Source organism: Panthera tigris, chromosome F3 (assembly GCF_018350195.1).
Source record: "Panthera tigris isolate Pti1 chromosome F3, P.tigris_Pti1_mat1.1, whole genome shotgun sequence".
Classification (NCBI taxonomy): domain Eukaryota; kingdom Metazoa; phylum Chordata; class Mammalia; order Carnivora; family Felidae; genus Panthera; species Panthera tigris.
The window spans coordinates 13437614-13581792 of NC_056678.1; the positions used below are offsets into that span (position 1 = coordinate 13437614).

General features: G+C 44.0%; 1 protein-coding gene across 4 annotated transcripts; it reads left to right on the plus strand.

Moving 5' to 3' along the window:
- The first annotated feature begins 9453 nt into the window (after positions 1–9453).
- On the plus strand, positions 9454–88434 carry PRRX1 (paired related homeobox 1). Of its 4 annotated transcripts, none has more exons than XM_007088718.2 (5): positions 9454–10695; positions 66027–66202; positions 71201–71382; positions 75141–75212; positions 88241–88278. In XM_007088718.2, the coding sequence occupies exons 1-4, from the start codon at positions 10455–10457 to the stop codon at positions 75193–75195; spliced, it is 654 nt and encodes a 217-aa protein (XP_007088780.2). In that variant the 5' UTR covers positions 9454–10454; the 3' UTR covers positions 75196–75212; positions 88241–88278. The 4 variants fall into 4 exon arrangements, with proteins under 4 accessions (XP_007088780.2, XP_007088779.2, XP_007088778.2 ...); XM_007088717.2 differs by lacking the exon at positions 88241–88278 and adding an exon at positions 80502–80587; XM_007088716.3 differs by lacking the exon at positions 75141–75212 and having other exon boundaries at positions 88241–88434.
- Positions 88435–144179: the final 55745 nt, after the last annotated feature.

Genomic DNA, 144179 nt, shown 5'->3' on the forward strand with positions numbered 1-144179 from the left:
CCACCCGCCCTCTTTGTCTGCACCTCTGTGATCAGAAGCCACAACCAGCAATTAGAGCACAAATCCCTGATATTGGAGGATAGGGTCCAATAAACTGTGTGTAGCTGCTCTGGGAACATGTGCACAGCTTCCTGCCATGGGACTGAGAAACTGACTGAAATTAACCTCAATTTACCATCCAAGCCTTACCCCTGGAAGTTTCAAGCCTTTAATAGACTCTGGAGTTTTAAATTAATTATATTAGACAGATTCTGCCAGTGCAATTGTTGCCTAGGTGGAGAGACAGTTTCTGGTGTTTCTGACTCCTCCAGTCTCCCAGAATCCTCTCTGCTTCCCAGTATTTATTGCCCTCCATGCCTCAGTCTAGATATTTTCTTCTGGTCTATTTTTCAGCTCATTAATTCTCTTTGGAACTGTGTCAAATATCCAGTTAAACTTATTTACTGGGCTTTCAAGTTCAGTCATCTTTTTCAGTGCTAGAAATTCTATTTAGTTTTTACAATTCTAATGGTGAAATTCTCATCTTATATGTTACTTTGGTTATATGAATTATTAATGTTTTTAATTTAAAGATTTATTTTTTTTAATGTTTTTATTTATTTATTTTGAGAGAGAGAGAGAGAGTGCTAGCAGGGGGGAGGGGCAGAGAAAGAGGGAGAGAGAATCTTAAGCAGACCCCGTGCTCAGCACAGAGCCCAATGTGGGGCTCGATCCCACGACTGTGAGATCATGACCTGAGCTGAAATCAAGAGTCGGGCACTTAACTGACTCAACTACGCAGGGGCCCCTTAATTATTAATCTTTTAAGTCCATGCCTGCTTTCCCTAATACCTGGGCCACCTACTTCTGTTGTACGTGTCGTTTCTCTTGGTCTTGTCTCTTAATATGTCTGGTTTTGCTTCTCTGTTTTAGGATCAAATGCTGGACATTTTGTATGAAAATTACGGTGACTCTGGATGTGATATTTCTTCATAGAGGATTCAACCTATCTTAAAGGACAACAGAGAGGCAAATCAGCTCAATTCATTTTGTGACTGAACTCAATGTTGGTAAGAGTCAGCCTACGTCTGATTTGTTTTCTTTCTTAGGATATAGTTATCTAGATCTCCTAACAGAGAGCCTGAAGTGTTTCTCATGGATTCTCCTTGGTATGCCATGAACTTCAGTTGTGGTCTTCTTGGCCCTTGTCAGGTTGCCAGAATCTCTGATCTGCTTTTTATTCACATTGCCTCTTAACCTTTGGCCTTGTGCAGCTTACCTGGCAACTACCTCGGGGCGGGGGGCGAGAACGATTGTGACTATTGGTCTCATTTGTCTCAGCCTCCCTCCTTTATGAAATCTCAGCAATCCCGGATTCACATGTATCTTCCTTTAAGGTCATACAATTGATAAAGCTCTGCCGGGACTCAAGTCCTTCCCTCTTGTTGCTCTATGCCAAAAGGTGGCAGAGAACCCAAGGATGAAGAGAGAATGGATCAAGTTTGGTTTACCTCAGAAAGCATTCTTTCTGGAACGTGATTACTTCCATGAGCCAACCACTGAGTCCTGGTTGCCTTAGAAGCCCTCTGATATTCAGGGTGAAGACGACATAAGCAGTTCAGATTTTTCCCGTTGCTTTCCGAGGGAACAATGTTGGTCTGCTACACACGACCATGTCATAGCCCAAAGTGGAAATGCTGAACTATTGTTGAGTATTTACTATTTGCCAGGCACTCTGATGGATCCTTACCTGCGTTGGCTCACATTTTTTCAGCAGTGAGCCAACTTGCTGAAGCTCGGACAGACTAAGTAACTTGCTCAAAATTTTTGAGAGGCAGAACCAAGGAACGTACCTCCACAGCCTCTAAAGCTCTACTCTCTCTGTCACGCTAGGCTCCAAATAGCCTGTCTGGTAATGGCTAAAGATTAATGGTCATTTGGTCCAAAAACAACATAAAATCGGATATCCGAGATTCAGTCTACTAATTTTTAATGGAGAAACCAAGATACCTGACAAATTAGAGCGCTCAATAAACCACACCCTTCAAACTTTGAAGGAAATGATTCAGACTTCTGGCTTAAAGAGCAGAAGATACTCACAAGAAAAATTTCAGAAAGAGGAAAGGATCAAAAGGTGAGTGTTTTTGTTTTGTCTGTTTTTTATCATGTATGTTGGGAGGGACGGTTCTGGTGTTTTAAATATGAAGCTGGACACCAGGTTCCTGAAAAGCAAAGGTATGTATTGTGTAAGAGAGGTGAATAGTGACTTTAAGCGAATGGGTCCTGAGCTGCAAAGTGTTGAAATAATACATTATTTCAGACTTTAAAATTCAAAAATTCATAAATCCCGCTCTACCAATTCTTCCTTCTGTAGTGATGAAAATGAGACAAGAGTGTCAGGAAAATGTGACAGCTAGAGGTATTGGTAGCTACAGCTGGCCTTATCTACAGTCATACCTTTTGTATTAAGTTCTTCGCACACCTGCTATCTCACGGTACCCTTTCGAGGTGAGCCAGAAAAAAAAAAAAATGTCGCCGAAATGTGTTGGTACTGTTTACCGTAAACTTAAAATAAGGCATGATAAAAAAAATAGATATGATAAAAAAATAGAAAAAAAGGAAGATAATATATATTACACCTAACCTAACAAGTGTAACTGGCCAAGAGAAGACACAGCCAGTTTGTTTACGTATGGGCCACTGTTAGAGGCAGAGGGGACAATGGGAGAGGAGAAGAGAGAGCCCTGTCCGGGAGTAGGGGTTTGTGCAAGGGCTCCAAAGAAGAAAGCAGGTGGAGACTGGGCCGTGCTTGGCTCCAGATTTATGAAAGCAGCAAGCCAAAGAAGGTTATCCAAAGCGGCACACCCACTGGGTATGCTATAAATAAGCACTCAAGTCAGCTGAAGGGCCTTACGGGTTTCAAATCAGCCAAGCTTAGCCGGGCCCAAAGCGTTTTGTACCTATCCTGTAAGAGCCCACCTCACTTTTGCTTGGCCTAGAAACAGAGCTCCAGGGCCCAGAAGTTGGGGAGCCCGCAGAGGCAGCAAGCCAGCCTGGGACCTCAGCTCAGATGTCTCGTGCGGGGCCAAGAATCCAGCGAGCACGCAGGTTCTCTGGTTCTCAGGGTGTGATACAAAAAACCAGCAGGCTTTAGCTGTTCTGGCTCAGGAATGAAGGGTCAGCAATGGTTTCCCTGGCAGCGCTGTGTGCTGCTGCCTGCCTAGAACCCTTCCCGGTTTTCAGCTTCTTAGTCACATGCGTATGCCTGTCCTTAAAGGATTTTTCTAAAACTGGAAGATAGCAGGAATTTAGCCTCCTGTTTCTCAGTGGTGCCCGGAGCTACCTGACGCCCCGGCCATCTGAGCCTAAGGGAAAGAGCAGAGGAAGGAAATTCACGTTTGTCGAATAACGACTATGGTAAGGCACTTTGCTTTTGTTTTCTTAATGTTCCCAACAGCCATGTGTGGTCCCTCTGAATTCGCCTGGCGAGAAGGGCTTGAGTTCCTCAGGAGAGACAAGGTAGAGTACCTGCACATTCGTATTTCCTCCGAGGGCATTTGGCGAGGCATCCCGACGAGTTGTTATGTTTTATGTCACGTGAACACTCTATAATAACCATAGCTATGCATTCGCACGTAATGTCGCCTGTTCATTCGCTCCAGTATGACTTAGTCTTCAGTACCAATGCAACAATCACTTGGTGACTGTTTGGTGACAGATTTGATGCCAGCTAGATAAAACAGGCCGACCTTAGCGACTGCCTGGATAAGCCAGAGTTGGTGTCAAAGAGGCAGGAATTTGGGGTCATTCCTTGGTTTCCTACTGGGGAAAGAGGAGAAGCATGGAGCGATTAGGTCAGTTTAGTTTTGGACATGTTGAGTTTAAGGTTCCGGAATGAATGAATGAATGAATGAATGTCAGCAAGAAGACAGCAATTTTTTCTTTCAGGGCTGACTATATGCTGAGCACTGTGTTAAATGGCTTGCATACATTCTCATTTAATGCTTGCAAATATATGCCGGTAGGGGCCATGATTAGCCCTATTGGAAAGATGAGTAAACTGGGGCGTAGAGAATTAAGTCACTTGCTCAATTTGCCCCAGGTGACCGTCAGTAGACGAGAAAGCTTAAGATTTAGATATTAGACTCACTGTCAAACAAGAGGCAGCTAGCGCATGAAAATCTATGAGATCTTATAGTAACAACCTGTTTAATGGAAAGGACAGTGAAGACAGAAGGCAGGACTCCGGAGAATATTAATATTTAAGGAGTAAGCTAAAGCAAAGGAGTACTCTATGAAGACCAAGAAGTGCTCAGAGAAGCAGAGGGCCAGGAGAAGAAATTTCAAAACGAGAGTGTTCGATACTGTCAATTACAGCTGAGGCACTTAACAAACTGAGGTCTGAGAATATTCATTGCACTTGCCAATGTGATTACAGATTACAGATATCTTTTTAAAATTTTTTAATGTGTATTTATTTTGGAGAGAGAGAGAGAGAGAGAGCGGGGGAGGGGCAGAGAGAGAGAGAGCGCCTGCGCGCTCTAGTGCGGGAGACAGAGACCCCAAAGCAGCCTCCAGGCTCTGAGCTGTCAGCACAGAGCACGACTCAGGGCTCGAACTCCTGAACTGAGATCATGACCTGAGCCGAAGTCGGACGCTCAACCAACTGAGCCACCCAGGTGCCCCCAGATTACAGATATCTTTAGCTGAAGCTGGCCCAACGGTGCATGCAAAGTTAGTATCCAGTGGTGAAATGGCCCCTGGGGCATATATTGGGCCTCCCAGCCTGGAGTAGGATGGACACATTACCCATCTTATGGGTGTGTGTTTTTAGTCCAGTTTTCTTTCATTCTTGCAAAATTTCAAAATAATAAAATAGGGCTATTGGATGGAGGTGGGTGTGGGTAGAGAGCATTCACCCAATGCGTGGGATGTTCCTAAAATGCCACCTATGGTTATAAGAACCAGAATTGGGAGGGCAAAGGAGAGTTTCTTTCAAATCTGGCAGAGGCTTCTTCTCAGAAACATTAAAATATGACACCCCTGTGGAATCGATCTTGCATCTCATTTTCTTCCCCTGTTTCATCGCCTATGAATATATAATATATTAGATTGTCAACCAGGAGCAGGAGAACATTTCTACCCCCAAAGCGTAGTATTTGCATGAGGGTGGCATTGTCTTGTTTATGTGTCGTGGGACCTGTGACCTGTCACATGTGATTATCACGTCAGCTTATTAACACATCAGGGAGTGCAACTCCTGGTTTCCACCTCAGGGGGAGAAATGCTTAGGGTGGGGGACATTCTGCTAGCCAGATGAGGCAGTGTTCTGCCAGTTCCCCGTGCCAGGGAAACCCTGGACAGTGATCAGTACCAAACCTGCCTATGAATAGGACCACCCAAGGGCACGTGGCTAGAAACCAAACCTCCTCCCTACCATGGTCTGATCTCTCGTCATGTTTCCTTGCTAGTCCCAGCTTTGCTCCCACTTGCTTATGGAGGAATCCAGAGACAGGAGTTCATTTTCAAACAGGGCGGGGCAGAAGGAAGGGTTGCAAAGGCACGCTCAGATGCTGGAAGGATCATGTGGAAGAGGGTTCTATTTAGCTGCATCACCCAGCGCTTCAGAATTTTAATAAAGATTGATGGATGGATGGAAGTCAAAGTGAAAGCCAAGGAAAGATCTACACATGTTCAGAGATTGTGAGTTCGAAATGCTCTCCTTCCAAGTCTTCCCAAAAGGAAATCACAGGGGGAAAGCAAAGTAGTGATTAAGGAACTAAACAGGCCACAGCGTTCTCTGGGGCCTTCTAAATTCCCAGGCCAGGCCTGCTGCCTGCTTGCTGAGATGGGCATGTGCTCCCGGCCACAGCTTCCCTTCTTCTGACATCTTTCTGCCAGATGGTCCTTCTTGAATTCTAGAGGTGCTTGGCCCTTCTGATTCCTGCAACCTGAGCCCAGAGAACTTTGATCCACCAATTTTCCCCTCCCTCCACCCCTCTAGTGAACAAGGCCTGGCGCCTGGACAGCAAGGGGAGGCCAGGCTGCGACCTTGGGTGCTCTGGAAAGGCATTCTCCTGCCCACCTCTGTGTGCCTAAAAGAGAGCACCTGGCGGCACTGGCTCTGAGGGTCCCAGAGAGCCTTCTCTGGCCTGGCCGGCTGGCGGCACGAACCCATGCTTTTCACCATTTTACTTGGGCGAACTGCGCTCTCCAGTCAGTCTTGAGTCTCCCTGTAGGGTTATCCCGATGGCTTTTAATTACGATCCAGCAAATCCAGAATCTCAGCAAATTACAAATGTATGTAAACATAATCAGGATGTGGATCCAATCCACTAGCAATTGTTAATAGAAAAAAAAAGGGGGGGAGGAAAAAAACTAAAAAGGTCTAAACAAGTAAAAAAAAAAAAAAATCAATTCTGCAGGGTCTATGCCTCGGGGATTTGCTTTCTTGGGGATCCTGCCCGCTCCTTCTTCTAGCCCACCCTGCAGCCCCGACTCCCTGCGGTGATTGGGGGCGGAGGCTGGGGGATTCTGGGGCTTGACCCCTGCAACGGCGGCCTACGGGATGCCCTGGGAAGGAGCTGCCTTCGGGAGGGCTGAAGAGCTCCGCGAGCCTTCTCTCCCGCGGCCTCCTCCGCAGGATTCCAGAAAAAGCGCTCTGGGTCTGCGAGACGGGGACCCTGCCTCCTGCCTGGAATCCCTGTCCCAACACTGGCATCTCTCTTTCCCAAGTTCCAGTTTCTGGACCCTGCCCCCACTCCCTCACCAAGGTCCTCAAAGGCCACCCCAATCGCTGGAGCAGGGCTCCCAGACTCGGGCCTCCGGAGCCCCTGCAGGGGCCGCTTCGCCAGCGCTGAGCGAGCCCCACGCAGGCGGCGGTATTCGAGCTCTCACTCCCGGAGACATTTTAGGGAAATGTTGTGCATCGAAACTTCTATATAATATAACATATATACACACATACACATATTTAGTCGGCAAATGTTAAGCAAATGTGTCTGATGTTTTTGTGGAAGCCGTTAGCATCCTCGTTGGTAGTGGTAGGACTGGTTGACATTATTACACGAATGACAAGTGGATGATGTTAAGGGAGTGCCTGATCCCTCCCGAGAACACGGGGGAGTAGAAGTGGAGACTTCCGACTCTGTTTCCAACGGCCCATCCCTGATCTCCCCCGTCGCTACCTCTCGGTCAGTAACCAGACCGCCCGACCGCATACCAGGGACAAGGCAACTTTCTCCGAAGGGCGATCTTCCTCGACTGACAGATCGCTGGGTCGGTCTCCAGGGGCAGCAGCACGTTCCGGGGGGCCGTCAGAAGCCCCACGGCCTCTTGCCCAGCCCTTTGTCCCAAAGGGCAGTTCGGTCAGTGTCAGGACGGAAAGAAACGTGAAATTCAACTGTAAATGAAGGCGGAGAAGGCGGGAGAGGCCCGGGCCCGTTCCGGGTCTGAGCAGGCTAGGGGAGAGCGGGGGAGGCTGCCCCCGGCTGCGGGAACAAACCCAGCGGTGCCTCGCGCTCGGCGTGCGGGGAAGGGGGAGACGGCCCCTCGGCCTTTCCCCCTAAGCTCATCCAGCAGGACGTCTGGGGAAAACCTCTGCGCGATCGAGTCGCGTCCGTTCGAGCGAGCGGGTGGCAGTGCCACGTGAGGCGCTCGGCCTGGGCTCCCAGAGGCTGCGGTGCTGGAAATCCCCGCGGAGGGCGTCCGGCGCGGCGCCCGCACTCGGTGCGGGCCCACCCGGGTGCGCGTCCGCCTCCCACCGGCGTCCCGCTAGCCCCGCCGCGCCGCTCGCACGGGCCCAGACGCGGACAGATGTTTACTGCTTGGAGCCCCGACCGCTGGGGAGACGCAGCGACCCGCGCGGCGCACCGCGCGGCGCTGGCGGGGCTTTGGGCTCCCGGTCGGGGGTGCGCGCGGGCCGGGTTGGGGCGGGGGAGGGCGAGGGGATGGAAATAGGAGGGGGCAGTGGGTGGACTAATGATGAAAAAGTCTCCTCCATCCCGGCTCCTTAATTAAATGCATGGAAAGAACCGAGGCGAGCACATCTGGTTTCAATCTGCAGCCCTTTGATGGCATCAAATGTTCTTTTCCCAGATCAGGGCTGGGAGTTCTGGGCTAACTATGGCCGTTTGGAGCCCAGAAAGCATTTACACACACTCGGACCCCTCTTTCTCTCCAGTAGAGCCTCTCGGCTATAGGAGGAGGAAAAAAAAAGGGGGGGGGGAGTCTAGTAATCAAGGCAGTGGGAAAGTGTGTGTGTGTGTGTGTGTGTGTGTGTGTGTGTATTTGAAGAACATAAAATGCCACAAATAAGCACTTAATATTTTACTTACTCGTCATATAGTAACTCATTTCTAATGAGACTATTAAAGCTGTTACCAAATTCCAACAGGTCATGAAAAAAATCCCTCAGCACCTCTCTGTTCCTTGTCAAGTCAGGGCTCAGCAGACAGACGGCAGAGCATTATCCGTAGACTTGGGGGTTCCTCTATCCCCCCGCGTTCTTCCTCTTACCCCCCCCCCCGCCCCCCGCCGCCCGCCCAGGCACCCGGGCCGGACCCTGAACTAAGCAGGAGCCTCGCCCGGCCGGCCGCTCGCTCCAGGAGTGCCCCTGCCTTCCGAGCATCTGGGCAACGCGACCCTCCCGGCTTAGCGTCGTCGCCTGGGGAAGCGACCTTGGCCGCACCAAAGAGGTTACGAAATTGGCCAGGGTGGGGGGAGGCGAGAGCAATTATGCTACACTCGCAGAGTCCTTTCCTCCGGCTAAATAAATATGTAAATTTCCCACTGCCCTGGCCCCGGGATTCCTAGCGGCGAGAGACTCGAACCGATTCGGCGCCTTCTAGATCTCCCCTAACCTGCCTTTGGTTCGCGGAAGAAGCGTGGGAGAGCCTCCCACTATTATCGCGCCTGTTATTTTATTACATTATTTAAGAGGCTGTCTCTACGGAGCCAAACGTAGCTTTAATTTGCTTGCTCTCTCCTTCATTCTCTCTCAGACACTCCCCCACCCCCACTCCCAAAAACTGTTAGAACTGCAGGAAACGCTAAAAAAAAAAAAAAAAAAAAAAAAAAAAGGCAGAGAGAGAGAGAGAAGAAAATTTGATTGAGATAGTTGTGGATTTTTTTCCAACAAGTTTCCCCGCAGCTGTTATCAAAACATGCAAATGAGATTTTCCAACAAGATCTCAAACAAATCTGGAGGAGTTAATGCCCAAGCAAAATAATCAGTCCGTTTGAAGTGACTGTGGGTTTCAGTTTGTCTTTCCTCCCCGTGATACTATTGCAGGGGAATGATAATTAGACCTTTACTTAAAAAATCCAAAGGGGCTCTCTCGCTTTCTCTTCCCTCCCTTTTCGCTCCCTCCTCCCTCTCTGGCTCCCTCCCTCTCTCTTTCTCTCTTGCTCAGATGTTGGCAAAGGGGTTTTTCTTAATCAGACTGTTTTTTGGTCCGAGGGAAAGGAGGAAGAAGGAGATTGTGATGGAGAAAGGGGGTCTGTAAAACGTCAGGCACCGCACAAAGGCTTTGCCACGTAATTACAGGCTCCTATTAAGTCGAGATCTGCCCTCCCAGGGGTCTCCAATTTTCTTGTATTCCCTACAAAGCCTCCTCTGCATGCCAGTTTGTGCCTTTTGAAGTGCCAGAGAGCTTCTTGATCCAACTGAGAAGGAAAAAGGAGCTCAGCAAGAAGAGGGGGAGAGAGAGAAGGGAAAGGGGGGAAACCCACCACCACCCTCCTTCGGACTCTTGAAGCCCTTTTTTTTCTTCTTACGAAAAGTAAAGTGAGAATCCTGCTCTCCAATACATCTGCAAGACATCACCCTCTCCTCCTGAAACTTTAGTCACTCCTGAGAATCCACAGGAGTGCAGAGAGGGGGAACACGTTTTCTTGAAGATGTTTTAAAGCTGGAACAAGCCTTCTTCTGTTGGTGCTTGAACTCTTGCCTGGGAATAACTTTTTTAACCTTGAAAAAAAACCCCACTTTGATTCTTCTCTCCCACCCCTTCTTCTCTCTTCTTCTGTTTGCCTAACTCCCCCGCCCTGCTGGCCTCCCCTTTCCTTTCTCCCCCTTATTATTATTTTTAGTGTGTGCGTGTGGACGCTTTTGGAGAGCTGGAAGGAATTTTTTTCTCCTGACTTGAACATAGGGTGACTTTTTAATTTTATTTTTTGGTGTGGATTATCTCCTTGGACCGCGCCGGACTTGGCCTCAGGAAAGCAACCGAGGCTGTCGAAGGCTGTTGGTGCAGAACTCTGCTCCGCAGAAGGGGGTCCCCCGCCCTCTTTCCAATTTTTTTTTTTTGTCCTTCCCCTCCTTCTCTCTCTCTCTCTCTCTCTCTCTCTCTCTCACTCTCTCTCCACTCCCCCCTCTCTCTTCCCCACTCGGCTCCTCTCCCCCCTCGCGCCCACAGCGTTTGGTGTTGATTCGAGCGGGAAGAGGGGGGTGGGTGGGATCGGAGGGGGAGACCATGACCTCCAGCTACGGGCACGTTCTGGAGCGGCAACCGGCGCTGGGCGGCCGCTTGGACAGCCCGGGCAACCTCGACACCCTGCAGGCGAAAAAGAACTTCTCCGTCAGTCACCTGCTAGACCTGGAGGAAGCCGGGGACATGGTGGCGGCGCAGGCGGACGAGAGCGTGGGCGAGGCCGGCCGGAGCCTACTGGAGTCGCCGGGACTCACCAGCGGCAGCGACACCCCGCAGCAGGACAGTGAGTGAGGGGCGCATGCCCGCGGGAGTGTGTGTCCGGGACGGGGTGGGGGTGGGGGGTTGGGGACGCTGGGGGTCCCGGCCGGGCGCCTGCAGCCCGCCAAGGCCAGGGGAGAGGGGGGGGGTGAGGAGAGGTGGTGGCAGTGGCCGGAGGAAGGGCCGGTCACAGACGGGGAGGAAAGGAGGGCTCTGACGAGGGCGTAGCCCAGGCGGCCGCTGCAGGGAGAGGCCCCGAGGTCGGGGTCGGGGACTCTGCCCGCCGCCGACTGTCTCTGAAACCCACTGGGCCGCCCCTCAGTCCGGGGCGCGCGCGGCGACGCGGGGCAACCGGGCTGGCTGGGCAAGGGTCCCCGAGGGGTGTAAAGGCGGGGAGCCTGCCCTGTTCGGGAAGGGGGAAGGTTAAAGGCGCCGAGCCGGGTCGGGGGGGCTCCTCCCGGGTCGCGAGCGCGGGTTCGGAGGCAGGCGGGGCAGAGGAGGAGGAGGGCACGGCGCACAGCGGCGACACCCGCGCGGCCCCGGCGCGCGGGGCTCCCGAGGCCGGGGCGTGCAGGAGGGGCCGCTTGGAGCGCCCAGCCCCAGCGGCCCAGCCGCTCTCTGTGCCCGGCGGTGGCCGCCCTCCACCTGCGGTTGGGTTCGAGACCCCCGGCGGAATCAAAGGCCTGTGCCTGGGGAAGACTCGGCGAAGCAGAGGGAGTGTCCTTTGGGGTGAAACCCGAGCTCCCGGGCCGCACGGTCCCGCACCCGAGAGATGCGCAGGGGAAGCGCGGGCCCCAAAGCCGAGCCTAGTGTCACATTCGAGGAGCTCTCCCTATTGGCCCTAAGACCTCGAGAAAAGTCCCCATACAGTCTCCCTTCCCCATCCTTCCCTACTGATATACCGCGTCTCCGTGGAAATCTCGCTGGCCTCATTAACCGTGCCTTAAAAGGTGACCCCCAAATGTATCCCTACGTTCTGGGGTCTGTAACAGACCTGTCACCTGGCTCATCCCAGGTGACATGGGGCTTGATATTTCCTCTTTGAGATTTCAAGGGTCTCAACTTGGCTGGAAGTTTTTAAATGAAGCTAATTCCTTTCCGTGTCATTATTTATTTGGTCTTCAAATTGGGAACCTGTAGACACAGGAGACCCGCCGGCATTCCATGGTTTAAAAAAAAAAAAAAAAAAGCCAATATCAGACTCTCGGGAAATAGACAAAGCAAACAGGACCCAGAGACAGCTGGAAGCAAGGCCCGGGCAAAGGGCTGCAAAGAAGCAGGCGGCAGGGGAAGCCCCTTGCTCGGGCAGGCCGCCTGCCCCTCGCCCAGCTTCCTGGGTCCAGGCCTAGGATCCCCTCCGCGTTTTTCAGCCCAAATCGAACTGGGGTCGATCCACCCTACGTATTCCCAGAGGCAGAGGGCGACGGGGAGTTCAGGCTGATGGAAATGTGGCCTGCTCTGTTACTACAGAAAGAAGGCCAGCTCTGAGGAATGAACACCCGGTGTCCCCAAGTCCCGGGCAATGGCTGGGCACAGCGGCGGAGGCTCTCTTGAAGATATTGGAGCCTGGAAGGGGTGGAAGGGAGGGGGGTTGCTCGCGCTGCACGCGTCCGCAGCAGGAGTTAATTGCTGGCGTACACACTTGGAGCTCCAAGAGAATGCGCGGCGGAATGTGATTGTTTTTTAAACGTTTCGCTAGGGAAAATTTAAATATGCAAAGCACAGGGAGACTAGGTTACCGAATCGCCCAGCTTCTCTGATTCCGCACCTTCCGCGGTTCTCCTTTCGCCCTGGTTAATTATTAATCGCCACATTTATCGCTGTTCGGAGAACTGGAGGCTGGACCCACAGCCGAAAACACGGTCGTGAAGAAACGGCTGCGTGAAAAGACCAGGATGGGGCGGGCGAGACCAACCAGTGTGGCTTTACCCCTAAAACAAGCAGAGGGATGTGAAAAGCAGGCCCAAGGCCGGTGGTCACAGCGAGTCCGGGGCCCGCGTCGGCCTCGATGGGCGCCGGATACAAGAGGGCTGGAGGGCTGCCGAGGGAACGCCACGAGAAGGGAGCTCGGGTTCCTGGTGGCCTCCTGGTGCGAATGGAACGACTCCGGACTGTGGAGGCTGCCTGGGAAACGCCTGAGGTGTAGGTGGCGCGCGGTGGTGGCTCCTGTGAGACCCAGACCTGGCGTGGCCAGAGGTCGCGCTGCGCACGTGGCGCCCGCAGTGGTGCGGAAGGACACAAAAAGCGCAGCGGCCGAAGTTGGGGACCGTGTGTCCGGAGGGAAAGGGATGCGAACTTCGGAAACCCGCCCCCTTGATTCTTGAACGCATCTCTGAGTTTCAAGGAGTAACGACAGGCCTGGCGGGGAGTGGGCCCCCGAGAGGAAACTGAGGCTCGGGTGCCAGCCAAAGAGAGGCTGTTTAAGGAAGGATGGTGGACAGACGGTTCTGGAAGAAGGTAGCAGAAATGCAGACCGCGCTGATGGGGACAAAGTGACCGACACTTGGGGCTAAGAAAGTAGCAGAGAAACACAACAAGGCCTGGCTTTCTGGAGATGACTGGGGCCTATTCTTCCAACAAATAGTTGTTGCTTTTAGAAGCCCTGTTTCCTCAACCTCCTCACTGGTCTCTGAGATGAGAATAGGAAGGTCTGGTGAGTGGGGTGATAGTGTTCAGGAGGACCCTTGTCCTCAGTCCTCGGGTCAGCCATCAGGGGTCTCGAAGGAAGCTGTTGTGAGCTGCTCGAGTCGGGCCCCCCACTGGGCCCTGCTGGGCTTCCAGTGGGCAGTGGACAGTGAGGCTCCCAGGGCGAGTCAGAGAAGAGAGGAGTCTTCAGGCAGACGACTAAAGCTGGGCTCTGGAGCCTGAAAGGGACGGAGAATGACCCCAAGAATCAGGTGCCCCTTGCAGCCTGCTGGCAGTCTACCCCAAAGTGGGAAGCCATCATCTTCAGAGGGATGGGGCACGTGTGGAAGACCCGGGTTTACTCTCTCAGTGACATAGAAACCTGTTCTTCCTAAATATTCTTTTCAGTTCCCGTTAGTAAAACAGGTTTCATTTACAACGATATTGCAAATTCTCCAGTTATAACCTGGGCCGACCTTAGTAAGACCTCACTGATCTCTGTCACTCCTCAGCACAATTCTGTTTCCTCCTCGGTTGATATTCATTGCACTTTCTTCTCTGTAGAATGATTTCTTTTCCCTCTTACTGATTTCCCCAGCCCAGTAAATTTCTCAGACTTCTGGGTTCAAATGCCTTAAGTGTTAAAGAAATGGTTCTTTAACAGTTAGGAATCCAGTGGCTAATGGGGCAGTGTGGAGTGTGAAGGGGGTGGAACAGGGGAAGCCAGCGAGAGGAAAGAGGAACAGGTCATAAAAATAGGCAGACCTACTCCTAGGACCACGGTGCATCCCGCTGTCATTTCTTAATCTGAACTTCTGCAAACTCTTAAAAAAAAAAAAAAAAGCGCCTGCCTTCCACGTTCCCAACCTCTAAATTAGTGAAACCAGATTGTCCTAATAAGACCTTTTGTTGGAAACACATGTAGTCATAAAAAGGTAGACGGAAAGTCAATTAGACACGCGTGCACACACGCACACAGTCCCAAGCCGGTGCTAAGTGTGCACCGGGCACAGCTGGGCCCCGGGCCGCGGCGGGATGCAAATGCAGAACAGCGGCGCGGGAAATCGATTTGTCACAAAGGGAGAGGTGTAAACGCGGCGCGAAGGAGTCGCCCCGACACACTCCCTGGGCCCAGCGTCGCCGGCTCCTCCCCGCACGAGGTACGCCCAGGGGAGCGGGAATGTTCTCTAGGGTGCTTCCTAGTTGGAATTCACATCAGAATATCAATTTCCTTGGAGTTTCAGCATTTGTAACGCCCACGGCGCCAGAAATGTTTGCGGCACCACCCTGGGGCCCTGGAGCTGTTGCTGGCACTCTGAATTTGGGCCTCAGTGATCTTGATTCAAAGAGGAGCCAAGGAAATATATCATTTTAAAGGTAGCCTGGAGATTTTTTTCTCTTTATAGGAGGCAGTGAAATCCAGAATCAAGACAGGTCACGGAGCCCCTATGGTCGCAGGTCAAGTCCAGAGGAGAGGTGGCAAATCCTGTTTATCTGACAGGCAGGAGCAGGGCGCTGATGGCCTCCTTCTCTTAATATTTTGGAGAATTTGACAGTCTGGTGACTTTCACCCGCCCTGGGGAGAAGGGCAGCCCGGAGTGCGAAGGTCAGGGATCCGGGCCTGTACAGTCCGAGGCCACAGACTGCCAATACTCGCCGGGTCTCCAGACCCCCTGACTGTAGAAGACAGTGAGCGAGTGTCTCCACCATTCATTTATGTGACGAAGCCCTTTCCAAGACTCCCAAGCGCCTCTGCCGCATCTTAGGCATCAGGCACCCGTGCATTTTGGCATGGTGAACTTTAGGGTCCCCCGCATACTTAGATTAGACCGGGGGTCGCAAGGGGCCCAGCAGCTCCTTCGTCTTCCCAGCGGCGTCATTTTAGATTTTACAACACGAGTGAATAAACCATCTCCAAACGAACAAGGTGTCACATACGCTCCCCTGCACTGCAGGGGGTGGGGAACCCCATCAACTTCAGAACCACAGATACCTTCCTACTCCACTGGCTCCGATAAACTGAGATCCGGGTCTGGGACTGCGCGCCCGGCCAGCAGCCACCTCGGAGACCTTTTTTCACTTTTAAATGGCATCTGTAGAATTCAACTAGAGGTCAGTTTGATTTTTATTTTTTTAAAATGCGTTTCTTTTACAATCCCTCCCCTCTACCCTGCTTACCTGCTCCCTCCTTCAGCGGGACCGCCACCCCAGCTGACCGGTAGCCGAGGGAGAACTCGGCTTCTTCGCAGGCACATCGGGGACTAGGGTAACGGGATGTCGCAGATCTCTGCGAGCTTGTGCGCGCAAGGCGATCCCCGCGTGCCTCCTGTCCGTGGCGGTTCTAAGATCATATATTTATTTTTTAGTCTTTGAGAGATGGAGCTAGAGGAAGGGCTAGGAGGTACTTTTTTTTTTTTAATAGGGCGAGTAGTGTTTATAGAAAAGGAGATAAGTCTTGAGTTTTGCTTCTTTTTTTTCTCCCCCCAAGGGGTAGAAGAGTTTCTTGGGGAAGAACTCCACCAGGAAAAAAAAGTAAAACTTAGGGGTTCAGCATCCTCTATTCAAGCCAATTCGTAAGGTCAACCAACAGGATTCTTGGAGTATTCCTCTGAGCTAGAGATTAGACATTTACAGGAGCTACTTGGATAAGGTCTAACTTCCTGTGTCCACTTGGTGTCCAAACATTTACAGAACTACCTGTGAGTGCACACCACTGTAATCTGATTGGGTGCTCTGCGGTAGAATTCGGTTTTAATTTAACTCAGACCGAGTACCACCCCAAACGGTTTCCCTTTAACTCCCTTTTCAACAATACAGAGAGGATGTCTATGTCAACAGCATTAATGTTTATCCACAAGAATTTGGATTCTTGTAATTTCCACCAGCTCCAGGAGCAGGCTAACAACACTCAATTAAAAACTATCTCAAACAGTAATAACAATATCAACAAACTGCCACGACCTTCTTTTCTCTAAATGCTGTTTCTTATTAAATCAGGAAATGCAGAAATGCATTGCCAAGACATCTGAGGAAGGGACAGTCATCGGTGTTCAGGGTCTGCGGGTTTGCTTTCCACCTGTAGAAGTTGTTGAGTAAGATGTCTCCACCGTAGTCTGAATATTAGTAGATTCTTGGCGTGGTCATTTTGTCTAATAAAGTGAGGCAGCCTGGAGGAAGTAGTTGTACAGAAAATTAGGAACTATCGATTTTAGCTTTAGACTTAACAAAAAATCACTACATTTCACTTGCCCTGGAACCACTTTTCTTGAAAAAATATCTAGGAAGCTGATTACAGGGACGATAGTCACTTTAAGGGTGGGGTGGGGAACAAAGACACAACCAGTGGTTGGTGAAGGAAATTTTATGAAAGAAAATAAACTTGTCAGAACAAATCAATCACACACATACACGAGTGACTTCTCAGAAGAGCCCAGGGACAATCGGAATCTTAAGGGTTCTGCGCCCCGCAGTTCTCAGATACAGGAAGAGAGTCATGACCAGAAATCAGTCCTCGGGTACTGGATGTCCCAGCCTCTTTGCTGCACCACGTAATGAGGGAGCTCTAATTCCCAAGATCTCTGAGGCTTATTTTTGCCGTTATCGATACCCCCGGACTCAGCTTCAAATGAGGAACGAATCTGAAAAATGCGTCTTAATTTGAATCCTCATGATTCGCGTTATTAGAAAGGACAAGGACAGGTCCTCCAGTTGCTGTCTCGTCTGCTTGGAGCTGTTTGCAAGCGACTGGGAATTTTCTTAACGGGCGGGTGAGGAGACACCATTCGGGAAACTTCTCTGCAGGAATGGAGATCGCACCGGCCTGAACAGCAGGCTCTCCATTTGGGGGTGGGGGGGGCGGTGGAGGAGGGAGTTGATAGAGCAGAGAAATTACATTTTAACTTTCGAAACAGAGCTTGACAGTGGCTTAGATTTTCTTGCTCTTCATCTGGGCCGGAACAAAGATGCAAACACCCCACCCCACCGCCGCCCTCGCCTTCCCAGTTCCCAGGGCGGCGAGGCGGCTGCCCTGGGCGCCGCGGGATGTACCCGCGAGCCTGCTTGCCTTCTCTGGCCGAAAGGAGGCGCATTCCCCCCGGGGCCGGGGCGGGACGGGCCTTGCCTTCCAAAATCCTTGGACTTTGGCAGCAGAGCGACCAGCTGGAAGACCCGTCTACGCAAGTAGCAACAGATAGGAAATATCTGTGTCACGAAGACACTTCAGGGACTGCATAAATGTATGCCATACACGCGTGTTCACAGAAACACGGAGTTAGCTGGTAGGAGTTCTGCCTTTCTTGCCTTTGACACGAGGGTGGTCAGGATTCCAGGAAGGGGGAGGAAGGGGCGGGGGCACTAGATGCCCCTGGTCAGCGGGTGCTAGGGATGGAGCCTGGGAAGGAGAGGCTTTGTCTCCGTGGAGGCGGGTGAGATGCTTCTGCACATCAACTCCAGGTGCTTAAAGAAACCGGGGCAGATGGGAGAGCGAGAGCGGGAGGGCTGGCGTGTTAGGGAGGGGCCGCTGAGCTGTGACACACACCCTCACTGTACCCCAGTCTTCACGCAGGACAGACACTGGCCACCCTAGAGTCAGGCCCTGGGGTTAGCGGAACCCTCTTTCCCTCAAGGGAAGAACAACAGCTACCCCAAGTCTTGTGTGTGTGTGTGTGTGTGTGTGTGTGTCCCCAGATCTGACCCCTGGCTTCCCCTCATCCTCCCTTTTTAGGCAAATGGCTTACAGGACATTTGAGGAAGATTCTTAACCCCCTTCTGTAAATCTTGGGTTTTTCGACTGGGCTCCCTACCACACCCTGAACTTGGAGGTCAACAAGGCAAGGCAGCAGTGGGAGCAAGGAACGAACGGGCAGAAAGAATACTTTGTCTTCTTAGCAGAGGTGGTGGTTCACACATACCTTCCAAGATAATCGGAGCTTGGGTGTTCACTAGAAGCAGAAGTGCCAGGCCGGGGCCGCAAGGGAAATTGCTTTCCCACAAACGTTTGTCTGAGAGTAAGAACATTCACCCTATTCACTTAATTACTCATCATCAGTCATGTCATTATATTTTAAAGGACCTCACGGTGTTGGAAGGTGCTGTGGTTATAAATAAGCATAAAAACAGATGGGCGCTCTCCCAGCACTCGAAATGTATATGGGGAGGCCAAATCTTTTCAAAGAGGATTCAGATATACAACTTAAAGGCCAAGGGGCCCAACTCAATCAAAGTTTGAGCCAGGACGTGCTAAGTTTAATCAGCTTGACTCTGGGGCAAACTGAAAGGCCTCTCCAGCACTTGGGATTTTTACAGACAAGCCCATTTTCTCCAATCTCTATTGTATTTATCCACACAGATTCATGCTAGGCTGCAAAGGGCTTGGTGGAGTTGGCCTGGGCCTCGTGGGGGGTAGGGGAATCAGTGTCCAGCCTCCTGCCCTCGTCAGCCATCCTTTTCTTTTCATGCCCTGTGCCCCGACTGGCTGCCCAAGGTATGTGTACTGCCCAGAAGACTCCTGCCTACAGACCCTGGAAGCCCCCTAAATGCTGCTTTCTAGAATCCTCAGAAAAGGAGAGGGTCTGTTGAGGTCAATGGTTTATAACACAACCAAGCATTTTCATGTATTTTTTCTCTCTGATATTTCATTTTATACTAGCGTACTTAGAGACTTCTCGGAAATAGAGGTTTGGGGAACTGGTTACTGTTTTGTTTCTTTTTCAGGTGATTCATAAATATATGAAGTTGAATCTTCCAGTGGAAATAGGTATTGAATCTCAACTTTTATGCCTGGGCATTGACATATTGTCATCAATCCAGACTGGGAAGTGACACTAAATAATTGTGTACATCGTGACTTTTCTTTCCATTTTCCACCAGGGCTACTGTCCCAAATACCTGTCTGGGTCACAGTAGTCCCATACCACTGGGACAGCTGCTAAACTGTTGCCTGGGCTCAGGGAATGCTTAAGTGAATGGGTGACCTCCCCATCTTTAGTGGGTCCCCCCGTTCTAATCCAGCTCAAGCACTGGGTCCCCTCTACTTCCCTTCCCACTTTATACTGTTTGCCTGGGAGATTGCCCCCAGGCTCACCATTTCAGCATAGGTCTGCATACTAATGACTCCCAGGTTACAGCTTCAGGGCCCCCCTTGGAACTGCACATCCATATACGTAGTGCCCTGTTCAACTGATTTCCACGTGAACATCACAGAACAACAACAAAACATGACAGTATGGCACTCCCTTTTCCCAGTCGATCCCCTTTTAGCTTTTCCTGTGTTTCTGTATCACAACCCAGGATGCAAACCTCAGAAATTACAGGCTCACCCTGACTCCTTCCTTTCCACCTCTGGCCAATCCATGTCGGGATCTCAGCAAGTTTACCTTCTAAAATCACCAGTGCCTTCTGGATTTCCATCCAGGTCCCAGCAGCCTGCCCATTCACTGTAGATCAGAACTGTTCCCCTACTTTTCCCTAGCGTGCTAGTTAGGCTGGGACATTTCCCACGTCCTCTAGTCTCCTTCCTGCTTCTCTCACTTCTGATGAGATGTCCTTTCTCTGCACCTCTCTTTGCAAACCCACCTGTGCTCCCTTGCAAGGTTCTGCTCCCATCTCCCCTCCTTGAGACTCTTTCCTTGATCTGCTTCCTTTTGGCCTGAGTGAACCCCTTTCCTCCACGCTTCCGGTAGAAGTGATCGGCACTTTTACAAGTATTGCTTAATTATTTTCTAAATGAGCTATGATTGTTAATTTACCCTGAGGATTTTCTTAAGATTAGAGAGTTTGGTAAGGAGGTGGGGAGGCATATTCCATAGTGTATATAGCAAAGCTGTGTAAGTAAATAGATTTCTTTCCTTTCCTTTCCTTTCCTTTTCTTTTCTTTTCTTTTCTCTTTTCTTTCTTTCTTTCTTTCTTTCTTTCTTTCTTTCTTTCTTTTTTTGTATAGTGTGGTTCTGCTGGTTTTACACTCTCTAGCTGAGAGTAATATTTTAGAAATAAAGCATGGGGGCACCTGGGTGGCTCAGTCTGGTTAAGCACCCAGCTTCAGCTCAGGTCATGATCTTATGGTTTGTTAGTTCAAGCCTTGCATGGGGCTCTGCACAGACAGTGTGGAGTCTGCTGGGATACTCTCTCTCTCCCCCTCTCTCTCTTCCCCTCCCCCACTCACTCTCTCTCACTCGTTCTCAAAAAAACCCTAAAATACACATATATATATGCATATATATATATATACACACACATACATATATATGCATATATATATATATATACGCATATATATAGGCATAACACCAACGTGCAATTCATGCTCATTTTAGAAACTGTTCTATTGTACACTAAAAAGTTTAAATGGGAAAATAAAGTCACCCATGTTTCACCACCCTGAGGTAGACACAGTTCATAGTTTGGTGTTGAAATATTTCCTTTCTATTTTTTACACAATTTTGTATTAATGTCGTCCATTACTGATTTTTCTTAAACCAACGGGGCAGTTTTGTTTTCCGTTGAGAGAGAGAGTAGGGGAGGGGCAGAGGGAGAGGGGGAGAGAGAGAGAGAGAGAGAGAGAGAGAGAGACAGAGAATCCCTAGCAGGCTCCAAGCCCCGCATGAAGCCAGATGGAAGGCTCCATCCCATGGCCCTGAAATCATGACCTGAACCAAAATCAAGAGCCGGAGGCTTAACCAACTGAGCCACCCAGGCACCCCAACAGAAGAATTTTTAATCTCATTTTCAAAGATTGTGTTTCCCCCACATTCAGAACATACACAAACATATAACCCACTTGCTCTCATCAGAAAAATTCAACCAGCACACGCACAACAAACAGCAACTCCTTAAGGATTGTGGGAACCCTGATGTCACAGCCATTTCCCAGATTCCTCAGGTGCCAGTGGATCCATTTCCATCCAGCAGTGAGGACCTTCAGAGTAAACAGTTGCTGTTTCTTTTCTGCTTGTTCTAGCGGGGAACCATCCCTAGACATGAGAACATGTCTCCTTTTAAAATTGGAAAAGTGGCATAGTAGTTAAAGGACATTCTGGGACCACAGTTGGAGGGCTACTGCTCAAAAAATTAGTTTTTTTTTTTTTTTTCAACGTTTTTTATTTATTTTTGGGACAGAGAGAGACAGAGCATGAACGGGGGAGGGGCAGAGAGAGAGGGAGACACAGAATCGGAAACAGGCTCCAGGCTCCGAGCCATCAGCCCAGAGCCTGACGCGGGGCTCGAACTCACGGACCGGACCGCGAGATCGTGACCTGGCTGAAGTCGGACGCTTAACCGACTGCGCCACCCAGGCGCCCCAAAAAATTAGTTTTTACATAGTTTGGTAAGGAAGAGCTCCACACAACTGGTGGGGAGAAAGTGTCTTAAAGGACTGCACATTTTCTATTATTGTAGATCTCTGGATCTTGATGTTTTTAAAAAAATTTTTTTTTTTGTGTTTATGTATTTTTGAGACAGCATGAGCAGGGGAGGGGCAGAGAGAGAGGGAGAGCCAGAATATGAAGCTGGCTCCAGGCTCTGAGCTGTCAGCACGGAGCCCAATACGGGGCTCGAACTCACGAGCAGTGAGATCGTGACCTGAGCTGAAGTCGGAGGCTCAACCGAATGAGCCACCCAGGCGCCCCTTGGTGTTTCTTTTCTTTTTTTTTAATTTTTTAATGTTATTTATTTTTGAGAGAGAGAAAGAGCATGAGCAAAGAAGGGGCAGAGAGAGAAGGAGACCCAGAATCCAAAGCAGGCTCCAGGCTTTGAGCTGTCAGCACAGAGCCCATCGCGGGGCTCGAATTCACAAACCCCCTTGACGTTTCTTTGAAATGTTTTAAAACTCATACATGCTTTTGTATTGTAACATAGGAGGAGGCAGGCAACATTTATTTCTCTATATACCTTGTAGAATGATGGTCAGGTAGTTAGTGACACATTTCATCACACAGCAGTGTGTTTGGATAGGAGAAGCACTTATAAAAATAAAAAAATAACGCATTTATCCGTATATGAAAGTCTACAGTACCACAGCCCTTACTTAAAGTGATAATTACAGAGAAAATATAAATTGTTATTATGAAGTATACTTAAACATCGTTCCCAGGCAAATTGATGTTAAAATATTTGCCTGATGCATGCAAATATTTTCTTTAAGGCAAGTATTAAAAAGTGATGTAAAATCATGTGGAACAGAATTTTTAAAATATGAATTAGATATATCTTAATAATGAATCGCCTTCTCCTGGGAAAGGGGGGACAGAGAGAATAATCATTACATTTGAGGATTAAAAAACCACACTTGTCCAATAAAAGTTTCTGCAGTTCCCTGCGTTGCCTCTTTCTGAGGGAAGAAAGGAGAACCACCCAGAGAGCTCTTTGCCTGTAACCAGATGTGCTGTTCAGCAGCCCTACTCAAGTTTGAGGGAAGACCACAGGATGAATCCTCAACACATTTAAGAAATAAAACGTAATTTAGTTCATTAATCATGAAACTGAAATCTGCAGTTTTGCTCCACATATTTCAAAGGCTGAATCCCTTCTGTCAAGAGCAACAGAAAATCCTACCATGTACACTTGACTGTTAGAAGTCTGTTCTTCGCTTCCCTCAGGGAAGAAGAGATTTTTCTGGGTGTGATCAGTTTTACTCAGAATATATGAAGCTCTATTTAAATGTATGGTTCCCCCCCCCCCCCCCCGCCTTTGCCCTGACATTATCCTTTCTCAGGGTGGTAAGAATATCTGTTTTCTGCCCTGTTTTGCACTTTTTGGCTTGGAGAATCAGGGCTACCTTGAGCAGCCAAGAAATTCCAGATGTGCCTGGGTAGGCCTTAAAGCACGATCATTTTAACTGAATTACTGTATATACTCTGACTGTGGGAGGATTTAATTCTTTTCCCTGATTACTTGTGTAAGTTAATGTCTTAGTTTGTCTTAAAGAATTAATAACATTAATATGAATAAGAAAGCTTGTGGGGCACCTGGGTGGCTCAGTCGGTTGAGCATCCGACTTCGGCTCAGGTCATGATCTCGCAGTTCATGGGTTCGAGCCCCCCCCGTCGGGCTCTGTGCTGACAGCTCAGAGCCCAGAGCCTGCTTCGAATTGTGTGTCTCCCTCTCTCTCTGCCCCTCCCCTGCGCGTGCTCTGTCTCTCTCTGCCTCTCAAAAATAAATAAAAAACATTAAAAAAAAAAAGAAAAGAAAGCTTGCTTCACAAACTCCAAGAACATATATATCCATGCTATTATGTTTTATAAAACCCGTCCTAAGAAGCAGGTAGGGGTAGCATAATTATTTTCCTTTTACAGGTAAGAAAACTGGCTCGGAGAATTTTAGGAAGCTACTGTTAAGTGACTTGAGGATTTCTCTCTTGATCCCATTTTATTTATTTTTTCATTCTATCTCATCATCTTTGATGTCAACCAAATTCTTGTTAATGCATTATAGTTCAGTGAAACAATGCTGAGTCACGAATAGGGAGACTAGCATGCCAACTTCGTAACACACGACCATGTGGCACAAATTCTCGTTTATTTCCCCTGGCTCGCATTCTGTGTTATAGAGGGAACATGTTAACCACTGTACCTGTCTTCCTCGTGGGAATGCAGCAGGCCTCAAAAGATACCGCCTTTGTGAAAATACTTGAGGAATAAAGGGCCAAATTTATCATCATACATAAGGAATCGAGTAGAGACTTTTCTAAATGATGTCATCAAGCAAAAATTTAAAGCTAAGAAGGTGTCTCAGTAGATTGATGCCCAGCCCTCCAAAAGCAAGAATCTTTCATTCAGATTTAGGGGCATTGGGGGTTTCAAAGCCTTTTACCTTGTATTTAGAGACTTCTGTGCTAAATTACGATTCTACGATTTACTTGCTGCTTGACTTTAGATGCATCTCTGGGTCACGATTTCCTCACCTAAAAACCTGGCGCGTTAATATCTATTGCACAAGTCTGTTGCTTGGAATAATGAGGTAGTGTAAACAAAGACCCCAATACCCTATTTCCCATCCCATTGAAGGCACTCAGATAAATGCTTGCTCTTTTCCTGCTCCCACTTCTGTGACGTCTCTGACAAGTGTCACTCATTCCAGGCTCAGATATGTATTCAATGTGGTTTCCCAATCGATGTCGGAGGCCACTTAATGTCGTTAAAACTAGGAATATTCCCATACTCCAAAAGTCACGCTCTTACAACATGTCCCTTACCAAGCGAGCAAATAGACAAATGTTTTTGATCTACGGTCAGGAACTGATGCCTTATGATTTTTAATGACGGGCAGAAGCCACACCATGAGTGCCCGGCAGAGCCAGGAGTCTGGCTCAGAAGTCCCGGACTGTGGTCCACTCCTTCAGGCCACCCCTTCTCCTCATCAGCATGAACCAGTAATCTAAATCTTCTTAAACTTTGAGTTGGCCCCAACCGTTTTTATTTCCACTTGCTTCATCCATCACCGCGGACTGAACGGTGACTAAAGAAGACAAATGCCTCGCCCCAGTTTAGACACTGAATTTAATGGAGAAGATACGACATATGCTTAGGACATCGGACATCAAGACTTCTCATCCCAGACCTGACACAGCCACGAGGTTTCCCGGACGCCAGCCCTGTTAAATTTTCTCGGTAGTGTAATATCTCTGACATAGCACTGTCTTACCACCCCTCTGAGATTTCTTGTGTTTATTTAATTTTTTATACATGAATAATACTCGCCACACTAACAGTGATCATATGTGAAGTTGCCATTCTTGTGCCAACTTGGATTTCCCAACCAGGCGAGTAGGATAAACATCTGTCCCCCAGTTTGATATGTGACCTGCTTTCAGATATGTTGCTTCGAAATATGGGAAACCAGGAAGGTATTCAGACTGCATTTCTCTATCATAAAGCATCCAGGGCTCTTTGTTTCTTTGCCAAACAATTAACGATGCTTGGTAATAGATGAGCTTCTTTGGTAATAGATGCGCATCTCCTTGGTCCATGGGGAGAAAACGGGTCACTGGGGGTGAGGGACTTGGATGAGTTTGTCGCATGACTTGTGTGCTGGTCTAGAGAAGCAGTTTACCGTACGTTTTATGCAAAAGAGAGGCAAGTCAGCTTGTAAGCATGCTCAGTGGGCATTAGTCGAGATTAGGAGCACGGATCTGTCAGGAATATCCATTCTGACATATGGAAAAGTGTTTGTGTGTTTGCTAAAAATGCTGTGTGTGCTTTACAGTATTACAGTAGTCTCTGTTTGGGGTGTGGATAGCTGGATTACTGTTCTCCTTTAGAGAACACGGAATCCTTCCTCATGTAGGAAAACTTTCCTTTGGTCCTTGTTTCCTGCATTTCCACCTTCTATGTGTCTCCCATATGCTATTCATTTCTAATGATTTAGAGGAAAGAGGTAAAGAGAAATAACAGATAATCGGATTCTTTCTCTAATGTGCTTACAGTTGAATCCTGCATATCTTAAAGGGTGATGATGCCTGATTCCTCTTCATCAGAATGAACTGAAATGTCTTCCAATGCAGATTCCAGGATCCCAGTCTATAGCCAGTGAATCAGCATCTCCCAAACATGTGCCTTTTGACTGCAGATGATTTTCATATGCCATAAGGTTTGACAACACGGACGCAGACCGTGTTCTCTACCAATAGCAATTGGTTGAATGACGTCTTTTTGTGTGTGCCGTCCATTGTGTCCCGTGTGGTCCGTTGTTACTAAATTCTCCCTAGGCATTAGTCTTATCTCTTCAACCAGGTATGTAAGGTTTTCAAGACAAGGGCAGACAGGAAGATGTTTTATACGTCAGAGAACAGATGGTACTTTTCCTATTGTAAATGACTTTAATAAGCAGTTACTGAGTAAATGAATGCATGAAGCACTCACTAGATGCCTGGTGCTGTTTTAAATGCTTCACATATTAAAAAAAAAAAAAAGAAAGAAAGACACACCATTTAAGGTGAAACTAAGGTGATTCTTGAAGGTTGTAAAAATCCTAACTGTGGCTAATTTTAGGTGATTGCTATCTCAACTCTTTTTTTTTAATTTTTTTTAAACGTTTATTTATTTTTGAGACAGAGAGACAGAGCATGAACGGGGGAGGGTCAGAGAGAGGGAGACACAGAATCTGAAACAGGCTCCAGGCTCTGAGCCATCAGCACAGAGCCTGATGCGGGGCTTGAACTCACGAACCGCAAGATCGCGACCTGAGCCAAAGTCGGACGCTCAACCGACTGAGCCACCCAGGCGCCCCTCTCAACTCTTATTCTAGAAGAAAAACCTTGTGCCAAAGACAGGGCACGCTATCACACAGACACTAATATTTACAATTTGACTTTAGTTTTAAGTACGTTTTCAGATGAAAGTATGCCACATTTAGGAAGCTGTATTTCAGTATTGTGTGTCTCTTTTCTTTACAAAGTCCTTCCTTGCTGTCTGATGGTTGATAAAGCCCAGTTTTCTCCCAATGTTTACGCAATTTTGCTTACTCGTTCTCTACACGGTCTGAAAAAAGCCAAGTGGGTTTTTTTTTTGTCGGTATATAGAATTTTATTAAAAACCATTCAGTGAGTAGGATGGATCGCAACGTTTTCTAAACAAAACCCCGAAGCCTGAGTTGATAAGGTGCTGCATAACTTCATAAACTCATACTACAGAGGAAAACCACTGTGGGGTGTCGCATGGTAACTGACTAGGCTATCCATCAGCATGCTGGAGGCACCCCTGAGGACCCACCAGAAACTCGGGGGGGGGGGTGGGATTTTCAGACGGACACGGTCCTGCATTACCGAGTAGAAGCCAAGTCCAGACTCAGCCTTGGGTGCCGTTAGTTGCAGACCAGTAGTTCTCCAACATTAGCACTCACCAGAATCGCCTGGAGGGTGTTACAACACGGAGTGCTGGACTCTACTCCCAGAATTTTAATTCAGGAGCTTTTGGGTGGAGGCACCAAGTCTTTAAATTTACCCTCTTTTTCAGACACTCGCGGTGAGAAGGTTGTATTTGAAATTTCAGTGTAACTTTTCCAACCTTGCCCTGTTTAAAGACAAGTATATTCCATCCGTGGGGTATTAGACTTGGCATATACTAAAGCTGCATCTGAAATGTCTCCTTTTAAGGTACGCTGCAAGGCTTTTGAATTAAGCGGATTTTCTATTATATATTAAGCTTTTTTTTCCTAATGAAGTATGTGTAAATTCACAGATTGCTTTCCAAAACGTGTGTATATGGGGAGGAGGGGAGAATAGAAATAGCCTCTTCAAAAAAATATATTTTTTTATGTTTATTTGTTTGTTTAGTTTTGAAGGAGAGACAGCATAAGTGGGGAAGGGGCAGAGAGAGAGGGAGACACAGAGTCGAAGCAGGCTCCAGGCTCTGAGCTGTCAGCACAGAGCCTGACTCGGGGCTCGAACTCACCGCCCACGAGATCATGACCTGAGCCGAAGTCCAACGCTTGACCGGCTGAGCCACCCAGGCGCCCCAATAGAAATAGCCTCTTAAATGACAGACCATTTAACTCATTTGGAAAAGCAAGGTTTGTGTGACTTTAGAAAGCTCAGAGGATGAGAAAAAGAATGGAGGGCGCTTGCAGAGACGAGAAGGGCCAAAAAGCAAAGAGAAAGGCTTTTTTGGAGCCCTCTCCGCAGCAGAGACAACTGCTGTGTAACAGGCCTCCGAGCCCATCTGGGATCCTTTGGTGACATGAACTTTGCTCTGGTGGTTTCTGACATCACTGGAGCCCCCTTGGCGGAATTACAACTTCATAACTCACAGTTAGCTGTTGTTTATTTTATATTTAATCATTTGTGGAGCACACTGGCAGCATACCCAGGGGAACTGTGTGGTTATGGTCCTGCAAATCTTGTCGTTGCATAATTAAGTACGTCAGAAGTAATTCACCAAGTGTCATAACATCCCATATTTCAGACCTTTGCAGATGCTGGCCTCGGCTGTGATTGTCCCGAAAGTTGTCCCGGCTGACTCACCTTCTCAATGAGTTTTCCTTTTGCAGGAACAGTTACCCAAGACAGCTGGGCCTCCGAGTGTGAATGCAGTTTTCTGAGTTTCTATAGAAAGACAGTCCCGAATGTGATACTGACTTTGAGAATGGAACTGTAAAATGTGGTTTTATTCCCAGTGTCCCGTAAGGATACAAAATGAATCAATCAGATAACAAAGAAGGTTTCTGGGTTAGCAAAGGGAAGGTGGATTAGTCTCCGTATTTCATCGTGTTGAGCCCTGTTGCTCAGAAATGACCCCACCTATCTAGTGCCTGGGGCGGGGGGGGGTCTTTCAATGGGAGAAGGGGAAAAAAAAGGGAAGGAAATTAAGATTCCCTAAGTCTTTTCCAAAGGAAAGAAATTAAGATTTATTGAGCACCCAACATGACCACGTAATGTGCTGGGTGATTTGTATTACTTACGTTGTTTAAATTTTCAGAATAAGGTTGAGTGGTAGATATTGTCGCCCTGATTTACAAATAGGCTTTGAGGCTCCGAGGAGGCTTAGCAACTTGCCTGAAGCCTCAAAGGTAGTCTTGACAAAACCAGAACTTGTCTTGACCCCTCTGGAACACTGTGTTCCATTGTCCTCGCCTTTACCCTCCGGTGGCTAGAAAATTGGAAGGAGCTGGTTGAGCTCAATGGCTTCTCTGCGACATTTATTGAGTGGAACACAGAACTCCGGTGACTGTAGTCCTGGACTGTGTATTGGGATTATAAGTGAAAACATGCAAATAATCCATCAGGAAATTGTATCTTTGTAAAGAAAACCCCTGTGGCACTGGATATTTCAGTGACAGTTGAGCAGCTAAACTGAGGTTAATTACGGGGCTCGGGGAACTTGAATGAAAGAGTGAGTAGGAAGATCGTACGAGAGAAGAAACCGGGTGAACCAGAGGGCTTTCCTGAAGGTGAAGAATTGATTCGGATCACGCCTCTGACCTTGGACATGCCACCACGCCCTTCTGAACTATAATCGTATGAAGCTGGAAGAATAGCAATGTATTTTTGACAAGTCTGTTGAAGATTAAATCAGGTGTATGTGGATCTGTCTTACCTTACCTCGCAGGTGGCACAAAGCTTTGGATTTGTGTCAGTTCTAATGCTGGATTGGAATACGGAGGGGAAAAAAAAAGGCAGATCCAAAATTTCTGGTTCAATTCTCTTCCTCTATGGGAATGAGTGGTGCTCCTTTGTTTGTATGTGTGTTTTTAAAGTTGAGAATAGGATTTAAAATGTTTTTTAATTTTTTTTTGAGACAGAGAGAGACAGAGCATGAGCAGGGGAGGGGCAGAGAGAGGGAGACACAGAATCTGAAACAGGCTCCAGGCTCTGAGCGGTCAGCACAGAGCCTGACACCGGGCTCGAACTCACGAACCGCGAGATCGTGACCTGAGCCGAGCCAAAGTCGGACGCTCAACCGACTGAGCCACCCAGGTGCCCCGAGAATAGGATTTTATTTGAAAGATTCAGACAGTCTGATCTGGTTGTTTGGAGCCAGAAATTCGTTTTCCAGATGCAATGTTGCAAGCAGTGACTAGGTTCCCTGGAAGCCTCCAAAAGGCTGGTAAATGTATGATGCAGATGAACTGTAGTGATGCTGGAGGCAGCCAGGGTGTTGCTTCTGGAAGAAAGTGTCTCAGCGGTGAGGGGCAAGGGGACGCCTTGCCCTCTTTATTGGTGTAGGACCAGTGCCGGGTAAACTTTAGACCTAAATGAATTTAATCTCCGGGCAGCCTGCTGCAACACCCACCCTGACCATCAGTGTCTGTATTCCGTGCTCCTCCTGTGTGCTCTCCCGTCACCCTCCATGGCATGGGCACGTTGCATGGCCTCTTTAAGAATGCCACTGACGTCTCGGTGCCTCCGTCATCCTGCTCACCCGTCTTCTCCAGAGTCCTCAGTGAGGAAGAGAAACAACAGAGCAAGAGATGAGTGGGGATAAAATGCTGAATGGCCATCATCTGGACAAGCGCTCAATCAACCCTGGCCCCGTCTTCGGGGACGTGCTGATACGACAAAGTTGGAGGCCTAGGCTTAAGTCTGTTACGATTGCAGAACAGATTCCCTCTCTACTCTTTCTATCACTCACTTTGTCTTACGTTCAGCGAATGTGTATTGAGTGCCTGCTGTGTGCCAGTCACTGTTCCAGGGCCTGGGGGTTCAGGTGAAAAACACAACTTGCTTCTTCTCATCAGCCTCACGCTCTCCTAGGAAAAGAAGGCAATACACAAGCGAATAAACAACTAGGTAAATAAGCCAATCATAAATAATAATAAGTCCTATAAAGGAGACGAACCAAGGTTATTTGAGGAGAGAGATATGAATGAAAAGAAGATATTAACTATGTGGAGATGAAAGAGTCTGTCAGGCAGAGCAGAAGTGAATAGCCAGTTTAAAGGCCGCCAGGCATGAATAAACTTGGTAAGTCCGAGCAACAGAATGAAGGAGAGTATAGCCGGAAGATAGCAAGTGATGGGAGGTGATAGATGAGGTCGGAGAACTGGAGTAGGGGTCAGGTGACAGGGACCTTGTAGATCACAGTGAGGAATAGGGTTTATAGGCTAAGAATGATGGCAGTGGGAAGCCATTGGAGAGATTTAAACTGGGGAGTTTTGTAATCTGATTTACGTAGTTAAAAGAACAATTTTTTAAGTTTATTTATTTATGTACTTAGAGAGAGAGTGTGTGTGGGCATGTGAGCAGGGGAAGGGCAGAGACAGAGGGAGAGAGAGAGAGAATCCCAAGCAGGCTCTGTGCTGTCAGTGCAGAGCCCGACGCAGGGCTCGAACCCAGGCACTGGGAGATCATGACCTGTGCTTAAATCAAGAGTTGGACGCTTAACCAACTGAGCCACTCAGGCGCCCCCAAAGAACAATCTGATTGCTCTATTGAGAATGTATATTGGGGGAGAAAGGAGACGTGATGAAGAGGCCTTTGCAATGGGGGCAGCTAAGGGATTATGGTGTTTTGAATGGCCTTCTGGGTGAGGCGCTGAGCAGACTGGGTTCCCAGTGGGCACCCAGAGTGGCCTCGCTGTAGGGGCTCAGAAGGCTGATGAGCCAACTGGCCTTGTAGCTGCAAGAGGCCTTGCCTGGAGGACTCACTCAGGGTACTTGCTTTTCTTAGCCTCGTCTTTTCTGTATTTCTGTACCCGGGTTTTCTCTCAAACTCAAAAGCCTCTCCCTGGCGGGCTCCCTGGAAGCAGCTGACAAAGGAGAGGGAGTGGTTGGATGCATCGGGGTGTGATATGGGAGCAATGTTTTCTTGAGTTTGTTATTTGAAAAGTTAGAGCCTGTAATTCAGGTACTGCCTATAATTTTCCCAGAAAGGAAGGGTTCTGTTTTAAGTTCTGCAAAAGCAGCCTCTTTGTAATTTAGCAAAAACATCAGAAGGCAGCATCGCTAACAGCTACGATCTGGAGACCTGAAGGCTTGTGTCGCCGTAGGAAGGGATTTGTATTTCCTAGGTTAGAGTTCCTCTGCTTTCGTGTGTGTGCATTAATGCCGCCCGAGGTCAGAAATCCATCAGGCCTTTTCTCCAAACAATGGAATAGCAATCCTGGTTCCCTCGAGCTGCCATCAGAGCGTTTTACCTACCGGTCATTCAGCTAACAAATATTTATTGTGTTCAGCCCAGTGCGGAGCACTCCCCAGGATCCGAAAGAAGCAAATGGCCATGGGCAGTGGCCAAAAGGGCCAATCGTCTAATTGGTGAGATAAATCTAATACTGGCTCTCATGTGGCTCCCCTCTGTGCAATTTTAACACGTCCAATCCTGAAATCATCAATCCTGCAAACTGTTCTTCCTCTTTTCCCTGTTATTCAACAGTATCTCAAGCTGGGGGTGGGGATGGGGGAGGAACCAGCTCAAAAATCTCAACAGCAACCCCACCCCCTTCCTGTCTTTCATTCTACAGGCCTGTTTCTCAGGGCAGACATTTTGTGTCACAGGGGGGCTGGGTGGGATCTTTCCTCGCAGTTCCTTGCAGATGGAACTTTATGACCTAGAGGAAGAATTTCAAACCTGTAAGAAACCACCAGTTGGCAAACTATCAGGAGAAATTTTGAATAGCTCCATCCTGCTTTTAAAGACGATTTTGAGGGGCGTCTGGCTGATTCAGGCCGTTGAGCACCCGACTTCAGCTCAGATCATGATCTCGAGGTCCGTGAGTTCGAGCCCCGCGTTTGGCGCTGTGCTGACAGCTCAGAGTCTGGAGCCTGCTTCAGGTCCTGGTTCTCCCTCTCTCTCTGCCCCTCCCTCGCTCGTGCTCTGTCTGTCTGTCTCTCTCTCTCTGAAAAATAAACATTAAAAAAGTTTTTGTAAATAAAGAAGATTTTCAACCCCAAGTAGTTTAGGCATTCTGCAACTTGTAGCCCCGGCGAGTTGAGAAGCTCCTCGTAGCTCATCTTCCAGAATATTCTAAGTCTGCCAACACCCCTCATGCTATTTTGAGTAATTTGGCAAATGGAAAGTTATAGTCAGCATACACTTATGATTATGTATGCAATCGATTAAACAAACTGTGCAAACAAGTTCAGCGTTTGGATAGAAAGACTAGGCTTCATATACACCAAACCTCGGAACAAGACGACAGGCTTCCACGCTAGAACTCAGAGGCAATCTGAGTTCTTAATTTCTGTCTTAATTTCTTAGCACAGGGAACCGAATCCATATTTTTCCTGAGGCTGAAACGTTGGCTTCGCAAGAGGGTTTATTTGAGGTTTTATTGGGCTTCTCTCTTCTGAGCGTCCCCGAATGTCTTCATTAATGGTCTGAAAAAAAGAGCAGAGAAAATAGAGTCAGGAGAGAGCAGCTTGCCCCATATGTGACTGACGCCACCAGCCCCGACGCCTCCCGATGTCAGGGGACATGCAGGACAGTGCCAGGTGGGGAAGGCCCGTCAGAGTGGCAGGCGTGGGATGTCCTGTCAAAGGCTGATTCAAGTCTGGACTCACAGCTGACTAGGAAACGCCTCAGCAGCTCTCAAAAGGCTCACTCCCAGCCAGGGGGGTTCGGGAGACACGTTTGGAGGGAAGATGATTGGGGACTTACAGTACTTTCGCTCAGACTAGGAAGTTTAAAAAATATTTGTTTCCAGAGATGAAGGATAAAGAATGCGGAATCAGAAAAATCTAGATTTCGGTTCTGCCTTTATTTCTGCCTTGCGCGTGCCCCTCTTGGCCTCTGTCACCTGTCTATAAAATGGAACGATAATGTCTGCTGATTTTTTTATCATTGTGGCGTCTCGGGGGTGCAGTGTGGAAGAAAGGACACATGTGGTTCCAGCTCTGATCAATACTTCTGGAAGACTCTAGTACAACAAGTGGGTAACACACTGCTAGGGATTCAGAGGGTGGACTTGTCACACCTGACAGGGACACTCGAGGAAAGATTTCATGGAAGATGCGTCACCTGAACGGGACTTAAGCGTGCCAGAAATTCTGTTTTACAAGTCAGACGACTGCGAGCTAAGAACAACATAAACACCAAGCAAGCAAATCTCACATGGGCGCGTACCTGTTCGATCCCATAAGAACCCTTCCAAGCAGAAGGGCGAGGCCTGTGAGTTTCCTTGGCAGGAGCGGACATTGCTTCACCCTGTTAGAGTTAAAAATACAGACTCTCCGCCTCCAGGCTGTCAATCTGGCACCTTTCACCAACATTAAACTCCTTTAAAAATGATTTGAAACAACATTACATTAAAAAAATAGAATAAAAAAAGCCCGGTTAGAGTTTTGGTCAAGGGTACAAAAAAACAAGTCGCTGTTTGGGTTTCAGATATTTTTAAAAAATATGGTCTGCTGCGTGGAGAATGGCAGCTTGGAAAAAATGCCGGCTTAGAGGACCAAAACCCTAAGAGGGCACCCTGCATTTTATAACCCGGCTTTTCTTTAGAAGGAGCTAGAGCGGCCCTGGAGAGGGAGGGGGAGAAGCAGAAGGCGAAGGAAGAGAAGTGGAGAAGAGAATTTCTCATTCAAATAATCCCATGGTTTTCAGCAAGGTCAAAAGTCTGAGAGTTCTCTGGTGCCTTGGGGAGTGGGACTAAGGAAAATGTGATTTGCCAAGGTCAGCAATTTCTGACACTCATTCAAATTCTAGCCTTAGGGGGGTAGCTGGTTGATGAGAGCAGAGGAAGAGAAGCCTTGAACAGATGACTTTTAACATGGGTAGGAGACAGGCGGCTGCAGCAGCTTGCATACTCAATTCCATGGGAGGCATTTCCAGAACAAACAGAATCACCTCTTAATTGCCTGCATATGGGTTCCCTGCTTGGTGGATTCTTCTTAAAATCTGCAGTTGGCATTTCTAACGCGCGCACGCCCGAGTTCCTTCATTTCGCTGTCAGGGAGGATGCGCTTTGAGAATGCACCGTCATCTGGAAAGTCAACCTAGGTGAAACTTTAGAAGTGTGTACCTTCCGGGTAAATGAAAGCGAGGACCCCATATAATTTCCCGGGCATAAATACGGGCTTTTGTTTGGGGGAATGGAACTAACATTCCCGGAGTACCTCGTCAATGGTTCCCCCCGGCTTCCTTCCACCGGTTAGAATCATCAAGAATCGACTGGCCCCTTCCCTACCTCCACCCCAAATCCAAGTCTTTTAAATTTTCAGACTAATGACAGCCTGTTTTGAGGGTAGCACAGAATTAAACAGAAAGCGTGATTTCAATGATATTGAGAACTTCTTTTTTTTTAAGGTCACCTTGACCATTTGGGATTGTGTCTTTGTTTTTGTCTTTACTACTCAGAATACTGAGTGAAGAACAACACCGACGCTAGACAGGCAGCGTTCAGACCCCATATGTGAAAGCTGGTTTTGAAATGATGAGAACATCTTGGCATCGAACGTTCATAGTCTGTTGAAGTCATATTTGGTGCGTGACTCGGTTGGAGGTGCTCACTGACACTGAACAAGGATTCTTGGTCTGCGAACCCCCCTCTGCAGTGTCTTATAGGAAATGTCTCTGGTGGCTCAGCAGTACCCCATGACTTTCCTGAATTCTTTCTGTTCTTCTCTGTTCTAAGCTACCAGGGTTTGGCTCCGAGGGAGAGGGAGGACCCCGAGGCCAAGACCACGGGCTCTGGGGAGCACTCATCTCTGTCACTCGTTGTTCTGTGCAGTTTCTCTGGAACCTCACCTTTCTCTGGAATGAGGGTCGCATGGCCTCCCCCAGAAGGCTGTTGTCAGCATGCACTGGGATAAAGTAAGGGACACGCTTAGCGCTGCGCCAGGCATGCGACAGATCCTTACTGGATGGAAGTTGTCTTATAATAAGTACTTGGTTCCCATTGTACAACTGAGCAGACACTGTGGAGTCCTTTATCACTCAGCCATAAAAGCTGTGTGGCTATTTCCTTGAAATAGTCGCAAACATCTGGAAACAATTTAGTCCGAGGACACTTTAGGTAACTAAAGGGACTCATTCTTAAAATGAATATATAGTCTCAGGAGACTCTGGGGTCAAAGAGCAAGTGACCAACTACTTAAAAGTAAGATCCAGAAAGTTTTGTGATGAGAGAAAGGGGGGAAGAAAGAGGGTGAAGAAGAAGAGGCGGGAGAGAAATAGCTTTTGCTTGAGTCTAAGCATCAAGAATATTTTGATTGAGAAGCAACATGGTGTTTCTTATGTCATGTAGGAGTCAGAGCATCAGGCTATCCCTTCACGTGTTTGTGGAGTGACTTCTAAGTCTGCTGTCATCCCTCTCTAGAAATTGGAATTGTTACTATCATTTTTCCTATTAACCAAGAGATCTTGGGAGAGAAAATAAAACCTAGAACCCCCTACAACTTTGGACTGCGAAAGCAATAAAAAATAGCTTGAGAAAACACTAAACTGAAGGTACAGGGTGGGTCAGGAAGATGTAATGTTACATAGTGTTAGTAGATATCTCTGCAATTGGGCCATTCTTGTGGCAAAATTAAGACGTCTGATTTTTTTCTATTTTTCATAAAAAGATTGCTTTTATTTAACCAATCCATTTGAAAAAGCAATTTGGTTTTTAAATTTGATCTTAACGATAACAGAAAGCGAGGTATGTTGCAAGGATTCTGAATGTTAGCCCTTCAAAATTAATTTTAGGTTTATGCTCAGGGTTATCTAGTCTTTAGAAATTTATTTACCCAGTAAAGTTTTATTTAAAAAAATCTGAGTATCCTTATTTATTTAGCTAAGTAAGGATATTACATAAACTTCCTACCGTTTTCTGTGTATATTGTTTTAGAAAAGAAAGGACATTATAGCACCAAAATAACAAAATGACTAATCTCAAAACGAATGGATTTAACTCAAGAAGAAACTCACTATACTGTTCTTATCCCCCCCTCCGCATTTTATTCTGGAGTCTTGAAAACTTTGTCTCTGTTCTGAGGATTGTTGACTGGGAATCTCTGATTGAAGCGTTTTTTGCTTCCTACACTTCACTATATGGTTGCTGATTTCATTAATGACACTCATTTGATGATTTCGTGGTGACCCAAGTTCAAGCAAAGTTGCTATTATTCTTTAGCTATACGTCTTTTGGTTCCTAGTTCCATGCTAATAAAATTATCATCAATATGCATGAATAACCAAATGCACAGTTAAAACCAGATGAAAGAGAATCTGAGCTAAAAGTAGACATTTGGGACATGAATTATTGATCTGAACTTGTACTAAATCCACCAGGATGTATATTTTTCCTCATCCACTGGTACCCAATCTCATATTCCCCAATGTCTTAGGGGGCAGGGAAGGGAACTTTTACTAATTTTCAGTATTTCAAGATACCTCATAATAATATATGTTTATCCTCTACAAACAGAAAAAAAAACTTTAAGATTTTTTGCCTTTATCAATGTGAGTTTAGTGTGATTCTGTGGAGCCCTGGACACAGTAGGGGCTGATCAAAGAACTGAATGAATGCAGTAATGAATGATGATATTCTTGCCTGTCACAAGCTAAATTGTACTGTAGAGAGCCAATTTTGAATTTAATTAATGCAAGTGACAGAATATAGTTTACTTGGTAGAAAGGGTTGCAAAACACGGAATCTATGGAAAGAAGGCAATCCATGGAGCTGAAAAGATTGAGAGCATTTCTATGTTGTGAAGATATGTGTGGAAACAAGGCTGTGCTTTGAGGGGGGTTTATACACTTAATCTCTTATGTTTGCGCCCAGAAGTCTATGCTCAGAAGGACGTGGATTTTTTGTTTTTGCTTTTTGTTTGTTTGTTTGTTTAACTTTCAGTATATAGTTCCAGGGTCCTGATATTTATCAGCTTAAAAAAAAAAATCATTTTCATTTCTTGGGTATTTTTCTTGCTTTAGGACACCAGGGGGCGATATGGGGTGAGGTGTGGGGAGCTTGTGGGGGAGGCGGGGGGCGGGGCACTGAGACTGGATCATGTCATGTGAGAGGGGGGAAGCATGTGGATGGAGATCCGGAGAGCAGATTGATCAGTGTGCATTTTAGAGACAGACAGATGAGTAGATCACAAAAGGGAAAACTTTTTAAAGATTTGGTTACCTTTTGGCTGAGAAAGACGAGGTTGCCATTCATCATCTGTATGAAACACTTCTCTCATGGGATTTCAGACAATATTTCACTTGGAAAATTCAGGAGCTACCAGAAGGTCTCTAGCTCCTGCTAGCCACTTTTTTTTTTTTTTTTTTTTTAGTGTTTCATTATGTTTAAGATTCTCTCAACTCTCTTCCCTTCCATCCATTCTCTGCAGAACACCTACAATATTCTATGCACACTAGAAATATCGGGACATACAAGGTCTGGTCCCTGCCCCCTAGGAGCTCAGAGGTTAAAAAAAGAAGACGTGTGAATCCTAAATCGGCAGTATGTTATGGGTTCTAGAATGGAGTCAGGATTAGGGCAGGATAAAGAAGGGATGCAAAGGATAGAGTTGTTATCCAGTGGCCAAGCAAAAACTTCATGGAAGATATGAACTTTGAGCTGGATAGTGAAAGATGAATAGATATCCATCGCTTAGAATAGATCGAGAGAGGGAGATTATTATAATAGTTAATTTTGCCACCATGAACAATTCAAGTGTGTGTGGCACATATGAGAAAAAAAAAGTTGGTTGGGTCTTAGCATTTATTCATAATCATGCTCGAAAGCACAATCAGTAGTTACCATTAGTAGACTAGTTTTTGAACTTGAAAATGGGAGCGAATACACATTTGGCAAAACTTGACTTCTCCACCACCTGTCATATGTGAGAATTTGTGTGATGAGAGTAATTATAATATAAATTGGGCTTAAATATGCAAGATTTGGGGGGGGGAGGTCAGGATGGATAGACACGGGGTACCTGGATCATGTGCCGGAGAGGTCCTAAAAGTATGATTTCGGGAAGAGCATGAGTAAAATAAAATTTAGAAACTATTCAAACAGATGGAAATTTCAGAAAATGCAAGAGCCCAGAGGGAGAATAGTAAGTTGGCCTGACGCAGGCCGGTGATGTCATTGGTGTGGGAACAAAGGACTGCTTGAATTGATCAGAGGCGGTTCATTAGAAGAGGCTTGACTGCAGGGAGAAGGTTCTGTCTCGGCAGACCAGATGAGTCTAGTGAGGATAATGCTATAAAAAGGTGCTTGCCTGATCCAATTTGAGGATGCATCATACCAGTAATGTGGGTTTGGTGTGGCTGTGGAGAAAGTAAGGCAAGCCTTTCAAGTGAGAGATGCATCTTGCTCACCACTGTTCTTTCGGTGCCAATCAACACCTGGAAAATTGTTGCTCAAAAGGTGTTTATCAAATGAGTAGTGAAATAAAGCAGATGGGTTGGGTGCCAGCCAGCAAGCAGAGATTGGGTTAATATGTTTATCAGCCAACCTGAGAGTGAAATATAAAGTAGTGTTTTTTAGAGACTGCTGCTGGGTATGATCAGGTAAAACAGAGAAGTAGTGAGATCCAACTTGTTTTGAGCTGCCGCTCAAATGGATTCCAACACCACTGAGAAGAAATTTCCTTCCTTCCTTCCCTCCTTCCTTCCTTTTTTCCTTCCTTCCTTCCTTCCTTCCTTCCTTCCTTCCTTCCTTCCTTTTTTCCTTCCTCCCTTCCTCCCTCCCTTCTTCTTGTCCCTCCCCCCATCCTCCCTCTCTCCTTCTTTTTTCCTTTTTCATGTTTTTTTTTTTTTCAGGTACATGGAATTATGTGTTCCTCAGCTTCCTTCTTTCCTCCTTCTCTCCCTTTCTTTTTCTCTCTCCTTTCTTCTATTTCTCCCCCTTCTGCCTGTCTGTATCCCCTCCCTCACCCTCCTTTTCTCCCTTCCTCCTTCCTCTTCCCCTTCCTCCCCTCTTTTTCCCTCCCCTGTTCTTGTGTGAGGGACAAGTGTAGTACTGAAAATAAATTAAATAAAGGAGTGTAGTCCCGAGGGCTTAAGGGGAAGTGGGAAAACATTAACCCTTGTGCTCCGGGTGGCTCACAGAGTTCCAGCAGCAGGTCTCGGGGAACTATGGGACCTTCTGTTGGGGTGGGGGACACGGTGCCTTATCACAACACTTAAGCCTGTTTTATTGCAACATTTATTCAAGAAATATTTAATGTACAACTGTATGTACTTGGTACTATGTTAAGCACTCCGGGTGATATGAACTTCCTTGTTCTTCAGGAAACTTAAGAGTTGGTTGATGGGTCTAGAATCTAGACTCTAGATTAGATATGGAAACAAATAAATATAATGACAAGTGGAAAGGGATACTATGAAAGAGGAACGGACTATATGATATGGGAGTTATCTTTATCTTGGCAGTTCAAAATTGGAATAAGAAGGATCTGTTCTGGAAATACATTTCCAGGAAAAACATTTCTATATGTTTCCGGGAAAGAATAGGTGTTTATGTTTACAATTGTCCATGATCAGGAAGTCCTTCCAATAACTACCAATAATCCTTATGAGTTAAGAACTAATTTCTTATTTTTCCATGGTTCTAACACTTTTCATTAAGTTAATTGATTTGAAAGTTTTATTTAACTCAAAAGAAAGGCCTTAAAAACCTCAATAAATGGGAGTTAGTAAATGTGTCAGAATACCCTTTCTTGATTCACTGTTGAATTGTGTATTTTTATGTAGCTGACTCTTTAGAATATAATTAAAGGATAACCTTGCATTCTTATTGAGTATAACCTTACATTATAATAAGCATTATAATCTTACATTATTATTAAGTTGCTGTATTCCATGTATTTGATGGAAAACTAACACTTTTTATTTCAGATCACTAGCATTCTCTTATTATTTATTAGTCAGATTTGTCCTGGATGTAGAATCATTTTTTCAAGATAAGAAATGAGAATCTATGATAAGTAATGAGGTTTGGAATGGGTCCAATAGAGAACCTTTGTGGAAATAAGTGAAAGAAACCCTTAAATCAATCTCTCTCTCTCTCTCTCTCTCTCTCTCTCTGTCACACACACACACACACCCCTACCTCTCTTACATTTTTCTGCATCTGGGGCTTTTGAAATTTTTATATCATCAAGAAGGCTTACCTTCTGCAGAAAGCCCTTGACCCTGAGGTACCTTGGGAAATTTTAGGAGCTGGCCTAATCCTATATATATTCCAGGCAAATTTTGACAGCCTTATTGCTTCTCATCATTAAGCGATCCTGGAACTTTTCCTAAATAGTCGGGCATATTAACACCGGCATCTTGATTCAGTTCCAACCCAGTCTTCAATTTATTCCACTTGGGCTAGTCACACAGCATTCTCCCCCACCCCTCCTGTGACCTGAGCCATTCCGGGAGACCCATGTGCGTGCTGTTAATATATGTAGAGTTCTCAGGAGACAGAAGCTACAGAAAAGCCAAATACCATGGTTTTGTTATTATTTCTAATCACAGGGCTCTGCCTCAGCGGAACGAAGGTGAGAAAAGATGAATTAGCATTGATAAATGACTTGCAAGCCTAGAATATGCTGTAGAAAGGTTCTAAATATTACTCTAAGGAGTGGAGACAGCATGCAAATGTGATTAAGGAGGTGGGGTCAGAGGGCAAATGCTGGAATAGGGGTGCACTTAGGGTCAGTGTGACCGAATTCTGCAATGATGTAATTTCCTGCACATACCGATCTCAGAGGCAGGCTCTCAGGAAACAGGATATTTGATATGGCAGTCCTGCCTCCCCTATGAAGGGGACCAGGAAAGAATAACAGTTGACTTTCTTGCTGGGCTGCGATCCCCCACCTCCCCATCCCCCACACCCACTGAAGTCCACAGTCACCATCGTAAATAATTTGCAAGTTTGTGTTGCCGGGTAAAACTTGCTCAGCCAGACGCTTCAAAGGAAAACTCTTAGGAATAGGAAGTTGGGTTGTATGGGTAGCATGATGGAGGACGGACAATAGGGGGAGCGGGTCCATTTATTCCTTGCGATTTCTCAGAGACTGAGCTAGAAAGCCGAGAAACTCAGATCTGGAATTGGACTACATTTCCGGCTGAGACAAGGGATCCAGGAACACGTATTCTCGCCGACATCTGATCTTAACTGAAGGCGAGATGTAGCAGCGAAGCGATGCTTCCACATTCTGTAGAACTCAGGTGAGTTTCTGCCCACCAAGTAAAACGGTTGGGAGCCATAATCGTCTTACTTACAAATATTTACTTCCTAACGTTCATGTTTTCTGCTTGTGAGAAGTGGGAATGGTATCGTGTACCACCCAGAGATCCCATGAGGCAAATCCAGTTTTTGTGTCCCAAAGCACTTTGCAGTTTTCGTTGAGGAAGGGGATGACCACGAAGGACTTATTCCACGGACCTCGATTCCTGTGTCCAGATGTCAGTACTGAGAAGTTGCCGTTTCTCACATGGGTTCGTTATAGTACAGGCCAACACCTGAAACACAGGTGGAAGGTCGGATCGATTTTTTTAATGGATTTAGGAAAAAAATAGTGACTTCAGGGAATCCGTGAATTCAAAATTGAGTTCGTAAGTGGTCGAATCAGATCTACTCTAGAATCTAGAACTCCTTCTCTGGTATTCCTGGCAGACGGAAGCCAGGCTTGCTTAATTAAAGATGTTCACAGATAGGGAGGACACCATCTCACAGAACAGCTGTTTTCTTTGTATGGTGCAAATTATTTTTATAAAGTTTATATGAAAATTGTGTGTGTGTATATGCCTGTGTGCATGTACAATGCATATGCCGTGTAAGGGGCATATTTTTTTTTTATAACGTTCATTTATTCTTGAGAGACAGAGACAGAACATGAGTGGGGGAAGGGCAGAGAGAGAGAGAGAGACACAGAATCCGAAGCAGGCTCCAGGCTCTGAGCTGTCAGCACAGAGCCCAGCGTGGGGCTCGAACCCCCAAACCGCGGGATCATGACCTGAGCCGAAGCCGGACGCTTAACCAGCTGGGCCACCCAGGTGCCCCAAGAGGCATATATATTTTTTTTTTATGTAACTGCATTTTCTCTTTGAATAGCTGGTCACGTGGGCTAAGAAGTGTGAACATACTTATGGGGAAAATAAGAGAATGGGGATAGCACTTAAAATCTGGGAAACATGCCCACAGTATTTACCAGTGTTTTAAGAAAGCATATTTATGCTTGTAGAAACAAGCGCATCTTTTTATTGATTCAGGGACTTCTACTATTTCACAACGAAAGCAGACGGTAAATAAAACTTAACTGATTTCCTTTTTTCCTTTTCCTGGAGTCGCCAAATACTTCAGCCACTAGAGGATAATGACTAACAGCTGTGCTCCAAGTAGTTCCTATAGATAAAAATTAAAGCACGGGAACGTCGAAGGATGTTTTTGTTGTTGGAGTAACAGTGCGTATAGAAATGAAGAGGTGGCTAAAGGCATCAGCTCTTCTGATGCGTCCTTCCGGCTCTTCCTGCAACAAATTCGAAAACTGGCAGAGAGCGAGAATCCAGTGCCCTGGGAGAGATGGCATGCTGTTGGGTCGGGTTCCCCCACTGGGATGTCTTTGGGGTCCTGATTTATAAGCTATCTGATGTTAGAATGGCTGAAGGCATTCACTGCACCCGATGGACTGTCAGAGCTGAGAAGGGGCTGCCGAGGGTGGTCTATCCAAGCCTCTTATTTGCAGAGCAGGGAAACTGAGGCCATTTGCACAAGACCAGCTAGCTAGTTGCAGAAGTGGGGCTGGAACTCGAGCTCCCGTTCAATGCCCACTACGTTCCACCGATGGCCTCCCATAGCTGCGTTTTGGTTGTGACCACTCAGACAGAATCAGAGGCTCTGTCAGTATTATGCACCCATGCATTCGATCACTTGCCCCCATCCGTCCCCTTCTTTTAGCAAAATCTTCATGGAAAGTATTCACATATGCTTGGTGGAGGAAGGGAGTGTCCTTGGGTGGAAAGTTCACTCTTTCATGCTGAGAATGTATACACGCGGGAGAGTCGCAGCCACATTTAGGTAGAGGAGAGTGTTTTCTTTTCCCGAGTCAAGACCAGAAGCCTTTTCTCTTGCCAGTTGTGCCTGAGTTCTTTTCACTTGGACATACAAGCTCCCAGCCAATGATAGTTTCTGTTAGTTCATATCACCTCAAATTCGACAAGAAATCTGGCGGAGGTAGGAACTTGAATCTTTTCCCCACGGCTATCCTGACCCCCTCTTCTCTTGTCACTTCTTTATCTGGGTATATTCTTTTTTTTTTTTTTTTTTTTTGCTCTATTCTTGGGGACCTTTGCCGGAACCTCGGTTGAACCCAGCACAGGCTTAGACTAACTTAAGATGATTTTTCTGGGACCTTCCAGATGTTCAGTGTGGAGAAATAAAATGGAGACCTGCTGTCCTCTAGATTTCAACATGAAAGGCTTTGGCCTTTCAGGTTGCTCTGTCGGTGGTGGTGCGCATATCCAAAATCCTGTACGAGAGAGAGACAGAGAAGATCAACACCTCACACCTGGCCAGTCACTCATTCGGGGTACGAGGTAGGCAGGAGCAAAGGAGAGAGTGACCCATGAAAAGTCCCAGGGCCAGGTGGCAGTAAGACAAGCTGGGCACGCTTTTCTGTGGCTATTTAGAAACTCAGTGGGTGTTAGTCCCACAATGCAGGAATGATGGTAAATGCGTCACTAGCCGCGACCAGCAGAGACACGCCTGTATCATAGAAAAAGAGGCAACCTTGAATCTCAATATCGTATTTTAGGTCTGTGGTTGGCTGTCGCCCAGTGTGTGGTTCTCAGATGGGAATGTACCACAGTATTCCAACAGTTATGAAAAGATAACGCAAGGTGCAGCCGGCAGCGCAGAAGGATGTGGTTAAGATTTGTCAAGCCATTGGAAGTTCTTTATACGTGAAAATACTCCCCCAATGACTCTTATGAATCCAGTTTTCCAGTGTAAAAAGGGCGAAGGACACGTTTTGCCATTTGTGCTAGAGATTAGTATCTTTATTTACATGCAAATTACTTTAAAAGCTAGGGAAACCTATAAAATTTTAAATGTCCCACACCAGGGGGCTTAAACTAAGAGTCTTTGTCAAATAAAAGGAATTCTCCGAGATCTGCTTGGAGCTACTTTCTTTGCATCTAAGCACAGCCTCTCTTAGAGGAAGGAAACAGTAAAGTTCTCACAGAGAGAGAAAACGTTTACCACTCAGTAAAAATCCCTGGGCTTCGCCGTATGAAAGCTTTAATTTAGCTCAGCTCACTCCTCCATGAGTTAATTTAGAGCACCAATAAAGGGAGATTATTTTTGGACTGAGAATCTGCCTGGCACATTCTTTGAACCTAATAGAGCTAAATAAAGCTATCCAAACTCCTGTGATTTTTTAAAGGAGGTCACCCACAAGTGATAGCCCTGTGAGAGTTTTTATCCACATAGCAGACTGAATGTGCAGGGCATGCTCTAATCTGGAGAGCTTAGGAGCTTCATCCACTAATAGACCCACTCCTTAAACACGCATTAACCGGAAAAGATGTGGAATGTGAACGTGCCTGCAATCGTGCGTGAGTGCGCACTTGCGCCCATGCTTATATACATGCACACGTGTGCGTGTGCACGCACACACTCATTACTCCAGGAAGCAGCAAAGAGGAAGGGTTTTGGTTGCAGCACTGGGCAAAGCCACTGGACTCTCAGTTGCTTTATTGTAAAATGGGAACAATAGTCTCCCATGAAGAGTTATCCTCTTGGATATAAACAAGTGTGTACATTCACGATCACTTGGCAAGTATAATGTTTTAGCTTTTATCCTTGCCTTGCCTGTAACTTTTCTATTTTTGTATCTATTTTTTCCTATTTATTTTTTTTCTCATAATCAACGTAAGGCAAGCTCATCAGAGAAAATGAGAATAGAATACGGAAAAGGCGATAAGGGGAAAATATCCCTTAGTGCATCTCTCAGAGGTGAACACTCTTATTTCCTTCCAGTCTTTTGATTTTTTGTTGAATATTGTTTTATATAGTTAAGAATACACCATATGTGTAAGTTGTGTTCATATAAATGGATACGAATATACACGCATGTATACTCACAGGTGCTCTCATAGTAAAACACCTTTATAAATATAACTATTCATATCGCGTATCCCCCCTCCTCATCGTTAGAAACATCGCCAACATCATTTAGCGAACACTCTGTAGCAAACCATATATAAGTAATTTACGTATGTTATTTTATTTCATTTTCATGAAATATTGATGTTTGTATACTGAGACAGACATAGCCAATAAATATAAAATATCGAAGAAAATGATGATATTGACCCGTAAGCCTCTGAGAGAAGCTTCAGGACTATATAAACTGATTTAACTGGCAACAAGGTGGTGGTGACACTCATAACGACCTCAGACAGTTAAAGCCAAGTAAGGATGTATACGTATGTTTCTTAATAAAGATCTCTTGCCACTTATATAAGCACTTGAGAATACATTTTTTTTTTTTTTAATTTTAAAGTGTGGAGAACAAAGCATCTCTTTGTTTTTCTGTTCCTAGGGGATGAAATCATTTAAAGATGGGTCGATGCCTCAGTGAAATGCAAAAAGGCTTCTTCCAAGAACACATAGGCACCATTCAGTGTTTGGGAGGATGTCTTAGCATCACAGTAGAGGCCTTTTGCTTATTAAAATCCACTGTTTTCTGACCGTTGACCCACTAAATGGAGCAGCTGAGAGGAATAACGCCATATTATTTCTTTAGCTTTGGGAAATCAATCTTGCAATTTCCATATTTATCAACAGAACACATTCAGAGAGCAGAGCTGGGGCAGAGTTGCTGCTGACTTGACTTGGCCAGCGATCCTTAGGCACTGACTTCCATCCACAACCATCGTCCGGTCTTTCTGGGGAAGGCTTGCTGGTCTACCAGCCTCTGCTGGCGAGGAGAAGGGAGGGAGCGTGCTGGAGGTGGGAGAGTCAGCCCGCACAGGGGAGGAGGGTGGGTGAGGAAGGGTGTTGCGGTGGGGGGGGAGGTCCCCGGAGAAGGGGCTCCTGGCCCTTGAGTTTCTAATCCTCCCTTCAGAGAGGCCCGCTGGCCCCCAAGGCTGTTGTTCTCCCGCGTGCGGTGTTGCTGGTCTGTAATCTTTTGTCAGAGTAATTGACGGTGAAGTCTGCACTTTTGCAGCTAATGATAAATAGGGCTTTTAAAGGTTGTAATTTCTTGTTTAACCGATGCCAGTTGCAAATACTTTGTGCCGAGGAATAATTCCTCTCTGCCAAATAAAATACAGGGGAAGTCTGTGGCGTGTTTTTCAGTGCATTGTTAGTCACAGCTTGCCTGACAGAGCACTTTCTGTGCAGGAGATAAATGTGCAGGCCGTCTGGCTGCCAATTTCAGTACAGAAAGGACTTTTCTCGTGGAGAAAGCGTTTCTGTTTCCCCGGCAGACATTAAGAAGGTTTTGTGTTCCTTTTTTTCCACTTTGCACTTTGATTCTTTCGCAAAACTCTTTCAGAGAGGTAAATGTTTGGTGCTCTGAAAGGAGGAGGATTCTTCGAGTTTTTTCAGGGTGTCTCGTTTCTTCCTCTGCTCCATTCTGGAGCTCTGGTTCGCCTCAGGCTCCTCCGGATGAATGGCAAGGAGGAGCCTCCCCTCAGCCTGGAGAAAAGCGTATTATGAGCGGTGGAATCCGGGAAGAGAGTCTCAGGGGGTCTGCCCGTCGTCACAAGGCCCGACCGGAGAAATGACAGTGAAAGGGGCTGGAAAGTGGCAAAGAAGAGAGAAATAAGGGTTCCTGCGGCCTCAAATGGAGACAGGCTTGCTGAGATTCGAATTGGGATTACTGCCTTTAAAAATGAAACGAAGTGACACGAAAACACAATGAGAAATACTAGTTTCCCTCAGAGTACAAATGGATGTGTTTCTGGGCTTTTCCTATATATGAAACTGTATTCTATTTTATTTTTTAATTATTTTTTTAAAAGCATGTCTAAGTATTTCTCTTTTTTTAATGTTTATTTATTATTGGAGGGGGGGAGGGGCAGAGAGAGAGGGAGACAGAGGATCTGTGCTGACAGCAGAGAGCCCGATGCTGGGCTTGAACTCAAGTGAACCGCGAGATCGTGACCTGAGCCGAAGTTGGACATGTAACCAACTAAGCCACCCAGGCGCCCCAATTATAGTTTAAATGTACTAGTGGAGTTAGCAATTTAAAATACACTAATGTTGGGGCGCCTGGGTGGCCCAGTCAATTGTGCACCTCAGTCTTGATTTCAGCTCGGGTGACGTTCCCAGAGTCGTGGGATCAAGCCCTACGTCCGGCTGTGCACCGAGCGTGGAGCCTGCTTAACATTTTCTCTCTCTCTCCCTCCGCCCCCCCTCCCCACTCTAAAATAAGAACAGTATATATCCTGAGATCAATTTTTGTCACATCCGATATTGTGTTTTTGGAGATTTTCCTTTTTTTATGAATCCAGTGGCTTAAAGCGAGGCTCCTCAGAGTCCGGGCAGGTTCCGCCGGTCTCACTCCGGGGGAAGGTTGGAGGGCGGACACACTTCCGGTGGGTGTAGAGCCTTCGGTGCGCTGTGTTACTGCAGGTTTCCCACCTAGGGGTGCGTGGGCTTTTCAGATATGTATCTGGACGATTTGGAACGTCCATACATTAAGAGTCATACTTCTTTGTGTCTTGAACGTGTACTTTGTGTCTTTAGTAACTTTGATACATACGTACTTCATAGCTCGGAAGAAAGATGAGCAGGAGAGTTAAAAACAGGCCCAGGTCGGGGAGATCGTGGGAGACGGTGGACAGTGAGATATTATGGTGGCAGTTTAGGAATCAGAGAAGCCTCAAGCATCCTGACCACTGAAAGTAGCCGGATGGGCTGCATTATCTGTGCTAACTTTCTGAATCTATAAAGCACGGATTTTTGTCTCATGCCCAGCCCAAGGCAAGCTCCGTGCCGTTCCCAGGATGCTGTCTGAAAGGCACACGTGTTCCTGTTGCCCACTACCCAGCCAAAAACTCCGTTCCTGACCCCCCTGCACTGAAGAATGAAGTTGCAAGGCTCCTTGTAAGAGGCTCTCCGGCAGCTGGCTCTGCTTTCCCTCCAGCTCTCCCTTTCTCCTCTCCTCAGAGCCCCCCCATGCTCAGCTGTGGCAACGCGAGAGGGTCAAGATCCTCTCACCTCCCAGCCCTGCATTCTTGAGACGTCTCCTTCTCTGAACCTCTAAAATGGGGACAATGACATGTCCCGACACGGCACCCTAGTGAAGAATGAATGAGGTGAAAATCCACTATTAGGAATGAGTAATACTGCTCTTTATCACTCTGCTCCATCCGTTCCAGACTTTTCCTCCCCGTCACAATGTGTATTTTTCCCTCGGAACTCAGTGCGATTACTCCCTCCTTTTCTGTGACTCTTTTCTCAAGTATTAAGATACAGTTAATCCCTCCTTGGTGCCTCAGCTTTACCGCAGTAAAGCTTTGCCGCAGTGGTGTCTGCCTCCACTATTTTAGTTAGCTCGTTTAAAACACTTACTTGTGTATATATCTGTTTTTCCCACTACACTGTGAGCTCCTTGTGGGGCGGCAGGGAGGCCACTCACCTTTCAGACCCAGCAGCCAGTAGGTGTTCAGTAAACATATGTTACAATGAATAGAAAGAAAATACAAGGTAGGAAAACGTAATTTCAATTGCATGGTTTAAGGGCTCAAATAAGCCTTGGGCATGAACTCATTTTAATTTGTGGCCATCTGATCATTCCATCTCTACTAAGGCCAAATGCTTCACTTGCCTGGTTCAAGAATTACCCGTTTGTCAGGCTCCCCTCCCCCCGCCAACCCACGAAGTTGGCGCGTGTGTGAGGTGTGTGTGAGGGAAAACCAGACCCACATTTCTGCGAACTAATGTAATGTTCATCACCAAAGGATGGAAAAGAGAACTACCCAACGTCATTGCTTAATTTCTTAGCCAGTTTCTTCGTGCCTGCGCATGCTGACGTTGGAAGACACAAATTTTGATGGGTTTTCTCGTGTTTTCCACTGTTGTGTCACGTGAACATCCTCTGAAGGGTAAACACTCAACTTTTAAATTTTATTTTGACAGCACTTAAGGCAAAGACAGTATAATATGGTTCTTCCATAAACGGCAGTCGTAGAGTATTTCAAACAACTTGGGGATTCCAGAAAGCTGAGGTTGTGGCAGCTCGGTGATTTATGGCGCCGCGAGTAATGGATGGGTACTGGATCCACGCAATTATCTCGTTCCCATTGGCCTCGTGCATAATCGGATTTATGCTCCCACGATTCGGGGAGGGTTCTGCAGCTAGATGATCAGGAGGAGAATAGAACTAGCTTGCAGGTCGTAACTTCAATTCTCAATTTCTTGCCAAATCAGATGTTTAGGAGAGTTTCTCAGAACTAAACACCTCTCACAAAAATCGTATGATTGCAAACCAATCACATCAAGAAGTTGGCCTCTTTATTTCAATTTCTGGATTGATTGACATGATACCCAACACGCTGTCTCCAATTCTTGTCTACTTCTTAAAAGTTCTTCCACTTTTTAATAGTTTGGGAAGCACATTTCCTAACTTCCGCATTCATTCCGGACCGCGGGTTGTAGGAGAGGCAGGCAGAGGAGAGCTTCGGAAGTTGGGCTTCGTGGCCAAACTACCAGGCGTCGAGGAGCCTCAGCCGTGTGCCCTTGGGCAGGCTGCTCATCCTCTCTCAGCCTCTGCCTCTTCATCTGCAGCACGGGGATTAATAATAACATGACCTCTTCGGGGAGCGAAATATGAGAATATTCCATGTGACATGCTTAACAGTGGTTCCTGGCAAATGGTAAGTGTTCCAGTGATTGTTACCAAGAAACGTTTATTAAGTCCTTACTTGGGAAATCGTATTCATCCAACATCAGATCCTAGAAAGTATGTAAAAGAGGCACAAAATATTGTCTCTGCCTTCACGGAGTTTACAGCGATACTGCGTTACTTATCTGCCTCGTGCTTTCAGAAAAGTCATCTCACTTGAACTTCACTTGCAATCCTTGAAGACATTTCAGACTTTAATGTCACCTTTCCGTAAAAACACTGGAGCGTGGGAAGGATGAGGGAGCTTGCCGACAGATAAGGAGCGACAGAGGCAAGACTGGCACGCTGGAGTTCGGCCTTCTAGTGCCATTTTCAATACACCCCAGTATCTCTGCTGAGTAGCTCTTGAGACTCAAACCCATAGAAAACAAAGAAGACAATATGACGGTGTGTAACAATGTACTAAATTGTCAGACTCAAGCACTTAGTGCAGTTAGAGTTAAGAAAAGAGAGTAATTAATGTGATCTGGAGAAGCTGAGAAAAGTAAAATAAAATGAAGATTTTCACTAAAGGTTAAAAATAACGTACCCACCTACTGACCATTTTTTTCTCCGCGTGTTAGTAGATGTTGGTTTCCCCTCTATATTAAATTTAATAAATGCTACTTTGCTTAGTTTTGCTAAACTCTATAAATTATTCGTACATTTGTTTTGTTGAAACTGCATTGTGCTCTTATACCATAAAGACGTTTGAAATATGAACGAAATAGCATATGTGAGGTGTTTTATGATCCTTGGAAGAAAGGCACCATATAAATGCAACCTCTCAACTGCACAGCTATGAACACAATTACATTGTCTCTCTCTAATGGAATTCTGTCCTCCCCAACTGCACGGAAAATAAAGTGGGGAACAGAGATTTTCCTGAGGTTCAACAACCTCTAGGCTGCGGTTAATTTTTGGCTCGAGACCACAAAAACACACTCCGAATATTCATCATACCCAAAGGTTAAGTAGGGTGCATGTGATGTAATTGATTCATTGGCCTTTGGTCACTGAGGTCATTGTACAGGACTGTATGCATGCAAACTTGTCTTCTCGGCTGTACTAGTTCTTAAAGAAACTTGAGAAGCAAGATAGACTTTGGAAAGCCAGCGATACATACATCCTCCTGTCGTTTGTTTCAAGTTCCTACATGGGATTATCTTGGAGAAACTCACCTTTGTGATAGTCTTTGTTGAAACAAAAGGGTAAAACAGATTTGCACCAACAGATGTGCACCCTGCGTATAATAGACTATCTACCAAACTTTTCTCAATCCTCAATGTTGGACCTCCTCTCCTAGTCCGGGGAATATGGTGTTTTTCTGGATGCTCTGCTTTTGGAAGAGGCATCAACTTGGAATCTAACAGGCCTAGACTCTGTTGTTACTGGATCCTTTGTAACATCATTTTTCCAGCCCTGTCAAAAAACTGCTTTCTAGAGGGACCAATAAAACTTGCCTAGTAGCTTTGTCTGGACTTTGAAACACATACTGCAAATGGTTCCAAAGGCTCACATATTCCGTGGGTCCTGGTGGGATGGTGTCACTTTGTAAACTCTCAGAGTTTCACGGAAGAGTATCCTTAGGGATTCATCTTTAATGCACGCACACTCTTTTTTTTTTTTTCTTGCCACTTTCCCTCCGCCATGTCTGCGTTATGCAGAGATTTATGGCTCCGTTGATATAGCACTTGGTCGTACCAACCAGCACAGCTTGGCAATTGACTTCGCTTGGAACATCACACACTCCGCCTTGCTTTATTTAAATTTGAAACATCTGAAATATCTATTTTAAAATACTGTGTGTGTGTGTGTGTGTGTGTGTGTGTGTGTTGTTTGCAGCTGACTCCAGCTGGCACGGATATCACATGAGCCATTGTCTTGGAGCGTCTACCTAGAAACTGATATGTCAAAGTGCGTTACCAGATATAGTTGGCATGAGACTAGGTAATGATGATAGGTCTCAGCAGTTTTAGTGGGCTCTACAGAAAGCCCAAACAAGTAAGATCTTTCACAGTGCCACAGGTTTGTCCTTTTCCCTGTGGGCAATTGGATCTGCTTCTGGTTCTCGTGTTTATAGCGCTGTTATAGTTCAACCCAGGATTCTCTGAGTTGAGTCACACATACGCTCGTACAGACACCCACACGTGCCACGTATGCGTGCACAGGTACGCAGACATTTTATGAGAAATGTGTCCCCCCATCCTTCAGTGTAAAATTATTTTAAAATTCAAGAACTTTGCGAAAGCAGTTTTTCATCTTTGCTGTCTTCTCAATTGTTTGAATACCTGCCAGATCTGATCATTTTCTTTAAAACTTACTTAACAGAAAACAAGCATCCGTACAATGTTGAAATAACCCTGACATCCGCAAAACTCGACAGCAATGTTATTTAGGACATCAAGAACATTACACATTTGACTATAGAAATCTGTAGCTGTGGAATTATATAAACTCTAGTTAATCCATTGTTAAATTAGTAGATTACAAACATGGACTAAACATATTATTATTAGATTTCTCCATTGGTCAAGTATTTGAAAAAGGAATTTGTAAGTTAAAATCAGGAAGAGATATTTGAAACAATCTAGGGCAATACCCTTTTTGACAAGGGTCAAATGGAAACCCACTTGGCAAAGTTACATTCTTAAGATTACATGGCTGGAAAAAAAAAAAATCACATGACTTTTTAGGGACAGAGTGAAACCCCACATTGTCTGACTTCTAATCGACTGGAGCCCCACCCCCAACCATTATGTAAAGCCTTAATGATAAAATTCTATGAAAAAACTTTTTAGAATATTGAATTGTGGAAAATGTGAGAAGGGGTATAAAACTATTGAATAAATCTGGTCTGGGGCTGTGACTAGAGATAAGCTTTGGTATTAAAAAAATGGGCTCTCTCCGGTCAAGAAGTTAACTATCTCGTATTATTCGGTGACCACCTAACCACAGCGGCCGGCAAAGCTAGCGTCCCTTTAGCCTTGGGAAGAGCTGGGACTCAATCTAAAACTGAAGTCCTCAGGAAAGAAAATCACAAGGATCCTTCTAACCAAGGAGCTTTATCCCCAAACTAACAGATCTGTAGTAAAGGAAAAAGTTTACTGATGCTACCAAAGGAGGTGTGATCACTATCCCTAAAAAAAACCTTGATAGAAATAATCAAAGGAATAAGATGAAGGAGCCCAGCAAGGGTCTGCAAAACATGTCTGAAGAGCCAAAGAGGAGAAGACGTCCTTGTAAATAACTCCCTCGTTGGCTACATAAAAAATTGTGCACGCTAGGATGTCCCCACTTTTGCCTAAACCCACTGTCATACACATACTTTCCTTTAACCAATTTATGGCAAACAGCTTGCTTATGAAATCTGATTTTCCAAAATCTCTTCTTCCACCTACCTACCGAATCAGTGTATGTCCTTTACTGGGGTCCCTTGAGTTCATAAAATCTTCCAGTTTATCCTCGAGACACTTTATTTTGAATGTGCTGACTTCCCAGTAAGTTAATCACATCATTAACTCCGTGCCATTTTAATTGGAATTGCAGAGGAATGGAAGTGTAATAAGAAGGAAGCTGGCAAACGAAAGTCCTATCGATGGCTGGGGAATGGCTGTAGTGGGATTACACACTGGCCTGCCCCCGTTTGTCCTTCCTCTTGCTTCAACATATTGCTATCAAAGTCCTTTCTTGAAAGTAATTTACAAGTCTGAAAGCCGTCTAAAACGAGGGGAAATCTGGAAAAAGACTCAAGGTTGTGGAAGGAAGAGCACCTGTGTTAGCGCCAGAGGCACATTGGAAACAGATGCCAGGGAAGAGAATGTGTTCGGTGGCGACGAAGAAGCCATTGTTCTTACCTTGGGTTAGCCTCCTTTTCTGGTATCTTTTGTTTTTTTAACCAATAAAATTGGTTATTAGGTCTTTCCTCCATCCTGGCTTCTTCCTGTTATGAGTTGAGCAGTCTGAATTCTTCTTGCCAACTTTCAGATGATGGGGAGTTGGAAGTGGTGGCCATGACATGACTCACAGTGACACATAGATTACTCATAGGTTTCCACTCCAGGCGGACAGAATCACCTATTAACAAGGAGTTCTTTAGGGCTGTTCAACAACAGGGGACATGATTCAGTGGACTAAGATTATTCCGCATGGAGTTTTGAGTGTTTTGCCCAAAACTTTTTTTTTTTAACTTCATGTGACCTTAGTGCATCAGCTTTCTTACTAGTTAAAACAGTCACACATCCTTGGAGAGGAAATCACCGTATAATTAAGGTTTAGGTGTGGTTGGCAGGGAGTCATGTCGCTGTATGGTAGAGAATAAAGTAGCCAGGCTTTGGCCCAAGCTCCTCTGCCAGTGAAAAGGAACAGAAAACACAGTGACTAGAAATGACTAACTAGAAGAAAATACAACCCAAAGCTAAACATATTTTTTGGCACATAGACATGACCGTACCAGGGCATGTCCAAAATGGTCAATAATTCCATACGGGTCATCATTATCAAAGCCAAGCATTTACTGGGGGCTGCCAAGATGTAGGGGGCTCCATTCTATAGGCTTGGCTCACCCGCCTTCCAGGCTTGCCTTCTAATTTGGGGAGCTAATTACTGATGCAAAGTCTCGCACGGAGAAAGTTCGTGCAAGACCTGGATAACACACGCTCTTGGAATTTACGTGTCTTATAAAGAGTGAAGTAAACCTTCATCTCAGGAAAATTTGTGTGCCGAGACTTCACTGAGACTCATCCCCGAAGGGGCTGTCAGGTTTGGTGGCTGAATGTGAACCGATCAGGCTGTGCCAAATAGGCATTTTCACCAAGCGCGGTTAACATATTCATTCAGTCGTCCCAAGAAAAGTGCCTAAAATGTACCAGACACTAACGCCAGTTGCCGGGACGCTACAGGTAACGAGTCAGAAATCGTTCCTCGCGGAGCTTGTATTCGAGTGAGGCAGTCAGCAGCAGTAATTACAGATGGTCAGAAGGGTTGTCGTAAAGCAGATGGTTCAGATGCCGGACAGAGAATAATGATAGGAAGGCTGCTTCTGGTTGGTGATCAGAGAAGGTCCTTGTGAATTGCTGACAGGTAAACTGAGGCTTGGAGAAGGACAAGGAGCCATCGATGTAGCCAGTGGATACAGGTAAGCTTGTGGAGTTGGGCAGAATCAAGGTGAAAGAAGAATGTAAACGAAAGACGAGGAAAATGTCACCACTGTCTGCAGCACAAGTAGAGTAGGGTGATGGAGTGACATGTCACAATGTGGCTGAGAGAGGGATGCTGGACTTTCATAGGACAGAGAAAACCTCTACAGACTGTCTTTGGACCTACCACTCACGCTGCTGTCTCTGCCCTCCTCCCTTGCCTATCATCGGCTCTGCTGGCTGCCACCCCTCCTGGAATATCTCTTGGTTACTGTCACTTTACTTTTCAAGTACTTGTGACTTCTTTCCCCAAACCAGGGATGAAGTTCTTGAAAGGGTTTGTCGACATTTCTCAGAGCACCTATTTGCCTGGCACTTAGCACATGCTCGGTAAATATTTGTTCAAATGAATGAACTGGGTGCTAGTGAAAACCTGTGAAGGTCAAGATTGAGTGTGACCATTGTTAGTGATGTCACTTTTGGGATTAGCCTAAGGTGGTTGATATAGACAGTGTTCTCAGCAAGGCCACGGTTAGCTAAGCCGTGGTTAGGACGTCAAGGCTGGTAGAAGAAAGAAGAGAAATAACAGTTATTCTCATTTCTGTTTGGCAAATTTAAAGATTAGAATAGCTGTCTCTTTAGGAACCTCTCAGATTTCCTCTTTCTCTAGACTGTGCTTAAAGGTGACCGGATTTTATTTATTTATTTATTTATTTATTTATTAGAGAGACAGAGTGTGCAAGTGGGACAGGTGTGGAGGGAGAAGGAGAGAGAGAATCTTAAGCAGGCTCTATGCCCAGCACAGAGCCTGACGTGGAGCTCAACTCGGGGCTCAATTCCACGACCCTGGGATCATGACCTGAGGCGAAATCAAGAGTCAGATGGTTAACTGACTGAAGGAGTCAGACCGTTAACTGAGCCACCAGGCACTTTCTGACCCTCTGCTTTTTAAAATTTCTTTTAAAATAGTCACATTGAGGGGCGCCTGGGTGGCTCAGTCGGTTGAGCGTCCGACTTCGGCTCAGGTCATGATCTTGCAGTTCGTGAGTTCGAGCCCCGCGTCGGGCTCTGGGCTGATGGCTCGGAGCCTGGAGCCTGCTTCCGATTCTGTGTCTCCCTCTCTCTCTCTGCCCCTCCCCCATTCATGCTCTGTCTCTCTGTGTCTCAAAAATAAATAAACATTAAAAAAAAATTAAAAAAAAAAATAGTCACATTGATTCCAGCTTGGAGACTGACCTCTGCAGTATGCTCTGGGTATAGAGGAACAGGTCAATCACCTGGGCTTTCTCCAGGCACGGGTAATTACAGTATAGTCTTCTTCCAATATAACACCTAGCCAAGGATGTTCCAGAACAGAGACAAAACGAAACAAGGCAAAACAAAAATATGACAACAATAACAACAAAGGACAAGATTCAGACATTGCCTTAAATAAGCAATTATTCGTACTTTTCTATTGGGCAAGATATGGAAAATATAAAACAATTGTAGAAACCCGCAACGTTGGAATTGAAAGAGATCTTAGTCACCTACTCCAACCTGTAACTTTGCCCGTAAGTCCGCCGAGGCTTTACATCACGGATTTGGCCAGGAATGCTGCTGGGGTAGAATGTGAGCCTCCTGATTGCCACTCCAAAGCCCTTTCCACAATTGCTCCATAGTAGCATTTAAAACAAAATAGAAGGGGCACCTGGGTGGCTCAGTTGGTTGGGCATCCGACTCTTTGATTTTGGCTCTGGTCATGACCTCACGGTTCATGAGTTCGAGCCCCAGGATGGGCTCTGTGCTGAGCACTGAGCGTGGAGCTTGCTTACGACTCTCTCTCTCTCTCTCTCTCTCTCTCTCTCTCCCTCTGCCCCTCCCTGGCTCAGGCGTGCACTCTCACTCTCTCTCTCTCTGTCTCTCTCTCTCTCAAAATAAATAAACATTTGAAAAAAAAAAGAATTCTCATCTTTAAAAAATAAAAAAAAAATAGAAGGAAATGTACATGCCTAATCATTACAGTTTTAAAAACATGTATTGTTTATATCTCAACACAACCCATTTGACAGATGAGAAATTTGAAATGCAGCAATGTTACGGTGTGGCATATTCCTCCAAAAAACATTCAGCTTTATATCACTGTGTGGTTTTTCTTATTCTTGAAGGACAATTTTTGATTTCCTTTCATTTAAACATTATTTAAAAATACCAAGCCTCTTATGTTGACCATTTTAGTATGTTTCGGTCTTCATCTTAGTCTGATGTCGAAGACTGGGGCAACACCTGAGACGGGCTTTTATTTTCTCTCCGGCCTCCCTCTTCTACTCTATGTGGTGTTGTTACAGAATTACCTTGGCCCCGTCTTTTATTGCCATGAAACGTGAATTCTCTGTTCCCCGTGGCTTTCTCTCTTGTGGGCTTGCTGTCCTACAGTTAAAACTTGAGGTGAAAAAAAGAGAGAGAGAGAGAGAGAGAGAAAAAACCCTTGAGATGACAAAGTTAAGGAAGTACAAGTCGCACCCCTACTCTCAAGTATTTAAATGCCTCATAATTGCCTCATAATTGTCTTTTTCTCCAACTAAAAGAGTTGTTCCATGGCTACTGTCCTTCCAGGAGTTGAGCTTCCTCATTAATGGGGTACATCTCCTTCATTCCTTCTGCTTTTAGTTGTGCTTTTTTAAAGCTGTTTTTTTAAACCAGCTTTTTCTTTAGAACCATTAAAATTTATTGCCAAAAAAAAATGAATCATCAAAAAAAAAAAAAACCAACACACGGTGGTTACCTCCCATGAAGACACCAATTTCTACTGCTCATGTCAAGATTGATGTTGTGTCATTTACAAGATGACAACAGTCTCACTACAAAGGAAAAAATGGCACCAGAAGAAGGCAGGAGCCTATGGCTCATCTAGAGCTGTGTTTGTAATCCTGCTCGAAACATCAGCACTTCCAAGGGGACCACACACCTGGAATACTGCAAGTTTAGAAAGCTTTTAAAATCTCAGTCAGAGCTCGCTCTTTTCCCAGAACTTTGCCTTTCTTGGTTTTCTTTTCATCCCTTTGGCATTTACCAAAGTGCTCAGACATTTAGAAAAAAAAAAAAAAAAAGTCACTGAATAAATATTGAGTAATATGACCCAAGTTTTGTGTTTTTAGACATGTGGCAACCAAATTAGTCAACCCAAGGCAAACAGGCTGGGAAATCATTGAATTTTCATAGCCTGGCTTTAGCCCTTGGCCTTCTTCCTTTTTCCTGTCTGTCTGTCTCTTTTTTAAAATTCATTTCTGGGATTACTTGTTCAAGGTACCGATGGCTTCCCTGTCTTTGAGTGGAGAGTCGGCCTGCTTTCTGAATGTTTCCTCAACATCTGAAGTGAAAAAGGAAAAATGTCTTGTTAGAAAGCCAGGATTGACTAACGACAGAACATGTCCCAAATGGGGCTTTTTGGACAAATGTCTGTGCATGACTTCTATGGTACAATTTTTGGTCAACCACCATGTCTCAGATCTTGATTTTTTAAGGCTTTTGCTCATTTTTCAAGCTCCCTAGGTCTCAGTCCTGCCCTCCTTCAAACGAACGAAGCCCTCTCACACATGTGAATGGTTTTCTCGCTTTCTCCACTGTTACGCTACGATAGAAAGCTTGCCGATTAAATACCAACAAACAGTGAACAGAAGGAAAAAAGAAACAACAGCAGGGGTTTTGAGCAGCCTGTCTCTGAGGGGTAACGAAGTAGCTATATAATCCACCACTTACCAAATGCCTACTATGTGCCAGACTATATGCCTACTGTGTGGTCATTACATTTTCAAATGACCCTGGGAGGTAGGTGGTCTTCCCTTTTATTGTTTTGGAAACTGAGGCTCAGAGAAGGGAGGGGTCTTACCCAAGGTCACACAGCCAGGAAGTAGCAGGGCCTGTGGGAGAGCACAGGTCATCTTGATTCCGAAGCCAGTTCAACTTCTGCTCCCCGTCACTGTGCCCACCTGCCAGTGGCAGTTTAGTTGGGTCTGATGGAAACATTCTTATTTTTCAGTGGTTTTTTTTTTTGACATCTAAAAATGAATTGAAAATAAGTATATACGTGATTCATCCACAGAGACATTGGGAGTAGGTTACATATCTGAAGCCAGAATTTTATTTTTCATCAAAGAGAAGGTAACTTGTGCAGCAGCTGAACTCCTGCAATAATAATTCCAGTATAGGATATTTTACACCTGATTACTAATTTGTATCTATTGAGCATTGATAAGAGCTTCATTTGAGTACAAACATAAACTTCGTACTCTGAGGTTACGGTCTAAATCGGACTCAGGAGTCGTTATGTAAGAGACGAATCACCAGGTTCTACTCCCGAAACCAAGATGACCCAGTATGTTAACGAACTCGAATTTGAACAAAAAAGAAATACGTGAATAAATAAAATAGACTCAGAGCCACGTGGAAAATGCCAGCAGGGGGAAATTATGCACCTCGTCCCAAAAGAAAGCTAGGGTTCCAGTATGGGACTGCACGAGGAGGCTGGCTTTATATCGGGTCTCATTGGGGTTCCGATCAGGAATCTTTTCAGAAAAATGTCTTAAGAGAGGTAAAGTAGATGAGATGATTGAGAATTATGTCCCTTGGAAAAAGGATTGTATTCTCCAAAGGACAGATGGCCCCAAAATTACATTTAACGTGTTTTCATGCTCGTTTCTAGGGTTTAGGACTGATACTTGACTGAAAAGAAAGAGTGGCACTTGCCAATTGACAGGAAAGAAAAAAACTCCACACATCAAGGACCGTCACGCGACGTTCAGGGTCTGGCAGCTGCAGCCTGAGGTGGAAATAGCTTGCACGTTGGACACTTGCGTTGGCAGAGACCCGGGCACTCTTGACAGTTGCTGGGGTTCAGGGATGGGAGATACCAGGGCTACTCTTGAGAAGGTGTAGATGTGCTGCTAACTTTGGCTTTGGTCGTTGTGACGCACTGAGCTCGGTCTACACTGCAACAGCCGTCCCCGTTAAGTGACCCATGTGCCACCTATCGGGGCGCGTATTAAAAGGATGCTGTCTCAATTGCAACTGCAGCTTAGTGTAACCAAAGAAACTCAAACGAATACCACGGCTGCGTCTTGCTGCTTTTCATAGGCCTTGCAATAAAAGCTAAACAGTTTTTAGTGGCTTTTGCAATTATACTTCCCTTCAATTCTCCAAAGGTTGCCGGGCCCGAACCACACAAATCCCATTAAAGTAAGTAGTTGTTGTGCAATGGAAGTTCCTTTGAAAACATTCTTCCAGGCCCATAAAATGATCAGCGGGCTGCTCTTTAGATCCGCTTGCCTGCCATGTTTTCAACCCAAAGGAAGAAGACACGCTTTGATGTGGTGGTTGGTTTCTGCTACTGAAGCTGGCGTTTTATCTTCTTGCATCAGATTTCTTTCCAAATTGATGTGACTCAGGCGTACGAAACACATTTTTCTTCGGATTTTATTCCTAAAATATGTTTTTGCTCTACCTTTAAATTACATTTGGCTGACCTATTTGGAATCTCCGAGGCATCTCCCACCAGATGCGGGGCAGAGAGAGGGCCGAGGTCTTTGGGAGTTAATGAAGCCTGCGTGGTGAGTGCGGCGCCCTAGTGAGTAGGGGTCACGGCGTGCCGCCTGGCCCTTCTGCTTGAGGATGGCCCTCCTCACGCCTCACGCTGTCTTCTCCACCCTCTCTCCAGGGAGGCTCCGGCAGCCATATGTGGAGTCCACTGTGAATTTCAGCCCAGAACCTAGGACGGAGCTGGTGTTCCCTTTAACTACTGGTTGAATGTACAAGGGACGTCCCACCTAGGACTTAGGGGCTCTCTTCTCTGGAGTGTTCTAACATCCTGATCCATTGCAAACACCTTTCGCACCTCTTTCTCGCCTGTGCTTCCGCTCGTGGAAACCATTCATTTATCTCGGAGCTGCTTTTCTAGTAAGGAATGAAAATGAAGGACTAACTCCTGCACTTACAAAGGAATCGGAACCACACAGATCTTTCCCAGGTCTAGATCTGATGACGACTGACCGATCTGAAAAAGAAACGGTAAACGTTTTCTTTCCTCCACCGGTAAGGTGATCCAGAAACAAAAGAGACTGTTAACCTAACCTAACCTAACCTAAATGGTTACTATTTGCTAGCCTAACTATTTGCTATGGGCTGTTAAAAAAAATAATTGGAATTCAGAAATCATTCAGCCGTTTAAAACCAGATGAATCACCAAAGCTCTGATTTTCTGAGACTGCTTCTATGCTACAATTACTACCCGACTCTTATGTTTTTATTGTCATGCCACTTATCAAGGGACCCTATACCTTTTCTACAGGAATATATGAGTGCCTCGAAGTGACAAAACATTTACACAGAAAGGATGAAACCATAATTTTTTTAAAAAATATTTGGTTAGGGGAGCCTGGATGGCTCAGTTGGTTGAGTGTCTGATTCTTGATTTTGCCTCAGCACATGATCCCAGGGTCGTGGGATTGAGCCCTGAGTTGGGCTCCCCCCCCGAGCATGGAGCCTGCTTAAGATTCTCTCTCTCTCTCTCTCTCTCTCTCTCTCTCTGCCCCTCTCCTCCCTCTAAAACAAAGTATTTGGTAGTATACTAAAATATATGTGGGGATTAAGAGAATGGAGAGATCAATATGGATAGAAGTTATCAGCAAAGTCTTAGAGGAGGTAACATTTGCGATGTGCCACAGGAAGCAGAGATGTTGAACTGTGTCCCAGAATGAAAGGAAGAGAAGGGCTAATATCGATGTGGAGAGAAGATGGAAGACGGGGTTTCCTACTGTGCAAAAATCCCCCTGCACATGTTTAATTGATGAAGCAGGGACTTATAGAAGCCATTGAAAAAGAAAATTCAAGAACATCTGGATCAAAGTAGCTATTCTAGATGAGACTGTTTACATTTTTAAATGTTCTGATAGGAATGACAACATGTGATACACATGCACCCCCTATCTTAGACCCTCTTTATGTAGCTCATATGGAAAAACCTGTGTTCCCCAGAAAATTTTCCCAGAATAGGGGTTTTTATTTATATCTCTGATGCTTCATACAACATGACTATTGTCATTTGTACTTGAGACTGGAGTGGAATTAGGAGTCCTGGCTTCTAGCTCTGGCTCAGTCACAGCTGGTAGTGTAATTTGGGGTAAGTCACTTCATCCTTCAAGCCTTCGTTTACCTCATCTATACAATGAGGGGGTTGAATTAGGCAATTTCTCTGGCTTCACTTGGTGCCAATGTTTTATGACTCGTGAGTCCAAGCTTTTTATTAGAAATTGTGGCAGTAACTGTATACTTGCAATTTACTAGTCATCCATAGCATACATAAAAATACAGAATCCTTCATAAAATCCATAAACACCTTGGAATAGAAATATTGATTTTGAGACGAATCCGTCCGTGTCCTCTGTGGTTATTCTGCAGCTTGGTGACTCCTACCCACTTCAGAATTTCAAAACAGGAAATGCTTCCCGAAGTCCAATCGGACATCAGTATCCTTGGGCAGCAAGGGTATCAAAATCCACTTTCGAAGCAACTGGTTTTACGAGAAAGATGATTTACCTGCAGTGATAAAAATACACCGCATTCTCTCCCCTCTGCTTAACCGGAGTCCGGAATCTGGTAAAAGAGCTTATCACAGGCCCTTCAGATGCCCCACATTTGTGAACCTCTGCAATGTTTACGTTTCCTCTCGTGCTGCCGGGGAGACCGTGTTGGGTCCTGTCTTCGGTGTTCTTGGAGGAAAACAGGGAGCGCGCAGCTTGTGGATAGTGAGCAAAGACAGACGAGCCAAGGACTGCCGCTCAAGCTGTCTCTGTTGCCCACTCAGTGTCTCTTTCCATTATCCTTGCACTTTGAAGGACGTTTGCCAGATCCGGAGTCCATGGACCCCTGTTATTTGTGTGTCTTTTCTCACCTTGCACGTGATCTGGACTGCTGTTTTCATTTGTTAAAAACAACAAGAACATTCACTGGGAAACTTTTGCTGGAATTGTTTCAGGCCATCATAGCTATTTATTCTGTGTCACAAACTATAATTCTCCACTTCCCTTACTCCCACGTCGGGGGAGCTGGTGGTTTATGGTGGACAGTCAGTGGAATTTGAGTGAACAGTGGACGATTTCAAAGAACTACCAAGAGATTATGTAGCAGGTTGTAGTACTAAGAACAAAACACAAAATACCCTTGTTCTTGATCAGAGTGTGGCAGCACAAAAAGAAAAGGCTTACAAAGCAGAAGAAAGGATTTAGAATTTGTGGTTATACCTGAGGAAGACTTCTTTGAGGGAAGAAATAGATCATGGGATCGGCTTAAGAAGGGATTTCCTTGATAGGAATAAGAATAATAGCCGAGGGTCTAATTGGTCTCAGTCCTGGGCAGGTATGGAAACTAAGGATTTTTTTCCCCCAGACTTTGGCTTCGTAGGAGCATGAAATCCAGATGGTGGCACTGTGAAAAAGGCCTAGACGACCCAGAGAGACCTGAAGTGCAAGACAGATCAAACTGTAGACAAAGAGATTTGGGAAAGAGAATGAGACCAACAGGAAAGCCTCCCAATATTTAATAGGAAGGAGAACACAGATGTGAGGCAGCCGCTGAGAGCGGTTTGACCCCAGGTGTGTGAATTCTAGTGTAGATGTAATTGCAAATGGATTTTGCTGGTAGCCGAACAGGATGCTGGGTGGAATGTTCCCGGCCTCGATAGATCCCAGAGATCACGATAATTAGATTGGCTTCATTCTCAGGATGCCACTGGTCTGACATTCTTATTGAAAATGTCACAGCAGCGTCTTCAAAGCAGGGCTCCTGGTTGGGGTACCACGAATGGAAGAAACCAGGGAGGCGGTCAACTGTGAATCACAACCCTGAAGCTGACAGAATGGGTGTCGGCACCTTCTTAGCTGGAAGAATGGGATTGGGATCATGTGGTTTCTTTCAACAGTAACAGTTTTCTAAAGACAAGAAAAGTTTCACATTTTCCTTGAAAACAAATGCAACAGGTACTTACGCTATCCGGGTGCTTTAAATATCCGGGGGAAATGCGCAGTCTCTACCCCAAGTATCTATTCTGGGAAGGCGGCACTCATGAAAACTCTGATCAAAACCACTTAGAGGCCTCAGTTGTCAGGCGCTCAGAGATCTGGGCCAGGAGCTCTTGGATTCAAGCTATGCTTTGAATGCACACCCAAATCTAGATAATGCTATAGCTCAGGTAGGCATCATTTTTCTTTGGGACATCATGATTCATGCTGGTCCCTTTCTTGAGTGGGTTGTATGTTTATGGTCAGAGAGGATCAGGATTTCCAACCTCACATGTTGGAAATAAAACTGGCCGAGAGCTAATAGTCCAGTCCCTCAGGCAGAGCGTGTGTCTTAGGCCTCAGCACCTCTGAGAACTACGTGACCTTTGCCGTGGTTTGGACCTCACCTGGATGGTGGTCATGGTAGCACAACGGGTGTTCCGCTTGGATTCACACATCCGTCATTCCTGCTTGGACTGTGTCAGGTGGCAGGATGAGAGCATGCTACCCTCTTGCTTCCAAGAGCATCCTGGGCGATCAGTTTGCCAAGGTGCCTTTGGGAGAACTCAGCGGAAAACAAGGCAGGGGGATCTTGACAGGTGAAGAATTGGGGTCCCGATTCTCCAAAGGTTCCTAAGATCTCAGGGCCCTAGAACTCCAGTTTGGGGTGAAACCGTTTCAGAGATCTTTCAGTACTCTTCCCCGTGCTTGCGTTCTCCTAGGGCACGTCCCAAGTCGATGCTGGCTTTGGTTGATGGTGTTGGAGCACCATCCTTGAACTAGGCTGAGGCCTCCCTAGCCAGCCTTAGCGAGAGCAGATGCAGTCAGAAATGACTTGAGGTTTCTGGGAGAATGCGTGGTAAAACAGGAATCATTCTAATCAGTTTGAACACATTTTTTCCCTCCGTAACTCTCCATTTGTGTTTGTGTGGGTATGTTGAGGAGAAGGAACCAGGGAATAGTTGGTTTCCTTGGTTGTGAAATTGTATGAATGAACATAATATACGGCAAATAAGGTCCAATGCAATCCACCCTTCTTCCCTCATCTCTAGAGAAGTCTAGGGATCATGGGTAGGAGTAAGATTTTCCTTTAGCCATCTTTGACGGAACAGGGTTCAAGGAACGTGCAAGAAATGTCTCCCTGTCGGTTCGGGTCTGGTCCCAGATTTAGAAGCAACAGCCAAACATCAGAACTCCCTGGGGGTCATCGGCTTGTGACCTCAAGAGCGCCGATGCCCGAATCTGCCCCCTGAAAGTGGCATTTGGTTCCAACACTTTGATAAGAATGTGAGCGAATGCGATGATCCCTTACCATAGATATTCAGCCAGAGTGTACCTGGGGACTCTGACATGACTTTAGCTCCTTAGCATCAATTTTTCTGCCCCAGATGACCAGCTGAACTCCGAGGAAAAGAAGAAGAGAAAGCAACGGAGGAACCGGACGACCTTCAACAGCAGCCAGCTGCAGGCTCTGGAGCGCGTCTTTGAGCGGACACACTACCCAGACGCCTTTGTGCGAGAGGACCTCGCCCGCCGGGTGAACCTCACCGAGGCCAGAGTGCAGGTAACCAAAGTACCACCTCAGGGGCACACCTCTGCAGACTGCTCGAAAACACGGGTCGTTGGTTTCAAACAGGGGCTGCTGCTGAGAAAGATGATAAAGGGGTAGGGGCGCCTGGGTGGCTCAGTCGGTTAAGGGTGGCTCAGTCGGTTAAGCGTCCGACTTCGGCTCAGGTCATGATCTCGCGGTCCATGGGTTCGAGCCCCGCGTCGGGCTCTGTGCTGACAGCTCAGAGACTGGAGCCTGTTTCGGATTCTGTGTCTCCCTCTCTCTCTGACCCTCCCCCGTTCATGCTCTGTCTCTCCCTGTCTTATAAATAAACATTAAAAAAATTAAAAAAAAAAAAGGGGGGGGCAGCACGAGGGAGAATCGGATCCGAGCTGCGTTTCTTTGGGCAGCTTAGTATTTTTAAAAATCAGATGTAAGCCCTTAGGTGGGCAGAATATGCCTCGCTACAGCTCTGACTTCTCACTCCTTGTTGCCCGCCCTTTCAGATTCATGGTATGAACGTTGTACCTCGGAGCATCTGACTCGGCCCTTCCCCCCCCCCACCCCCACCCCCACCCCCCAGCTTTCAATTTGAGCTCTAGGGTGGCCACGGAGATGAATCCTCCGTTCCCCACGTCAGTTTTCCTTCCCAGACTTTGGGAACATACAAACCTTCAAGAGACGTATTACAAATATACACGCTTATGGACCCTGGTGGCAGTAGAAATGAGCCCATCAGAGACCTTGCGTTTAGGAACTGTGTTAAGGGCACGTTCCGGTAGATGATTCTGTGCTTCTGTGAAGCAATGAAGAGCAAAGGCACGTAAGACCGTGTAGAGAGAGAACAGCAATTCTTTGTGACATTAATGCCATGACACATCAACTGCTATCCAGGCATCTAGAAATAACACAACCCGGGATTAGTACTAATGAAGGTAATAATGTAATAATTAACACTGCTTGAACCCTTATAGGCCGAGTAGTGTTCTAAGTCCTTTATATAAACTGTTTAATCGTCCTGCTAGTTCAATGAGGTGGATAGTATTCTTCACCTTGCAGACGTGGAAACTGAGACACAGAGAGGTTACAGTATTTTGCCGGGCCTCACGCAGCTAGGGCGTAGCTAAGCTCGGATTGGAGTGCAGATATGCAGAGTTCATGCTTTTAAGCATGGAGTCGACTTTGAATAAGTAAGAGTCTGCTGGCTAAGTGCTTTTCCAGGGGCCCTTTGCTACCTCTGCTGGAAGTAAAGATCTCATTGTCCTCTGCCTAGCCGGGGGGGTGAGCCGCCATCTTGGTAAGAGTGGAAGGGGACAAGGCCAATCTGTCTTGTCTTCTTGAGGAAGGTATTGTTTGTATATTTGTGTTCAGTTTGGGCTTGAGGGATTCCCTTCTGCAGATGACAGATCTCTCGACTGACAGGCGCTTGAGCTAGACCCTCAGGGCGTTGAGGCCGTGTCTGTGCCTTGACAGGAGGTGTACCGTGAGGGACACTGGTTGGGTTGACGGAGAGGGTCCTGGAGGTCCCTTCAGCCTGGCGAGAAACTTTGCAAGAGTTCTCCCCATAGGGACGCATCCGCCTCACCTAGAAGTGCTCCCCAGGAGAACAAAAAGAGGTCGGCCACCAAAGGGGAAGTGGCCCAGACCCCATGGCGCCACGTGGGTCAGGAGAAAGCGTGAGGCACTGGGCACTGCGTGGCAATCCCTCCCGGCTCAGGTGAGAGAGACCGGCAGGATGTGCAGGGACGGGACTCGGTTTTGCTGCCTGGATCCCACCATCCAAAGCGAAATCCTGAGGTCTGCCTTCCCACGTCCTCGTCCCCTGTGCAGCTAACCACAGCTCTCCAAACAGGCTCCGTATTTCCACTTTTCAATCCCTTCCTCTCCCTTCAAAACCCCCATAGCTTCTGTGCCCCAAGCTTGGCCTACAGCGGTGTAATGAGTCATTTTAGACCAATAACCGCCACCCCCCCCCACCGTACCTTGAAGTACCACTTTTGCCGTGGTGATCTGAATCGTAAATAAGGAAACCTGGATGGGGCAAAGCTGGAAAAAAATAATTTTTTTAATGTGAAAGAGCAGTTTGTGAGTTGGTCTTCCTCCCAGTCCAACAATGAACGAATGCTTTCTTATATGTTGAAACTATTTTCTCCTCCTCCTTTGCAACCCTACTATGTTCTCATGCCTCTCAGAGCTGTGGGCGTTTCATACACGAGCAGGACAGAATTCTCCCTGTGCAACTTTATTCCTCCTCCGTGAAGTCTTACCCTCCCCCAGCCTGAACCAGTCCCTCGTGACTCTGGCCTTCTTTTATGGCATTTATCACAACGTGACACGTATTATATTGACTTGTATGTGGGCCAGCTTCCCCAACTAGACTGCGAATCCTCTTGGATGGAGGTCCTAGCTTATCATTTTTGCAAAAGTCATTTTTCTTCCTCTTTCTTTTTCCTCTCCTTTCCCCACCCCCACCCCCGAACATTTATCAGGCACCTGTTATACTCTTGGAACTGTTTTTGGTTGCTGGGGATGAGTAAGACATTGGCCCTCTCCTTTAGGGTGTTGTAGACTCGAGGCAGAGAAGACAGATGTGCATACCACACTGTTATGATATAGTAAGATGAGTCCTACACTGAAGGAATGTACAAGAAATAGCGATAGACCAGAGGAAGGAATGAACAAACCTGCCCGGTGAAGAAGGGTGAAAATACACGTATGTTAGGCACCCGTTCTGTGCCAACTCTCAGAAGAGCCCTGTGAGTATTATTTCCTCCATTTGGGTAGGAAACAGAGGATCAGAGACATTAGAGAACTATTCAACGACAAATTTTTAAAGGAATAGGGCCAGTATTTTTATCCAACGCTGATAGACTTTAAAGTCACATTCTTTCCGCTACCCCACTTTACAAAGGAGGGGTGATGTATTAAATCTTGAAAAACCGGGGCACCTGGCTGGTTCAGTCAGTTGAGCACCCGACTTCGGCTCAGGTCATGATCTCACGGTTTGTAAGCCTGAGCCCCGCATCAAGCTCTCTGCTGTCAGCACAGAGCCCGCTTTGGATCCTCTGCTCCCCCGCCATCCCTCGCCTGCTCCCACTTTCTCTCTCTCTTAAAAATAAATAGACATTAAAAAAATTTTAATCTTGAAAAACAAGTCTTTTGATACCTGGACAAAGAGGGGGAGACCATCGCAGGCAGAGGGAGATTTGCTGTGAATACACAGAGGTGGCAAATAACTGAAGACGTCTGGTAGTCTTGAGTCCAGGATAGGAACTGGAAATGATGGAGGGCCAGTGTGTGAGGCCCAAGTGATGCACAATGTGGCCGGGTTGGTGGACCAAGAGCTAATTCCTGAACAGCCTTTGCTCTATGGTAAGAAGTTTTGATTTTATTCTGTGAGTAATGGAGAGCGAGTCAGTGGATGCTATGAAGCAGGGCGCTAACACGATTCCATCTGCATTTAAGATGAGAAATCTAATCGCCATGCAAAGGACACATGAGAAACGAAAGAGCCGGGCACGCGCGAAGCCAGAAAGAGATGTCCAGATTCTCCTTTACCGAGTTCCCCCCGGGCCCTTCCAGTGACACGACTCTGCGGGGCACCAGCCCCATGGTATTTTATAGGAATGTTGCTCCCAAAGGCTGTGCACCTGTCCCACTCCACACCAGAGAATTTCTTTCTCCCATACCTTGTCATGCATTTCTATAATTGTACCTAAAAGACTTGTTTGGCGGTTTTTGACATTTGCATGCCTGCCTTCTTTTAATAGACTATGAGCTGCTTATGAGCAGAGAGTAAATCTCATGTCTATTCCCGGCAATTAGCACAGATCCTGGAACACAGCAGGAACTCCATAAAGATTTCTTGAATGAGTAACCGAGTGAATAGAATTCCGTGGCGCTCTGGAGGAGTTGTATGATCATGAGTCAGATGTCCGTGAGCACAGACACGCAGCCACTTATTATGTGTGAAGTTCAACAGACGAATCTCATTGAACCTGTTTCCTCAGCTCTGAAGTAGAAAACAGTGCAACCTAAAGTATGGAATGGCCACGATAACTGGAAGTAATGTACACCATGTGCTCGCGTAATTCCGAGTCCTCGCGGCACTTGATCAATGCTGCTGTGTCATTGGGTGCAGCCCTTGGTGGCCGAGCTGCCCACACCCCTCAGACCCTGCCGGGAAACGTGCTCCAGTCCACTTCCAACCTTGGGTATCTGCATTTCTATTTTACGTGTTTCTTTCTAGAACGTCAGGAGACTGCCCTGCCTGTGTTCCGCATGCTAGAAGTGCTGGAACATTCATCACCCACGACCGATGGGAGCCAGCGTACAAATCGTGGGCTCTCTCACCCCGGCTGGGCCCTGTGTCCTGCACTGGTCTTCAGGGCCCCGTGGCTGGGCCATCACGGGGGCGCTGCCTGGAAACTCACTTCTAGAAGCTGCTCTTCTTCCCTGTTATTTCCTTTTGCTTCCTTTCACCTCGCTCTTATACCGACGCCCCCCATACCTTCCAAGCGAGCCACTTGCCTCGTAAATTGTTGCCACGCGCCCCTTTGGTGAGATGGAGAGACTTTTCTTGAAATGTCCAAGAAGTACTTTGAAAGCAGATGGTATTGTCACATTTTGAAGAATTTTGAAACAACTTAAAAAAGCAATGTCGTTGTATCCGTGGCCGAACTCTAATGAGGTTTGTCTCTTTTCCTTGATTACAAAGCAACAGGGGTCACAACCCATATGTTAGCCGTGGATCTCACCTCTGGAGGCTCGATTAGGGAAGTACCTCAGGGTCCGGTTGTAAGAGTCTTGGCCCTCAGTGGCCCTCTAGCTTGGCCCACCGGGGAAGGACTGCGGCATATTTGTATTGCTCTGGGAAGAATCCGGTCCCTGTCCTGTGTCTTCCTCGGGGACGCATTTATAGGGTCAGTCAGCCAGGACGTTATTCGTGTAACCTCTTCTTCTTTGTTTCCCTCTCCCTCCTCACGCCCTCCTCTCCTCCCCATGCTGTTCCAGGTGTGGTTTCAGAACCGAAGAGCCAAATTCCGCAGGAATGAGAGAGCCATGCTGGCCAATAAAAACGCTTCCCTCCTCAAATCCTACTCAGGGGACGTGACTGCCGTGGAACAACCCATTGTACCTCGTCCTGCTCCAAGACCCACCGACTATCTGTCCTGGGGGACGGCCTCTCCGTACAGGTGAATGATTGGCCCGCCCTCCCTTGCTCTGCTTCCATGCGTTTCTCAGCGCTCGGTCACGTGCAAAGCTGCTTGTGCAGCTGGCTGACATTTCTTACTGGGTTAACCTCTTCAGAGACTTTCAACTTGCTGACACCCCCAGATTTTCACGGGAGCTTGCTAGTTGCCCCAGGAGCAGGGTTTGGGGCAGAAGAGAGAGGGGCAGGCCATCAGCAACCTTCTCTTGGACTCAGGAACTCTTGCAAAGGTTTCAAAGATGGGGAAGAATCTAAAAGAAAAGATTGATAAGCTATGCCCAGAGTCCCTTTTGCAACCACGCAGGAACAAAACTTGACTCCATTTCTAAATTTAAGAGAGATTGGTTTCGCCATGCTCGAGTAGAAATTTAACTTGGAAGGCTCTAAGTGTAGGCTCAAAGGCAAATTTCACAGTAAAACTGATTTTGAATCCAAACCAGGAAAGGAAGGAAAGAGAAAGGAAGGGAGGAAGGAAGGAGAGAGGTGAGGAAGGAGAATCCACAATCATCCCGATCACCCTCACGGCCACTGTCCTTGTCAGTAGGTGTGGACGTCTCATGATCTAAAATACCTTCCTGTTCTATTGCTAATTCTTACCTACTTACCTGAAGTTCTTTGGGGGTCGGTTTGTGGGTGTGGAGTCTTTAAAATTAAAAAAACAACAACAATGTATGATTTACGCTAAACTTTTATATTAAAAAGGTGAAAAGTTTTAAAGAAGCAACTAATAGAGTACTATTTCAATTTCTTGGAGAGGTTTTCAACCTCCTTTTATTACGCTGTTCAGGTTATTATGATACAGGTGAATGCTAGAGGGAAGTTGAGACGTGAGTGCCTGAGACATTGTCATTGATCCCAAGTGCCTTTCTTTGAACCTAAATCTGAGTACTCTTAGAAAACGGGTCAAGGCCGTGTGCGGTCTCTGGCCATTTGCAGTGGAGGAAGTATTCACAAATTCATTTATTGTCCATTTATTGGCCTTTTTATTGCTAAGGTTAATTAGTGGTTTAAGGAGAGGTCTTAAACTAATCATAGGAGATTATCTCCCAGCTAAAGCTGAACTCCTGATGTGAAATGCCACGTTTGCGAAATGTACAAATAATTTTCAAAAGTTGATGGTTTTAATCGAAGGATGAGGCCTCCCCTAAATGTTCTTTCTGTTCCAAATCAGTTCCTTGAAAGAAATGCCATAAATGTATTTGGGATTTTTTTTTTTAAATCCCCCATTGTGAAATCAGCCTGAATTACGTTGGTCTTAGAACTCAGACACCCCTATACATGGGAAATTGGAAATTTCTATCACTCTCCGATATAGTAAGCCTTGCTGATTGCCAGAGGTTAGTCACATCTGTATGTCTTACTTAAAACGTAGACTCTTTTCCCATAGGATTTACTAAAAACACAGTTTGGAGACCATTGTAAAGGCACGTGTTCTTTAATATTTTAAATAAGGGGAGGACTGCTTTGTCTCTCTGATAAATATTCGTAGCTCATAGACTCGCTACATGGCTTGGGAAATGGATGTGATTCAAAGCTCGATGTCTCAAGGGCTCTGGTTTGGATTTGGTCACAACCAGGAAATAGTGCTCCTTTTTCCGCCTGGGTCCCCGTTAGGAACTTTTCACCTCAGCTCTGAACAGTGCAGTTGGCTGCTGTGTTATCCTTGCCAGTGAGAGTCTAAGGGGACACTGCGCGGGTGGGGATGAAATCCTTCCTGCATTACTATTGGATTAGATCACCTGCACCTCAGCGGAAGCTCAAGTTCCTTTGCCTCCATCGTATGTATTTTGTATATGGGCATCTAACTGAAATTATTAACGTGCAGTTTGTGTGTGCCTTTTTGGGAAATGGTCTATTTTTATTTTGAAAGTTTATGGAGAAATAGTAGGTACATTTCAAAAAAACAAAACCAAACCATAATTCTACCATTTTTACATGACGAATTTGTTTATTTTTGCCATTAGAGCACAGTATTTTATATAGTGTAGCCTAGCCTACATATTTTTGTATTCTGCTGTTTTCATTTAAAATCGTATAAACTAGTGCTTTTTACTCATTTCATGGTATACTTTTATATAATTTTTCTCTTAGATACAGAATTTGTAAACAAAAAATAATTAAAAATTGCATAGACTCTGTTCATATTCTGTGTGAAGAATAAATTAATCTCCAGACAGAAGTAGAATGATGGTCTAAAGCAGTAATTTAATCAACCTCAATGTTTTTGACCCCATGTGGACTGAAGTGTTTCTATTTCGATTAATTTCTAACAGTGGCAAAGCTATTCTGTTACTCGGAGGTTTTTCTGCTATGTTCAGAACCAAAATACATTATGGTTTCACGTATTGAAGCTTGGTAGGAAATATGTCTTGTTTAGGAAACATAAAAGAGAAACACGTGACGAAAAGCGAAGGCAATGATAGACCTTTTGTGTTATAAAAAAAAATTAATGGGCTATTTCTGTTGGCACTATTATGTCAAGTTAGTTATCTCACGTGTGACATTCATTAAAAGGCATTTCTTTCGGTCAATCCTTGGAACGCGCCTGTGTGCGGCTCTGTCCTTGCTTTGGTTCCAAAGAAGAAACTGAACAGTGGCCCAAGTTTAAGGCTTCAGCAAGCAGAACGAGACCCAGTGCTCGTGATCTCTGTTTTGGTCCAACATATTAGGCCACATAACCATATTTTCATTCAAATTAAACCTTACGTTACGTTGGACGTAATAAAAACTAGAAGACCGGGAGACTGTGTGATCATGCCGTTTTGATTCAGGCTCGGTCTCAGATCGGTGCAGCCGAGAGCCACCTTCTGGGGTGTGTGAGCCTCCCCTCGGATGTGGCCTGGCCTTGCAACCCAGGGACAGTGAGCAGTTTGGCCAGGGGGGATGGTTCGCTGACTTCCGCGGCTCTCCCCTGGAAGAAGAGAGGAGGAAACCAAGACTCAAAGCAATTGTTTGCATCTGGGCAGAATTATGGGATGGGAAGCAGCCAACCCTTTTTCTTTCTGGGTGTCTTTTATATCCAGAGTGGCGGCTGTACAATTTATCATCCAAGCTGGGACACTTTTGAGAGTGAAAGGGGACCGCTGTGAATAGTTACACCAGGACAACAGGCGGAACCGGGACATATGGTTCATCCTATTTATAGCACGACATGGCCTTGTCCGTTCCCTTGAGCATGTTACAGGTGATGACGTCAGGCAGGCAACTGAGTCACCAGGAGGAGGCAAGCGTTCTCTGACGACACAGACACTACTGTCCCGGCAGGTGTCTTCTTTATCCACTCACAGCCGGTTGAGGGAAGCTTGTTTTTGGCACATGGGCCCGCTGCTTAGCTCAGATCTGTTTTCCGTAGGCGAAGGAGAGCTTGCACCACACCAGAGGTATTAAGACTCACTAGTCTAGCGGTGCTCTGCCTCCTGGGGAGCAGCGATCGACCAAATCCTAGGCTTTTAACTGTTATTTTCCGTGAAGTGGTCAAGAAGCCCCTCCCGGAGACATCCTCTCCTCTGGGAGGTAGAGAATGGCCTGGATCTGCGGCGCTGGGTCTGTGGTGCCCATTCCAGAGGGGGGGCTGGGCTTCACAGAAAAGTCGCGACAAGCGAAAGAGAGGCCAGCTATCCTTGTCCACGGCTCCCCTCCCCCGCCCTTCTCCTCCTCCCCCATTTGATCGTGGTCACGGTGCTGCCTGACATCCGCTGAACGCATTTGGCTCATTTCTCCCTTTCACGCTTTCAAAAATAGATCCTCGTCCCTCCCAAGATGTTGTTTACACGAGGGGCTTCATAACGGATTCTAACGGAAGACACTGAAAAGGTAACTTGTCAGTGGGGGAAGAGGGTGGCTGCTGCGGGGGCAGGGTTTCAGTGGGAATGAAGCGTGTTCGAGAAAGCGGGGCTTGCAGCTGTAGCAATGGCAGCAGTGAGGTCCTCAAGTCGGGGATACCCCCGGGAAACCAGAGCCGTGAGCATACGCGCCCCTCAAGCTAAGGGTAGTCTGATGGCCTGGAGCGGGGCTCCTCGAAGATCACTGAGCATGTGAATCACCCGGGAGCGTGTTACAGGGCAGACTCCTTCTGTGAGTCTGGAGCGGGAGTCGGGGTCTGCATCTCTAACGTGCTTCCACGTGGTGCTGATGCTGTCGACACCGGGTGTTCGATGACTGCTAGGATACGGGGCAGGGGTCCGAAGAACGGCGTTCTCATCCTGGCTCCTGCTCTTCCCCAGGCCAGTTGGATCATCGGTCCCTCATGCAGCCTTGCATCTAAGGTTGAGCTAGCAACGTTTCCCTACTGCGTATCTGCCAGGGGCGTTTGATTTCAGGTAGTCACTGTGCATTTCAAGCAGGAGATAAGAAAGTCCTTGAGACGAGAGAAAGACGCAAGGCTCCAGGTACAAAGACGTGTCTAGAAAGAACATTTAAAAATGGCAGAAGGCTCACAGAACCTTCAGTGCAAACTCCAGGCTCGCTTGCCAATGAACTGTGGTCCAAGTGTACCTACTGTAAGAGCCAAATGCGCCCTTAAAAAAAAATCAGCTCCTGAATTTTAAAAACGGAAATTAGAAATGCCTATTTAAGTCACAAAAGACGGTTTCCAAAAGGATTTATGGGGTCTCTCTTTTTAAGTAAATGTCCACAGGAAAGCTGGTATTGAGTTGTCTTAGACGGAGCAGGTCTACCTCTGTTCTTGCACGGACGAGAGGACAAGCCAGAAAGATGGTCTCCAACCTCCACACCTCGCAGACAGGGTCACACATGCCTCAAGCTCTACAGCCTTTGGAAAAAACCCTAAGCTGGGGAAACCTTAGGATCTCAGGATGACACATGGGCTTCTTGGGCTGACAGATTTGTCTTTGGGGGGAAATTTTCAACAGCTTGTCATCATTTGTCCAAAAGGGCCAAATAGAAAACAAAGTTAGAGTTGAAAATTGAGGCAGGTATTATTCTTCCCCCAGCGCTCCTCAACTGCTTTGTGATCTGTGGGACATAACACCACGGGTGATTCGAAAGCAGAGGGGCAGATGTCCATAAGTTTCCTGGCTTTAAAATCATACCGTATATAGAATTTTCCATGCTTCCTTGGTGTTTGGCAGTCACTCGAACACGTTCCTCCTCCCGACAACCTTTCGGGGTAGGTTGAAATGATCAGAAATGATTTGTCCCCAGTGCAAACAGAACTCGAACCCCGCTGGTGGTTAGCATTCTGCTGTCTGTGGCCGAGCTCCATCTGTTAGGAATCTCCAAATAAGGAGATGGAAAAATTTCAAGCTTGCTTCAATGTGTCAGGTCTGTGCAAGTCCCGGTGCAGATCTGCTGAGTCGACAGATGGGATACAAGCATTTCCTTTTCATCTCTAATTCCTCCATGCATTGTATTTGGCAATGCAGTTTCTTGGTCACAGACACAAAGAACATACATTCTTCAAACCTCAATAGAAATGATGCTTCAGCCAAATCCCATAAGCCCAGTCCCTGTACTCAGCTCATGTCTGCATCCTGTTAGAGGAGCAGGTGATTCTTAGAAGGCAGGACCAATGCGCAGGATCTCTCAGGGTTGCTAAGGAGGCTCTTGGAGTTGTCATGTGCTTTATCTATGCAAATCACTTAGTTTCTGTCTCACTTTCTAATCTCGGGAAGCTTGATCCTGTATAGGAACGAGCAGGTATTTTACCTTTGGAATGTGCCTATAAAATCTGTCGAAAATAGCTAACTATCCTCACTTGTTTCCGTCCTGTGAGAAAATGTTTCAAGGTTCCCTTTTCCTAATACAGAGCTTTATACGTTTTGATGACACGGAAAACAGGTGGTCACAAACAATCTTTCACTTTGGCGGCCGTTCAAGCCTCGCTTGCATCTGTTGTCACTTTAGGAAGCGGGTCCCTCCCCAGCTTACTTTTCAGGCTGTTTTTAAAGTATGACTAAGCTGCTCTAGAGTACCCACTCGCTAATTCTGTCTTCTCTGACCTGTCACAAGTCTTGCTTGCCACCGGGGTGTCAAAGGACTGTTCTCTGCTTGCCTCTATGGCTCTCTCGGTGCAAGTTGAGAAACGAGACCCATGTCAAACTACCGGAGGGAACACGGACTTGTAATTCTTTAGTATGTGCACAAAATCTCCCTATGGTCTCTACTTGCAGGATTATATATTCTAAACATTGGTTTAGAGGCCATGAAGTAAGACTGCCTCTGTTCTTTTGTCCTATTTCTTAGGGTTATGGAAGGTGCTGGAGTACGTTGAATCCATTTTTGAGAGTTAATAATTTTCCTAGACATTTATCAAGTGCAAATGTTATCATTTATTAAGCTCCTAGGGAATGGCAAAACTCGTTAGTATCAGCTGCTTTTTTGTCTTCAAGCCCCACTAACTTGAGGGCTACCTACAAGGCATCGTCAGAGTATCGCTAATACAGTGCTGTCCTTAGAATGGCACCACAGTACAGTCGGACGGGGGTACTTACTCAACTCTAGCAGCTCGGGCTGCCATTTAAGGGAAAATGTCCCAGTGCAAATCCAATTTCCAGTGTGACCAGTGCGACATACAAGTCTAATTTGCATTGATTTGGTTTTGAGATGGAAAGTGGACCAACATTCATCTCATTTGGGATGTTAATATCTGGCCCGCATTAGAGAATCTCGGTATTTCTAAGAGATGTGTTACCATATGAAGTCTTCAAACCAGACTGTCAGATGAAGTTAGTAAACTATGATGCAAGAATGGCAACAATGACTCTACAGTAGATGAAACTGAAGTCACAACTCTAGTAGACATTTCTAGAAAACAGTAGTAGCATCTTCAGTTAATGAAAATAATCCCCCAAGGTTCCAGTTCCCTTTGTCTGCTAAGGAAAATGGACCACACCTTTGACCATCAAAAAAGGAGGGAATCTCTATTAAATAGGACTTTGCTTGTCTAGAATCTCAAAGGCTGGAAAACAGACTCCTTGGAAAATTAGGTCAAGTGCTTAAAAATGCAATACTCTATGACATTCTACAATTTACCATCAGGGAAGGTTTTTCTTTATGTCGTCTCATAAAGTTTTAGCCTTCTGTTTTCAGAAGTCTTTCATTTTGACTCTCAGTGTTTAACAAATAATACAGATAACTCACCATTTCAGCTTCTCTCCTGCACATGTTAAATGGTACTTAGAACTGTCTTTAGGACTTCTCTCACAGAAACCCGGTTGATTTGGTTCACTTTATAATCTATAACTTAGGAACATTTCCCAAATTCAATTCTCTTTTCTTCACTATTTACATCTTTGATTTCACTGAAATCTTAGATTTCAGTATATCCTAGCAATTTCTTGAGTGTAAGATTTACAGGTTTGCTTAGATTTCTGGTAGGGTTTTGAATGGAAGCACGTAATTCATATAGGAATTGAATGATATGTGTATGGGTTTCGAAAACAAATGAGAACTTTGGGGATATTACTAAAAAAACCTTGCCCCATTTTAACAGGTTATTCTGATCATTTATCTCACTCCTAAGTGAAAACTACCTTAACTGGGGTCCCTTCTGCCTCATTCGGTAGACAGTGGTAGAGTGATGGTCTGTCGAGTAGGTCTAACCTGCACTGATATTTGTTCATTTTTTAACTATGAAAAGATATTTTTAATGGATCAAGAATATGCAATCATCAGCCCTTGCTTGATCAATGACACTGAGCAGGAATCAGTTTAATTATAGTAGCTATTTCTCAGTTATAAGACACACACACACACACACACACACACACCAGTGCTGTAAGGATTTTAAGTTAAGGATGTGCATTGCTGGAAAAACCTAGTGATCTGGGACTAATTACATTTCATTAACCTAATTTTCCTGGGTTAATTGCTAGTAACTGAAATAGGCTATTGTGAGTCTTGACTATAAGTCCTGACTATACGGTCTCCCAGATGAGTATTCATGATACGGTCTTTCTATTTGTAGAGTAGCTTTACTTTTTCTCTCTTTCTGGTCTGTCACTTGATCCCCAGAGCCACAAACTCCTGTGTGGCCGATAAAATTGCGCTGGAATGCAGGCAACAGCAAAGCACATGTCATTCCATTTATAAGTCTATCTCATTTCAGGCCTCAGTTGAAAAGGATTTTGCTAATCTTAGAAACATCTAGAAACATTTTCGTTTAATTAACATGAGCTCCCTTTTAACTGTTTAGTACACAGTAATGAATAATTTACATTCAAGGCTAAGAAAGCACTGCTTTTTCCTTTAAAAGAAATTCATGGATGCAATTAGCAAAAAAAAAAAAAACAAAAACAAAAACCCAAGTGCACATTTCTGTCTAGTTGTATTTCTAGGTTTTTAATTACAGTCTCTGACAATGTGAAACAACTTCAGGTTTTTCTCCAGAATAAGGACAGAGGGAAATCGTTACCCCCGAGGTCAGGGATCCTGAAACCGGCTGGAGCCTCTGCTGGTGTATCTAGGGGATTTCAACATTTCCCAAATAACTGACCCAGAAGACATCGTGAGCTTCTCACGTACTTTTGAGAAGAAGCTATAAAATCAAGCCCAGTCGGGATAAGAAGCTCTTGATTTGGCTATACTTAGCGCCACTCACCAATCAAGAATGGGCTGCTGAACTGGTTCTCAAGTACACTATTTAATATGGTATTCACTGATTACCTAAAATGTGTTAGAATTAAAGGCCGCTACTCAAAGCGAAGAGGACAAAATGCCCTTTAGTTCCTTTTCAAGTGCCTGCTTCTCTGGCTCGCCGCTCCCCCAGGCTGGCGATGTAAGCAGGAAGAGAGATTCAATACTGTTTCCATTGGTCGGCTGACGAAACACCTGCTATTCAACATAAGCAGCTTTCTTCTCTCACCCCAGAAATAAATGATTACTCACCGTGTCCAACACAGCAGATACCTCTCCCTGCCCTGTTTCACTCTCCCCACTCTCCCCTGCCCTTCCAAACACTTTCCCAAGTGCCTTAGACCAATGAGATCTGGGGCTGTAAGTAAGGGACCTCAGAGGTCATTCATCCGACCCACCTGCCCCCACCTGCCCCGCGCTGAGAATTGCATCCATCTGGGGCACAGACTTGCAGCTTCGTGAAACTAATGCCTGTTATTCTCCCTGCTCTCTCCTTTGTCCCTACAGCGCCATGGCCACTTACTCTGCCACATGTGCCAACAATAGCCCTGCACAGGGCATCAACATGGCCAACAGCATTGCCAACCTGAGACTGAAGGCCAAGGAATATAGTTTACAGAGGAACCAGGTGCCAACAGTCAACTGAGGAAAAAAAAAAAATAATTAAGCAGGCCTAAGAAGAAATCAAAAACCATAAGACACCTATCCTGCTCTGTCATTTCTTCATCTGCTGGAAAAAAAAAAAATCAATAAAAACAAACAAACCAAAAACCTGAACTAAAATATTGGGACCATGGCAGAGAAAAGCAGGAGAGGAGCAAAATGAAAATTAGTTAACCAATGTTTCTCCTCCCTCTGGGATACCACCACCACTTGTTTCTGTGTGTGTTGATTTTGTTTTTCCTTCTATTCATGCGCTTTGCTTTAATATACTCCAAGCTTCTTCAGTTAGGTTCAGTCCACCCACCCCCATGATTGTATGGGTTAAAAAAAAAAAACCTACAGCAACCAAAGAAATCGTATATATATTCAGAATCATTGTCTATAGTCTCCTCAGTGACCTGTTTGAACTTCAGTGCCTTACCCTTTTCTTCTTCCCAGTTCTCTGTATAGAAGCTCTGGAAACTTCTGGAAAGCCAAAGTCTTTCTGCAGAATCTGTGCCAGATACGATTTCCTTTCTCGTTGTCTCCATCTCTGTTGGTCACGGTACGGCTTTTCCATCAGCTACTGTTAACCACATCTGGCCACTGGCTTGTCAGATCCACTGCGATTGGCTGTGTCTGGCTAGTTCTAAGCTCTAAGCTGTAGATCTAAGCTCTACTTACTATAAGCTATAGATTTAAGCTCTAAGCTGTAGACGATAATATCACCATCACCACCGTCCCTCACCCCCATCCGAGCAGTCAGCCACATTAAGTTAAAGATATTTGTTGTTTCTGAATGATTTGCTGTCACGGGCTATTTGTTAAAAGAAATATATTTCACTTGAGAGAGGGAGAGAAATTTCTCTAGGAAAACAGAGACTGAGTTGTGAAAAGGCATGGCCTACATCTCTTTAGTGCCTTAAGGGTAGTCAGATGCACACTTATATATATATACTGTATATATTTATATATTTTATATATATATATATATAAAATATTCTTGCAAGCTTGAGTTTGCAAACTCAAACACCACAAAAAGCAAGTTTCACGCCGTCACCACTGTCCTTATCTCTACAGTGATGAGATGTTTTTAGGGATCTTGTTTCCTTTCTTTCTCTACACACAATTCTCATCAAGGCCACAGAGCAACTGATAAGGCATCTGTTTGAGAACAGGTCTCATTTTCACATTTGGGCTTCAAATAAATCAGAACCTATTTGAGGCTCTGACAGTGTTCTTGAGTTTGGAGTCTGAGCTCCGGTGGAATGGGGATAGATCCTGGTACACCTCATGGGAATTATGCTCAGAGGATGGAAAGCCATGTACTTTTCCGCCTCTCCACTCGACAGGAATCTGAAAGGCCATGTTTAAATGGGATACTTAAAGGCTTGTCTAAGTTCCAAAAATGGAAAAGGCCACTGTGGGCCATTCTTTTTCTAATACAGTATTTTGAAATAAAGTTTAGTGCCTAGGGCTGCGAGCCAGGACTGACCTGTCTTTGTTTCTTTCTTTTTGTCTCCAGCTGTGCTTTGGTAACTTGTCAGGTGGACTAGACCAAACTACACCACCGTGCTGTGCCTCAGTTTACCTTTTTTGTAAAAATGGGTTTAACAATACTTACCTACCTCACAGGGGTGTTGTGAGGCTCCTTTCGTTTGCTCCTTCATTCTTTCCTGTATTTTCTCTTTGTGCAGCACTTTGTAGCCAAAAGTACACAACGTTAATGGAAAGATATGGTACCTGGAAGCCTCGTTTCCTAGCAAGGAAATGCTACCTTGCCGTAAATACTTAACAGCCTCGTATTTGGAAATGAGAAATAGGTTTATACTTCCAGACCTCTCAAAAATCACATCACTTGACCAAAGACTAATGTAAGATGCACAGAACAGACATATTCTCGACCTATTTTTATTCCTGACCAGGTCGGTTCCAGTAATCTTAGTTGTCAGTAATTAAAAAGCTTTAGATTGGCTTTGGCCAAATACGCCAACTCTGAATGACAGGCAAGGACTAAGATGCACTTTCCTCACACGTTTGCCACCCCTTCCACCTGTCACCTTGAGTGAATGGTGGTAGTTTTTTCAGCCAAACAGCCACCGATCTGAAAACATATTTTGAATGTTGCTTCTGTACTTCTTTTCACAATGAGAAGGAAGCCCATCTTATACATTTTGCTTTCACCAACTGATCCCCTCTTCTTTTAATATAACTATTAAACAGATGTTTTATGTAGGCTGGCTGAACACCACATATTACTTGCTTCCTAAAGAGTCCCTCGGTGAAGTCTTCTGTCCCGCTAGCTGCTGTGGATTCTCAAGATTCAAAGGAACGGTGTGGTCCAACAGATTAAAACATTCTTTGTGAAATCCGAGTACAATCCGAGACATTGGCGAACTCTTGGAGTTTGGACTTTGGGGAGAAGAGCCACAAGTGTGTTTGGGTGATAGTGCAGGGAACAGAAATCACACACGACAAGATGTTGCTGGATGGGGGAGTCTTCGAAGAGGGTGTAAAGGGATAGAAGGTCCTGTGAAACAAAGTCATTTGAAGCTTTCATCCTGACACCCGTTTTCAGCGGTGCACAGAAAACCCCAAACCCCAAACCCAAATGCTCTGTGAAACTGGGAAGTTTTACTACTAGAGCCTGGGAAGCGATGTCTGAGAATGTCCGAGATTAACGATGTCTGAGAATATCCGAGAATATCCGAGATCAGCCATAGGAGCTTTCATTGATAACGAAAGCATCTGTTATTTAAGCACCTGATCAAGAAGTATACACATGGGACAAGCACTCAGTATTGTTCATTTATTATTGATTTTTTTTAAGGTAGAAGTTGGATATCTGATTTAGAGAAGTAGCCTTTTGGCTCCCAAGCCAGGTCTCAAGAGAGGGTCTCGGGACCACAAAGTCCCAAGGCATACATACCCCTGTTCCTCGCCATCATTATACCCAGGTGCAGATAATGCGTACCAACTATCTGTGTCCCCAGTCCCTCCCCAAATGAGATGCTGATTTGTAGGATACCTGGCAGGTTAAAATTAACCAGAGAAGGTGATTGAATAAAAAAAAGGGAATGACACTTAGGGTATAAAGATCTCATAAGAAATGTAATATGTAAATTATATCTTGCTTTATGATGTAAAATATACATTGTTTGCGCTAGAATAGAAATGATTCCTTTTCAATAAAAAGAAGAAGGATACTACTGTGTCGTCTTTTGTTACGTACATTTGAGTCTGCTGATTGTTTTCTCTTCGAATTTCAAAAATAGATCTGCTGGGGGGCGCCTGAGTGACTCAGTGGGTTAGCATCCGACTTCGGCTCAGGTCACGATCTCGCGGTCCGTGAGTTCGAGCCCCGCGTCGGGCTCTGTGCTGACAGCTCAGAGCCTGGAGCCTGTTTCAGATTCTGTGTCTCCCTCTCTCTCTGACCCTCCCCCGTTCATGGTGTCTCTCCCTGTCTCAAAAATAAATAAATGTTAAAAAAAAATTAAAAAAAAAAAATAGATCTGCTGGGACCTAAGATTACATGCAGGAAAGAGTGAAGGTAAGAGGGATTTGTAGGCGAGAACTTTGATTGGAGTGTGATAGTGTTTCCTCAAAAAGGAAAAGAATCTATTCCTCTAAAGCAAGGACAATGGTAGGAGGGACAGGGGGCCTTTATTGGTATAATGGGTACGTGTAAAGTGGAACTTTTATGGGAGTTCACTTATTTTTTACCCACCACTTTAGCGCTCACAATACCAGCTGACGGATGACAAAACAGACAAAATACAAAGCACAGACTTTCATTTTAGAGTACAGAAGCAACAGGGCAAAACTTCTTAGGCAGCTGCTCACTGTGTTTCGCGCTGGGTGAATGGGCCTGGGAGGGAACTAGAAAACCAAATTGGGAGACATGGGTTCTGTGTTCATACAAATTAACCATGAACCAAGGTATGCAACAGTCCAAGACGGTAAGCGCCTGTGTCAAACAAACAAATAGTGTAGACGGGAGTCCAGGAGAGGGAGAAAAAACAAAACAAAACAGCGAGCTCCAGTGGCTGAGGGTTTCTCGGAGGACCTGGCTTGTTTCATCAGCGAGCGCTGAGAGGAGAGGAGATGTTGTTGGCCTTTCAAGCCCGGGAGTAGAGATGGGATGAAGACGGGGACACAGAAAGGAGGAATCTGTGTTCAGGGACCATGGCAAGATGGGCCCAGATGGAACGGAGGGTTTGTTGTGAAGCTGAATGGAAGAAAACGCTGGAGATTGAAACCGAGTCTTCATCTTGCAAAGTATTGTGTGTCAGGGCAGAGGCATTTGGAATTTTGCTCAGGCCACAGAAACCCATTGGAAGTTATCAATCAGGAAAAAAAAAAAAAAAAAAAAAAAAAAAAGGAGGTCATGCAAAACAATACAACTTTAGCAGGATCCTTGTGGCCAAAGAATGAAGCTATTCCAGAGCAGAACAGGAACGAGAAGCAGAAAAACAGCTGGGGGGCGCCTGGGTGTCTCAGTCGGTTAAGCGTCCGACTTCAGCTCAGGTCATGATCTCATGGTTCATGAGTTCGAGCCCCGCATCGGGCTCTGTGCTGACAGCTCGGAGCCTGGAGCCTGCTTCGGATTCTGTGTCTCCCTCTCTCTCTGTCCCGTCCCCCACTCACATTCTCTCTCTCTCTCTCTCTCTCTCAAAAATAAATATTAAAAAAAAAAAATTAAAAAAAAAAAAAGAAAAAAGAAAAACAGCTGGGGCGGGGCGGGGGGTGGAGCCAAAAAGCAAAGGTTGAATAGGACACGTCTTGCAAAGAAAGAATCAATAGGATCTTGTGGCAGGAAAGAGAGGTTAGATGATACTGGTTTGACACCTGGGAACCAGGACAATGAATCCCTCGGTGGACAAAACTGACAACCCAAGAGAAACAGGAGAGACCCAGTGACAGAGGACAATAACTGCAGTTTTAAGCGTGTGACTGAACTTGAGAACCAACATGTCAGTGTCCAGTAAGTGAAGATATGCAAGTAGGGCTTGAAGGCAAGGTCACGAATGGAGATGGAACCTTGGGATTCATCTCTAAGGAGGTGAGTTCTTCGAGAAGAGAGAGCATCGTCACCGTGCTCAAATCATGCTTCTGATAAATGGTCTTTGGAAGTCTAGTGGACGCTTGTACAATGCGTGTTTGAATTGCGTGGGACCACTGATATGTGGATTTTTTGATAGTCCAGTGTTGTAAATGTGTTTATTCTTCCTTATGACTTTCTTAACAACGTTTTCCTTTCTCTAGCTGGCTTTATTGTAAAGATACAGCATATAATACATATCCAAAATTTGTGTCAATAGGCTTTTTGTGTTACTGGTCGGGCTTCTGGTCAAGAGTAGGCTATTAGTAGTTAAGTTCTGGGGGAGTCAAAAGTTATACATGGATTTTTTATTGTACCGGGGGTTGGCGCCCCTCACCCTTAGGTTATTCAAAGGCCAACTGTAGTTTCAACCCAGGGAGGAAGCTTATACTTTGCAGAACATCTACAGTTGGAGAGAAGGCTATGGAAGACAATTTACAAGGAGCTGTTTGAGAAATAGGGGAAGATTATCTTGTTTGTTATCCCAGAGTTGAAAAAAGAGGAATTGTCAAAGAGAAGGGAATGTTCAATATGCTCAAATGCTGTAGAGCAGACCAGCTTAACCGGGGATGTAGGAAAGGCCATTGGCTGCATGATTTTCTAGAGTACAGTTTACTACGGTGCCGGAGGAAGAAGGTGCCTTTTGACAAGTCAGGGTAAGAATAAGCATTTCAGAAAAACCAGAAACAGCGGCTTATAGGCCCCTTGCTTGAGACATGCTGGCACTGAAAATTTTTTAATAAGGATTCTTTCAGCTGCAGGTGGCAGAGACCTACCACCCGGTTCAAATTACAAGGGATTTTATTTAAAGCCCCCTAGGGCTGCTCCCCGAACCCAAAGTATTGCTGGAGCCCAAGCAGCTCCTGAGATCCCAGATCCTGGAAGAAGGCCCAAGTCCCTAGATCAGGCAAGAGCCGCACAGTTTGTCCTGGCATCCATGAGCACTCTTCTGACTGTGCCCCTCTCCTGGGCAACGAGTCTGCAGGGCCAACTGGACGTGCCCACCTGGAACCTGCACTCCTTATTGCAGACCATCCTTCAGGCACTTGGGATTTAGAATTCCCTGCTCAATCGTCTGAGCCCATTTTCAGGCCCCTGTGAACCAATGTTTGTGTGGGTCAGGATGCGCAGACGAATCTGGGATATGCATAATGCAGTTGCCCCCTTTGTATGTGCAGGTCTGCTTTTGGTGCTGGGTGGGTGGATGGGAAAAGAGAAGTGGACAGGCCGCAGGCTGGCTTTCGAGAGTCAGAACGTCCCCACACTGCCGTGTTCTGGAAAGGAACCCCAAATAGTTTGAGAATTCTACATATAGCTTGAATTTCCGGGTCACTGCGAAAGTATGTTCATTAAAATAGGAGGGTAGAACAGAATTTGTTGAACGGTTTGTTAGGTCGATTTATAACAAATTTATGGACGTGAACACGCGGACTTTCATTTGTCCCCGGGGCCCAGACGCTGCTCTAGTGTCCCCAGTGGATGGCTGCCATACACCTTTTTTAAAGCTCTGTCTTTTGGGTCACTTTCTGGAGATTCCATGAAACAGAAACCCATGCCAGAAATCTTGTTGAGATGTAATTCTTGAATGTGAATCCCTTCTGGCCTCACTTTGTTTTTCCCTCTTAGAAACAGGACAGAGCTCTGCTCACCCAAGACCTCAGTTTGAAAGCCTCTTTAGTCCTCGACCCTTGAGACAGGGTGGCAGCAGAGTTTTGGACAGTTCCTGAGCCCTTTATCCTTAGCAGCATCTCCATATATGATGCTTTGTGGTGAATGGGGGTGGGGGGGAGCTTGACACATTGTTTCAGGCTAATGGGGAGAAGGGACCGAGAAAGAACACTTGCGGTCATTTCTCTGCCCTATGCTTCTAAGCCCTTATATCTTCCACCGTGTCTCAAACCTCCCGACTCTGCTTGAAAAACGAGTTTACTATTGTCTGACCCTTGGGAGTCTGGGAGATTTGGGATTGGGTAGAGATCCTCCCTGTTCCATGAAGTGCCTCTGGTCATCTGCTTCTAGATTTCAAGGCCTGTAACAGATAATGCTCCACTTATCAGTTTCTATATTGTCAAGCACCTTTCAGTTGCAAGTGGCAGAAACTCAACTCTAATTAGGCTGAGATGGTTTCATTAGGGGACTTGTTAGATGGGTAGGGGTGGTCAAAGAACAAAAGGAGGGGCTATAGGAACTAGGGTAGCTCTGAGAACCTCGGGCGCTAGAACTGAGACTTGACATGGTCAGAACTCTCTGTCTGCCTCCCATCTCCGCAGGCAAGTTTTCTCCACGTAGCAGGCTACCATCGTCCATTTCACTTTGGAGAAAAGATCAGAGAAACAAGCTCCTGTTACAAAAATCCTGAGGGTGGATTCTAGGGTCCTGAATTGTTCTGTGCACAGCCATGATCCAGTCACTGTGTCCTGCAGGTGGAGGCGTACTGTGCATCCGGACCAGGGTGTCTGCCTGTATCGGGCACCAACACATCTCCTCTTGTCCCCATCTCTAGTTCTAGGCTCTACCGCAGCATTTGGCCCCCAGGGGACTTCAACCTCGGAAGCCATGTTTTAAAGATGGTAAAGCAGCAGAACCTGGGATCCTGAAAAGTGACTGCAGGAAACAGAGCTGCAACCTTGCTGACCAGGAACCATCTTGGCGTGTTATTTGACAGAAAAATAAAGTTCTATCATGTTTAATCATTATACAACCAGGTCTATTTGTTACTGCAACCTAGCCCAACCTAACTAATACACCTCCTTCCTCTCTCTTCTCTCTTACTCTCCTTTGTTTCCTTCCTTCCTCTCCCCCTCCCTCCCTCCCTTCCTTCCTTCAGCCCATCCCTCCTTCCTTCCTTCCTTCCTTCCTTCCTTCCTTCCGTGCTTCCTTCCCTTCTTCCCTCCTTCCTTTCATCCTTCTTTCCTTCCTTTCTCCCATACTACCTGCATTTCAAGATGCTTGTTGTAACTCATAGACATGGCTCTCAATGACCACACACTCTAATTCTCCCACCCTGGACATTTAAATATTATATAATATAATATTATATATTATATTATATCATATTATATATTATATTATATTATTATATTATATATATAATAATATATAATAATATATATAATATTACATATATAAATATTATATAGTTATATAGCATCTTGTGCCTTTTGGATTACCCCTAATAAAGTAATTGGATGCAATAGTAAATGAATACATGAAATAACACTGTTAACACTGCCAATAAATTAACGCCTGATGCTCTGGACTTCCTAGAAAATGTTATTCTAGTTATAAAAAAGGAGATTCCTGAAAGGAAGATAGCCAGGTCATCTACAAATTGAAGGCATCTGAAAACTACTTCTTAGAGTCATATTATTTATTTGCTTAGTGTCACTCAGTTAAGAAGAGGTAAATCAAGGCTGGCAAAACCAGACAGCTAGAGAAAGTCACCCATGTGTACAGGAAGACGTGAACGAAAATGTTCATTGCAGAATGGCTTGTCATAACAAAATTTTGGAAACAAATGAAATGTCCATCAACGGGAGAATAAATAAACTGTGATATGTTCATATAATGAAATACTATTCAGAAATAAAAAATGAATGAACCATGTCTACACATATCCACTTGGATCCTTCTCAGAAACATAACGCTGAGGGGGAAAAATAAGTTGCAGAAAGCTGTAAGACCGTATTTCCATGAAGCTTAAAAATGCACACTAAAATCATGCATTGTTTGTAAACACAAATGTATGTGGCAAAAATGTAAAAAGACGCGTAAGAGTGAAAAACAATTTCAGAATAATAATTTCAGAAAAGCAATTTCTGAGTAAGGAGGCAGAGAGATACACTGGGTCCTTCAAACACATCTGAAATATCTTATAAAAAATATGAGAAGCCAATATGACAAGTCTTAAGTTCAACAAAAGCTGTGTGGTAAGTACAACATGTTCATGATGTTGATCTCTTGTACTTTTCTGTGCATATCATGTTTCAAAATTTGTTAAATGTGGAGAGAAAAGAATGGGCATGTATATCTTACTGCCTTGGCAAGGGAAGATGGGAGACTGAGGTGGGTGTGTTTGTGTAATTCTAGACTTTGCTGTAGCCAAGTGGGGAGGAAGAATGTTATATTTTTTAGAAGACAAAAAAAAAAAAAAAAAACCCTTGCATATATCTTAACTCACCCAAACTTCTAGGCATTGAAGAGTCAATGGCTCTGAAAGATTTCTGCCAAAAACATCTCTCTCAGTTTGCTATTGTACCTAAATTTGTGCTTTCAGAATATGAGTTTCCAGGATCCATTATCTGGTCTCTATCAGGTGACCCATACCTTGAAGTTATTATTAGCCATCATCATTCCTGCATGATCTTGAAAGAATAGGACATAGTTTTGATACGTGGAATGGGGGCAAAAGAGACGTATGTGTGTAGGGTCTGAGAATCCTGTTGCAGAATTGCAAACATTGAGGAGAACTCTACAGAGGGGAATTTGAGGGGATAACGGGATGTAATGAGGCAAACACAGACCTTGTTTCCGGTCCCTGCCTGGTTACTTATTTGCAGTGTGATCTTGGGAAGTTGCTTATACCCAAGACAACAAGAAAAAGTTGTCTTTTTTCTTCTTTTGTATAATGATACCTACCTCATAAACTAAGACAACATACATAAAGCGTTAACATCCTACTGGAATCCCCTTGTGGATTTCCTTTCCCTTCTATGTTATCGAGGGGCAACTCAGAAACAGCGAAAAGAGTCCTGAAAAGGTCAGGAGGCCCAGGCTCTCTGTGTGGCATGAAAGCAGAAGGAATTTAAAGATGAGGGAAGTGTGGTAGCAAGAGGAGGAGGAAAAATGTAGAAAGGAAAAGAGGGAACATATTGCATAGAATGTGGGCGACCTCACTGTTCTTCCCACAAGTATACACAAGATGGTTTTCCTGTTGCCTAGCTACTCTTAAAATTGAGGTGTTTTTACAGGCAGTAACTTCTTTGACATTGACTTCTTTCTAGACATGTCTCCTGAGGCAAAAGAAACAAAATCAAAATTAAACTATTGAGACTATATCAAAATAAAAAGCTTCTGCAGAGCAAAGGAAACAATCAGCCTTCAGAATGGGAGGAGATATTTGCAAATGACATATCTGATGAAGGGTTAGTATCCAAAATCTATAAAGAATTTACACAACCCAACACCCCAAAAATGAACAATCCAATTAAAAATGGACAGAGGACATGAGCAGACATTTCTCCAAAGAAGACATCCAGACAGACACATGAAATGCGCTCAACATCACTGATCATTAGGGAAATGCAAATCAAAACTATAATGAGATATCACTTCATACCTGTCAGGATGGCTGAAATCAACAACACAAGGAATAACAGGTGTTGGCGAGGATGTGGAGAAAGGAGAACCCTCTTGCACTGTTGATGGTAATGCAAAGTGGTGCAGCCATTGTGGAAAACAGTATGGAGGTTCCTCAAAAAGTTAGAAATAAAACTACCCTATGATCCAGCAATCGCACTCAAAGAATACAAAAATACTAACTCAAAGGGATACAGGTACCCTATGTACCCTGATGTTTATAGCAATGTTGTCTACAATAGTCAAATTATGGAAACAGCCCAAGTGGTGTCCTTCAGGTGATGAATTGATGGAGAAGATGTGGTATATGTATGTGTGTGTGTAAATTTATATGGGTGTATATATACACATATACATATATATACTTGCTTATTATATATATAATATATATAATATGTAATATATAATATATATTATAATATTATATATTCATATACACATATTCATATGTACTTGCTTATTATATATAATATATGTAATATATAATATTATATATATTATATTATAATATATTATATATATTCATATACATATATACATATATATACTTGCTTATTATTTATATATATGTGTGTGTATATATATATATACATATACATATATATATAAAACGGAATACTACTCAGCCATGAGAAAGAATGAAATCTTGCCATTTGCAGGGACATTGATAGAGCTAGAGAATATTATGCTAAGTGAGGTAAGTCAGTCAGAGAAAGACAAATACCATACAATTTCACTCATATGTGGAATTTAAGAAACAAAACAAATGAGCAAAGAAAGAAGGAGGCAAACCAAGAAACAGGCTCCTAACCATAGAGAACAAACTGATGGTTACCGGGGGGGGTGGGGGGGGTGGGGGGATGGGTTAAATGGGCGATGGGGATTAAGGAGGGCACTTGCTATGCTGAGCACTGGATGTTGTATGCAAGAGTTGAATCAGTCTATTGCACACCTGAAACTATTATATTGTACACCTGAAATGTTACACTGTATGTTAACTAACTGCAATTTAAATTAAAACTTTTAAAAAATTGAGTGTGTGTGTGTGTGTGTGTGTGTGTGTGTGTGTGTGTGTTTTGCCTGGGATACCAAAATGGCGCTCAGAAGTTGAGAAGCCCTCTCCCTACCCCAATGGCAATTCTACAGAACAGTGACTACAGGGTTTCAATGAATTCCTTTTTTCTCTTTAGTGACACAGAAGAGCTCAGACACAAAGCCCTAGAGCACAGAGATCATTTCTGAGGGAAGACAAGGCCCTGTAAGTGTTTTAGTTCAGTTCCGTCTCCCTAGTGTTCTTGTCTGTGCGATGTCCCTTCTCCTCAGGGATGGAGTGTCAGATGCCAGCCTGCTAGAGAACTGCCCTCAGCCTGGATGGCCCTCCCTCTTTCTCCTCACTCCCAACCTCTGCCTTCCTGGCTCCAAGCGAGTTTTCAGAGAGTCTTCTTGGAGTCAACTGTTTTTGGGTCAGTGAGGGAAAAAGCAGTCACCATGGGGGCCTGGGAATGATTGTGACATGTCCTTCTTTCAGCCTCAAAAAACTGAAGTCTGGGGCTGGCTCCCACACACCCTGCAGTCTCTCTCACTGGGTACCTAACTCAGTCCCCATCCTCCCAAGGAAAGAATACACCTCTTTCCCCCATCTCACGCCAATATGAAATAAATTGCTGGTGGTCAGATGGCATTAAATAGCCTGCGAGTATATGCTATTGACAGGAGATGTATAAAACACAAGGATGGGATTTTGAAGAGAATATAAATCAGATGAGTATTAGACCAAAGAAACCTAGTCTTTCCATATGAATGAGAGATAACATAGACGTCAAGGCAAAGCACCATTAGGGATAGGGAGCATCATTACATAATGACAAAAAGAACAATTCAACACCAAGCCGTAACAATTTGAAAGAACACTAAACATTCAATGACATAACCTTAAAATTTATAGAACATAAAATGACAGCATTACAAAAAAATTTAAAAATCCACAATCACAGTTGGAAATTCTAACGTACTTTTCTCAGCCAATGATAAAGCAGATTAAAAATTAGGAAGCATACAGAAGAGCTGAACAAGACAACTAATGAGCTTGATTTTTATGAATATTGACAATATAAAATAATTTTTAAATATCAAAGAACTCCATATACAGACCACCTTTTCATTATAAATTGGTTAAACATCCTATCATTAACTAAAGAAATATGATGGGAAAACATGATAGGCCATATCTGAAAGTCATAGACAGCAGAAGGTATTCCAGAAGCATATGTCCAGGAAGATATCACAAAGTTTTAAGGAAGGGAGATAACAGATATTCTCCCTGTGTGTGTGTAGGGAAGAAGCACTACAGGCAGTCTATGATGATGCTGGTCTGGCTGTTGGAGACATCACAGTAATTGACCCTTGTCTTTATCCCACTCTATTGAGTTTTGGAACATACCTGGACTGAACTCATGGTGACCTATGGAGGCTGAGGGAGATTTCTGAATGTACTATGCGGAACTGTACCTAATAATAATATAGGACATTGTATAATAATCAGTTTGATAATCTCAGGCATATGTTCAGTCTAGTCTATGCTCAGGCCTGCTTTGGCCTATATAGGACCAAGGAAGCAAAGCAGCTAGGTTTCCTGAAGGCTGGTGTGACCCTCACTTACTGAGATGTTATCATCCGTAACTGTACGGGATACTATGGTGTGGAAATGTGCCCTTCCATTTTTCTTGGAAAATGTGCTGTGTATTCTAACAGTACTAACTTCCTTAAGGATCCTTTTAAAAAGCGAATCCAGCTTGATTTATTGAAGTAATGTTTGCATTTGGTCTTTAGGTCAATCCAAGCCCCCTGCTAAAATTTATTGTCTTGTTTTATTTGTTTCCCAGAAAACTAGTGAATGGATGCTTTTCTAGAAAAAGATAAAAGTGAATATGACCACAAGAGGATAGGATGTGTTGATTATGCTCTTTTAAATGGGCAGGATTAGTAAACTGGTAGGTTAGGATATTCTAAAGTACTTGTCACTTTCCTTTTTGAAGACCTTTTAAAAATTAAGAAAACTTTTTTTAAAGATGTTTAAAGTTTATTTATTTTGAGAGAGAGAGAGAGAGAGAGAGAGAGAGAGAGAGAGAATCTCAAGCAGGCTCTGTGCTGTCAGCACAGAGCCCAATGCAGGGCTTGAACCCACAAACCATGGGATCAGGACCAGAACTGAATCAAGAGCTGTATGTTTAACCGACTTAGCCACCCAGGTGCCCCCAAATTAAGAAACTTAGTATGGTAGGGATTCCGTACTCTTTTACTTGATGGCTTTATCCTCAGACTGGTAGCTACAAAGTTGAAGATGCCCAAGAGGATTTTTTTAGTAAGTTTCTCATTTGTCAACAACAACAACAACAACCAACAGAGAAAAATGAGATAGATAATGACAGAGTGCAATTGCATATGATTTTTGACTGGCTGAGAAACCATATCCAAAGGTTATCTGTCTTTATTAGCTTATCTCAGAACTTGGGACTAGGTCCATTTTTGCTTAATCGTTTAATCGGTTACTTGTACGAAGGTAAAAAAAAATGTAAGCTTGTCAAAATCTCAAATGACCCAAAACTTGAAAGAATAGCTCATGGACTTGAAGCACAGAATTCATTTCAAAATGGTCCTCATTGTTTATATATTTTAGATAACCGGTTAGTGGACTTCTAGTTCCAAAGGAACAAAATCTACGTAAAGCAATGTCTTTCACTGGTGTGGTTTCCACTACCTACCCCCTAGAATGGCTACAACGAAAGAGATTGTCAATACCAACTGTTGGTGGGGTTGTAGGGCAACTGCAAATCTTATACATTGCTGGTGGACATGAAAAATGATATAATCATTTTGTAGAACATTGTGTTAGTTTCTTATCAAGCTGAAAATACAGTACCATGTGACCAAGAAATTCCACTCCTAGGTTTTCATCCAAGAGAAATGAAAACATTTAGCTATGTAAAAACTTATACCCAACTGTTTATAGCCATTTGATTCATAATAGCCCCAATGGAAACCACCTACATGCCCACAACAGGTGAATGAATAAACATACGTGTGGTATATATATACAATCAAATACTACTTGGCAGGGAGAAGGCCAGACTACTGATTCATGCTACAACACGAATGAATCTCAAAAACATGTTGACTGCAAGAAGATACAGATAAAAGAGTGTCTATGTTTGCTTCCATTATGTGAGACTCTAGAAAAGACAAATCCAATCTGGAGGAGTATAAATTCAGTAGGTTGCCTGGGGATGGAATTGGGAGGATGGACTGCAAACATTACAAGGGATCTTTTTTGAGGTGATTGCACTGTTCTCTCTATCTTGACTGGGATGATAGTTACATGACTACACACGTTTGTTGAAGCTCTTCAAACCACATGCATAAACTAAGTATATTTTCTTGTATGTAAACTATGGCCTCAATAAAGTTGATTTAAAAATAAGCATCCAGCTTCGGCTCAGGTCATGATCTACAGTTCATGGGTTCAAGCCCCACGTTGGGCTCTGTGCTGACAGCTCGGAGCCTGGAGCCTGCTTCAGATTCTGTGTCTCCCTCTCTCTCTTCCCCTCCCCTGCTCATGCTCTGTCTCTCTCTGTCTCAAAAATAAACAAAACATTTAAAAAAAAATAAAAAAATTAAAACTCAAAAAGAAAGACATCATACGACGGAATAGGAAAGCCAGAAGGTAATCTAGGGCAAACCACAGACTGACCCCTGACGATTCTGCTCAAATTGTCTCTGCTAAGAGACAATCAGGTTGGTTCTGGGAGCCTAGGTTTGTTCTTGCCTAAAATAAGAAGAGTTCCCTCATGCTATCTCCAGATGGAGGCTTACCAGCTTGAGTGAGGTTTCTTGTTGTGAGTAACTCCTACAATTCATTTTCAGTTTGATTTGGGTATCTATATGAGGATAATTTATTTTTTTATTTAAAAAAATTTTTTAGTGTTTATTTATTTTTGACACAGAGACAGAGCGTGAACAGAAGGGCAGAGAGAGCGGGAGAGACAGAATCTGAAACAAGCTCCAGGCTCTGAGCTGTCAGCACAGAGCCCGACACGGGGCTCGAACCCACGAACTGTGAGATGATGACCTGAGCCAAAGTCAGGTGCCCCAGGATAATTTTAAATTGACTTTTTATACCACTCTGACATACTTTCCCTGCTTGAGTGGCCTAGCACTGAAACAAGCAAGGTGCCAGCTTCTGGTCAGCTAGCGGGTCCTTGGGGACCCTGTGGGGCACGCCATCTCTCCAGTTTCTTTGCGTTTCCAAGCCTTTTATGGCAAAATGAAACCCGGAAAAGAAAAATACCCACATATTGTGCTGGCCGGGCAGTCCTATCGCATAGATTTCAGAATAAAGCCGTTAGTGTTGATGAATTTTCCTAATTATGCTTCAGACCCTGACACGCCGTTTTGAGAGTGGCTCCACGTTGTGCTGGCCAGTTTGAACTCTTAAAAATTGTCCAATTGCTAAACCAAACACACTCAGGGTTTTCCAAGGAAAATAATCTATTTTCCTATTTCCTGTGCTCCATCAGGGTACAAAACATAAAATAAGCCAAAATTCCTCCACAGTGGGCTTGCAGTCTTAGGAGACCATTATTTTCTACACAGAAAGTCAAATATTTTTTCCAGCACCAATTTTCTTGCTGACCACATTGAGTATTGAGAAATCAGGGAGAGCCTTCTTGGGAAAAACTGAACCAAAGGAGGAATTTGGCTTTAGAAAACAGGAAGTGGGTTTCTATTGCTGTGTATGGCCAACAGAGAATGGGACTTCTGGACCACATTGTCAAAGGTGCGTGAATAATCTCCAAAGACAGTGGCCACTCCTTCTGATGCTTACGGAAACCAAAGCAAGTTGCATCCATCACTCCTCCTTTGAGGACAAAGCTCTAGGAGAGCGCCGAAGGACTTTCTTGCATTTTCTCTCTTTTCAAAGAAAAGGAGATCGAGTTGGGAAAGATCAGTTCAACACTTCTAAGAAGTCTTCAGTACAAACATATTTCATCCATTAGGGTAATGTTTTCCTCAGGCTTGTCCAGGAATAAATCCCAACCTTCTCCCCTTCAGATCCCAAAGACACAGCTGATTTGTTTTCAGTTGGGGCAATGAAATGTTGAAATGGGAAACACATGTCCATTTGGTCTGGAGAGGACAGGCTAGGAAGCTTCTTGTTTATGAGGCCCCCACTCAGCAATAATCTGACGGCCACAGAAAGACTGAACAAGCAACAGCAATTAACTCCTAAATAATAGTTCTTCCTGGGAAGACTGGATTTTAAGTCCATGTAGAACGCTTATTACCTAATATGAGGCTTAAAGCATTCTTTACTTAAAAACAGGAAGTGCTTTTAAAAACCTTACTTAATTGTTGCCCTTCTCTTTCTCAGAACACAAATAATTTGACCTAAGGGCTCCGCCCAGACGCTTGCGATCCTGGATCCCTGCCCGGCACAGGTAGTGTTTCATTTGGAAATTTCTTCCAGCGTATCTTTTACCTTTTATCGTCTTTTCTAAATGAATCCCAAGGAAAATAGGCTGAGAAATCAAGAAAATGGCGAGAAATGTATTATCTCCTGAGAGATTTAAACTTGATCAGCAACGCAGAGACGTTGCTGAGTCCAAGGAATCTCGGGAAGCGGGACGTGTGGAGGGCAAGTGCAAAGGCAGCATCTTCACTGGGAGGGCGGCAACACGCAGGAGAGATCACAGTCTGATCAGCCTTGCTTGTGGTCGGACCACGGTCCCTGTGCTGCGAACAGAGTCGTTCCTGTAAATAAAACAAATATCAGTAAGTCTAGTCACGTGGAATGTTTGATACAAATTCTTGGAATAGTGTTTCTAGAAATAACAAGTTGGGGAGGTGAAATGAGTCCTTCAGCTGATAATACTGACATGCGATTCTATGTACTGCCGTTATCCTGTTTTGAAAAGCCAAATGTTACTTCATTTAAAGAGTACCCAATAATGTTCTCTACTGTTTGAATATCTGCTGTGGATCATAGTTCTTGCTGGTACAACCAAATATCTCTTACTTGTTAACAATCAACATTGATAAACTCGTCAGCAATAGTAAATATATTTATTAAACAAGCATTTTTTAGACGTCCATGATGAGTACAGAGGATAAAGAACGTGGGAAGTATTTTAAGAATACCTTATGACTTCGGGAATTCCTAGGAATTCGGATTTCTTGTTCCCAAGTCCCTAAGATTAATAGCTGTTGGGAATGTAGAACACTGGCCTTGGATAAATTTAGGAAGAAATCTCATTCTAGAACGGAATCCTGGAGCTCTGGTGTTAAGTGCCCCAGCAAAGGATGGTGGAAATATTACACATTTGGAAACTGGAAGAGATATGTACAAGCTTTCCTACAGAGACTCGCCCTCCGGGCAATCCGGGGCAAGCCACTTGGCAATACAGATATACTAACACTTTCCTGGAAGGTTGATAAGATCAAATAAGATTAGGAATTTCATTTTGTACTTTTAGAAGTATTTTAATTTGGGGCGCCCGGGTGGCTCAGTCGGTTGAGCGTCCGACTTCGGCTCAGGTCATGATCTCACGGTTTGTGGTTCGAGCCCTGCGTCGGGCTCTGTGCTGACAGCTCAGAGCTTGGAGCTGCTTCGGATTCTGTGTCTCCCTCTGTCTCTCTCCACCCCATCCCCACTCATGCTCTGTCTCTCAAGAATGAATAAACGTTCAAAAAAAATTGAAAAAACAAAAGTATTTTAATTAAATAAAGGGTATAAATTCGGGCAGTTGTCTCGAATGATCTTTGCTAAAATTTTGCATGCACAGGTCTAAAACTGGGAAGAGCAAAAGCTTGGGCGGGAAGTCGACTTGAAATTGATAGAAAGAGCTTTGTGGTTCCATTTTATGCCCCTAGTAAAGAAAGAGTCTTCTCCATCTGCAAAATAGGGTCAGGAAAGGGTAGGGTGAAGGGGTCCATCACGGACTGTGGGATCCTGGGATTTCTGGGGACTACCAGACTCCAGATTCTTTTTCAAAACTGGAAAACCTTGTACCAGACAAGTAGGAAAACACAAAAAAGGGATCTGCCAGGACACAAAATCAAAGGTCAGATGTGGCCCAAGAATGCTACCCAAATAGATAAGGGCGTTAGGACACCTTAACCATTCAGTTTTGCACGGCTTCCAAACTTCCATCATGTAAATATCATCTTATGCTTTCTACAACATCTGCATACCATCCGTACTCTTATTTACTTAATGTTTTTCTTTAATTCAATCCATTTTTTTAACTTAGCCTTGTCCCAAACAATAATAAACATGAAGTTATTGATTGATGTGCAAATTGTATTTCCCTAAAGCCTATTTGCATAACTATTACATATATCATAACACATTGGTACATAACCATTACACTAAACAAATGTCCATCTGTGCACCATCTAAAATCAGATTGTCTACCACTGAACCACACTTTGGGAAAGAGTTATAAAGACCATTTCCACTGAGTTGACTAACAAAGCCTGTTGGAAAGGCATCTTGTCTTAAGTGAGGAAAAGGAAGCATACCTGTGCCATCATGCAGGACCCCATGCTCGGAAGGACCCCAGGCTTGGCCCTATCTCCTTCCTGGGATTCTTCATTTTTGAACAAGAGGCCCCACACTCTCATTTTCCACTGGGTGCTGCAAGTTGTATAGCCAGTCCCAAAAGGATAGAGGAATGTGAAAAGGTTGGCATCGGAACATGGCTCAGTTGTGACCCTGAAATTTGCTTTTCGTCAACAACTTTGTGCAATGAATCCTTAAGTAGTTGCTAGAAAAACCACCACCCTAAAATTATGCAAGACATCCATGGAAGATAAAAAAGAAATGTTAGACATTTATTATCTTACATTAGAGCTAATAGTCAGGTAGGGGAGTTAAGATGATATTCATTAATCAATTCGATAGTCTAATTAAGAGCTAACCTCCATGTTGTGGCCAATCATCATAATAGTAGCTTGGAAAAGAAAGGCATCTCTGAGAGCAGGAGCAGTTGGAGAAGATATGAAAGAGGGAAGTTTGAGCCATTTGACATCTCACAAATCTGTTTTTAGAAAAGTCTATGCCAAGCCTTTCATGTAAAACCCTTCACAGTCTGGATCCAGCCTTTCTCTCCAGCTCCTTCTCTAACCAGTTTCCCCAAAATACAGACTTGTCTCTAAAATTTATAAAATGCAGGTCAAGGCTATCAGTGGAAGCTCATAGAACAGGCATTTAGATATTTAAAAGTTATAAAACAAGGTAACAGACTGTTAAGTAATACATGCTGTACTATCCCACGTTGAGTATCCTGCCCTTACAACACTCTGGCAGGCTACCTTCTAAATTAGATTTCTTGGACTCTTGTGAGTTCCACTCTTAAGCTTGTGGGGTGGCTGCTCCCAGCCCCTGGTCACAGCCGACATTCAGCTTCAGCCACAGAGTGAGGGACCTCATACACACCACGTGGACTCTAGCTCATGCATCCAAGCTTGACCACACGCTCACCCTCTTTGGCTTCATCTCAGCCCGTGGGTGCTCTCATCAATCGCGCGGTCTGCATTTGGAAGGATGGATTTGGGGGAAAGGCCTTTGCAAGCTCTCCAGTGTGTTTGGGGGCCATTTGGACAGGGGCATTTTGACCCTGGGAAAGCAGACTGTGGTCTGCAGAGGATAAGGGTAGGGTGGTGGGGAGGGCATGGGTATGAGCTCTGAGTGAGTATGTTCTCTTTCCCAAGGACTTCTTGGTTCATGGAAGGTGTGTAGGTGGAGGCCGACTGAAGCCTGGTCCTCTAACGCACAGGACCTCGAGAAGGTATAGCCAATATACCTCAAGTTCTCCTCCCCTCCTAATTTCTCATTTTTTCTAAAAAGTGCTTTTAAGAATGTCTTTGTCTTCCTATATGCTACTCCCTGACTTTCTTTTTCATCTGGAACACCCACGCCTACTCTGCTGACGTGTCATAAAGCCCGGTTCAAATGCTACCTCATCTTTGGAGCTTTTCAGGCTCTGTTAGGCAGAGATAGCTCATTTCCGCTTTGCATTCTCTTGGCATTTTGTTTACGTCTCTATGATAGACTTTATTACCGTGCGTTATAATCACTGTCTTCCTGAATTAGATCATGAGGACTTTGTATATGTTTGGTCCCTTGTACCAAAACAGTGATTGGTGACACACAGTTCTCCCTCTTACAAATGTGTTTACTGAGCGAAGGAATGAATGGAATATACTCTTGTGGCCCCAAATGTGCCATGCTATGTAAAAGTTTATTTATCTTGGAGCATTACTGGCCTCTATGAGTCAGTGTAAGCATCTACATGGCACCAAGCTGGTGAAAACTGGAAACACTCAGGGATCCAGATGTTTGGTGTCATGTGGATAGATCCCTAGATGATTGACTGAATTTTTCAGTTCTCATCGGGATGATTGGCATTGCGTGTATATGGCCTCGTGTTACCAGTCCTTGTGCCCCCACCACAGTGGGTTCTAAAAGTGACTATCACAGACTCAAATGCTCAGCAAGCTGGTAATGGGATGCAGGGTGCCTCATCACATGCAGTTCATGTGAAAGCTGACAAGTTCAGTGCCAAAGGTGATCTCAGTTCATCAGTCCTCATTGTCATTATCAAGTAGCATTTATTAGGCACTCACATGTGCAAAGCACATTTTCAAATGAAAGACATCATGACAAACATTAGCTGATGAGATTTTCTTAAGTTGTGGAATCAGCTTCCCTGCAGCCTACCCAGCCATTTTATGAGATTTCTACCAAAAGGGAGTTCCAAGCATGTACTATATTTTGATCAGTGAAATCTCACTGTCCTTTGTTTCCCCAATACTCTGTCCCTTGCCATGCCTTTTCCTTGCCTTGTGTCCCAAACTCCATTTATTGAGCGTACAATTTGTTTGTTATATTCTGCCTCTTAGCCTGGGTAGCTGAGGCATGCTGGAAACACAACGTACTGAGCATCAGAAGCCCGAGTTCCACCTTGCCTTTGTCACTTGGTGACTTGAGGAAAATCACTGAAGGTCATACCTGCCTTCCAGAGTTGCTGTGAGATCGAATGAGATAATGCATGAGAAGATACTTTGAAAACTCCTCAGCAATACAAAAGTATTAGAGGTTGTACGGTTATTTGCCTTAAGCACACCCTTTCCATTTGATTTGAGGTGTTGTTTCACTTCCAACACAATCTCAGATTCTGAGCGATTGTCCTTTAGCGTATCCAGACGGGACGGCAAAATAATGTAAAGCCAATAAGAATTTAATAAACGGTCACGATGGTGATCCTGATGGGTAGAAAACAAGGATAATCTTTCAAGGACAGATGGGAAATTTGAGACCCAACCCTTTCCAGAGGTTTCCAAGGAGATTCCAGGACTTCCGGTGCAAATTCCAAAGCTCAGTGTTCTCCTTCCACAGATCCCAGCCAGGGTGAACTGCCCTCCCCCAGCGATAGCTTTCCCTTAGGGGGTGACAATGTGAGACCTAATTTTTCATGTGCTTTTATGTGGCTTTCATGATGGAAGACCTGCGGAGCATCAAAGAACCAGCTCAAGCCAGTGCATCCGAGTGGTGCTATCCTATGCCCTGGCCATGGGGTCGCTCCAACAGAGTGTGGGCTGACTACTGCTATCCCCTGTGATGCTGTGATAAAAGGCGGCCAGCTTACAGATAGACAAGTGTCCTTTTTCTTTGAAACAGTGACAGGGGAACAGATGCCCTAGTGGCTTTTTGTCTGAACAAATGTTATTTGGCCAGCCATTTCCCTCAGCTTCTAGAGAAAGTGAAGAACGTAGACATTTATAAAGCCCTACGTCAGGGAAAGGATATAAGCACCTATTACAGAATTGACAGGTAATATTCAGAGAAGATACTCAGATTGGAACTGGGCAAGGGAAGGCCAGGTTGCCGGAAGACGCAGCTATTTTAATTACACAACAATACCACATGGTGGCTCCAGAAAGAACTGCACTAGAGGACAAAGTAGCTAACACCAGTTTCTTTCCTGCAACGCCTTTCTCAAAGGCATTGTGAGAATTTCAGAAAAACAAGGCAGTTAAAAATAGAACATTTGCTGAATATTTGAAATAGCTTCTTAAATATCTCAAAGAGATATTTTAAACTGTTTTATTTTACGAAGCCTCCTCTGATGGTCTCCAGGTGGATAGGAGCCTCACAGCCCCCCGAGTGGGTATGTCCAGGGTATCCAGTAATTGCCCACTTTACCTGTCTTACTGGCCTAGTAGGTGGTAAATCCTCTGCAAGGGGGGTTAATGTGCTGGAAAGAGCTCCTGTGAGACACTGGCCTGTCCCTGGGTTAGCTGGGAGACCTTAGGAAAATCACAGACTTGATAGACTCAGTTTCCCCATCAGAAAAGTGGGGATCGAAACAACTACTTCAGAGAGTCATTGCCGAGAAGTTAAATCCAAGGGTGAACAGTGCCTACCATAGAGCAGAGACTTAATCAACATCTGTTGAATGAATAGAAGATACGTCTGTAGAACATCTTCACGTATTTTTAATTTGAAATCTGCGGCTGTGGTATTTTTTCAAAAATGCAATTTAAAGAGAGACGTTAAGGTAAAATTCTCTCTTTTTAGACACTTTTTGTCTTTATTTTGCTCTTCTCTCAAAACAGCTCTTCAGGAAGATACTCTTTATACCATGCTTATATAGTTTTTCTAGCCTTTTTGCTCTCTTATTACATGTCAATATGCTCATATTTTATGACCTAAAAACAGGCTCTTGACCTGCAGCTCCATCAACCTGATCTTTTACCTGTCTCCATTTTACTATCAAAATCCTCAAGTTAATTTTCTTTTTCCATTTTCTTACTGTGAGACATACTACAGACTTTTAAAACTGCTTTTATTACCACTATGCTACAGAAACTATACTCATGAATATCTCCAATGACTTTGTAATCACTAAGTTTAATGGATTTTAAACATCTTCTTCTTCTTATTATTATACTATTTTTTAACATTGGTAGCAATAAGAGTTCTATATTCTAGATCCAGTCACAGCTTATTAGTTTTATGATACCAAGTGAGTCTTGTAAATGTCTTTAGACCTAAACTTCTAATACGTATACTTTACCAACACGTGAAAATAAAGTGAGATAGGGTGTATGAACATCCTTTGAAAATTGTGATGCATTATGCTCATATTAAGAATCATTCACAAGAAAAAATCTTGGAAAGAACAAAAAATACATGGAGGTTAAATAACATGCTACAAAACAATTAATGAACAAGCCAAGAAAACAAAGAGGAGATCAAAACATCGATGGAGGTAAATGAAAATGAAAACACAATGATCCAAAATCTTTGAGATGCAGCAAAAGCTGTTCTAAGAGGAAAGTTTAGAGCAATACGGGCATACCTCAGGAAGCAAGAAGAATCTCAAAGAAACAACCTAACCTTACATCTACAGTATCGAGAGAAAGAGAAGAATCCAATAAACAAAATCAGAAATGGAAGAGGAGAAATAACAACCGACACCACGGAGAGGTGCCTGGGTGGCTCAGTCGGTTGAGCGTCCGACTTTGGCTCGGGTCATGATCTCACGGTCCATGGGTTCGAGCCCTGCATTGGGCTCTGTGCTGACAGCTTGGAGCCTGGAGCCTGTTTTGGATTCTGTGTCTCCCTGTCTCTCTGTCCCTCCCTGTTCACGCTCTGTCTCTCTCTGTCTCAAGAATAAATAAACATTAAGGGGCGCCTGGGTGGCGCAGTCGGTTAAGCGTCCGACTTCAGCCAGGTCACGATCTCGCGGTCCGTGAGTTCGAGCCCCGCGTCAGGCTCTGGGCTGATGGCTCGGAGCCTGGAGCCTGTTTCCGATTCTGTGTCTCCCTCTCTCTCTGCCCCTCCCCCGTTCATGCTATGTCTCTCTCTGTCCCAAAAATAAATAAAAAAAAAAACGTTGAAAAAAAAAAAAAAAGAATAAATAAACATTAAAAACAAAATTAAGAAAAAAAACAATTGACACCACGGAAATACAAAGGATTGCAAGAATATTATGAAACGGTAGATGTCAACAAATTGGACAACCTACAAGAAATGGGTAAATTCCTAGAAATATATAACCTCCAAAACGGAATCAGGAAGAAATAGAACATTTGAACACACTGATTACCAGCAATGAAAATGAGTCTGTAATTTAAAAAAGGAAAAACTCCCAACAAACAAAAGTCCAGGACCAGACAGCTTCACGGGTGAATTCTATCAAATATTGGAAGAAGAGTTGATACCTATTCTCCTCAAACTATTCCAAAAGTATAGAAAAGGAAGGAAAGCTTCCAAATTCAATTTTTGAAGCCAGCATCACCCTGATACAAAACCAGATAAAGACATTACCGAGAGGGAGAGAGAGAGAGAGAGAGAAAACTATAGGCCAATATCTCTGATGAATAGAGATGCAAAAATCCTCAACAAAATATTGGCAAACCGAATCCAACAATACATTTAAAAAGTCACTCATCATAATCAAGTGGGATTGATTCCAGGGATGCAAGGGTGGTTTGATATTTACAAAACAATCAACATGATACATCACGTTAATAAGAGAAGGATAAAACCCATATGATCATCTCAATAGATGTAGAAAAGGCATTTGGCAAAGTACAACAACCGTTCCTGATAAAAGCCTTCAACAAAGTAGGTTTAGGCGGAACATACTTCAACACCATAAAGGTTATTTATGAAAAACCTACGGCAAACATCATACTCTAGAGGGAAAAACTGAGAGCTCTTCCCCTTGGGTCAGGAACAAGACCAGGATGTCCACTCTCACTATTTGTATTCAACATAGTACTGGAAGTCCTAGCCACAGCGGTCAGACAACAAAAAGAAATAAAAGGCATTCAGGTTGATACAGAAGAAGTAAAACTCTTCGCAGATGGCATGGTACTGCATATAGAAAACCCTAGTGACTCCACCCAAAAACTACTAGAACTGATAGATGAATTCATCATGGTTGCGGGCTACAAAATCTATATGCAGAAATTCATTGCATTTCTAGACACTAACAATGAAGCAGCAGAAAAAGGAATTAAGAAAATCATCCCATTTATAGTTGCACCAAAAATAATAAAATACCTAGGAATAAACTTAACCAAGGTAGTTAAAAACACGTACTCTGAAAACTATAAAACATTAATGAAAGAAATTGAAGACAACACAAACAAATGGGAAGGTATACCATGCTTGTGGATTGGGACAATCAATGTTGTTAAAATGTCCATACTACCCAAAGCAATCTACAGGTTTAATGCAATGCCTATCAAAATACCAACAACATTCTTCACAGAAGTAGAACAAATAATCTTAACACGTGTATGGAATCACAAAAGACCCAAGAAGCCAAAGCAATCTTTTTTTTCTAATTTTTAAAAAAAAATTTTTTCCATTTATTGATTTTTGAGAGACAGAGAGAGACAGAGCGCAAGTCGGGGAGGGGCAGAGAGAGAGGGAGACACAGAATCCGAAGCAGGCTCCAGGCTCCGAGCCGTCAGCGGGGCTCAGACTCACGAACCTCGAGATCGTGACCTGAGCTGAAGTCGGATGCTCAACCGACTGAGCCACCCAGGTGCCCCGAAGCCAAAGCAATCTTGAAAAAGAACAAAGCTGGAGGTGTCACAGTCCCAGATATCAAGACATACTACAAAGCTGTAGTAATCAAAATAGTATGGTACTGGTATAAAATAGACACAAAGATCAATAGAACAGAATAGAGAGCCCAGATATAAACCCATGATTATACGGTCAATTACCCTTTGGTAAAGGAGGTGAGAATATGGCAATGAGAAAAAGCCTCTTCAACAAATGGTGTTGCGAAAACTGGACAGCCACGTGCAAAAGAATGAAAGCGGACCAGTTTCTCACACCATACACAAAAATAAACTCAAAATGGGTTAAAGATCTAAATGCGAGACCTGAAAACATAAAAATCCTAGAAGAGAACACAGGCAAAAATTTCTCTGACAAAAGCCATAGCAACAGTTTCCTAGATATGGCTCCTGAGGCAAGGAAAATAAAAGGAAAAATAAACTATTGGGACTGTGTCAATATACAAAGCTTCTGTACAGCCAAAGAAATAACCAACAATGTTAAAAAGCAACCTATTGAATGGAAGAGGTGTCCCTCAATAGATGAGTGCATAAAAAAAATATGTGGCGCACACACGCACGCACACGCGCACACACACACACACACACACACACACACACTGGAATATTACTCAGCCATAAAAAGAATAAAATCTTGCCATTTGCGACAACATGGATAGATATGGAGGGTATAATACTAAGTGAAATGAGTCCATCGGAGAAAAACAAATATCATATGATCTCACTCATGTGTGGAATTAGGAAGCAAAACAAATGAACAAGGAAAAAAGAGACAAACCAAAAGACAGACTCTTAACTGTAGAGAATAAAGTAAAGGTTACCAGAGGGGAGGGAGGTGGGGAGTGGGTGAAATAGGTGAAGGGGATTAAGATTATCCTTTTACCACAACGATCCCCGGGTGTTGTGTGGAAATATTTATATTGTACACCTGAAACGAATATAACACTGTATGTTAAGTGTACTGGAATTAAAATAAAAATTTTTAGAGAAGAATTACTACTCCTATTACTATTATCAGGCACACAAGATTAACTAGAAAGAGATCCTGCTCTGGAAGATCCTATTGTCTGAAGAAGGATCTATGCAAGATAATTTAGAAGCAGGCAGGTGAGTGCCCAAAGAGCCACTATAAAAGGTTTTTGGAAAACATAGGATATAGCATAAGTATGACTTTTTATGGCACACTAACCTATTTAGGAAGAAGGAAGCATTTTCTGATGTACTGAATAGAAAACTAATTGAAGAGAAATTAACAGTTTTTAGTAATGTATTATAATTTAACCCAAGAGACTGGACCCCAGGGTAAGGTCCTCTGGAATCCCGTTCTTACCCTCTTCTTCTTCTGTTTTGTAGCTCTCCTGGCTGTTTGGCAGCCAGCTGGAATGGAATCCTGAATGCCAGAGATACGCTGGCCACTGAAAAGGGAGAAGGAAGGATCTGGTGCTCTGGAAAGTTGCTTCATGCTGAGGCTTGGGGGACCCGCCTATCCTCCATGCAGCTCTGGTGGCTATAAATATACATGGGTGGGGCAGGGGTAGAATCTGGGAAATGAGTGCATAGTCCTGGCACGCTGAGAGACAAGGCATAAATAAGTACTTATACATACGTAACACACGTACACACATAAATAAATGCCTATCTGCTAGATTTGAGAGGTGGGCCATGGCTTGTGGAAAGGTTTTGGAATTTCAGAGAGAAAACAGTTCTGGATTACGATAGAAAGCATAATTATGTGTTAAAAGTATGTATTCGTGTATTGAAATTTTTCTGATGTTTACTTTTGAGAGAGAAAGAGACACAGAGCGCAAGTGGTGGGGGGAGGCGGCAGAGAGAGAGAGAGAGGGAGACACAGAATCCGAAGCAGGCTCAGAATCTGTGCTGACAGTGCAGAGCCTGACACGGGGCTTGAACCCGTGAACTGTGAGATCATGACCTGGGCCAAAGTCAGACCCTTAACAACTGAGTCGCCCGGGCGCCCCTGTATTTATGTATTTATAGCCTGTGTTTATATGTTAGCAATGCACATTAACAATAGTGTGCTAATTAGTATAGACCACTGCAGCCTTAATATTTAACAGCACTCCTAAACGTAGTTTTTGTTATCATCTGAATTTGAAAACAATCTGTTAAAAATAGTTTCTCATCCTGAGTAGTCCACTCCCTTCACCCTTGAGTTAAATCGAATTGTTCAAATTTTTGTTGTGTCTTCTCACAGTGGCCAATTTTATTTTGAAGAGCAGCTCTACTTTACGGAGGAGATACGATCAAAAGGGCACTGGATAGAGCAGGATGTCCAAGTTTCCATCCTGACTCTTGCCATGTCAGAGCTATTTTTAACGGGATTAAATTGTCCTGCCCCCAGACGTTAGCATTCTCATCTGTTGAATGAGGACTGCACAGTCTCTATGTTCCTGCCCGTTCTGTGATTCTCTGAGAATACTATCCTTTTCCCTTTTTTCTTCTACTCTTATTGCCTCGATTCTTTCAGAAAGTGTTTTGCCAACTTTGTTTATTAACCCGTTTTTTTTTCTGCACCTTTATTATGCTTTTTGAGTGGTGAAACTCACGTAAGATTCCCCCACTCTGCCCATGTTAATGTCATGCTGATTATTGACGGGCAGGTTAACACTGCTTAAAGAACAGCGAGTTGGGGTCAAGTAGGACCAGGGTTTGGAGCCTGCTCCCTATATACTAGCTGCACGAATTAGGGCAAGTCACAGACTTCTTGTTTACCTGAAGAATAGTATTGAGAATGTCTTCCTTTCAGATTTGTTCTGCAAATGACTTGATCTATCTACTTCTGCGAACATAACCCAACTTTGGGTTGGGCTTCTTGCTTTCAAGCAACCTTCAACCATTCAAAACATATGGTTTCCTATATGCAAGCATGCTTCTAAAAAATCTTTTTTAATGTTTATTTATTTTGAGAGAGAGAGACAGAGTGGGAGTGGGGGAGGGGCAGAGAGAGAGAGAGAGAGAGAGAGAGAGAGAGAAGCTGAAGCAGGCTCCAGGCCCTGAGCCGACATGGGTCTCGAACCCACAAGCCGTGAGATCATGACCTGAATTGAAGTCTGATGCTCAACTGACTGAACCACCCAAGCGCCTCGTCTGCAAGCATGCTTCTAGATTGTTGGGCACATTGATAGAGCTTATGTTCTAGAGACAGACAGTAAACAACATACATAACAAAGTAAATTTTATAGCATGTTAGAAAGTAATAATTGCTATGGGAAATAGAAAACAGAAAACGGAGTAAGGAGAGTCAGAAATGGCAGGGGAGGAAGCAGGTTGTGATGCCAACCAGTAAGAGTAGGTGGGATTTGGATTAAATGTGGGGGTATGAGTGTATCCTGCCCAGAGTGAATGATTGCAGCCTCAAGGGGCAGCATAACCAGCATGTTTAAAGAACAACATAGAGGTAGTTCCTCTGGAGCAGAATAAGCCTGATGGAGCATGCTAGAACATCAGGCACCAGATCCTATAGAGCCTTATAAGTTATTGTAGGAATGGTGGTTTTACTTTCATGATACGGAGACATTTTGAAGAGTTTTTAACAGAGGGGTGCCCAGATTTAATTTTGTTTTTTTTTTGTTTTGTTTTGTTTTTAATATGAAATTTATTGTCAAATTGGTTTCCATACAACACCCAGTGCTCATCCCAACTGGTGCCCTCCTTGATGCCCATCACCCACTTTCTTTTTTTTTAATATGAAATTTTAATTTTGTTTCTTAAAAAAGGATCAGATGCCTGGGTGGCTCAGTCGTGAAGCATTTGACTTCAGCTCGGGTCATGATCTCACGGTTCATGAGTTCGAGTCCCATTTCTGGTGAGCACAAGTCCTGCTTTGGGTAAAACATGAGCCCCACTTCTGGTGAGCCTTGCTTCTCTCTCTCTCTCTCTCAATCTTTCTCTGCCCTTCGCTCGCTTGTGCCCTCTCTCTTTCTCTCAAAAAGAAGGAAAGAGAGAGAAAGAAAGAAAGAAAGAAAGAAAGAAAGAAAGAAAGGAAGAAAAAGGATCACTCCACTCTAGGGGTGCCTGGGTGTCTCAGTCAGTTGAACAGTTGAGGGTCTGACTCTTGATTTCGTCTCTGTCATTATCCCAGAGTCATGGGATCGAGCACAGTATCCAGCTCTGTGCTGAGTGTGGAGCCTGCTTAAGATTCTCTTGCCCCCTGCCCCTCTCCCCTGCTTGTTCTCTCCCTCTCTCTCTCTCTTTCTCTCACTCTGTCTCAAAAGCAAGGATCACTCTAACAGCTGTGATGAGGATAAACAAGGGTTTCTCAGCCTCAGCACTGACATTCCTAGTCAGATGATTCTTTGCTGGGGGAGGGGGGGTGCTGTCCTGTGCATTTATGGTGTTTAACGAATCCCTTATCTCTGGGCTTAGCAATGGGGAAGCCATTAGTGACCCTACTTTTAATAGGAGGTAATAGCTTGATTAAAGTGAGTTTAAGAAATGAGAGAAATCAGAAGCACCAAGTGTAGACAGAACTGTGCTGCAGAGGGGAGCAAGGGCATAGACTAGTATTGATAGATGAAGCACTATTTTTGGTTTTGGTCTTCAGATGGAGGCAATAACAAGATATGTGTATGCTGGTTAGAACTGACCTCTACAGAGGGGGAAATTGGTGTGGGTGTGAGAAGGGAGAACCCCGAGATTCGGGTCCTCAAGCAGTTGAGAGGGGATGGAATCTGCCCAATGCAGGTGGATAGCTTGGCTTACGGAGGAGCAGGGAGAGAGTGCATGTTTTGTAACAGGCAGGAGGGCAGAGCCTGTGGCCGCATATGCCAATAGGTAAGTGGATATCATGATGTGAGTCTAAAATTTGTCTTCTGTTTGCTTCAGTTGTCCCAGGAAAGCAGGAGACAAGGTCATCAGTTGAGAGTGGGGGGGGGGGGAGGGCACTGGGGTGGAGGAAGGGGGTGTTGGACATCTGGGGAGAGAAAAGCTGGTGTGTTAAATTGTTAAACAGCACAATGAACGGACTAGGTGCGGATACCTCGGTTTTCTGACAGCATTAAGGCCCATGTGAGGTTTGTGGTTATGAAGTTAAGGTCAGGGCAGACAGAGTGGCTTGTGTTTTTTTTTTTTTCCAGCCATGTTCAGCGGCATTGAGTGCAGGAGCAGAATAGATGGAATGATTGGGCTTCTGGGCTGTGGCTTTGACACAACGAGAAAGGCGAGCTTCTTAAGGATGTAGGTAATAGAGAGATGCGAATGATTAGCTATAAATTTATGCTGTGTAAGACAAGAGACATCAAAGGAATGAGAACCAGTGAGAAGGGGGTAGGGTTATTCATAGCGGTGAGGTTAAAGCATTCCTGAGGTTGGACTGATAGGATTGACAAGGGGAGCGGGTGGGAACATTGGGTAAGAATGAAGAAAGTTGGAGGTGCTGTGGTTATTGGTAGTGACAAAGTCCAGGCAATGCCCGTGGGAGGGTGTCACCGAGGTCAGGGAGGGCAACGTCATCGGAGAAGAGAAGTCAAGGACCTGGGAGGTCACTGCCATTTACTAGACGTGTGAGTTTAGAGAAGTGGAGGACTAGAAGAACATGCTTAATAGGCTCTCAATAAGTCAATATTAGTCTTTCTGAGCCTTTATTTTATCATCTGTAAAATGAACTTAGCAACCTCTTCCTACTGTAGGGGATAATTGTGAGGATCAAACGGGGCAGTGCATAAGAAAGTGTCTTGTAAATAATCTGCCAATGTTCGAGCACAAAGATTTTATGACATCTGTTTTTTGTCCACGATGTAGGATAGGAATCTGGTGAAGGGCGAAAGATTTTAGATTTGAAAGGATGACCAATAGGAGCTATTTTAGGATCTTGAAGGAGAAGGTGACCTAATCAAACACAATCAGTGGGATTATCTGATTTACACTGGGTGGAGATACCTTGGTAACTATTTACTAATTATCTCTCTTCTCTTGCTTTTCCGGTACAACGTTTACGCCATCCCCAAACGTACAGATTGGATCATCTCAGTTCCCTCACTGTAATAGCCCCATTGTTTCCATGATGATACGTGCGTTCCTCTGCCTATTGTCCCATTGCCACCAAGACCTGATGTGATTGTGTCTTTCCACCTCCATATCTCGTTCGTGGGCTGTGCAGCCTATCCCCTTCCATGATTTCAGAATATCGCCTGACCTTTCATACTGCTGCACCTTTGGGCCTGCTCTTTTCTCAGCCTATAATGCTATTCCTCCATTGGAGTCTATAGATTTGATTCCATATGCTACTTACTCAGTAAGGCCCTTTGTAAAATTTCATCTTTCTGTAGTGCTTTTATTGTGCTTTTGTAATTGAATCTATTTTTGTGTGTAATTATTGATTAAACCATTATTAATTGTTCATATTTATGTCCCACCGGACTGCAAGCTCCTTTAGGGCAGAAGCCACCTGTTATTTATCTTAGTAGAAATGAACGATGAATTCCATCTTCATGAGCATCTATTATTTCTTATGCTCAATATATATTTGATACTTGTTGACTGAATAAATGGATGGAAGGATGATTGAAGTCTCTGTATGTACAAGGCACCACACTGAGTGCTGTGTTAAATACTCTTTCAAAAAAAACCCCAATAAGTATGTGCTCAATAAAACTTGATTCGTTTCAACATTCCTATTTCAAGGAGCCTCCCCACTGAATTGGAAACTGCTGGCAGAGTCAGAGCAAACGGAGTTTGACATGTCAACTAAGTCAAAGGAGGCAGCTGTGGGGTAATAGAAACAGAAGTAAACAAGGATCAGAACGTCTGATTTCCAGGACCAGCTCATACTCCAGCTTTATGACTTCGGCCACCTTGAAACATCTCTGAACATCAATGTCCTCATCCTTAAAATGAGGTATTTGGATTATGTGATCTCCAAAGTCCTTTCCAACGTTAACATTTCATGCTTCTAAAATGCTATGAAATCATCAGCATTAATGTCAAATCCCAAATCCAATTTTGCCAGGGAGAACCACTTGTGAATTTCTGGATGGCTGGTAACCTTGACTGGACAATGAAACTGTTCGCAAGAGAGGAAAACAAATTATAATCCTTTTTTCCATTGTCTAAGGCAAGATGATCGCCTCTGCAAATCATGCACTGTTCTGGGCTCAAAGTCCCAACAACTGTTACGCCTCCTCTCCGGTTTAGAGAGCATAAATAAATGCACATCTTCAATCTAGACGGAAATGGTGTGCCCAGCTCTGTTTTAGAAGGCATGGATAAATGCACATCTTCTTCAGTCTAGATGGAAAATATGACATACTTCAGGTTCGGCTCCAACCAATGTGCAGAGAATCACTTCTGGAATCATGAGAAAATGAAAAAAAACAAAACAAAACAAAAAACCCTGCACAACTTCAACCAAATTGGAATTGATATTTGTTGCAGAGCCTGGAGACTTGCCTCTTGGCAGAAGGAGATTTTTCCCAGTTGGTTTCAAAAGCCTAATGATATAAAACAACAGCTGGCCTTGTAATTCCTAATAGACTGCATCTGCCCCTGATATTTGAGACTGACCATGACAGCAGTCCCGGTAGGGATCTCCCTGAGCCTCAGTAGATAGCCTTGTTCTTTTTAAAAATCGTATATTGTCTTGTTCACACATGCCTAAGACCGAAGGATCTGGGATAAACAGGGAAGACATACAGAGAAAACAAGAGGAAGGTTTTATTTGCTTAGGGCAAATACTAAATGTCTCACAATCCAACTCCTTAGTCCATGACTTTGCGTGTTTTTCCACTGCCACAAAAGAAGTAGCATGATATAATGGAAAAACTGTGGGCTTTAGGGGCAGGTGGCTCTGGGCTTAACTAGTAGCTTGTAAAATCTCCTCCTAAGTGATCATATATAAGTTACTTAGTCTCTCTCGGTCTCTTTATTCATCTGCAAAATAGCAACACTTATTTCTACCCCACAGAGTCGTGAAGACAGTGTTTTGCTGGGTAAAATGCCCTAACCCTTTGTATGTACCAGATTCTTAATTTGATTATAAAAGTTCTGTGATGTGATCATGGGAGTGAGGCTTGCTATTTTAAAGTTTATTTAGTTTTTTCAGTTTATTTTGTTTATTTTTAGTAATCTCTACACCCAACATGGGGCTCAAACTCAGGACCCCAAGATCGAGAGTCACATGCACCACTGACTGAGCCAGATCACAAAGGAAGAAAGCAGAAAGACAAGAGAAAAGAAAGAAAGGAAGAAAGAGAGAAAACAAAAGAACAAGGGGTTGTGAAAGAGCCAGAAAACAATAAAATGGCAAGAGTAAATCCATATTCTATCAGTAATGAATTTACATGTGAATGGACGAGATTCTCCAATCAAAAGACCTAGAGTGCCTGAATGGATTAAAAAAAAAAAAATGACCCAACTATATGCTGCCTACAAAAGGCTCACATCAGCTTTAAGGAAACATATAGACTGAAAGTGAAGGGATGGAAAAAGATATTACAAGTAAATCAAAATCAGAAGAAAGCAAGGGTAGCTATAGTTATATCAGACCAAATAAACTTTAAGTCGAAAATTGTAGCAAGGGACAAGGAAGGTCAAATTTAGTAGAAAGAAGGAAATAACAACGGTCAGTGGAAATAAATGAAAAAGAACCTAAAAAGACAATAGATCAATGAAACTAAGAGGTGGTTTTTTAAAAAGATAAACAGAATTGACAAACAGCTAGACTAAGAAAAGAGAGAAGATACAAATCAATAAAATTAGAAATGAAAGAGGAGACAAATGGTATCATAAATGATACCACACAAAGTGTCATGAGAAACGACTATGAACAATTATTTATATGCCAACAGATTAGATAACTGAGAAGAAATGGATAAATTCCTGGAAATGTACAATGTACCAAGACTGAATCATGAAGAAACAGAAAACCTCAACAGACCAGTTACTTTTAAGGAGATTGAATCAGGAATGAAAAACCTCCCAGCAAAGAAAAGTCCAGAACCAGATGGCTTCATGGGGAATTCTACCAAGCATTTAAAGAAGAATTGTTATCAATCTTTCTCAAACTCCTTCAAAAAACTAGAATAGAAGGAGCACTTTCAAAGTCATTTCATGAGTCCACCATTACACTGATTATAAAAACCAGACAAGGACATTTTCAAGGTGAGAAAATTGAAAGCCAATATCCTTCATGAACATAGATGCAAAGATCCTCAACAAAATATTAAGAAACTGAATTCAATAGTACATTAAAGGGGTGTCTGGGTGGCTCAGTCAGTTAAGCGTCCGACTTTGGCTCAGGTCATGATCTCACAGTTTGTGGGTTCGAGCCCCACGTCGGGCTCTGCTGATGGCTCAGAGCCTGGAGCCTGTTTCAGATTCTGTGTCTCCCCCTCTCTCTGCCCCTCCCCTGTTCATGCTCTGTCTCTGTCTCAAGAATAAATAAACATTAAAAAAAATTGTAAAAAAGATAGTACATTAAAAGGATCATACACCATGATCAAGTGGGATTTATTCCAGGGATACCAGGATGGTTCAACACTTGCAAATCAGTAAATGTGATACACCACATTAATAGAAAATGAAAGGTAATACAATTTGATATTAACACAAAACAGACACATAGATCAGTGGAACAGAAACAAATCCATGCATATATGTTCAACTAATTTTTGATAAAGGATCCAAGAATATACAAGAAGGAAAGGATAGTCTCTTCAATAAATGGTGTTGGGAAAACTGAATAGCCACATGCCAAGTAACAAAACTGGACCCCTCTCTGACACCGTCCACAAAAATAAAAAAAAAAAAATTGAAGAGTTTAATGTTAAGACCTGAAACCATAAAATTCCTGGAAATAGACAAAGGAAATAATCTCCTTAACCTTCATCTTGGAAATGAGTTTTTGGATTTGACAACAAAAGCTAAGGTAACAAAAACAAAATAAACACATTAGACTACATCAAATTTAAAAATTTCTGCACAGCAAAAGAAATTATCAACGAAATGAAAAGGAAACCTATAGAATGGAAGAAAATATTTGCAAACCACGTACCCAATAAGGGGTTAATATACAAAATATATATGGAATTCATACAACTCAATAGCAAAAACACCAAATAACTCAATTTAAACACCTGTTAGGATGTCTATTATCAAAAGACAAGAGATAACAAAGATATCTTTGTTAAAGATAAAACCTAAGATAAAGATAAAACCTAAGCATCTGTCAACAGATGAATGAAGAAAATGTGCGGTGTGTGTATTAAAGACAATGAAATAATATTCAGCTTTTAAAAAAGAAATCCTGCCATTTGCAGCAGCTTGGGTGAAACTGGAGGGCATTATGCTAAGTGAAATAAGCCAGACAGATAAAGACCAAAAATACTGTTTGGTATCACTTATATGTGGAAGCTAAAAAAATAAAGTTGAACTCATAAAAGCAGAGTAGAATGGTTGTTGTTTGGGGCTGGGGTGGGAGATACAGGGAGAGCTTGGTTAAAGGGTACAAACTTAGAGTTTTAAGATGAATCAAGTCTGGGGATCTAATACTATATTACATGGTGACTAGAGTTGAAAATACTGTGTTGTTTAATTGAAATTTGCCGAGAGAGTAGAACTTGTGTTTTCACACACCCACAGACAGACCCTTCCCTCCCCCCCCCCCACGTAAATATGTGAGGTAATGGATGTGTTAAGTGATTTGATGGTGGAAATCCTTTCACAATGTGTATGTATACCAAATCATCATGTTATACACTTCAAGTATCTTATAGTTTTATTTGTCAATTATACCTCAATAAAGCTGAAAAAAGGCTACATTCACATGGAACCAAACTATCTCGTAATTTTCTAACTCTAAGGATGAAAACATACACGACTTTACAACGGAAAGATCTGACTCTTACCCTCTTTATCAAGGGCTCATATTGGACATCACCAAGAGTAAGACAATTTGATTTTATGTGCCACCCGATATAACATAATATGAAACACATAGCATTCCCTATAAAGTATTCATATTGAACATGTTTGACCTGAAGCTAATTATTCCTTTAAACCAAACTTCCAGTTTACAGGAATATAGGAGATAAAAGAAGCAAGATAATTGGCATCCAGATGGAAACAATCAGTCAGGCAAATTCAGATCGTAGAAGTTCTACAAGACAACTGGCCCAGTCTCTTCAAAATTCGATGTTGTTAAAAAAAAAAAAAAAAGAGGTAGTGAGACTGTTCTCAATTAAGAGAGACTATAAAGATATACAATCAAATATGATGGGTAAACTTCAATCAATCAGATTTTTTTTTCATAAAAAAGCTAATTAAGATATTTTGTGGACAACTGGGGGATATTTTAATATGAACCGATGTTGTATTAGAGATTTATGGTTAATTTTATCTAAGGTAATAAAAGTATTATGAATATAAAGAAAAATTTCATTACTTTTAAGAGATATAGAAATGTCTTAATTTTTAGGAGACTCACAACGTCTGCATCTTTGAAATGGCAGAATGTTAACACTTGTTCCATTTAGATGTCTGGTACATGGAATGCATTTTAGTCTTCTTTCAACCTATTCTGGACATTAAAAATTTTCTATAACACAGTGTTTGGTGGGAAGAGAACATATTATACTAAACATTTTGCTATCTAGAAAATTGTCCTAAGGAATCAGTGATCAATAGTGATAGAATAGTCCTGACAAAGTAAGTGTATAACAATTATAAATAGAGGTAAATAGTCTGTGTATTCTCAAGGAGCAGAATTAATTCCCACAGGATTTTTGGTCAGGTTGACTTTAAAATTTATGCAGAGAACCAGAAGGCAGAGAATAGCTAATTTGTTTCTGAAAAGGGAAAGAGGGAGAAGAGACTTGTGGCTCTAAATATAAAGATTAGAAAGAGTATATGGTATAGGGATGGACTCATTGACCAATTACACAAATTAGCTCTCAAAACAGTATATGACTATGTGAAATTTTGATATAGGATAGAGGTGGCACGAGAAAGGAGAAATTATTTAACAAATGGAGCTGAAACAGCTATGATTCACATAAAAGTGAAATTATAACACTGCCTCAAACCAAACTCGAGAATCAATTTCAAATACAGCGAGAACCCAAACATTGAAAGATACTGTGAAGAAGGTCACTGGCTAGAGGGAAACATCAGGTTGAGGGATTTGTTTGTGGTGTTAGGATAGGAGAACCTCGAACTTGAGAAAAGCTTCCGGCAGAGAGAGAGATCTAGAAAAGAGGAGTATTCCTAAGAAAGCAATTGCGGTTGGGGAAGCAGCAAGGTGGCCAGCACAGAGCGGGTCCAGTAATTACTGAAGGAGTAACTGAGAGAGTGGATTAGCTTAGCTGGGATGTGCAGAAACTGGTTCACAGAGGAGTGGGCTTTTTTTTTTTTCCCTGACAGGTGTGAAAGGGGAGTGAACAGAAGCAGCTACTGCTAAGTTTGCTCGGCTTTCTGACTTTTCACTTCAGGCTTCAGAAGCAGGAGGAAAGGAACTGCTGTGGCTAAAATTCAAATAGAGACTGCTTAAACTCAAAAGGCATGGGAAACAGTGTGTAGATAGGAAAATATGTGCTACAACCAGACAGAGTCCCCTAAGTGATGTCATTTGCTTCCCGGCTTATTGTTGTTGACGCTTTTGTTGGTTTTTCTAACCCTGGCATGAAGACGCTTCCCCGAAGGATAAAGGGAGCGTCCCAAAGCCCAGTGATCTCAAGATTTCAAAAGTCGCATGTGTGGCAAGAGCCAGGGGCAGAAGGATGCTAATTCTAAAACTGAACTGTCTAGGTTCATATCCTGGAACTGACACATACTAAGCTAAGAGTTCCTTAGCTTCCGAAGTCCAGCCGCCACTTGTATCAAATGAGGATTCTATTCGCTCAGGTTCTTTGCTGCAAGTTTAGAACCTGACTCTGGCTAACTTGAACGCATTGGGAGAACACAGGGCCGTCTGTGGATCCAAGGGAAAGCTGCAGAACCAGGCTTAGAAAGAGCAGCGACCAGGGTACCCCACACATCCAGGTAGCAGGAAAGGATGGTTGGTTCCTCTAGCAGCCTCGGCCCCTCCATGTTTAGTAACGTCAGAGATGACTATTCAGCCTTTGTCGGTGTGCTTAAGATGAAATTCTAGAAAGGTATTTGGGTCCCAATAGCCTAATTTATTAACATAACACTGTATGTTGATTACACTGGACTAAAATAAAATAAAGTAAAATAAAATAAATAAAATAAAATCTTGCCATTTGCAACAACGTGGGTGGAACTAGAAGGTACTATGCTAAACAACGTAAGTCGGTCCGAGGAAGGCAAATGGCATATGATTTCACTCATAGGCGGAATTTAAGAAACAAAATAGATGAACATAGGGGAAGGGAAGGAAAAATAAGATAAAAACAGAGAGGGAGACAAACCATAAGAGACTCTTCAATACGGAGAATAAACTGAGGGTTGCTAGGGGGGTGTTGGGTGGGGGGATGGGCTAAATGGGTGATGGGCATTAAGGAGGGCACTTGTGGGGGTGAGCACTGGGTGTTACATGTAAGTGATGAACCACTGGGTTCTACTCCTGAAACCAGCACTACCCTGTGTGTTAACGAACTTGAATTTACATAAATAAAATAAATAAATAAATGAAAAGAAAAAGATAAATTAAAATGTGGGGTGCCTGGGTGGCTCTGTCGGTTGAGCGTCTGACTCTTGATCTCAGTTCAGGCCATGATCCCAGATTCATGGCATGGAGCCCGCTTAAGATTCTCTGTCTCTCTTCCTCTTCCCTTCTCCCCCACTTGCACTCAAAAAAAAAATAAAAATAAAAATAAAAATAAAAATAAAAATAAATAAATAAATAAAATAAATTAAAAAAATAAAAATAAATAAAATAAAAAATAACCTGATTTAGATTCTTTGCTTATCTTCCAGCTAGGGGAGCACAGAGCATCTTTTGTATGGTTCCATCAAATATGAAGTTACTGTATTAAAACAAAACCGAAACCAAGTTTACATGTACTCCATGCTCTTGGCCATCCAAATATCCACATTTTCATTGCTTTTTTTTTTCTTTATTTTAAAGAGAGAGTGCTAGCAGAGGAGAGGAGCAGAGGGAGAGAGAAAGAGAGAGAGAGAGAATCTTAAGCAGACTCAATGATCAGCCTGGAGCCTGACGTGGGGCTCGATCCCACCACCCTGGGATTATGACCTGAGCAGAAATCAAGAATTGGACGTTTAACCAGTTGAGCCGCCCAGGTGCCCCCCACCGTCTTTTCATTTCTATGCATTAACTTTCAATAATGTTTTGGCCAACATACCTGTAAATATTCCACAGTGAAAATGCATTATTCCTCTCTCTAAAGATGAATAACCCCAAACTACATCCACCTCCAAGCCCAGGATCTCCGAGTAATCACTCTTTTGTCAGCCTACGTCATGAGTCTGCAGCCTGCAGTTCAAGCAAAATCACACAATAGAAAACAATCATGGCTTTCTCTTATAAAGCAGTGCATTTACATTAGTGCTAATCTTCTTATGTCTCGGAGATCCCCAATGAACAGATGTGGAACATGAGGTCCAGAGTGGCCTGTAATTTATCCAAACCCACCAATGACTAAGCAATGAAGCCAACGTGTGACTCCAGGTTTGTCCAACTCCAAAGCCATCTCTTTCCTTTCCATGACAGAAGGGTTAGAACAACATGAGGCAAATGTCTTCCTCAGAGAATTTTAACAGGAAACAAAGCCCTATGAAAATAGCAGTCGGAGGAGAGTTTTAAGCTATGGAAAGCAGAAGACGGAAGGTTTAAGGTTGTAGATATATGAGTAGGGGATGAGAAGCCTGTTTATTTAATGGAGAGGGGGATAAATAGGACTTTCCTGTTGTTTAAACTATTTCACAGTAATGTTAACACACTTTGCAAGGGGCTTACATAACTATTTCCTCAATCATTTTTGCATTAATAGGTAGTTGTTTGGATTATTTTATTAGTAAAGGTTTTGATTGACATAAGTTAGCAGGTCACTTGGAAATCTGATTACCCAATTATTGATCTTTTTTAATCTCTATACCTATAAAATAAAAATACTATTCAATTAGAGGTAGGATGGTGTTGAAATGGACTATTTAGAGAAAAAACAAATTAGATTCTCACCTTATGTCATACAGCAAAACAAATGCTAGATGCATTGAGAAGTTAATGTGTTTTTTTTTTAACAAACTGTCAGAAGAAATAACTTAGAAGAAAATATAGGACATTTCTGGGAATGGAAAAAAAAGCTCTTGAAGCATGAAGGCAATGAAATGTCCTTGCTAGCTGGGGGCGGGAATGCCCAGGAATCGCTCCAGTTTTAGTGATTTGAAGTTCGTGGTGATGGAGTTGATCAGGAGGTGGTGTCCAAAGCCCTGAATTCCCTTTACACTCTTCTAAGAGCATTCCCCACCCTCACTTCTCTATACCCAGCAAAGAAACAGTGCCAGACATTTTATCCTGCTCAGATTTATCCCCGACTTAAATCTTGGAAACTGCACACAGGCACAATAATTTTGGTCAATCAGGAAAAAGCCTTATTGTGTTTCAAAACAAGTCATGCAAGGAAAGACTTGAGGAATTTCATTTTAGCCTGAAGATGTGAAATTTAAACTTGCACTAAAGGACGCTTGGAGGAAATGTTTGGAGAAAGTCGTGGTGTTGGCTGAACTCTTTCTGAGTCACTTGTTCTGATGTCAGGTGTGTGGTAAGGGTTAGTAAGAATCTCACATTTGGCTCAATCTGGGCTCTCACAGTCTCAAGTAACAAGCTGGTCGTACTCAGATTTTATTTTCCTTGAATGTTTAGATTGCATTGCACCGTTGGCTTGGTAGCTATTATTCAACTTGCACTTTTGAAACGAACGTTTATCTGTTGGTAAGCCAGAAGACCACAGAGTATATTTTTTCTTTGTTTTTCAGTTTTTGGTCAGACTATTTAGAACCACACGAATTCCAAGAGAAACAACCAAAGATCTAAGCGAATGACTCCAGTCGCTGCTACAGAATTCAAATTCTTGCGTGTCATCTCTGCCTGTAACTTTTAAATTAGTGATTGTATGGTGTAAATGATGGGAGAGCTTCTGCCAAGCGAAGCAAAACTAGGGGATAATGTCACAGCGGGGAGGGTTGCCGATCAATTGGATGAACTCTGAGAAACTAAAGGATGTGTTTTAAGTAGCAAAAGTCACAGTTGGTGGAATCTCAAGAACACTGGTGAACTGATACTCTATCAAGTGTCTGTCCCAATCAGTATGGTTTCATCTTGAAGGTGAAGCTCAACTTGGCCATGTCAATTGATACAGTTAAAGTTGGGTTAAAGACCCAAATGAGGTACGTCAATCGCACTGCTCAAGGAAGAGGGTTAAGAATATTTCAAAGCTACAGATATAAATAGGCGGGAACCTCACTGAATAAATGAACAAGAGGTAAAAGGCTATCAGAAGTTCACTCTCTCAAGCTTTACCATACAGCAGACTTCCCTTTATCCCGTTGATTCCATAAGAAATTTGGGTTATGGAAACCATCGATAAATTAGATTAGACAGAAAAATAAGTCAACATCTGACACATCAGGAAAGGCATTGCTGAGTTTTAGGAAAGAAATAGGGACCTCCCAATGAGGCGCTGCATCTGAGAGGTTTAAACATCAGCACCCTCGATGCAACAGAGATGCTGGTGATTGATGGAGAAGGTATAGAAGAACAGCAGTGATTTGAAGGATTGCAAGCAGGGTTGAAGAAACAATGAGAGATTCGACTCTACCCGGTCAAACCATAATTCAGGAGGGATGTGTGTAATGGTGCGTGAATGTTTTAAAGTTCCCAGTGCCTACGAAGGAGAACGATTTAGTGCCTTTAAAGCAATAAATTCAAGCTAATTATTAGGATAAACTTTCTGACAGTGTTATTTGTTTTATTTAAGAGATAAACTATTCCTGGAGTCGAGAAATGGAAAAGAGGGAGCCAAATACCAGCGGAGGAAAACACATAACAAGATAGGAGTGCGGTGTCTAACACGCCATTTAATGGCAGGCGTGTGACCATGAAACCGAGGTTTACTGTTAGGCTGATTTTCCCGTGAACCCCTGGGTGTCGCGTTCAGGAGGAAGTAAGCATAGCATCCTTTCTGTCTGAGCCCACGAGCAGATTTTTCTCTGCCTCACATGGGAAGTTCCTCTAGTGAAGCATGAGCCAGGAATGAATGGGGTGAATGTAGAAGGCATCCTTAAAGCAAAAATGGGTTTCTTTGGAGGTCTAACGCTTTTGGTTGCTTGGGCTTTTGGGTGACATTTTGGTGGCCACTTGCCTTTGACACCTGGATCTCTGAATTTCACGGGGTTATTGGATGTCAGATTTTGCATCCACTGTTATGTTTGTAGCATCTTTGACCTCTTCTTGATTCCTCGTGGGTAAGAGTCCTAGGTTCCCAGCCTAGCCTGGTTTGGCATATCTTTCTTACCTTCTCTTAGGATCTGCCTTTAGGAGGACAGAACTTCCATTCCTTTGCTGTGTTGCCCAGGCCCAATTATTCAGGACCTTGATAAATCTCACGTGTTTTCTCGTAAGGTTCTCTGTCGCCGTACAAATCAGGTGGAAAGTAGCCTAAGGTTTGCAACAATACCCAGAGTAAAAACTATCCACAAAAGAGGGCGCGTGCCAGAGGGCAGGGGGGTGGAGGGAGGGGCAAAATGGGTCAAGGGGAGTGGCAGAGGCAGGCTTCCAGTTGGGATGAATAAGTCATGGGAATCAAGGCACAACAGAGGGAATCTGGTCCATGTTACTGTAATAGCACTCGCTGTATGCTGACAGACGGCAGTCACACTTGCAGTGAGCACAGCGGAATGTTCAGAGATGGCGAACCAGTGCATCATACGCAACACTCTGTGGCATTATATTCAAATAAAAGGTTTCTCGAAAGAAGAGGGCACGTGCTTTGGGGAAGGAGGGAAACAGAAGGCATGTATTCTTACAGTGTGACATGGAGAAAGAGATTAAAGATGAGTCAACAAGTGTTAAAAAGGTTGTGGAAGTCAGCACATATTTCTTATTTGCTCATGTGTGTAAGGCCCCAGGAGAGAAAATTCAAAGCATGTTAAAAAAAAAAATAATGAATGAAATATAAAACTAAATATTGAAGAACTTAGTGTCTCGGGGAGGGGGGATTGGAGAGGACACATGACATCTCTGATGTAAACTGGGGAGCGATGTGACCCTACGGTCTCTCAGACTAGGGTAGTTGTGACAAGGCAAAGAATGACAGGTCACGTTTTCTCTGTTTTTCCTTTTTTCTTTTTCTCAAATGTTTATTTATTTATTTTGAGAGAGAGAGAGGGACAGAGAAAATCCCAAGCAGGCGTAGAGCACAGAGCCTGACGTGAGGCTCAAACTCACAAACCGTGAGATCATGACCTGAGTCTAAACCAAGAGTTTGACACTTAACCAACTGAGCCAGCCAGGCGCTCCCCAACAATAAAATATTAAATAATAATAATAATAATAATAATAGCATGGTCCTTCATAGCTTTTTCACTATGTGGTACATTGTTTACTTTTTAAAAATGTTTATTTGAGAGAGAGAGAGAGAGAGAGAGAGAGCAGGGGAGGGGCAGAGAGGGAGAGGGAGAGAGTCCCAAGCATGCTCTGCACTGAAAGTGACGTGGGGCTTGAACCCAAAACCGTAAGATCATGACCTGAGCCAAAATCAAGAGTTGGACACTCAACCAGCTGAACCTCCCAGGTGCCCCTGCTATATTGTTTATTTATATAAGCTCCATGAGAGTTTAGGACTAATGTCTCATGTACAGCACTATGTCCTTAGAGTTTTCTAAAGTACCAGGACAAACATCTAGACACAGCAAAGCATAGCACTTGGCATTGAGGATACAGAAATTAACATGATAAAATGTCATAACTGCAAATGTATGTGTTATCCATTTGGTATCATCGCCTGGTCTGTAAATGATGCAACCAATGTCTCCTTCTCAGTCTTCTCTACCTGGACAGACTTGGATGTATACCTTTGGATTTATATCTTCTCTCTTTAGAAATATAACATGATGACTGTGTTTTGTTATACTTGGTCATGGAAATGTTCTGTCTCTTCAAGTTAGCTTTGTGGGGATCGGGTGACGCTGTTCTGTGTTACTTCTACGTATCAACTTCAGTGCTAAATTATGAAACTGCTTTTCCTTTTATCACTTGATGTGTTCCAGTTCTGTCTTAACTAGACCATTAATTCTTTATTGTATATTTATCTAATTTCAGCATATTGCTCAATATACAATAAGTGCACCTGATAAACTCTTTTCAGGTTGGTTTTTCAACATTACCTTCCTATAATGATTATAGCCTCCAAACATGACTATTGGGAAAAATAGTATTTTGTCTCTTAATCTGTTGTTTTCTTTCCAGAAAACAGAAAAGAAAAAGAAAATGTGCCTTGGGGAAAACCTTCATTTGTAGCATTTACCAAAAGGGAATGAGCAATTGAATCTGAGGGACAAAACTGGGGAGGGGGGTGTTATTTGGGGGTGGTTTTTGTTTTTGTGTTTTGTGTTTGTTTGTGTGTTTTTACTTCCCAGCAGCAAACAGACTAAGAATGCTAGTAATCAAACTTTAAAAATAATCCCCTGAAATGAAAATGTACCTCAAATTAACTTTTGCCTTATATATTTCTTTGGAGTAAAGATGGCTGAAATTTAATCCCCCACCATTCCAGTACATTCTGAAGAGCATAAATCCTAACCAGATTTTAATTCATTTCTTTGAGGAAACTTTCTTCCTTATGTCTCATTTCCTGAACCCTACTCTGGGGTCCAATCTGGTGCTATCCTGAGTGCCGTTTTCAAAATTGATTTAATTGCAAATGTTGGAGAGCACTTGAACTGTGGGAACTTACTACCCACAATAATGTGCTCTTGCCCATTAAAAAGATGATATATTGAGTACAATTTACCTAATATGTTCAAGTATGTACGTAATATTACCTAATATGTTCAAAATATAATAACCATAATTAATGAATTAATCTGTAACAGTTGCCATTTCTTGAGGAAGCATTACATTCTAGGGACAGGACTAACAACCTGACATGCTGGCTCCTTTCTCCTCTTTTTTTTTTTTTTTTTTTAACTTTTTAACATTTATTCATTTTTTTGAGAGACAGAGTGAGCGAGCAGGGGAGAGGCAGAGAGAGACACACACACAGAATCCAAAGCAGGCTCCAGGCTCTGAGCTGTCAGCACAGAGCCCGATGTGGTGCTTGAACCCACAAGCCGTGAGATCGTGACCCGAGCTGAAGTCAGAGGCTTAACTGACTGAGCCACCCAGGCACCCGCCTTTCTCCTCTTAAACAATTCTGTGGGGCAATTCTTAATATCCCTATTTTGTACGTAGGAAAGTGAGGCTTAGCGAGTTTGAGAAATATTCCCTAAGTGGAAGAGGGAGAATCCAAATAGGGTTCTTCGTGGCTACAATGTCTCTGGCTTTAATTCCTTTGCCATGTAGACCTTCATTGATAGTGTGGACAAGCCTTCCCAACCTGCTCTGCCTTTACCGTAGAGCAGCATGAGAAGGGGGGCTTGAACTGATTGGTGGGATCCCCTGGCTTTGGTAGACAGGTTGGCAGATGATCGCCAGGGAGGACTTCTAAGCCCTTGTCTATAGTTTGATGGGAAGAATAATAGCACAGTAGGACCTTGGATTGCGAGTAACTTCTTCTGCGAGTGTACCGCAAGACGGGCAAACGTTTCCAGCACATTGTAACTTGACAAACGAGCGACGTCTTGCAATGTGACAGTACGCGATGTCAAATGTCACATGATCACAACTGAGCCAATGGTTCTCCCTCTCTCTCTCCTTCGCGCTGCGGGATTGTGGGTGATCGTCTCCCATGCTCGGATGCTCGGTCTCAGGCTGTGGTCTTTGGCAAGAATCAGGGATCTTTCAGAATGTTGGAAGGTGCCCACAAGTGACAGTAGTGTACTTTTTGTCACTTCAAAGGAATGGACATTCCTCTGCTTTTCCGTATGAGAGGAAGCTTAGGAATGTTTCGCCTTATTTTAGGTCGGGCTGACTGAAGATATAAACCCTTTCCTCTGCTGCCTTATTGCTGGCAATACTTTATATGTATACATTATTATACATAATATATACGTTAAATACAGTATATGGCAAGAGTTTATTAATAACGTACTGTAGTCAACATCCATTAGTGATAGTGAAAGTTGTCCTACACAATAACCTTCCTCTCTCTTGCCTCCCTCACACCAGCCATGAAGGTTTTCAAAGGTAGGTGCAGGTTCATTTGTTTATTTTTCTTTATATTTTGTATTTTCTTTATTATTTTGTGTTATATCACAGCTTTGTAATCGCTTTTATGTGAATATTTTTTGGGTTGTGGAATAAAGCATCACAGTTCCCGTTATTTCTTATGGGGAAATTTGCTTTGGTATGCAAGTGCTTTGGATTACAAGCATGTTTCCAGAACAAATCATGCTTGAAAATAAATATTTTACTGTATTTAGAGTCACAAAATCTGCATTCCACTTCTTAGTCTAGGAATCCCTCAAACACATCCCTTAATGAGTTGAAGGCGTAACCTTCTTGCCTGTAGAATTTATAACATTAATAATTTCCTCCCAGAGATGCTTCGGTCATTACGTTATAGGAACTTGTACTGGGGGTGGGGCTACCTCAGCTTGAGTCTAAGTGGAAGTCCAAAATGATTGGCAAACTGATGGGGGGGGGGGGAGTTTACCAGAAACCTACTTGCATGGGTACTTTGGAATCTTCTGGCATGTCTCAGGATATGGTGAGATGGGCTCAACATATGTCCCTCTGCAGAGAAATGAGGAGCCTTCGCGAGGAAAACGTTCTCAGGAAAGAAGGATCCAGGGGTAATAAATCTGATCAAATAATAAAAACTTAATTTTGTAAAGGAGGAAAAATTCTAAATAAAGTTTGGTGTTTGTCAGTAGAAATTGTCTCCCATCCTAGTCTTCCCTGAACTTCAGACCAAAAACTAAGTGGAGCATAAAAACAGAGAGAGCTGTTTACTAAAGTCCTTATAAAATTTTGTGGCACAAGACAAAGCTGTTGGGGATTCCTCTGACAGAGGGAAACACAAGAAAAGCATCTCCCTTGCTTTGCCACAGACCATATCAGACCTTTGGAAACTTGGGGTTTTTAGGAAAGTGTGTCAAAAGCCAAACACTGCTGACACCGGAAGAAAACACTGTGTATTGCTTAATTTTCTGTGCCAGCTTGACTGGGCGAAGGTATGGCCAGATAGCTTGTGAAGCTATTTCTAGGTGTGGCTGTAAGAGTTTTCCAGAAGAGATTAGCATTTGGATTAGTGAGCTGAGTGGAGGGGATGGCCCTCCTCAGTGTGGGTGGGGTGGGCATCACCCAGTGCCTTCAGGGCCCAAGTGAAACAAGAAAGCAGAAGAAGGATGAATTTGTTCTCTCTCTGCTTGAGCTGAGCCATCCAATTTTTCCAGTCCTCAGATACTGGCACTCCCTCCTGATTCTTGGACTCAGGCACAAAGGCATTCAATGGAGGAAAAGACAGTCTTTTCAATAAATGGCACGATTGAACATCAGTCTGCAAAAACAATGAACTTTAGCCTCACAACTTTTACAAAAATGAATTCAAGTTGGTTCATAGATCTAAACACAAGAGGCAAAACTTAAAAACTTTCAGAAGCAAACGTAGAAGAAAATCTTTGTGACCTGGGATCAAGCAAAGAATTCTTGGACATTACACCAAAAGCACGATCCATTAAAGAAAACAAAATGGAGAAATTGGACTGCATAAAAATGTTGCCCTGCAAAAGACACGTTTAAGAGGGTGAAAAGACAAACCACAGACTGGAAGAAAATATTTGCAAATCACACATTTGACAAAGTCTTGTATCCAGAAGATGTAAAGAACGCTCAAAACCCAACAGTCAAAACACAAACAACCCCAATTTAAAAATGGGTCCATGATGTGGGCATTTCATTGAAGAGGATATACTGACATCAGATAAGCACATGAAAAAATGTTCCACAACCTTAGCCACTGGATTAACGTGAATTATAACTATGATGAGGTAACGCTACGTGGCTAGCAAAGATGCACAGCAATTGAAACGTCTGGTAGCTTCCTGCTGGTAATGCAACATGATACAGCCATTCTAGAACGCAGTTTCACAGTTACTCTAAAGTTAAACATACACTTCACATAAGACCTCACAATTTCCCTCTTAGGTATTTACTTTAGAGAAATGAAAGCCTGTGTGTACAGAAACCTGTACGTGAATGTTTATGCCAGTTCTATTTGTAATCACCAAAAAGCAAGAAACAGCTAGTGGCCCTTTAACAGCTGAATGGGTCGATAAACTGAGGTCCATCCATACAATGGTATACTACGTAGCAATGAAAAGGAATGGACTATTGAGACATTAGCTGAATGAACCTCAAAGACATCGTGCTAACTGAAAGAAGCCAGTCTCAAAATGTTGCCTGTTGTATGATTCCATTACTATGGTATTTATGAAAAGAAATCTATAATGGCCAACAGATCAGTGGTTGCCAGGGCTAGGGATGGGGAGAGGGAGAGCTTGGAGAGGGGCATCGCCAGGAGTTATTTGGGATGAGGGAACAGTTCTGTGTCCTGGCTTGTGGTCAGGTGGTTACACGAATCTCTACAGGTGTTAAAATTCACAGAACTGTGCGTGACAAAATTCAATTTTACTGTATATTAATAATAAGAAATTGTTAGGACCGGCACCCTCCCAGGCTCTCTCTGCCACCAAATATTATCCTCATTCTTACATTCTATTGCCACATTGCCATCCTTCCAAAAAGTGATCCGCACCCATTTCTTATGCCCTACTCCATAGTATTTGCCACATTGTTCGCTGTCTCACTGAAACTGCTCCCCAAAGGCACTTATGAGCCTTCTTCTCCTACCCAGGAGGAATCCCCTAATAATTCCAGCCCATTCTGCCCTGCTGTGTCTTGACTCCTATAATTCTTCCTGTATCCTTCTTCTTGGCACATATTCTAACACTTAGACTATTCAAACAATGTTTCAGGTGCATATATTGGTCTGTCGTGACCAAGAAGCTTTTTCCTCAAGAAGCATGCAGATAGAGGACAAACCCAGACTTGTTGGAGCCAGACTAATCAAAACGTTATGGCGAAAAAAGAGCCAACATTATTTCTATGAGTGTGAGACTTTCAAAAGGATAGCTTAGGAAAAAATCCCAGTGCACATGAAATTCTGATTGTCTATGAAATGATTAATCACAAAATTTCACCGAAGAATATATGTACACATAACTACATGTGTCCATGCACACACACACACACACACACACACACACACTCACACACACACGCACACACACACACACACACACCCCTGAGCTGAGCTTATAATCACCACTATCCATTCAAAATGACTGGTTGTAGCCATAACGAGGTGGAATGGTAGTTTTCTTTTTTTTAGATTAAACATGCTCATAAAATTTCATTTTCGTATCTCTTTTATACAACACCCACAGTTTGCTTTGGCCTCTCTTCTAATTTAATTATCTTGGTTATCTATATTTTTGCAATCAAATTCTGGAAGAAGCCAGGATACTTTGACATTGGTGAAATTGCAAAATACTTTCTACCCCAAACCTTCTGTCTTCAGCCAGATTTGTCTCTCTGTGGTTTTGTCTGCTGGGAATATTCATTCTACATTCATTCAGTAAACACTGATTGACAACTTAACTGCGTGCCAGGTACTGTGTTAGATGTTGGGAGTAGAGTGATTAATAAGACAGACATGACTCCTGCATTCACAGGATCCACAGGCTAGTGACTATAAGCAGACAAATGAGTCAATATTTATAGGACAGGCATAGGAATGTGTATATTTTTGGCGAACATAAAAAAGGTGCCTGACCCAGTCAATGAAAGTCAGGGAAGATTTCCTGGACGGAATACTGTTTGGTTGAGTTTTCAGAATAAATAAAAGTTGGACAGGCTAAGAAAGATGGGAAAAAATTGGCAGAGTGAAAACAAAATTATGTCCAAAGAGTCTGAGATTCTGGTACCGTTGTAATCTGATTATCTTAGAAATGTGACCTGTTTCTCTTACGAAGCCTTCCCTTGCTTCTTTGAAACTCTGAGCGTTCTTTTTCTCTTGCGAACTCAGCGGAATATGTTGCTTGCATCTATCTTTCGGCAGTTGGATGCTACCCTCAGAAGGCAGAATAACTTCATAGGGGTGAACCAGTTAGGATCTGGGGTACGAGTCCCGGCTTTGCTCTGGGTTTGAATTCCGACTGTGTTCTATTTCACTACTTATGAACCTCTCTAGAAGCTTCAGTTTCCTCATCTATAAAATATGAGTAATACTACCTACTTCACAGAGTTGTGACATAGGTTAATGAGCTAATAAGTGCAACAGTGCATTTATTTAGAATGATGCACGAGATATTGCTATGCGTCAATACGAATGTTACCCATCACTAATATGTGCGCATGCCATAGTTTCCCAAATAAACTGTAAGTGGCGGGAAGGCAGAGCCAAGTTTTAATAAAAATGGCCAAGAGTTTTCCATATAAAATTTCACTTGATTCTTTCCATACTTCTGTGAGTTTGATATTATTTCCCCCTTCTTCAGGGGCGAAGACTGAGGCTCAGACCAGTTAACTTCATTGCCCAAGGCAATGTTAATGGGAGCATTTGTCCCCAAGTCCTCTCATCTAAAGACCCTGCCATTTGCACGACTTAATGAAATAAAAGAAGAAGTAAGAGGGTTTTTTGGTTGCAAACAACAGAAACAGGGCTTGGCTAACTTAAGCAAAAGGAAGTGATTAGAGGAGTCCTTTGTAGCTCTCATTCATTGGTGGCCTGGAGAGAAAGGTCCCAGAAGGAAAGTTGATTGTCCAGAAACACACTACCTTTCCCTTCCCCTCCCGCCCCCAACCGTCTGGTCTGGTGAGCGTGTGGCCATGGCCCCCAGTCGGGGACACTGAGCTCTGCCATCATGGTCACTAAAGCAGATTCTAAACAGGCCTTGTGTCTTCATAATGCTGTGTTTTCATGCTGAAGGCATGGCTGTCCCCTAGTGGCTAGGGATCAGAGAAACCAGGTATCTGGCCTGTGGGGGCCTTGCTGCTCCAAACCTATAGTGCCAAATTCCCCAACACAGGGAGAAGGTTCTGCTGCTGGGCAACCTAAACAAACAAATAAATAAATAACCAAGTTCCACTGATCGTCCTATAGGGTTTCTTTTGGAAAGTATGTTGACATTCTCTGTGATCCGAAGCAATAAATACACTTTAAATCTCAGAAATGGTGATGCTGGCTTTATCTGCTGTGCCTGGCGACACCTCGATCCTGAGTCAACTTGCCGGCATAAGGGCAGAAAGGAAAGAACTCGGGCTCCCAGTTTGGAGGATTTCCGTGCAGACTTCTGGGAAACTGAGATGACACAGACTCAGCCCAAAAAGGAAAAGGGGCTGGGGGTTCCAGTTACTATGAAAGAATCAAGGAAAAGTTCAAGTGTGAGGCAAAGTGAGGGGAAAAAAAGGAAACATAAACACAAGTACTAAAACCTAGGAAAGGATTCAGGTGAAGATTAAGAAAATAAGACGAGTTTTATATATTTGGGGATGGAAAGAACGCAGGGAACCAATATCTAATAATGCAGAAGATCCCGATTCATATATCACGATAGAAGCAATTGTTCCAGGAAGAACTTAGAGGGGACAAAGGAAGACACTTTGGGGTACTATGTCAAAGACAGTTATTCTAGAGAGAAATTAAGAGATCCAATTCCTCTCCCCACTCAGCCGCCAGCATTAAAAAAGCTCTTCAGGCCTCACATTTTGCCGCAAGGCTACAGATTCTTACCTGGGTCACATGAACACTGGGTCCCCCTTCATAGTTCCTTTGAGGTGTGAGTGTGTGTAATGGGGTGTCCAGCCCCTTTCCAGGCCCTCGGCTTCAGGGACAGAAACCTAGAGAAGGGAGAAGCAAGAGAACAGCCAGCTAGCTGCCCGGAGTAGCGGAATTGAGTATCACACATCGGTGAGGTTTTTATCCAAATCCTCCCCGGCGAGGTGTGTCTGTAGGAGGTATAGTCAGGGCTTACTCCCCGTGGGTGTGAATTGGGGCGGATTGTGAAAACCATTTTAACTATCATTTACTGAGTATGTCATATCAGACACTAGTCTATGTGCGTTTGTTGAGGCCTCCTATCCGTCTAAGTAATTTTAATGGGTAAAATTACTGACCCCATTATATACAAAAGGTGACTGAGGCTTGTGAATTTAGGGAACATGCCGAAGCTCATGCACAAAGAAAGCTGCGACTTTTACTTGGGTCTGTGGCACGCTGGCAGTTAGCTGATCTCTGCTGCGGGGAACAGAACTCTGCCACAAAGACCCTTCAATCCTGAGGCATGTGTTGTTTAACACGGCAGGGAATCTGGAAGGAGACTGTTCAGCAGCCCAGTGATGGGGTTTCCGTCTCTCTACTCTGCCATACGTGTTGGTGACATCTCATGTTCAAGAGCGTAGCTGCGGCAGTTTCAAGCATCCCATGAAGACATGAGCACATTTATTTAAAAAGAGGAGGCGGGGGGGGGGGATGTGCTTCATAAATCTTTTTTTTTTTATTGTTATTTAAGCATAATCAACCTACGGTGTTATATTAGTTTCGGGTGTACGATATAAAGATTCAACAACTGTACACATTTCTCAGGGCTCATCAATTCCCTTTATCTATTTCACCCATCCACCCCCACCCACCTCTCCTCCTGCAACCACCAGTTTGTTCTCTATAGTCAAGAATCCTTTTTAGTTTGTCTCTTTTTTCTTTGTTCATTTGTTTTGTTTCTTAAATTCCACATATGAGTGAAATCATACAGTATTTGTCTCTTATTAACTTATTTCACTTACCATTATACTTCCTAGGTCCACCCATGTTGTTGCAAATGGCAGAATTTCATTCTTTATGGCTGAGTAATCTTCCATTGTTTATATATATACCACGTCTATACCCATTCATCTTTCCATGGACACTTGAGTTGCTTCCATAACTTGGCTCTCGTAAATAATGCTATAATAAACATAGTGGTGCACATATCTTCTCAAATTAGTGTTTTCATTTTGGAGAGGTAAACACCCAGGAGTGGAATGACTGGATCACGTGGTCATTCTATTTTTAATTTTTTGAGGAAACTCCATGCTGTTTTCCACAGCGACACCAGTTTGCATTCCCACCAACGGTGCACGCGGGTTCATTTTTCTCCACATCCTCACCAATACCCATTCTGACAGGTATCTTACTGAGGTCTTATTTGCATTTCCCCGATGCTTAGTGATATTGAGCCCCTTTTCATGTGTCTGTTGGCTATCTGTATGTCTTCTTTGGAGTAGGTCTCTGCCCATTTTTCATTGGATTATTATTTTTTGGTGTTGAGTTGTATAAGTTCTTTATATATGTTGCATATTAACCCCTTATTGAATATATCATTTGTATATAATTTGCAAATATCTTCTCCCATTAAGTAGATTGCCATTTTGTTTTGTTTATGGTTTCCTTCACTACGCAGAAGATTTCTATTTTGGTGTAGTTGCAAGAGTTTAATTTCGCTTTTGTTTCTCTTGCCAGAGAAGACATATCTAGGAAAATTTTCTACAGCTGGTGTCAAAGAAATTAATGCCTACATTTTCTAGAAATGTTATGGTTTCAGGTCTTACATTTAGATCTTTAATCCATTCAATCAGTTTTAGTAGCTTTTTAGTGGATTCTTTAGGGTTTTCTATATATAGTATCATGTCATCTGGAAGTAGTGAAAGTTTTATTTCTTCCTTACCAAATTTGGGTATTTTTCTTTATTTTATTCCTTTTTCTTGTTGATTTGTTGTGGCTAGGACTGTCAGTACTATGTTGAATAGAAGTGGTGAGAGTGGACATCCTTGTCTTGTTCCTGACCTTAGGAGAAAAGCTTTCAGTTTGTAACCACTGAGGACAATGTTAACTGTGCATTTTTCATATATGGCCTTTGAGGTACATTCCCTCTAGACCTACTTTATTGAGAGTTTATCATAAATGGATGTTGTACTTTGTCACGTGCTTTTTCTGCATCTTTTGAGATGATCATGTGGTTTTTAATCCTTTCTCTTAATCTGATGTATCAAGCTGATTGATTTGCAAATATCAAACTCTTGCATCCCTAATCGATCCCATTTGATCATGGTGAATGATACGCTAATGCATTCTTGGATTTGGTTTCTTCACATTTTGTTGCGGATTTTTGCATATCTGTTCATCAGAGATATTGGCCCATAGTTTTCTTTTTTGTAGCGTCTTTATCTGGTTTTGGTATTAAGGCAATGCTGGCCTTGTAGAATAAATTTGGAAGTTTGGAAGTTTTCCTTCCTCTTCTATCATTTGAAATAGTTTGAGAAGAATAGGTATTAACTCTTCTTTAAATGTTTGATAGAATTCACCTGTGAAGCCATCTGTTCCTTGACTTTTGTTTGTTGGGAGAGTTTTGATTACTGATTCAGTTTCGTTACTAGTAATTGGTCTGTTCAAATTGTCTGATTCAGTTTTGGGAAGTTATATGTTTCTAGGAATTTATCCATTTCTTGTAGGTCGTCCAATTTGTTGACATATAATTTTTCATAATATTCTCTTATAATATTGTGTCTTTCTGTGATACTAGTTGGTATTTCTCCTCTTTCATTTCTGATTTTGGCTATTTAAGTCCTCTCTCTCTCTCTCTCTCTTCATGAGGCTGGCGAAAGGTTTATCAATTTTGTTGATCTTTTTAAAGAACCAGCTTCTGGTTTCACCGATCTGTTATATTATTTTTTTAGTCTCTACTTCATTTATTTCTGCTCTCATCTTTATTTAATTTCCTTACTTCGATTGGCTTTGGGTTTTGTTTGTCCTTTTTATTTAGCTCCTTTAGGTGTGAGTTTAGGTTGCTTATTTGAGATTTTTCTTGCTTCTGATGTAGGCCTCTACTGCTAGAATCTTCCCTCTTAGAGCAGCTGTTGCTGCGTCCCAAAGATTTTTGGGCCATCGTGTTTTTATTTTCATTTGTCTAACATGTATTTTTTGATTTCTTCTTTGATTTCCTGGTTGACACGTTCATTGTTTACAATAGCATGCTATTTAGCTTCCACGTGTTTGTGTTCTTTCCACATTTCTTCTTGTGGTTGATTTCTAGTCTCATACCATTGTGGTTGGAAAAGATGCACGTATGTGATTTCAATCTTTTTGAATTTGTTAAAACTTGTTTTGCGGCCTAGCATGTTATCTATCCTGGAGAATGTTCCATGTGCACTTGAGAGGAATGTGCATTATGCTGTTTTTGGATGGAGTGTTCTAAATATATCTGTGAGATCTATGTGGTCCAATGTGTCATTTAAAGTGATTGTTTCCTTGTTGATTTTCTGTTGGGGTGACCTATCCGTTGATTTAAGTCAGGTGTTAAAGCCCCCTACTGTTATCGTAGAACTTCAATTTCTTGCTTTATCTCTGTTAATAGTTACTTTATGTATTCAGGTGCTCCCGTGTTAAATGCACACATATTTATAATTGCTGTATCTTCTTGTTGGATTGTTTTCTTTACCTTTATGCAGTGTTTTTATTTGTCTCTTGTTACAGACTTTGTGTTAAAATCTACTTTGCCCAATAGACATGCCCAGTAGAGTGTGCTGTGCCCAATGGTCACAGTTTGAGCCCATTCTAGAACCACTAATTTTTACTCCTTCCCTCCACAATTTATGTATATGACGTCATACTATACACCCTTTTATTTTGTGAATCCCTTGAGTGATCTTTATAGATATATTTTCGGTGCCATGGCTCTTTTTGCTATTGCCCTGTGCTGTTAAGGGGTCAGTCCAGGGATGCCACGGGCTTGTAGCTGGGTGACATCAGCAGTCAGACCAGACGCCTGCCCTCAGTCCCTTTGCCAGAACTTCAGTGGCACCACACTGCAAGGCACTCTCCCTCTGCTGTTCTCTGAGAGGTTTTTGTTGGTGGGGATCCCAGCAGTCAAATCAGATGCCTGCCCCCAGACCATGGGTTGGGGCTGCCTTAGCCCTAACTGCAGGGAACTCTCCCTATCTTGTCCCCTGGGGAGCTCTTAACAGGCGGGACTGGCAGTCAGATCAGATGCCTGCCCCCAGTTGCTGTGCTGGGACCACAGAGGCACTGATCAGCAGCACACTCTCTCCACGCTGCCAGTTGTAAGACCCAGCTGTTGGCGCTTCAGTGGAACTGGTGTGTGTGGTTATCTTCCCCTCTCCTCACGGCAGGAGTCACAGTGAGGTGGCGCCGGTCCCTGCTGGGGCTGCTGGCGGGATGAGATTTGGTGGGACTCCTGCTGAGTGGGGCTGGTTGGGGCAGATCGGAGGAGAGAGCTCAGGGGCATGAAGCATCAGCCAAGTAGGTGGAAGATGTTCTTGTGGATTTCCATAGGTGTCTGGCTATCTAGGCTGCGTGGGGGGGGTCGGGGAGAGATAAATGACACGGACCAGCTCTTTTGTTTTTGGAGAAGTCGCCTAAAGATCCTCGCCCTGCCAGCATGTGTTCTGAGATCAGTAAACAAATCTCCTTCACCTATACTCCAGGAGCTTTTCAAACTGCTGCTTCTATGTTGTATTTCAGTGGAGTTATTTGTAATCCTGTCTCTTTAAGGGGCAGGACTCCGTTTCCTATCACCCACTGGTTCTTCCAGAGCTAAACCTACTGATTTTTAACGTAGGCAGACTTAAGCCCCCTTGGTTGCAAACACAAAACAAAAAGAACAGGCGAACAAGACTCATGAAGCTAAGTTCCACTGGTTTTCAAAGACAAATGTTATGGGGACTCATCTTCCTAGTTACAGGTCCCCCGTGCCTGGATTGCCTGGTGTGGGGTATGCTTTCCTCTCTCCTTTGTGATTGTGGTGTCCCTCCCTTTAGTGATCAGTCTCACTGGAAGTTTGGTTCCTCACTGAGTTGCTGTCCTTCCTAACCTTCTGATGCGGCCTCCCCTGTGTGGAAGGAAAGTCTGTTCTACCAGTCTTCAGGTCGTTTTCTGGCTTGGTTGCACTGATGTGTGATGTAGGTATGTCTGTGGGACAAGGTGAGCATAGGATTTTCCTACGCTGCCATCTTCCCAGAAGTCCCCCCAAAATCTTTTTATTAGTGAGAAAAGCTTTCCCCCAAGGCCCTCCCTCCCCCACCGTAGCTTAAGCCACTTGTCTATGCCTAAAACCAGTCACTTTCCAAGATTATGGAATTACTACTATTGTCCTATTTCAATCAAGATTCCCTGCCCGAAGCTGTTCTAGGAATCAACTTCCCTTAGCAAGCAAAAGAAGGGAGTGCATAGGGACAGGGGCGGCGGTGATGGCCGTGGGAAGACAAGGAAATTTGTCTACCATGGATACCACAACGAACTTATTAGTTTAGGAATGAATTAGTTCTAATACAGTGAGGGAATGGAGAAGAGGAAAGGAAAGGAAAGCAAAGAGAGAGGAGGGCAGATAACATTTATTGAGAATATATTATATAAATCACGTTAACCCCTTTCACATAGCCAATCATGTGTTCTTCAGACGGTACTTTGATTATATCCATTTTCGAGAAGCTTTATAGAGGCCTTTAAATCACAAAGCCAGAAAATGGTGCAGTGGTGATTTGAATCTAGATTGACTGATTAGAAAGCACCTGGTCTTTGGCTCTTAGAATGATTAGAAGTTATTTGTTTTAGATGCAAGTATACAGGAGACCAACATCAGTGGAAAACGGCTACCTTCTGGAAAGCTAACCTTATACCTCTCTGTGCACTTTCAAGCCTCTCAAAACCCCAAATTAAGCTAAGTCATTAGTTCATTAATTGTACGCACAGCCTGTTGAGCACACGTCTACGGTATTCAATAATCAAGTAGCAGGAAAGTCTTCTGGCACCCCCACTGGATCCCCATTTCCATATTGCAGAGGCTAAGGTGGTCATAGATCACCCTGGTGGGAAACCAGGGAGAAAAGAAAAGAAAAGAAAAAGAAAAAGAAAAAAAAAAAAAACACAGGCAGGAATGGAACCAGGAACTCCAAGAGGGGCTTCTAATATTTCATTGTTATTGAAAATTACACTTCATAAAAAGTCTTGTTCATTTTAAGTTTGAAGAGTGACAGAAAAATGGCTTTTATACTTAGGTCTGCTGAATGTACGATAAATCAAAAAAGATGGAACCAGGAGAAACTTTAAAAAGAAAGCAGAAAATCAGTGTGTAGTATAAATAACACTTCATTAGGGCTGTAGGGCCTTCCAAAACAGCCTAGAAAATTCCACAGAGGAATCGTAGTATACGGTGCAGGAGAGAATAATTTACTATCATTAGGGGTTTGTAATCCCTGCAATGGAAAGGGGGAGTGCGTGCACGTAACTCTTTAATGATAGTGGATTTGCAGGCATAAATCCCTAAATGATGATGCGAATACATTTTAAAAATGCAAGTTTCTGTTGGGTAAGAAAAAGTCAGGCTGTCTGGTTTGCTCAGCTCGCTGACCTACGTCTATTACTGATTCACTGAGAACCACAGCATTGGGAGAGTGCCGCGTCCATCCCATGCCTTCCGCGGGGCCACACTCGGGGGATAGAGGTAGCGATTCGGTCTCTCGCTCATCAGGCGCACATCAACACAACACACACACAATTTCTAGCTCGTGGTAGTTGATGCCACACCATCCAAAACACTCTCAGCAATAACCCAAGTGTTTTCTGTCAGAGAAGCTTCTTTCTGTCCTACGTTGTAGACCTCCAGCTTAGTGTGGGTCCAGAGCACAAATGAGGAACAGAAAAAAAAAAGAACTTTTACACCCCACCCTCTCTTAACAGGGTTTCCTCTCATGATGCTATTCTCAAACTCCCTTCAACAAAATCGTCTCTGAAGCACAGATCTGAAACTTATTAACACGGAAATGCAAATGAAAGACAAAGAGTTTAAATGTTACTTCTCCCAAAGGCATTTTTTGTTTTTACTTTAACCTAGATCCAATCCTTAAGCTAAGCAAGATTTAGACAGATTTTCAAAGGGATGTTCTCCAGACAAGGATGCTTGGAGGTTGGATGGGAGGTACGGGGTTCCCAGGGTCAGGATTAGACTGCATTGGGTGGGGGATTATTAAGGTTGAAAGAAGGGAGCTATAGAATTATAATCAAGGGGGGTGGGGGGGCGGGGCGGAAAGACATCACAAATGTGAAAAACATAAGATTCCGGGTCAGATACCGGGAAGAAGGGGTCCAGCCTGGGAAGCGGGAGCATGAGACTAGCGTTCCCTGGCCGGTGGTTCCAGAGGAGGCCGTGAAAACCACGCAGAACACGGGGAACTGGCTGATACTCAGGGCTCGCTGCATGGAGTGGGCTGGGTTAAATCGGGGCTTCTTCACCTGGTGGGACAGGTGGCAGAGAAAAGTAAAAGGTGGTCTGCGAGCAGCCTTCGAGAGGTCGGGAGACGCCCTGAAATCCCATTTCAAATGTTGTGCAAGACTTGAAGCTCTGATTAAATTCTCGAAATAGCATGCCACCCTAAAATGTCTAAGTGCAGCAAACCAATGCCAGGGGACTGTGGGAGGCCCCAGAGCCCATGGCTGCCGCACGGGTCTGAAGCCAGCCATGCCCTTCAGCCTGGTTCCCACCCTGTGGGTCCACCTTTCGGCACCTGCCGCGGAGCCGGTGATCCGTCTGCATCCCCTCTGTCGTCTAGTGCCCTGAAAAGGGGCCAGGAAGTCTACCTGACTAGTACTGTTGTGAAGCGGCATCTGTCTCTGGTGACGACCGGGAACGCCACCCTCCCACTGTTTCTCCCTGGGGACGCAGGTCACCCAGTGCCCCATGGCAGGCAGACCAGCTGGTCAGCTGCAGTCTCTCGTCTTTTTGATTTCTCAGGTGTCAGCCAGGTGCCACCATACGGTCCGAGCCCCCCGGGGATGCGTATCAAATGCTCCAAAATGCCCCTTTGCCTAGGATTCTCTAGTCGGGGGCAAAGCAAGAAAGCGAACCATAATACACTAACAGCTCCTCTCAAAACTCTGTTTTGATCGCACACTCTCTGGGCACTTTAACTTCAAGTATTTCATGCTCCCAAGTGGGTACAAGGCCAAGGTATCAAAGCCATCTCCTTTGCAAAGCCTGCATGGATCACCTGACTTTGGGGTATGGGAGAAGTTGGAGTCCGTTTTCCGGGTAAAGCTAAGACTGAGTTTCATTTGGATAATCTGTTACTTAGGGGTACATTAGGGGGTAAGGAGGGGGCCCATGAAGATCACCAGTGTCCCCCAGAGACTAGAACCAGCCCGTCAAATCACAAAGTGGTCTGAGGCAGTCAATCCTGCAAGAACCATGGCTCCCTTGGGGTTCTTTGAGAAATAGGAAAACATTCAGGTTAGACCTGAAAAGGAGGCTTTCCTGGACTGATCCTTCTGGTTTATGTTGGTAAACCTATTACAGGGCACATGCTGCTGGCTGTATTGGGTGCCTGGAAGTGCACACCCCTGTCGATGGCATCCTGTGCGCAGGGCAGGAAGGAGAGGAGAAAGAATCAGAAGGGAAGAGAGACAGGATTCCCAGACAGTCCCTTTTCGGGAACTTTTGTTAACCAACAGCAGTAAGCACGACGTACTGTCGTGCGGGGGGCTGGTGTGGGTTTGCTGTTATAAAACGGGGGATTTGCCCGGAAGACACTCTTTCATACATTGGCCTACAGCAGGAGTGGCTGGTGGCCAGCCTCATCATTGCTCGAGAAGCCCAGAGGGTTTTCTTCAAAGTCCCAAATTGTTTGTGTTCTTCATAAAACAGAATCAAATACAGAGATGTCTCACTTCTCCAGCCCCATGGGGAACAAGCTGTCCCACAGAAATGCACTTTTCAGATGGTATGTAGATTTGTGCTGTGATTTAATCAGGCTTGCAGAAGTGGATCCTTACAATGACCCATAGCACAAGGCACGGAGGCCTTAGCCCCACTGTAGCCTGCGTTGCCCCAGGATACAGGTAGCGTAAATGGCGCTTGACTTCCTCCATGGCTCTACGTCGTCGTCATCGGTCCCCAGGTAGAGCTCAGAGGTGTTTTCAGCATATCACGGATAGGATAATTTGGGAAATCCTCCTTCTGGTCACCAGTAAGAAAGATGAGCACCGAATTAAATTCAGTAAGTGTTTTAAAGCGATGCTTAAGTGCCAAGCTCTGTGACGTACTGTGAAAGTTACTCGAGCTCGGTCAAGAACAGAGAAAGGTGCCAGGTTTAGAAAACCCCAGAAGGCAGGGGTGCCTGGGTGGCTCAGTCGGTTGGGCGGCCGACTTCGGCTCAGGTCATGATCTCGTGGTCCGTGAGTTCGAGCCCCGCGTCGGGCTCTGTGCTGACAGCTCAGAGCCTGGAGCCTGTTTCGGATTCTGTGTCTCCCTCTCTCTGACCCTCCCCCATTCATGCTCTGTCTCTCTCTATCTCAAAAATAAACAAACGTTAAAAAATAAATTAAAAAAAAAAAAAGAAAAAGAAAACCCCAGAAGGCAGTTGGAGTGTGGGCTGGGATGCTACCGGGCAGTGGCTAGAGACTGGGAGGCAGGTCACTACGAGGAGGGCCAAGCAAGAAGGAAAGACAGAAGTGTGGGCTGGATGGGCATACCACGAACCTGAGAGAGTGGGTCAAGACCAAGTCCTTTTCAAGACAAAGCTGGAGCTGGGCAAGGCAAGGTGAGGTCATGTGGATGGTCTCCTACTGGTACCAGTTAGCAATTTCTTGCTATACAGGATTACCGGGTCCAGCCTCCGTGTCCCTAGGGTTTTAAGAAGTACTAATAGACTGAGAGACATGGCCCTGATCTCAAAATTTTACCATCCTCAGTTTACCCAGAATTGCCTGCCTCCTATGACTTTGTCATCAAGTTTCATCAGCTTTTGCAAAAACAGAATTACGCTCTTAGAAGTGTTTGGCGGTCTCCTGCTATTTTAAGTTGCAATGCTCTCATTAGGAAATGTAAATCCCACTCTATTAAATACTTAAAAGCGAAGTTTTTTTTTGCCCTTTTGAGAGCGGCAAGCAGACTTGCCGAGGGAAGAAAAGGCATATCAGACTTCAAAACCGGAATATTCCTAAGGCTGACGTCTAACCAGAAGGAATAGATCACACATCTTCCGAACACCAGAGGAGGTGCCCTTCCTTGTCCTGGGCCTATTTCTCTCCCACATGACGGAAACCCATTCTTGCCATCTCCAGACTCGTCTCCCCTGCGTTTCCCTCCTCCTCTGCCTGTCCCCGCTCTGGCGGGCTTTGCTCTTGAACTCACTGGACTCAGTCAGCCCCAGGGCGAGCCAAAGGAGTTTCCACATCTGTTCAGGATGCCCAGATCCTTCCAGCAGTGACCTCGTACTGAAA

Excerpts from the sequence above, each read along its gene's own strand:
- PRRX1 (XM_007088715.3), top strand. The coding sequence starts at position 10,455 with ATGACCTCCAGCTACGGGCACGTTCTGGAGCGGCAACCGGCGCTGGGC. Across the intron at positions 10,696-66,026 it reads CGACACCCCGCAGCAGGACA|ATGACCAGCTGAACTCCGAG; the intron begins GTGAGTGAGGGG and ends TTTCTGCCCCAG. Across the intron at positions 66,203-71,200 it reads TCACCGAGGCCAGAGTGCAG|GTGTGGTTTCAGAACCGAAG; the intron begins GTAACCAAAGTA and ends ATGCTGTTCCAG.